Source organism: Vipera ursinii, assembly GCF_947247035.1.
Source record: "Vipera ursinii genome assembly, chromosome: 4".
Taxonomy (NCBI): Eukaryota; Metazoa; Chordata; class Lepidosauria; order Squamata; family Viperidae; genus Vipera; species Vipera ursinii.
In genome coordinates, this window is record NC_139514.1 from 30,299,546 (window position 1) to 30,443,724 (window position 144,179).

General features: G+C 39.0%; 5 protein-coding genes across 9 annotated transcripts; 2 read left to right on the forward strand and 3 right to left on the reverse strand.

Moving 5' to 3' along the window:
* Positions 1–19,875: 19,875 nt before the first annotated feature.
* LOC310640406 (protein spire homolog 1-like) lies at positions 19,876–36,429 on the reverse strand (the record flags this gene model as incomplete). The annotated part of the gene is made up of 12 exons (XM_083362615.1): positions 19,876–20,053; positions 21,838–21,974; positions 22,268–22,295; positions 24,077–24,138; positions 26,855–27,030; positions 27,624–27,753; positions 28,091–28,213; positions 28,358–28,412; positions 29,158–29,393; positions 31,032–31,196; positions 34,750–34,793; positions 36,168–36,429. The coding sequence occupies 12 exons, from the start codon at positions 36,427–36,429 to the stop codon at positions 19,876–19,878; spliced, it is 1,596 nt and encodes a 531-aa protein (XP_083218741.1).
* Positions 36,430–38,496: 2,067 nt separating this feature from the next.
* On the forward strand, positions 38,497–49,367 carry RMP64 (ribonuclease MRP subunit p64). 3 transcript variants are annotated; one of them, XM_083362844.1, is made up of 10 exons: positions 38,497–38,662; positions 40,220–40,374; positions 41,408–41,484; positions 42,558–42,689; positions 42,978–43,055; positions 44,086–44,456; positions 45,172–45,239; positions 46,344–46,597; positions 47,533–49,113; positions 49,146–49,367. In XM_083362844.1, the coding sequence occupies exons 1-9, from the start codon at positions 38,563–38,565 to the stop codon at positions 47,879–47,881; spliced, it is 1,584 nt and encodes a 527-aa protein (XP_083218970.1). In that variant the 5' UTR covers positions 38,497–38,562; the 3' UTR covers positions 47,882–49,113; positions 49,146–49,367. The 3 variants fall into 3 exon arrangements, with proteins under 3 accessions (XP_083218970.1, XP_083218971.1, XP_083218972.1); XM_083362845.1 differs by having other exon boundaries at positions 44,233–44,456; XM_083362846.1 differs by lacking the exon at positions 41,408–41,484 and having other exon boundaries at positions 38,542–38,662.
* TAF13 (TATA-box binding protein associated factor 13) lies at positions 49,173–54,795 on the reverse strand. Its single transcript, XM_083362860.1, has 4 exons — positions 54,427–54,795; positions 52,392–52,470; positions 51,282–51,379; positions 49,173–50,601 (listed from the first exon to the last, which is right to left on the reverse strand). The coding sequence occupies exons 1-4, from the start codon at positions 54,451–54,453 to the stop codon at positions 50,431–50,433; spliced, it is 375 nt and encodes a 124-aa protein (XP_083218986.1). The 5' UTR covers positions 54,454–54,795; the 3' UTR covers positions 49,173–50,430.
* Positions 54,796–56,133: 1,338 nt separating this feature from the next.
* On the reverse strand, positions 56,134–64,911 carry GTPBP8 (GTP binding protein 8). Of its 3 annotated transcripts, none has more exons than XM_083362858.1 (7): positions 64,876–64,911; positions 63,735–64,153; positions 61,049–61,147; positions 60,126–60,256; positions 59,551–59,650; positions 57,359–57,477; positions 56,155–57,029 (listed from the first exon to the last, which is right to left on the reverse strand). In XM_083362858.1, exons 2-7 carry the CDS (start codon positions 64,080–64,082, stop codon positions 56,948–56,950), a joined length of 879 nt encoding a protein of 292 aa, XP_083218984.1. In that variant the 5' UTR covers positions 64,083–64,153; positions 64,876–64,911; the 3' UTR covers positions 56,155–56,947. The 3 variants fall into 3 exon arrangements, with proteins under 3 accessions (XP_083218985.1, XP_083218984.1, XP_083218983.1); XM_083362857.1 differs by having other exon boundaries at positions 56,158–57,029; positions 64,803–64,882; XM_083362859.1 differs by lacking the exon at positions 57,359–57,477 and having other exon boundaries at positions 56,134–57,029; positions 64,803–64,882.
* Positions 64,912–75,497: 10,586 nt separating this feature from the next.
* On the forward strand, positions 75,498–81,182 carry CD200R1 (CD200 receptor 1; the record flags this gene model as incomplete). The annotated part of the gene is made up of 4 exons (XM_083362616.1): positions 75,498–75,510; positions 77,859–78,161; positions 79,477–79,719; positions 81,178–81,182. The coding sequence occupies 4 exons, from the start codon at positions 75,498–75,500 to the stop codon at positions 81,180–81,182; spliced, it is 564 nt and encodes a 187-aa protein (XP_083218742.1).
* Positions 81,183–144,179: the final 62,997 nt, after the last annotated feature.

The window sequence follows — 144,179 nt, forward strand, 5'->3', positions numbered from 1 at the left end:
AAACTTTCTAGTGGTCAGAGGATACTGGGAAGAGTGGGGTCCAATACAGTTGCATAGGTTGTGATTTCCTTGAATTGCCACTGCTTGAAAGAAAGTTTAATTAGAACAGTAGGAGGTAATGATTCTCCTTTAAGCGCATGATCAGTGTGTATATTTGGTGCATTTTTTCTTAAACAATAACAACCTTGGAGGAGATCTTGACTTACTGTACATGCCATATTTACCTGTACCCTGAAAAGGCCTCCTGACTGGAAACAGTTAGTAGATATAATAGAAGTAATGGGCTGCCATACTACCTGAGATGCTTTAGAATCAAGCCAAGAGCTTTCTCATATACCTTAGTTTCATACAGCTACTGTAGTTAATAGATGTGGGCAGACCTAGGCTCCCAGAATTTTCTAATCTAGAGACAGAGAACTTCCAGACCTTTGACTAAAGATAGCTTGCAAGGTCCCTGATGCAAAGATCCTCCCCTCTAAACTCTATTTATACAGAAGCCTGAGATGTTTGCTCTACCTGTGTTTAGGAAAGATGGCCAGAAGGTGGAACAGATAGGGCCTCTTTTCATGAAGCCATACTTTCTGTTATAGTTCAGCCCTGTGGTGGCGAACCTATGGCACGGGTGCCACAGGTGGCACCCAGAGCCTTCTCTATGGGCACGCGTGCTGTCGCCCGAGTCCTAGGCCTTCAGCTGGGTTTTATAAACCCTTTTTGCTTTAGGCCTCCACCGCCATGTACAAAAAAAAGAAGGTTCTATCAATCAATCAATTTCAACTTCAACTTCTTGCAGGGAAAAAAAGTTCTCGCAAAGTTGGAATTGGTTGATTAAACTTTTTAGTCCCACCCAGTCTGCCGTTACCACTGCAGCCACCCAATGGGCCACACCCACCCAAAGGGCCACATCCACCCAAAGGGCCACGCCCACCCCACACCTGATGATACATAAGTGGGTTTTGGGTTGCAGTTTGGGCACTCGGTCTCTAAAAGATTCACCATAACTGGTCCAGCCTATATCCAGAGGGACATTCAGCTCTTAAGCTACATTTAGTTCCTCAGTCATAATAATTTTTATTTAGGAGCATGCTAAACATAATGCTATGTGTGTCGTGTGGAATCCTTCCTTCCTTCCTTCCTTCCTTCCTTCCTTCCTTCCTTCCTTCCTTCCTTCCTTCCTTCCTTCCTTCCTGGTGGAATTTCACTGGAACGTCTGTGCTGGGAAGGAGGGAAAAATGGAAGCGTTTCTTCTGAGATTAATACCTACTTTATTTGCAATATTGGGTTGTGATACTGAAGTAAACGTAGATAATAATAATAATAATAATAATAATAATAATAATAATAATAATAATAATAATATAAAGTTGGAAGGGACCTTGGAGGTCATCTAGTCCAACCCCCTGCTCAGGCAGGAAACCCTATACCATTTCAGGCAAATGGCTGTCCAGTCTCTTCTTAAAAACCTCCAGTGTTGGAGCATTCACCACCTCTGGAGGCAGGTTGTTCCACTGGTTAATTGTTCTAACTGTCAGGAAGTTTCTCCTTAGTTCTAGGTTGCTTCTCTCCTTGACTAGTTTCCATCCCTTGCTTCTTGTCCTGCTTTCAGGTGCTTTGGAGAATAGCTTGACTCCCTCTTCTTTGTGGTAGCCCCTGAGATATTGGAACACTGCTATCATGTCACCCCTCACCCTTCTCTTCATTAAACTACACATACCCAATTCCAGCAACCGTTCCCTATATGTTTTAGCCTCCAGCCCCCTAATCATCTTGGTTGCTCTTCTCTGTACCCTTTCTAGAGTCTCGACATCTTTTTTACATCGTGGTGACCAAAACTGGATGCAGTATTCCAGGTGTGGCCTTACCAAAGCATTGTAAAGTGGTAAACCCATTATCTCTGTGTGTGGTAATTATAGAACTTTTCTCTAACATATACAATGGCACACATGCAATTTAAAAAGCATTGATGTAATTCCAAACGTTCTATATAACATTATATTTAGGTTTACCCTAAGCCAATGGCTGTCTCTCATCTTGTGACAGCTAATTCTCAAAGTTCATTTTGTATTTTTTTAATGAAGTGTTTTCTTTGGATTGAGCAGCATCAACTGGTGGTCTGGTTCAATCGGGTGACTTTGAATTATAAGAGACAAAAAAAAACATTATTTACCTTATACTTGTTCACATGTTATTCATCTTTATCATGTCACCTTTATCTAGCTGTAGAGAAACATTTCCAACCACTATATTGGAATGTATTTTATATGTATTATTTTTGCTGCTAAATAAAACCCATCAAACTTCAGTTTACAGTATTTCTGTTCCAGAGTATACTTTTCGTATTGAGTCTTTCAACATGTGTTGCCACCTGGTGGCCATCTGGGAGATAGCAGATTCTTTAGGACTAGGTGAGTCCTAATGGATTGTATGGAATAAATATTGAGAGAGTTATAGAGAAAAGATATTCCTGTCTCTTCAGCTTACCAGAAATTCCTAAAGCAATAGTGGACAGATCCTGGAGATAGTCAATGGCTGTGCATTACTCTTTTTCCCATACTTTAGGTTGCACTGATGTTTTTCAAACTTGGTTGGACTAGAAGACCTTCAAGGTCCCTTCCAACTCTCTTATTCTTTTAGAAGGAGTTCAACTTCCAGAATTCTGCAGAATGCTGGTTAGGAAATTCTGGAAGTTCAAGTCCATGCTATTTAAAGTTGCCAAGTTTGAAAAACAGTAGTCTGCTCTGAGATTCCAGGTGTCTGGGAGCTTTTTCCACCTCTTTATACTTCTCTTAAAATAAGTTTTGTCTCTTAAGAGATAGAAAATAAAAACAAGAACATGTGAAGGGGCAAGCCACCAACCTTGCTAAGTAACTTTTAATGTTGTCTCATCTGACACTTTATACAAAAGTTTTTCTTGCATGTGCAATCTTCTCACCAGGTTTAGCCAGTGCCAAGACAGTCAGGATGCCTTTACATCATACCCTTCATCAGTAAAGAGTTGAATTGCATTTTAAAGAGTCAACATGTTCTGCAGCAGGGGTTAAAATCTGTAAGATGGTGGCTCAAGTATTGTAAATCCAAGCCCCATTCGTCTTGTTCTGGTGCATTTACAAATGGGACAGATCTTAGATTACCTCTGTACCTGACATTTCCCTAGACCACCACTGATACGTTTCCAAAATTTGGAATTGCGTATATTCCTAGAACCCTTTTGGAAGAAACCAATGTAATACAGTAACTATTTTCTGTTCTGGAGGTCTTTAAGTTAGGCTTACAAGCATTTAACTATTCAATTTCTGGTAAATTGAATTCCCTCAAGCAAAATAATTAACAGGTGTTGATGCAATGACGTTAGTAAAAATGATTATATTAATGGTGCTAGAGTTCTAAAGATCTAAAATTGCTCCTGTTTATCTTAACCCCATCATTATTAATATAATCTAATCATTTTTATTAACGTTTGTTTTTTGCAAAACAAAATTCATTGTGGAAAATTCATGGAATTTTACATGAGGTCAAGGTGAAATTAACTCTCCTCCTACGTCTTCATTTTTGTTTTTTCTCTTCTCAGTTTAAAAATCTGCTAAAGAAAGAAAGAATAGGCCTCAGTGACACATATCGTTGATCAAATCAGGTGTCCTCGTTGTCCCTGCTTTATACATGTGACTGGTCATTAAAAATTACAGGTAATCCTCGACGTCTGACCGCAATTGAGCCCCAAATTTCTATTGCTAAATGAGACATTTGTTAAGTGAGTATTGTCCCACTTTACAACTTTTCTTGCTACAGAAGTTAAGCGAATCACTGCTCATTAATTTAGAAATGCGGTTGTTCTGTGAATCTGGCTTCCCCATTGACTTTGCGTGTCAGAATGTGGCAAAAGGGCATCACATGACCCCTCAGACACTGCAACCATCAAGTAGGAGCATCAGATGCCAAGCATCTGAATTTTGATCATGTGACCATGGGGTTGTTGCAATGGTCATGTGAAAAACAGTCACAGGTCACTTTTTTCAGCGCCATTGTAACTTCAAACAATCACTCAATGAACTGCTGTCATTCGAGGACAGTTTCTGCTTGCAAAGACAACCAACAAACGAGAAGAGTGAGAGAATTGTGTGAAATGCATTACTTCATGTTGATTATTCCCATATCAGACATGCTATTTTCAGTGCTTCAGCGTATGACTTAGTATGAAATGTGCAGGCAATCTATTGTGCATTTTTCTCAAAGCGAGACTGCCCCTACTACACATCAGTCTTTGTTCCCTGGCATGGACTAAAGCCAAGAACATGAGGGAATGAAGAAGGCTCATAGAAGAAGGAATTTAATCCTTAGAAGAAATTCTCTTTTGAGGTCTCAATAATATTGATGCCTCTGGAACAGACTGTCAACATTTCTTCAAAGGCAATTATTGTAATGAATACAGTTACGATAAAGTACTCAGCAGGCATAGATCTCACAAGTCTGATTACAGGGGGCAATCTGTCTGGTATGAATAGCTATAATTCCCATATCATACAGGGTTCTTCTGCATCCCTGACAAATATTAGCCTTGGAAAACAAACATTCACAATACAATGACTTTTTACTAGAATAACATTTTTTTGTTTTATATATAAGAAGGAGTCCTTTCATTTTATCTAATTTTTAAATCGGGAATAATTACTTCAATAAAATATGTCAAACCTATTGAATGAATGTTCTGAGGAATTGTTTCAGCACAAATTTGATTGAAGCTACTTAATGTAATAATAATAATAATAAAGTTGGAAGGGACCTTGGAGGTCATCTAGTCCAACCCCCTGCTCAGGCAGGAACAGGATTCATGGATCATACTGTACAGTTGATTCTACCTATTCTGAAAATATTTGTAACTGCGGTTTGATAATGCACCACTTCTGAGCAAATATACTGTATCCTCTTTCAAAAATCAAGCAATCCTTGACAACAATAAGCAAATCTGAGTGTGTTCATCCTTTTTCTTTTACTCATTTTGGTTATGTTAAGCAAACTGAGCAAAGTTGCCATCTGGCTAAAAAAACCAAACAATATCAGTTGGCTTTTCATGAAACACAGCTCTCCATGTAGAAGAGTAAACTAATCAAGGAGGGAACCAATCTAAAACTAAGGAGAAATTTTTTGTCAGTTAGAACAATTAATCAGTGGAATGATTTGCCTCCAGAAGTTGTGGGTGCTCCAACACGGAGTTTTTAAGAAGAGATTGGATAACCATTTGTCTGAAATGATATAGGGTTCCCTGCTTGAGCAGTGGGTTGGACTAGAAGACCTCCAAGGTCCCTTTCCAACTCTGTTATTCTATTATGATGTTTTTCAGATGTGGCACTGAGAGCATACTGAGCCCAAAACGTGATTTATTTATTCTCACTTCTGTCATTTATGACCTAACATGTTGTGTAAATCTAGCTAATGGTCAGGTAATAATGAATTGTAGTTCCAATATACTTGGAAAGTATAGACTAAGGCTGGTCTATAGGCTTCTAAATCCTTGGCAGGAATATGTAACTGCATCAGTTCAAAAACAGTAATATTAAAATGTCCTTAGAATGTATACACTTTTATGATTAACGGTTAAAATGAGAATGTTTTTATTACAGGCAAAATGAGGATAAACTTCCTGCTTCAACTGGCATTCTACCCTCCAAAAAGAAAAGTTTTAGGCTGGGCAAAGCTGATCCTTGGCTGTCAGGTGAAATATTGGATATTTAGTACCCTGAATCTGTCTTAAAAGAAACGTCATCAAATTCTGGCTCCTAAATTTTATCCACCATATATTTTCCAATCCTGAAGAGACACTAGAGTGAAAACTTTCCTCCAACTATAGCTATGCCCATGAATTTGCATAGCATGGTGGGGTCTGAGGCCTAAAACACAAATATATTTGCTTGGGCATGGGATTTGAAGGTTATATGAGTGTGTCATTGTGAGTTTGCCTTTTTTATTATTAGAGTTAACTTTATTTCTGGCCACCATTATGTTTTCTATATTTTTTATGTATGTTTGTCAGATTTGTCTTCATGTGCTACCCAAAGTCACATCTATGAGATGGGCAACTATATAAATTGATATAATGAATCAATCAATAAATAATAATAAATACTTTAACTCATTCTCCATGAGAATCTTATTCATGTTTGGGCAATCTTCCATGCCTTTCATAGAGATAGGAAATTCATGGAATGATAGTGTGTCACCCTAAGAAGTTGAAGCAAAGTGCTTATTTAAAAAGAAAACCAAAAACCTTCATTTTTACCTAATTATGCTCCCTTCTTTAGTAGAATAGTTCAGCTATCATATTCCAAAGGAAAAAGTCCATAAGAAATACTAGCTATTATGGTGCCAAGATAAATGCATGAGTATTCATCTGTCAAATGAAAAAAGATGTAAGAATTTGATACCGTCAAAACACCCATATTATACAAGTGGAAAATTTGAAAATAAAAATAAAATTTAAAAATAAAGCAAATTGAATAGAAGGAAAAAAAACTGCTGAAAAAAATCAGACTCATATAATGATAAATTATGTATATCCAAAGAGAGAGAGTAGGACCAGGTAAATTCAAACAAACAAAAAATCCTCGTTGACTGCACTCTTTTCTAAGATATTGCATTTTGTATCTTTGATGTTAAAAATCTTCTTTGCACCACCTTTTACTGTGGAGAGGAAAGAGAAATTGCAGAAGGAAGGATGAAGATTGCACAATCAGAGTGGAAGTTAAAAAAATAAAAACCTCCCTTCTATTGACTCCTGACTAGCAAGAGATAAAGGGAACCACATGGGAATCATTGTTTGAAATGAGAACTCCTGGCCTCCCCTTTCTCATTATTGTGCTATTGCCCCCCCCTTCCCCCCCAGTCCTTATTCTTCCTACCCACCCTCTGGACGTGGCCCACCCTCACCCACCCAGAAGTTTTTTCTCCCTTCCAAACTTGCACAACTCCAGGCCCCTCAATTTAGCCTGAAAGTCCCATTCAGAGTCACTGGATTGGGGAAAATCCCTTATTCACTTCTCTTCCCAATTTGCCTCATCAGCTGAGCTGCAGTTCAATCCCACACAACAAAACCGAACAAAACCCCTTGCCATATAATTGATGGCTCCTGTAGGAGGACTGCCTTGCTCTCAAGGGCTCCTGCTGTTGTTGCTTCTGTTTACAGTTGCTTCTCTCCCTGTTTTGTGTTTGTGTGTTTGTTGCCCTTCAGTTAATCAGAGTGCACTGTCGAGGCCAGGCCCGTCCAATCTCATTTTTTTATTTTCTTTTGCATTTGAGTTTAAGAGCTTGGCAATGTACAGACAACTTTTCCCCTTTTATCCCTGGCTGCTGTCCAAGGGCCAAGAAGCCACATTTCATTGGGCAGAGCAGCATAATGTAGCCTGGTGATGGATGGAGAGACACAGAGGGGACCTACCTGAGGCAATGGAGGAGACAAAAGAGGAATACACAGTAGAACGTGGCACAAGGGGGAAAGCATTGAAAGGCAGCTTGGTTAATGGGCTGGATCAAACTTAGCTGAGTTTTGTGTCTTTGGTGCCTCTATGCTTCTACTTAAGATGAGCAGACTTCCCGGGGCGGGGAGAGAGGGGGAGAAATCAACAGAATTTTTCCAACGGATCAGAAAATTAAGGTCATCTCCTATCAGGCACAAGCAACCAGATCCACTCTTGAAGGGTTCAAATCAGCTATTTTATTGCATACTACTAATATTACAAGCATTTCCCCAGTTTGTTTGCCTTCTCTTGGGAACAAACAGATAGGATCCCATGATGTTGGAATACAGTAGTGATAAATACTCTTCAACCAATAGATGGCAGTGTTTATAAGTTTGCAGTTGCATCTATGGTATACTCTATGTCTTTTTCTCTGAATAAAGTTTCCTGTTTCCTTGTTGCAGTTAAGCAGAAAAGCACATGTAGACTGTGCACTGTTTGTTCTGTAGGGCTATATACAGATTTAGGAAGAGTCAGGTTTATACTTCTTGTAGCACTGCAAAGACTGAAGGTTAGTTCCTCACTTGACCTTTTCCTTGCCTGGGTGGGAGTTTCCCAACACCTCCAGGTATAACCTTACTAAGTAATCATCCAATCCCATTGATAGAGTTTCAACAATATTTCCCCACTATATATTTCACTTTCCCCCCCATTCTGTACATGGTCAAACAGACGGTTGAGAAGGAAGAGACAGAATAGTAGCCAAAGGCTTTTTGACTCATTGTTATGAACAATCAGTCTGAAAATACTGTACTGTACTCAGGGCATGATAATAGCCATCTTGCAATAGAGGTAAGCATGCCATCTGATCAATTTTCTAAGTTTTACAATGTGCACCAAAGTTTTCAAGATGGAAAGAAAAAATAAGAGAGAAAATCAGGATGTCTTACTGTTTCTAGCATGTGGCTTTGTGGTTATTGTCATGTTTTCTTCTGTTTACCCCATGTATTGTTCCTTTCGAATCACCAAAATAGAAATAGATTTCATTTGTTAACAGAAGACCAGCAGTACAATCTCCAGTTGGCAGAAAATTACTCATTATAAAAACTTTTCAATTTGACATTGCTTTTGAATATCAGTTTTCTTCCATAAGTAACATTTTTAGTTAGCATAATTAATAGATTTTATTGAAATTGTCCCTCAAAATTTCTAAAAGAGCTTATATAAGAGTCCAATAATTATAAAAAAATATAATATAAAAATAATAACTGGGAATTTTTTTTGAAAACAATCTCAGCCATAGCAAATAATTTTAAAAAATATGTAGCACTACATTAAGTACTGTTCTAATATAAAAGCAGTCTGGATAATTGAAAGAACTCCTGGGTTTTTAATGTGCTTATGTTCCATCTGATTATTTCTATGGCAGTGCCTGGCTAGTTTCAAGTTACTCTGAAACTTCTCAGGCTGATTTAATTCTTGCCAGAGGGCAATTCCACATAGCAACCTGAGCTGCTGGTTTCCACACTGCTCCAGGCTCTTTCAAAAGCCAATTTCAGAAATTCCAGTCTGGCAATCTAGATTGCGGTTAATTGGTCTTTCAATCCTACAATTCCTCTGTAGGTCTATAGGAAATTCTGTAACAAGAAAGAACTTTCTAAAAAGGAAAGAAGTAACATGCCTATTTTGTAATTTAAATATGATAGAGATGATAGATAGATAGATAGATAGATAGATAGATAGATAGATAGATAGATAGATAGATAGATAGATAGGAGAGAGAGATATATAAGGGGGGAAGGGTGTAAGGCAGACATGTCAAACTCGCGACATCACATGACATCGCGCAATGTATCAGGACAGTTTTGCCATTGCCGGCAATGGGGTGGGCGCAGCTTCCAGATGACGCGTCTGGCCCACAGGCCGGCAGTTTGACACCCCTGGTGTAACGTCACTGGCCCTTGGCAAAACTTGAGAAATCATAAAAAAAATCCAATCATGAAAACTCAAGCAGAGGCTTCTTAAACATATAGCACTTTATTTTTGATCGAAATAAGTCCTGGGTGCGAACACAATCTGAACACTGGCAGTGTCACACCTTGGAAAGTTAGTAGCATTGCTTTATAAACTTTGTTAGCCAATGAAAATCAGACAACAGAGTAATTAAATTATAAGGAAAACATCAATCATTCCTGTACACTCCCTTATTCCCTCCTTCAGTACATCCCATCCATGTACATGTTTCCCACCCTTCCCTGACACAAACGCTGATTACAGAAGCATGATAGCAATAGTTAGGCTAAACAATTTCTTTTTTGTTCCCGTTACAGAATCCTTCAGAGGGGTAATTTTACATTAAGAGAAGCAAGTGAAGGATGTTTCACTTAGTCTCGACAGAAACTGAAAGTGTGCCCACGGGAAGATAGAAGGGTTGAATGGAGCATGAGCTTCTAATGTGGATAATTATCCCTAACCCTAACTCTTATGAAGTTAACAGTCAACTGTTGAATAAACCACAATATTATTAATCACTAACTAGGAAAGAACATAGCTACTTGGCATCCCAGGACAAAATGGCTGCTCAAGTCAGCAACCAGACACCCTCAGGAAGGGAGGAGAGGGGATGTACCAGAGACAGCATCCAAGTGAAACTGGTCCTCTACTACAGGGGTGTCAAACTCAATTTCATTGAGGGCCGCATCAGCATTGCGGTTGCCCTCAGGGGGCGGGTGGGTATGGCCAGGGTGGGCGTGGCCTACTGGGTGGGCGTGGCTAGAGTGCGTATGGCCTACTGGGTGGGCGTGGCCAGCTCTACATCGTTCACATCAAGGGTGCCTATGGGGGCCTGGGCAGGAGTGGGACAGATCTGAGGGTCTCTGGCAGAAGGAGGGTGTCTGGGCCAGGGCCAAGGCAGTGGGGGCCGTTCCCTCACTGTTTCCAGGATGGCTTCGCGGGCCACATGAAACCACTTTGCGGGCCGGATCCGGCCCCCGGGCCTTGTGTTTGACATGTCTGCTCTACTAGAATGAAGTGAAGCACTGGAGACCATTTGCTCTGAATGGCTTGAACTGAAAAACAGCAGTTGTGAATTGTAGCTGGGAATGTCAAGTGTGGGATGTATTCTCAATAGCCCTGGTATTGGAAGAGGATGACATAACCCATTCTTGCACTTAGGAAACCATGAGCAGCCAATTCTGCTGATAAGCCAAACAGGAGACAGAGATTTGCCTAGAATTACCCTTCAGTAGAATTACATACGTAGAATTCACCTGAACTTAGTATCAGTTGATGTAGGAAGGATTTAACAAAAAAAAAAGTTCTAAAACAATTTGTCAAACCAAGCTGTAATCAATTTTCCCCTATGGATGTGTATTCCATGCATGACAATTGTGTTTCATGTTTGCATCTGTTAAGAAATCTATTATTTTAAAGAATTCTGTTCATTCAGAAGTAACATTTATTTTTGTTTATTAAATATTCAAAAGTCATTGCCTCATTAATGCTTTATTATTATGCCTAAATACATAGACTTCTCCTTGGTGATTAATGATAAACATACTGTTCTTTATGCAATTTCTCTTTATTAGACTGTTCCATTACTGAGACACTGAACTGTAACTATATATATTTTTTCTACTTTGTCCAATGTATCTGTCAGCTCCCTGTAGCTGCTGGCTGACACACTCCAAAGGCCTTGTCTGAATTTCACAACGAAAGCGGTCACTTGAATTTGGACTGTTATGCAGCAGAGACTTCCAGGATTGGCTGAAGCTTGCAAGAACTGTCTGACTCTAAGGAGTTGGTGTCGCCACATTATGGAATATTTGCCATACATGGAAATCAGTAGAAAATTAGGGAAGTGCTTTATTTGAAGAAATGAAAGGTTTATCATAGAAAACGAGACTTCAGTAAGCATTTTTGTTTTGTTTCCTCTTTTTGTTGTAGCTCCCAACTTTATAAATATTTATCTCTTTTTCAGTGGGGTCTCATGAGTTGAACTAGGGATGCTTACTAGGCCAGTTGTCTCCCTGCCCCTAAATCTAAATGTGTACAGATCAGTGTAGTTGTGTTCTGTATCACTCTCTTTTGAAAGTTGAATATTTTTCATCTCCTGCCAGACATTTTCTGAACACAGAGTTCTTTCTTCCATCCCTTCTCTGATTAAACAAGAGAGTCCTAAAAATAATCTTTATAAATGGGGTTTAATGGACTTTTGACACTGTAGGAATCAAGGGAGACATGAAACCATAATCTCAGTGTATTATGTGGCTCAACTCTTGATTACACTGTCTCTTTTAAAACAAAACAAAACCGCCAAGAAAAAGATCGTCATTTTCCACATGACCCCAAATGCAGCAGGTTGGGTTCTGCACACACACATACTCACACAAATTACAGATTTCAATTTCGGCAGGTTTGAACAAGGACTTTGGTAGGGAGGCAAAACAAGGGGCTGTCCTATTTCTCAGTGAACTATTTGCAGTTCAATGACTCTCACTGTGAATATTGAACTATTTTGAACAAATTCACTATGTAAAGAAACTTTTCACTCTAATTGCCAGCTCAAGGTACAGTATTATAATGTCATTGGCAAATGAAACAAGAGCAACCTATTTCTCACCTTTGGCTGCTGATCAAATCACTGGTAGGAAAATAGATAGGATGCGCTTAGGTAATCCAAAAGCCATACTTTTTGGGAAAGGATCTTCATGTCAATTGTGGGATACATGGTGTGCTGCCAATAATTGTTTTAATATAGCTTAAAATAAAAAGGTATCAGAGTCATATTGGTCTATAGGGGGAAAAGAAATCTAAAATCCATAGATGGGTAACCTTGTAAGATGTAAGGTTATAAATTAAAGCAGAGGTCCCCAACCTTTTGGGTACCAGGGACCGGTTCTGTGGAGAGAGGTTTTTCCACGGAACGAAGGGGCAGTGGTTTTGTGTTCTGCCTCCATCTCGCGGATGGGGCTTTGCTTGTTTGTGCAGACTGGTTGCTGGTATGCCGTGGCCAGGTACTGGTCCACAGACCGGGGGTTGGAGACCCCTGAATTAAAGGGTCAATGTGGCTAAGCTACCTGTATTCAAGTTTGAATTCCAACTCAAAATGTTAAAAGGTGCCATTTATTCTTCCAGCATTTAGGACGATAATAATAGTTCCATTAAAAAAACAAATTTGTGGTGGCTCATAGATAGTGCACCTTATCCAACATAGGTGATTTAATTATAATAAAACATGAATCATTATTCTTAGGATTGTTCCGTTTCAAAAAGCAGAGATCTCCAATGAATCAAATAATTTGAAAAGCTGAACTTAGGAAAAAAATGATTTAACAACTTGAGATGTAGCTGAGATTTTCATTCTGAGAGCTGACTGGTAAAGCTCATGGGCACTGAGAGCCAATCTGGAAGTGACACAAATGCCATATGTGGAAATTTCCATGGAATCCCTGAAGGGATCATCAATGAAGTTAATTGGTGGAATACTGAGGATAAAAAAGAAGAAAAAAGCCTTTTCAAACAGCACACAATGTATGGAATACCAGGAGATACAGATGATAATTCATCTAGTAATGATGATTGAATGCTATTTCTAGACCTTGAGACTGCAAGCTTTTAAATACCAGTCAATGGTGTACAAAAACGAAAGAAACTAGTAGATTTTTTATTTGTCTGGCCACTATAAGAAACAGGACAACCAGAGTAGATAAGATTTTTCTTCTACTTATACTGCAAGATTATTCTCATAATTTTAAAATTACATTAAAATTATTCTTTCCTCATTTAAACACAATAAACTTTTGATTGTATCAAACATTTAATAATCAATTTATCACAATTATTAATTGACTAATTAATTCAAACTCTCTAAAGAGGCTCAAACTTTGACTTCAATTTTCAAAGAAAAATTCTATCGTTGAAGAATGCAATATTTGATTAAGAATATCTCTTTTCTGTTTTGGAAAATATTGGTATTTGGATTTGACACATGCATATGAAAGAATGAAGAGATAGTAATTACAAAAGAAAACAAGGCAACTTTCTAGTATTTGGACCCAATTGTTTTTTAAGATTTAAAAACTTGTGAATTCAATATCTCTGAAAAGTAATGGAATAGTTGGTATAAGGCCCAGTCTATAGGCATTCATTCCTATTAAACTAGCCCTATAAGAGGAACATACTATTCACTTAACCTATATTTATATTTTCTAGCCATTTTCAAAACAATTTAAAAATGATCCATTAGGCTTCTGTTGGTCCAGCTTATTTACTGGAGTCTTACCAGATTTTTCATGAAGCAACATTATTTGTGCCATTATTTATTTGCCATTAAAGTTGCAAAATAACTTACACCTGTGGTCCATAAGTGGCATTTAATGGTTGATCTTCAATAATTGCATAAAGCTGATACTGACCAAGGTGAATGCAAAGAAGTCCTTATACTGGGATAATTTTTTAACTTACTGATTCTGATTTATTTATTGCTCCAGTATGAAGACACTGGATGGCTCATATAAAGCTACATACATTAAGTATGAAAACAATCAATTATAGACCACTAGTGACCATCAGTCAGTGCCAGTTTGGTGTAATGGTTAAGGCACACAGTTCACAGTCCTGTCTTAGACACAAGGCCAGCTGGTTGCTTTTTCTGAGCCCTAGGGAGCAGGCAATGGCAAACCACTTCTGAAATCTTGCCCAAAAATTGCAGGGACATGTCTAGGCCACAGGTCTGCAACCCGCAGCTCTGGAGCCGCATGTGGCTCTTTCAGCCATCTCCTGCGGCTCCCAGTCCTCTGCCATGTGCAGTCCAAAAAAAAAAAGTGGGACTAAAAAAGTTCAACCAATCAATTCAAATATGCAGGGTAGGTGCATATCTTGCCTTGGCTCCACTCTTCAGTCAAACCCTGTTCTGCGCATGCGCCCATGTACGCGCATGTGCACACATTTTTTGCGGCTCCCAGTTTTTCCTTTTGTGAGGGAACCGGTTCCGAGTGGCTCTTTCACTGTTTCAGGTTGCTGATCCCTGGTCTAGGCAATCACCATGAGTGAACACTGACATGAAAGTGCACAAACACATAAAAACAACCTAACAACTAATCCAATGCATCTTGAGATATGATATAATCTACCATAGGCATGTCAAACTGCTGGCCCGTGGGCCGGATGGATCACACCGAAACCTCACCCACCCCATTGCTGGCAATGGAGAAAAAGTCCTGATACGTCACGCGGCATCACGTGACATCGCGAGTTTGACGTGCCTGATCTACCATGTCCACAAATGCTCTCCTAAGCAACCATATTTTCATCAACATAGATGGTCTGAACAGTTGGGGATAGCCTGTTCCAGACATGAAGGAACACCAAGAAGGGTCCCTGCAGATGATATTCTAAGCAGCAATTCTCTTTCTCAGATCTCAGTGGATAGGTTGAAAAGCACTTGCCAAGAAATAGAAAATATATGATACTTTACTGAGAAAGCATCATGTTATAAAGCATCAAACATTCAAAACTCTTCCTAAAGACTGAACATTACATATGAGGTTAGACTGCTGTACCTATGACCCTTATTCCATATGGAAAAAAACATGAAAAAGTCTAAATCTTGGCCTCCTATAGAGAAACAGCTTCTTGTGTCTTTCTGACTCACATGAGTTCTTATGTGTTACTCTTGCCTAATTTTAATGAGTTTCCATGGCTAGCTACTATGCCACCTGCCCCATCACAATGGCATTGACAGGTTTAGGTATCACTACCCTTTGAGCTCCCCACTATTCCAGATGCATTTGGGATGCTCTGAGATTGAGACTATCTGAGAAAAACTGGACTTCAGTGCCACTGGAGGTTGTCTGCTAGAGTCCAGTGACTCATACTTTAAAACAAACAAATATAAAATGGGGAAGAGACTGAATTGAGACAGTGGTGTTAACACTTTAGGCATCACTGCTTTTTCAGGTCTCCAAATTAGTCCTGTGTAGCTGCCATTCTGCTCATTTGGGATAAAAAAGACAAGTATTCCCAAATTGTTTTTGTTTCACATCAAGGGGTTATTAGCCCTTTGGAGGAGGTATGATTTCAATCTGGGAAATGGAGGAGGCGAAAAGGTTAAACATCTCATCTCTCAATGTCATTGCCCAAACCCTGTTCTCATACTCATAAATTCTCCTGTGGGCAGCTGTTACTGAGTTTTTCAAAAGCTTTCAGGAAATTTAATCACAGATCTCTCACATAATGCATGATTTTGTTGTTATTTTATAGTGCAGCCACATGGAATATATTATTCATGCAGCAGCTGTAGCCAAATATGAAGTATGTAAAGTAAATATAAAGGGAGAGGGATATTGTAAACTGATACAGGATAGATTGCACGTAATCCCCAGATTTTCCTCATAATATAAAACTAGTATCTTTTCAAAATCATTTATAAGAGAACGTGGATTCTAATAGTATCTCCCACAATGGCCACAAAATCAAATTTTGAACCAAAAGAATTTTTTTGTGTTTTACTAGATTTGCAGATAGTAGATTCTGTTATTGATGGGCAAGCTTGTTGGAACCGAATGCTTTATAAAAAATAATGATGGGGAAAAACTTTGGCATTTGATGACTGCAGTAATATCATTTTCTTGGTTGAGACTTTGTCAGTCCTTGTGGTATACTAACCTTATGTGCCCTTTCTCTAAATTGGGAGGGAGCTCAGAATCCTGCTCAACCTTACATCCCACGTTTTGTCATCTGAGGCCCCTAGAAGTCTTACGTCACAATTCCTAGGATTTCCTTCAGTTATGACCAGTGGTTAATTTTAACACTCTAACAATCATTTTTTGAGTACCTTCATAGGTATATGCATAGCCTTAGAGCTTTCCCTTCCTCTTCCATATGCTCTATTGCAGACATGTCAAACACAAGGCCCGGGGGCCGGATCCGGCCCACGAAGTGGTTTCATGCGGCCCGTGAAGCCATCCTGGAAAGAGTGAGGGAACTGCCCCCATTGCCTTGGCCCTGGCCCAGAGACCCTCCTTTTGCCAGAGACCCTCAGATCTGTCCCACTCCTGCCCAGGCCCCCATAGGCACCCTTGATGTGAAGGATGTAGAGCTGGCCACACCCACCCAGTAGGCCACCCAGGCCACACCCACCCAGCCCCTTGAGGGCAACCACAATGCTGATGCGGCCCTCAATGAAATTGAGTTTGACACCCCTGCTCTATTGATTTACTTTGCAGCTAAACCCATACAGTTCTGGCTGGTATTAAAGACTTTTAAAGCAGTGTTTCCCCCTGTAATGTGCTGTACTGTTTAATATCCAGAGGTCAAACTGAATCCTACCACTGGAAAGAAGTAATATCAGTGCACTGAATCAGCCTTCTCTTACTTAGAGTTCTCCTGAAGTGATTGCATTACAATCCCCATTATTTCTAGCCAGCACAGGCCTGGCTTCCCTGAACAGGAAAATGTTTTATCACTTTGCAGAAGGCCAAAAAAATAAAATAAATCAAATTATATACAACCCCTGTAAAGACACTTTTCCTTTATTAAGTGTATTTCTGAAAGTACGCTAGAAAAGTAGTGAAATAAAGATCTTACTAGTGTACCAGGGAGCTTGGAATTCAGAAGGACAGTCCTTATCTTTGTAAATAAATGGGTGCCTCTTTCTTTTAGAGCTATTTCTCCATCTCAATACAAGCATGCTGCTCTGTGATGGGTTCATTTCACATGTTCTCATGATATTGCTGTCATCTCATCCTTATTCTTAGTTGACGCAGCTGAAAGTTATCTTCAACTGTTACGGTTTTAAACTAGTGTCTCCCTTTTCTCTCAACCAATTTTTGCCATGGACATTTGGGATACTTGATGCAATCAAAGGTTGTTCAGTTTCTATTGACAACCGTAACTGCTGCACTGTAGCCATAATCCCTCCCCTCAGTCAGTGGGCATTGTTTTCCATTGTCTCTTTTAAGATAAGAGACTACAAAACCTAGGTTTAAAATAGCAATAAAAACAGCTGCAGGGTGTGGGGGAAGGTGATGAGGGAAAGAGCAGAAGAGTTCAGTGCTCTTCTGAAAGAGTGCTAGATCTGTGTTTCAAAGTAGTCTGATATAAATTGACAAGATTATCCCTGTCCTGTCAGCTGTTTGAGCTGGATGACAGATACCAATGAAGCTTTGCAGGCTTCTTTTTCCATACTGAGAAGTGTGGAAGGCCAATCTTGTTTTTGTGAATTATTTTTCACTGTATGCTGTGAGAGGTTCCTTGGATTGAGGCAGTTATTAAACAAATATTTTTATTAATACAGATCATGCAAAAGCATGCTCTGTTCATAGACATGTGGAATGTCCTATGCTCTAACAGCAGGCAGATTATTAATCAAAGAATAACTCCACATGTTCTTTGGAAATAAAAATATTGAGTGAAGTATAGTAAAATAATTTTATTAAATGCTTTTCTTAGCAAACCATTTCTTCTTTCTTTGATATAAGACGTGTGTAAAAATGTATCATGGAATTTAATCTCAGAAGTAATTCAAAAGACTGCCTATTGTTCAGTATATTTTAATTCAATATATATCACATACAATACTATTTATTGACTATTCAATATTACATTCTTTTTGAAACAGAAAGGGTTAGGATTAGGGTTAAGCCTGATTTAAACATCTGGGTGTTGATGGGTGCAACTGAATCAACTTCATCATCTCCTAATTTGCTGCCTACCAAAGGATTCTAGCAGCTGTCTGACCAAGAGGCTTAGATTAGTATCTGTTAGATGCTAAACAATATAAAAGAGACCATAAGGCCCTAAATAGCAGAAATGAAAATTTCAGGATTTGTTGCTCCCTCTTCTGGAGAACTACACATGAAGCATTTCTGCAAACAACAGGCTCATGAAACTAACTTTGTATCAGAAAGATCCTCATGGCATATTGAATAATTTTAATTAGTTTTCTTAGCACATTATGGTTAAATCTTGGACAGGTGATTCTCAACTTGTCAGAGGAACAAATTATGCTAGATATTTTTCCCCATGTCTAATCATCAAAATGAGACCACTTAAGATTGTCTAAGAATTTTCTCTCTCAAAAGACTGAGGTTCTGCCCTCCACATATCTGCTGAATTTGAGTTTCAGCCTTCCTTCCCTTTAGCCATCCTGCTGTGGTTGCTGGAAATTATAGATAAGCAATCTCTGGAGAATGTCCTTTCTTATTCTAAATGAAGAACCACAGCTGTAATGGCCATGTCAGTTCTAGAGAACAACTTTACACCAATGGTTTTGGGACATGATAAAAAATGTCAAAACCTTGAATTCACTAATGAATGTTTTTACTATGTCAAATTTTTGTCAAATGGGATTACAAATAAATTAGAAAATGTTGTGTAGAACACTGATAACATGTACTAATTTATCATATAACATGTAATGATAGTATTTTGAGGCAATACACCATTTAATTGCTGGAATTCAGGAATGGAGAAAAATATATGACCTAAGATCTTTTGTATTTTCTAAAGTTTTGTTTAAAGTGATAGCTAGGAAGGCAAGTGCTAAACTTCATGGTGGCTGAAGTTGCCAGGAATTGAAATCCAAGACATCTGAAGACACGAGTTTAGGAAGACTATTCTAACATGTTGATAGTACATCTAGAGAACTTACATTTTCAGTCTTTCTAGAGTTTTTTCCCCCCTAGTTTGAGTAGTTGGAAGAAGGGATAAAGAAACAGATCCAACATCCAACAGAAGTTGGAGACAAACCCTTTGAGTCATTGATTTGGAAAAGACTGTTCCAAAGTTATGTCATATCTCTAATACAAAGCCTGCTCTACATATTATGCTAAGCCCTAATGTGGCTAATTTATTTCTGATTTAGTGTGATGTATAAATCCCACCATTTAATAGTTTATTAAGAGGGAATCAGGATAGAGAATTTTTTTACAAATACTGGCTTAGCAAATATTGGCTTAGCATTATGATCTGTATTACCAATATTTGTCATACAGACCATATAAGTTAGAACTTATAAGTTCTCAGATACCTAGCAATGGCTATGTCTTTATCTAAATGTTTCAACTTTTCACAACACTGTACATTTAACTACACTATAGGTGATAATCTTCTATATCCTTGCTTGATGACAGTCCCTTATTTTAAGTGTACACTTGCAACCACTTAGGTTTAACATTAAATATATAGATTTAAACTGTGACAAAAAGACTTAAAACATGGCTTTTGAAAGTATTTATTGATTACAAGTAAGAGGATCAAAGATGCATGTGGTGTTTTACATTTTTTTTTATAAATATAGTTTTCCAGATCAGGTTAATAGAATTTGTCGTGTTGGATGAGAAGAGAGGGGAAAAATAGCAAGGATCACTTTGTTTAAATCTGTATGATCAATGGTTTACATTTGTCCAATTTTACACAGCAGTAAAAACCATTATTTCAAATCAGTCCATGACAAATGTCTTTTTCTATAAGGCAAATGATGGGAACGCATTTCCAGAAGGTATTGCTCACATTTGATACAGATGTCCATAGAAGGCCAATCCATCATACTTTTTATGCGGCAGGCAAAAGATGGTGTTAAGCAATGAGGTTCAAACACAAGAGGTACTCTGGAAATGAGAAGAATTCAGATTATTTTCAAATATGTATTTTTCCTACCTTGATAGGTTCTGAACACATTGAAAAGGTGTACATTTAAAAATGTTTTGGAAGAAAATGAGTGAATACATATGAGTGCAGGCTAACTTTCTTCTCTTCATTCAAGTCTGAAAAAAAGAGAGAGAAGCTGCGTGCTTACAGAAATGTCCACAACATTTCTTCCAAATCATTATTATATATGTTTAAATGTTTAATTTTAAAAATGGAAAATCTAATTTGGAAAAACAATACAAAACTAAAGAATCTTCTACTCTGTAAATTTAATTTGCAACATGATGGGAACTAAAAGCTACTGTCTTCACGTATCACACTAAATTATAAAAGTTTGTCAGGCTTAGAGTCAGCGCAACTTGTGAACTCAGCTCTAAAATAGGGTTTATGGTAGGGCACACAAGTTTCAATTTTTTAGGCCATGCAAAAAAAGTAGATGCAAACCAAATAAAAGACAGTGGCAGGATAAAACTTTAACAAATAATCACATATAAATTTAAATAGTAAATTAATTAAAGTTAGTAATTTCCTGAAGTCAGATGAAATAGAAGTTACTAATTTTTCCTACCTCATTAAAATTACTATTTTGGAGAGTCTCTGGAAGCTTTCAGAGATCCTATATGGCCATAGTTTTATAGCATAGCATACTGTGTAAGCCAGGCCATTATGGATTATTCAACAAACACAGGCCACAGTTTAAGATATTATAAAGTCATATTTTAAATATTCCTCTTGGCCTTTAAATATACATAATAGTGCAGTGGTTCCCAACCTTTTCTTTACCTCGCACCCCTAGAACACTTCTGACATATTCTCGTACCCCTTACAAAAGATTGAAATAACGGCAATGAATTATGCATATACACTATAATTTTGAAAAACCTAAGTTTTCACACACACCCCTGGAATATCATCTCGCACCCACAGGAGGTGCAAGCACCTCCAGTTGGGAACCCCTGTAGTAGTGGATGCCTACTTCACAATGATCTCTGTGATTCTGTTATAAGGTTCTGTGCTATGCTTGTGCAGGAGGCCATTTCAAGTATGAAGGCCAAACCTTGGGATGGCAGATACAACAACTCTGAGATGGCCTCTGTTAATTTAGGCAAGAAGGTTGCTATGCAGCAGGGAAGCTGACACAGTAGTTTAGTTTCTATTAGAAATTAATAGATAAATAGATAATAATTAATTTATAGAGATAAAAATCAATACCAATTTCTCATTTAGAAATCATGGGATGTAAAAATCATTTTCTCAGCATATAAGCTTCATTTTATCAATACAAGTTTATTATGGACTAGTAGATGGGGGAAGGGACGTGGTGGCTCAGTGGGTTAGGATGCTAAGCTTGTTGATCAGAATGTCGGCAGTTTGGCAGGTCGAATCCCGAGTGCCGCGTAACAGAGTGAGCGCCTGTTACTTGTCCCAGCTTCTGCCAACCTAGCAGTTCGAAAGCACATAAAAATGCAAGTAGAAAAATAGGGACCACTACGGTGGAAAGGTAACAGCATTCCGTGCGCCTTTGGTGTCTAGTCATGCCGGCCACATGACCACGGAGACGTCCTCGGACAAACGCTGGCTCTTCGGCTTTGCAACGGAGATGAGCACCGGCCCCTAGAGTCGGAAACGACTAGCACACATGTGCGGGGGAACCTTTACCTTTACCTAGATGGGGGAGCTGGCAAAGTAGAAAAGACAATATCTGTATTATTGATGTGGTTACATCCTCATGGCAAACTCTCACCTTGATGAATCCCATTGTTCTACTTCAAGCTGTGCAGCTTTTTGGTTGTGCAGGCCCTGATCATCTTCCTTGCCCAGTCGTATAATTTTAAAGAAGTTAAGTGGAAGGCGTGCACAAGGTCTGACTGGCATAGACATCTAGAGAAAAATTCCGGGACCTTAACCAATTGATGGAATTCTTTAGATCAATTAATATAAATTAAAAGGAATTCACTGTTAATATTAAACCAAAAATGAAGCTGCATGTTATTAAATAGGACAATGCAACATCAGTTTGACACAAAGTACCATCAAGCAATTTAATAAATGTTTTATACATTAATTGCTTGATGGGTCCTAAACAAAACTTTTAAAATATGGGTTAAATTTACACAATGTCTTATTGGTCAATAAAACAGATAGAATTAGTAAAAGAAAATAAATTAACTTACTTTGATGCAGCAATCTTTGCAGATCACACTAAAATAGAAACATAATACCTCAATTATAGCAATAGCAATTGAAAAAAATGAAATAACAAGGGAGTTTAATAATAATAATAATAATAATAATAATAATAATAATAATAATAATAATAATAATGGCACTGAACAAAATAAAAATGAAAAAGGAATTGAATAAAATGAAAAATAACAAAGAAGTTACAAAATAAACCACACACACAAGGTACAAAATAATTTGCAGGACTGAGAAATTGGCTTATTATTTTTTCCTGGTGCCTACATGATTATTTTCAGGCTTTCCCACAAAGGAAATATCCCAAATGCCACAACTGCAAAGTCTTTTATGAAATGTTTTACTGCAATTAACTCTGAATTTAACCAACATGTGCTCAGGAATGAACATCTCATCTCATTTTGGGGAAACCAAACAATAAAAATAGTATTTGCTATTGCAGTGGTAAACTATTTTTTAGCTTTGAAACAACTGGAGGAGAGTGACAATTTTTCTGTGAAATAGAAGAATAGGTTTGAAAAGCACCTTTTAGGCAGTGTCTGCTGTGGATTACTTTAGTGCAGTCTCTCACCTTTCTTTTTAAGGATGGTGGTTGAGAAGGTGGCTGTAAGCTGAGGTCATATACCCATCCAGTATGTTTTTTAAAAAAAAATATAAATGATGCTGTGCTTCGATGCTCAGATGGCCTAGAGACATTGGTATTTGAACACAGATCTTTTTAACATTAACATTTACCATTAACATTTTTAACATTAAAGAGCCGTTGGTGACGCAGTGGTTAGAATGCAGTAATGCAGGCTAACTCATTGTTAACTCCAGGAGTTCGATTCTGACTGGCTCAAGGTTGACTCAAACTTCCATCCTTTTGAGGTAAACTTAAGGACTCAGATTGTTGGGGGCAACATGCTGATTCTGTAGAATCACTTAGAGATGGCTGTAAAGTGTTGTGAAGCAGTATATAAGTCTAAGTGTTATTGCTAACATTTATATTGTATTGTGTTTTAGTAATCTAGATGAAATGTTAATATATATTGCTAGTCCATGTATGATATGCCATATTTATTTATTTATTTATTTATTTATTTATTTTTATTACATTTATATCCCGCCCTTCTCTGAAGACTCAGGGCGGCTTACAAGCTTAGCAGTATGCTAAATATGCTAAATAAATAAATAAATCTAGGTGAATTAGTAAATTGAATATTAAAACAGCAAAGCAATTAAACATATCTTCAGGACATAGTAGGCCAGCATAAAGAATTTAAAAGAGGTGCTTCTTAAAATGTATTAGTGCACGTGAGATTAAAGTTGTCATATCCTCTGAAAAGCTCAGGCAAGTGTTTTAAAGTCTTTCCCAATTCTTTTAAATGCTTCGCATAGCCCTAATAAATGACAGAGCTGTGTTATGCTTCAGATTCAGGAGTGGTAGAATGTATGGGAACAAGAACATAGCACCTGTTTATAGCTCATTTGCCAAGATTGGAAGCTTCTTCTCAGCAGCCATGCAATCCTGGAAAATGACATAGGTCCGTTAATGAATTGGAGGCAAGAGTTGCTTTTGCCCCACTGCACATTCTGCAGTAGTTCAAATCCCTCAAATTCAAAGTATTTAACAGCCCTAATAAATAATGAAAGACACAAGAAGAAGCACATTTAAAAGCTACCACCCAGGGTAGCTTAGGCATTTAATTTTTTTTCAAAAACTTACCTATAAAAATTATAGGTAAAAAGGAGTGGGGTTTTTTGCACAGTAATTTAATTATAAAAAAGTTCTGTTTACTTACCTACTACAGAGATGACACACATAGGGCCATATAAAGAATTGGTTACGACAAAGGAGACAAAGCTGTAGGGGGGAAATTATTTCAAGTGGTCCAATTTCTTTTTATAATGTGATAAAAATCAATGCAAGTAATAACACTCATACATAGAATGAAGAATGTTTGGAGATTAAAATGTGGACTATAGTTTCTGCAGTAATTTTATAGCTACAGTATATAAACCATCCCTTCCAATCACTGAAAAGACTGAGAATAGCTTTGCATTATGGAAGCCTACCTTATTGCAGATACTCTTTCTCTGCACACAAATGTAAAGCGAGAAAAATACAAAAAATAAACTATGGTATGCTAGACTAATTGCTTTCTTCAAAATATTCTCACCAGGAATATTGACATTATTTTGCATGCTTAATCTGAGTAAAAAAAGTTATATAAAGGTAAAGGTAAAGGTTCCCCCGCACATGCGTGCTAGTCATTTCCGACTCTAGGGGCCGGTGCTCATCTCCGTTTCAAAGCCGAAGAGCCAGCGCTTGTCCGAGGACGTCTCCATGGTCATGTGGCCGGCATGACTAGACACCAAAGGCGCACGGAACGCTGTTACCTTCCCACCATAGTGGTCCCTATTTTTCTACTTGCATTTTTACGTGCTTTCGAACTGCTAGGTGGGCAGAAGCTGGGACGAGTAACAGGCGCTCACTCTGCTACGCGGCACTCGGGATTCGACCCGCCAAACTGCCGACCTTCCGATCGACAAGTTCAGCGTCCTAACCCACTGAGCCACCGCGTCCCTTAAAAAAAAAGTTATATGCAATATAAAATCACTAATAGGAGTTCATAAAAGTGAGATATGATAATATATCACTAAGGGGAATGGAACTTTTTAATCTCATTTTCTTCTCTTTTGAGAGATGGGGTGATTTTCTTAAAAAAATAAAATGCGGCACATTAACTTGGCTCTTCAAGCTGTCTGGCCCAGACTGAGGGGTTTTAATTTTTAATTGGGTTTTAGTTTTAAACTGCGGGGACTTGAATTAATTAATTGTTTTAACTGATTTTAATTTTTGTATGTTATGCTTTTAATTTTCCCTGTAAACCGCCCTGAGTCCTACGGGAATAGGGCGGTATATAAATTTAATAAAATAAAATAAAATAAATAAATCTACTTGTTATTTTGGCAGGAGCAGTAAATGGTAAGCAATCCTGGAAAGAAGCTTCAGGGTTCTACAAAAAGGAGACAGCCTATGATCCATACATTGCTCAACCCTGATCTATTGGCTGATAGTATAGGACAGACATGTCAAACACAAGGCCCGGGGCCCGGATCCGGCCCGCGAAGTGGTTTCATGTGGCCCGCGAAGCCATCCTGGAAACAGTGAGGGAACTGCCATCACTGCCTTGGCCCTGGCCCAGAGACCCTCCTTCTGCCAGAGACACCCAGATCTGTCCCACTCCTGCCCAGGCCCCCATAGGCACCCTTGATGTGAACAATGTAGAGCTGGCCACGCCCACCCAGTAGGCCATACGCACTCTAGCCATGCCCACCCAGTAGGCCACACCCACCCTGGCCATACCCACCCGGCCCCCTGTGGGCAACCGCAATGCTGATGCGGCCCTTAATGAAATTGAGTTTGACACCCCTGATATAGGAGAACAAAGTTAACTAGACAGACCAGTGTTGCAAAAGCAAATCTGTCAAGCATTTAATTTATATGGATACTCATGTCTGTTTTTAATAAATATCAACAAACCAATGTACACTTCCTCATAGTAGGAAATTACCTCAGCCCTTGAAGTCGAGTTGCTTGTTTCTCTTTGGCAGGAATCTTTTATTTCTAAATATCTTGTTCCCATCAAATCTGCAATGCTTGGTAATGACCATCTTGAACATGTCTGATTGTAAATAGATGACAATGATAAATTAAAAGGAGAGACATTCAGAAATTGCTCATGGTAATTTTTTTTAATAAAACCAAGTCTTCTGGAATTTAGAGATAGCTTAGAAGCCAATGAAGAGTTTCTGGTTTGACGTGAATAGCTTAAAAAAATAAGAAATTCAAACAAACTAGTATGGACCAGCTGTGGCTAAGTTTTGTAAACACAGTAAGTTATATAACTTGCATATTTCCTTCCAAAAAGAGGAAATTTTAATGTATTTATTTATATGTTGCCTTTATTATAAATCAAGATAGTGACTTTACGTAAAAATCCTTCCTCCTCCTATTTTTTCCACAACAAACTTGTGTGATAGATTGAGCTGAGAGAGAATGACCAAGGTCACCCAGCTGGCTTTCATGCTTAAGGCTCACAGTCTTTTGGTTTCTGGCCATAACCTCTAGGCCAGGGGTCTTCAAACTTGGCCCTTTTATGACTTGTGGACTTCAACTCCCAGAATTCCTCAGCCAGCCTGGCTGGCTGAGGAATTCTGGGAGTTGAAGTCCACAAGTCATAAAAGGGCCAAGTTTGAAGACCCCTGCTCTAGGCCAAACTGGATCTCTATTTAATAATATACTAAGTAAATAAAAAAATAACTATTAAGGTAACAGTATGTTAAGACACTCAATTTAGATATAAATTCCAAGGGTTGCACATCTTTAATTATGAGCACATAGGAAAGACACAGTGCTTTGTAGGGTTCTGTGTAGCTTCAGAGCCAAATCCAAAAAGGAGGAGGAGCAGCAGCAATAAATTCTCCAAACCACTGGACATTTCAATAGGAAGATATAGATAAATGAATGGGTATTGAAAAAGGACAATAGATATGCATCATTTGTTTGTTCTTGCCTTGGTTTCTGATCCCCTACCCTCCTTACATAGCTCTCCTAGTTTTATTTTTGGTTCCAAATCTGACTGAATGTAGCTCAGTCGTGGTTTTTTAGCTTCTGAGAAGCCAGTACTGATATTCTGTTCAGAGAAGATACTATTATGTGGAGAATTCAAGATGAACTTCTGAGTATCTCCTGTAGAAAAAAAAAAACCATAGTCAAAAATGTAAGTAGATACCGTATGTTAATCTATTCTGATCTTCTTCAGAGATAATAAGATACTTACAAATATTAGTTCTCACTACATACAACAGAGAATATATTATTTAATGACATACAGTATGTCCGGTTCAAATGTGTTCTTTCATTTCTGTTATTTAAGAATCTCTTATGCTTCTTCCAGGATTCCATACGAAATAAGTACTTTTTAAAAATTTCCTTTGTCAAGATGGTGTTATTTTATTTTGCTCTTAATAAGGGGGTACACAATTCATTTGGGAGAATTGTACAAATGTAAACTATTATTTACATTTTTGAGTTTAATTCTATAAAATGGGTATGATTTTTTCCAGGTATATGCTGAAAAATATGGAGTCCAATAGCTTCATGCTGCCAAAAGTCCCTGGAAGCTCTAACCTAGTAACCCATGATAAATTACGGAAAAGGCATGCCATTACAGCCAAATCTACCTTTAAGGAAAACTGCTTTTTTATTCTTTCAAATTCATATAGTACACAGTAAAACATCCCAAGACATCTGCATTATCAAGAATGTCTTCCTGGTTTTACCCTTATAATTGTTGCCACTTTTCTGTACAAAGATTGGTCGAAGTTTGGGTGGATTTTTCACTTCTATCATGAGCTGCTCATGCAGGCTGCATTCTCGGAAGGTCTTCTCCTTTAATTTCCATACTGATACCTAACAAATACAGTGAGTTTTAAATGAAAGATGGTGGGAATCAAAGACTGGACCAAGGCCTTTATGGCCTCAAATACTGCCAAATCCAGCACCATGCTGATTTAATTTTAAAAAAAAGGAAAGAAAAAGTGTCATCCACTCCGGCAAGACAGTAGAGTGATAGAGACAAAAGAACATAGACAGCCAAAGAAGCTAGTAAAATTAAACATGGAAAGACATGGAGTGGTGGTCCCAGGGATCAACATGCCTGGGGCCTCTACAATCCTCATCCCATTGAAAGAAAATGTCTCAGAAATACACCCAATAAAAGCTAAATCTGATATGACCCATTACTTACTGAATGGAGGCTGTAGCGTTTGTTTTTGATATCATCCACCACCATACTGTAGGATGAAAGGATACCTTCTCCTAGAGGAATGCTGTGCAGAGTTTGCTCAACCTTCTGCAGCTTCACACTTTTCTGTAAGGCACCAAATATATCCTACTACAAATCATCCTGAAATGGGTAAGCCCATCCTGAAGGCTTCATATTAGCCTGCAGATGCATCATATTATATGATTGCTAAAATACAAGTTATGCATATTAAAAAAAACCTGTTGTTACTTTACAGATTATTTTATAATATTCAGGATTTCCACTGATATAATATGCTAAAATGCTAATAGATGAGAGGGATTCATAATCTGAAACAAGACAAAACACTGGCCTTATTTCGTAATGCAATCTTTTTTTTTTCCTTACAAGTTTCCTGAAAGTGCCTGGTTGGATTTACAAAAGAGACTTATTAAAGCTTTGAAGAATTTTATGAGAAGAGACAGAGGAAAATGAAAAGAAATCAAGTTTTAGGAGAACATTTGAAGGCATTAAAGATCAAGATTGTTAAAAGTAAAAGGAAAGAAAAAAAGTTGATTTATTTGATCAAGGTTAAAATATGTGTTATCTTTTAATGGACTTTTGCTGATCAAAGGTGAATGATGAGGTTTTTAAGGGTTTGTTTATAGATACAAGATGGGATATGGGAAAAAGAGATCATTTGTTGTATTTTATAAGAGCGATATATTACTAAAATTATTTATACTTGTGATAAAGGTGGTCAATGCTTTTTATATTTCTTTTTCTTTACTGTATGCTTTTTCATTTCTTTCTATTCTTTGTTTTTTTCATTTCTGCATTTTTTCTTTTTTAGTTTGTATTAATTTTTATTTTTTGAACTATAACTTTTAATAAAATTACTATTTAAAAAAAAGAAAACTGGTATTGAAAATAACAGACTGTCCCTACCCAATTGTTTGTCTTCTGCCTGACAGAACAGTCTTCTACATTCATTCTTCCCAAATTCTGAAATACATTTTAAAAAAATGCCTTAGTTTGTTCAGCATAAACCCTTTGATTGCCTTTCCAACCTTATGTACATTTTTACTCCAATTTCAAAAGAAAAATTATGATGGGATGAAGATACTGAAGTAGTGATAAAGAAAGATTTAGCTACTGTGTTCTCACATCCCCCAAATACCTCTTTGCAACTCTGTATGGTTAACATAAGTTTCTGAAGCTCAATGTACTCAGAGAACAGCATTTGGCAGATGGTTGTATAATGACTGGCAGCTTTGGATGGTCTGTGGAAGTGATCCTCACAGATCTAAAATGGACAGACAATAAAGAGTTCTGGACACATATTCAATTAATTTATTAAACTAACTACTGAATTTATAGATCGAAGATGCAAATCCTGAACCTCTCTCTGCTCTATTATAGTACTGTAATAGATTAGAAAGCATCAGAAATTAGAAAGGTATTTTGGCAAGTATGGAGTAGAGCAGCTTTTGAATGTTACTCAACAGATAAACCTGTTCATTTGAGACCTATGTATAATACAACCTGTGATTTAATAAAATGCTATAAGAGACACGGTAAAAAGAAAAGTGAACATAGCCAATGTATTCTAGAAAAAATATCTTGTCTGTTGCCTTTTGAAACTAACATAAAAAGAGCAAATAAAGAAACTGAATTCATATCAAGAGCTACTCTTGCCTTGGGTGATGCATAGGCGGAGCCAAATCAAATAAATAAAGTGTCAAATCAAGGGATAAATTTGATTTTACATAAATCTAAATTTTTAAAAATGCAAATGTTATGCTTTATCTTAGGTATTTAATAAACAGAAGGGGAAATCACTAAATACTTGTAGTATAATAATTAGAGTTTCATGGGAAAACATAAACTTGGACCAGTTACATTTTATATTGATTTAGCATATAAGCCATAGTTTGGATGACATAGGTCATAGGAAGATATTTTTAAAAGGAACCAGCTTCCAACTGAAGAGAATATATGTAGCTCGGGTAGAAATGTGGTCCTTTCATTACCCAATTAGGTTACTTCATCACTGCTAGGGAGTGTGGGGTTTGTTCCCTGTTTATATATGGTAGCTTGCCTTATCAGTGTTATTGGGGGTCAGCTTTCTCCTTGCTAATTCCTAGATTAGGGTATTTTTTGTTCTGCCTGATTATTTTTCTGTTTTTACTCTATTCTTAATTGGATACTATTTGCTGGAGAGAATGTATTCTAGTCTTTTTGTTTCCTTCCTAGCTTTTTGTTGTATTTTTTGAATGGTGTATAAATGCGCTTCATCACTATATATCTATTGATCATGATAAGCTACTTATAAACCAAAATCAAATTAAATGCTAATTAGGTTTTATTACCTAATCAGGTAATGAAACATGCAAACAACCAAGCTCAGAGAGCACTAAGGACTCTGTATATCTCCAACATGCTGCTCTGCAGATGTAGCAGACTATCAAATCAGTAGGAATTCTGGGCCAAACACTGTATTATATTAAAAATAACAAAACTCCGGATTAGCAGATCTACACTGAACACAGAGGGTGTGAACAAAACAAGTGAAACCAATCTAAATAATCAATGTTCTATGAGATTTAGCATTGGCACAGTTTTGTGTTTTGATTATTTTTGCTTTCCCAACCATTGTGGATTGAAATGGACTTATAAAACTAATTGGCTTCATAAGTATTTAATTACATTATAAATGTACATACTTCAATGTGAACTTCTAGAATGACTGTATTTGAAAGTATTACGTCAATGTTTTCCATTAATTAAATTATTTAAACCAACTGCTAAAATTAATTAATTAATTAAAGTGGTCAAGCTGCACCTTAATACTTTATATATATGTGTAAGTTTTTTTTCTACTTGTCCAAAGGATATTTAGAACAAATGGCTAAATATATAAATTATGTGAAACATACAAGACCTTGATTACATCCTGGAAAGCAACTGTGGTGTTTGAGGTCTCTGCATTCAGTTTGAGCATAACCGTTATTAGCTTTGCCAGTGACTCACTCAGCTCTCTCTCCATATGGCTCTCGATTCCCCAGTCCAGAGCTTTGTAGATCAACTTTCCTAATGATTCTGTCAACTAGAAAGGAAATATTGAGTGATCTGTCAATTCTAAAAATCTAGGACAATTTTGTCAAAATCGATACACAAATGGCTGCCTCAGTGACTGGTATTAGAAGAATTTAGCTACTGTTTTTCAATTGTCTAAGTATTCTTAAAGGAGTTTTAAAATAAAATTATAAATAAAAACAAATACAAAACTAAAATAATAAAACATATAAACTAATATAGTAACTTGAGGCAGCTGGCAATATTAAAACTGGAAAAAGGTTAGAGCACGGGATGTCCTGATATCAGCTGGGGGAGATCCCCATCTAGTCCACTGCCAAAGAGTATCATCATGCACATATTAAGGTTAAACGGGAAGGCACATTTTTTGCATCCCTACTTCCAAGCTATCTTAATTTCTTACATGATTAAGCTACAAGTACAGTGCCACCAGCCCAAATGTTCAATATATAGTATGGGGTTGCCTTGAATAATCGGCCTCTTACAATAATACACTCTTGAGATAACCTATATATATGAAATAACTGACTGAAGTCTTATTCACCTCTTCACGAGAACCTTATTACAATTCAGAATCACTTCTAGATCTGGGCTATTATAAAATATCAGCTAGACTTGAGAATGAAGAGGGTTTTTCTCCTGAATCTGCTGTGACGTGTCTGAAATCAAAGCAAAAATGGTGCTTGTTTCGGTTGATCTTTTCAAGGATGTAGCTCTGTGGGCAGTCAGTTTTTCTGTTTGCAAAAGCTCTTGATTGATTCCACTTCCCAGCTCCTAGGTTCAAGTTAGTGTCTTTCCCACTCCTCTAATAAAAGTTTCTATTGCTGTTACTTTTTAAAAGTGCGACAGAAGAATAATGACATGATGGCTTGATAGTTTTACTATAACCGACTAATATGGTTCTGTGCTGCGTGAAACAGCAATAACACTTAGACATATACCATTTCATAATGCTTTACAGCATTCTATAAGTGGTTTACAGAATCAACATATTGCCCCCAATAATCTGGGTCCTCATTTTACCAACCTCGGAAGAATGGAAGGCTGAGTCAACCTTGAGCCAGTCAGGATCAAACTCCTGGCATTGGGCAGAGTTAGTCTGCAATATTGCATTCTAACCACTGTACCACCACAGCTCCTGAAAACTGTTTTATGATCAAAATGATGGGAGAATAAGAGCAAAAGGATGCATAAGATGAAGGGGAAATAATAATCACCAGTAGTCAGTAAGTATGGATGGGATGCTGATCAGATAGTATTTCTTGGATTTGAGGCTGATGAACATAACAAGGATTGCCATCAACTTTAAAAAATAGAGAAGTGAAAATATTATGGATATGGAAATATCCTCAGCTTTAGCTATTCCATTAAGTATTTTTGCCATAAGGCTACTAATGAAGACAATCCCAGATTTTTATTCATGGTTACAAGAAGAATGAAATCCCATCCAAGAGAAATGAATTATCTAACAGCCAAACCAATCACTACATACAGTCATGGCCGAAATTGTTGGCACCCCAGAATTTTTTTCCAGAAAATCAAGTATTTCTCACAGAAAAGTGTTGCAGGAACACATGTTTTGCTATACACAGGTTTATTCCCTTTGTGTGTATTGGAAAAAAGGAAAAAAAGCAAATTGGACATAATGTCAAACAAAACTCCAAAAATGGGCCGGACAAAATTATTGGCACCCTTAACTTAATATTTGATTGCACACCCTTTGGAAAAAAATAACTGAAATCAGTCGCTTCCTGTAACCATTAATAAGCTTCTTACACCTCTCACCCGGAATTTTGGACCACTCTTCCTTTGCAAACTGCTCCAGGTCTCTCTTACTGGAAGGGCACCTTTTCCCAACAGCAATTTTAAGATGTCTCCACAGGTGTTCAATGGGATTCAGATCTGGACTCATTGCTGGCCACTTCAGAACTCTCCAGCACTTTCTTGCCATCCATTTCTGGGTGCTTTTTGACGTATGTTTGGGGTCATTGACCTGCTGGAAGACCCAAGATCTCAGACGCAAACCCAGCTTTCTGACACTGGGCTCTACAGTGCGACCCAAAATCCTTTGGTAATCCTCAGATTTCATGATGCCTTGCACACATTCAAGGCACCCAGTGCCAGAGGCAACAAAACAACCCCAAAACATCATTGAACCTCCACCACATTTCACTGTAGGTACTGTGTTCTTTTCTTTGTAGGCCTCATTTCGTTTTCGGTAAACAGTAGAATGATGTGCTTTACCAAAAAGCTCTTATCTTGGTCTCATCTGTCCACAAGACGTTTTCCCAGAAGGATTTTGGCTTACTCAAGTACATTTTGGCAAACTGTAATCTTGCTTTTTTATGTCTCTGTGTCAGCAGTGGGGTCCTCCTGGGTCTCCTGCCATAGCATTTCATTTAAATGTCGACAGATAGTTTGCACTGACACTGATGCTCCCTGAGCCTGCAGGACAGCTTGCATTCCTTTGGAACTTGTTTGGGGCTGCTTATCCACCATCCGGACTATCCTGTGTTGCACCCTTTCATCATTTTTTCTCTTCCGTCCACGACCAGGGAAATTCGCTACAGTGCCATGGGTTGCAAACTTCTTGATAATGTTGCGCACTGTGGACAAAGGCAAATCTAGATCTCTGGAGATGGACTTGTAACCTTGAGATTGTTGATATTTGTCCACAATTTTGGTTCTCAAGTCCTCAGACAGTTCTCTTCTCCTCTTTCTGTTGTCAATGCTTAGTGTGGCACACACAGACACACAATGCAAAGACTAAGTGAACTTCTCTCCTTTTTATCTGCTTTCAGGTGTGATTTTTATATTGCCCACACCTGTTACTTGCCCCAGGTGAGTTTAAAGGAGCATCACATGCTTGAAACAATCTTGTTTACCCACAATTTTGAAAGGGTGTCAATAATTTTGTCCGGCCCATTTTTGGAGTTTTGTTTGACATTATGTCCAATTTGCTTTTTTTCCTCCCTTTTTTGTTGTGTTCCAATACACACAAAGGGAATAAACCTGTGTATAGCAAAACATGTCTTCCTGCAATACTTTTCTGTGAGAAATACTTGATTTTCTGGAAAAATTTCTGGGGTGCCAACAATTTCGGCCATGACTGTAATCAGTACAGGTAGACTTCAACTTACAACAGTTCATTTAGTGACTGTTCAAAGTTACAATGGCACTGAAAAAAGTGACTATGACCGTTTTTCACAACATCCCCATGGTCATGTGATCAAAATTCAGGCACTTGGCAACTGACTCATATTTATGACAGTTGCAGTGTCCTGGGGCCATGTGATCACCTTTTGTAAACTTCTGATAAGCAAAGTCAATGGGGAAACCAGATTCCTTAACAACCATATTACTAAGTTACCAACTGCAGCAATTCACTAAACAACTGTGGCAAGAAAAGTCATAAAATGGGGCAAAACTCACTTAATAAATATTTCACTTAGCAACAGAAATTTTGGGGTCAATTGTGGTTGTAATTCGAGAGCTGCCTGTATAGATTTATTTTGCTAATGTCAAGAGTATGCCATCAATTGCGTCAAGCACCTTAATCTTACCTGATCCTCTAAAATCTCCCTTGGCTGTTGATTTATGTGACCATCTGAAACAAATGTTTAGTCAATTTCAGTTTAAATTTCATTTGCATGTTTAGGGTGACCCTGGAAGATATTGACAATAGATTGACACTTGGGTTTTTTTTATTAAAAAACTTGTCAAATAAGGACAGCTGAACAAAATATGCCACTGTGGACAGGTGGAAAAATTCCTTAATCAAATGGAATATGGGGGAGAGAGGAAACACTACAACATCAACATTTATCACTTCCTCTAGACTACATATAGCATCCTTTCTTAACCTACTGGTTTCTCCCTTCACAGCCATATTACTGGTACATGATAGTAGTCAAATACATCTGCAAAAATAGGCCAACATATAGGATTATAATATTTTAAAAAATCACTGGATGAAGGTAGTCATGTATCTTACAGAGTACTGTCTTTAATTTAAAGAGTCTGGTTTAAAGATAGACCTCAGAACAGAGATTTTGAATTTATTTGGCCAGCAGACTGGACAGGCACATATTCCCTAGTTATTATGGGAAGGTTACTACATTTCTATTTCTATAATAATTATTTCTATAAATCAGCATAAATACATTATCAGAATATGAATTAACACATGTACATTTTTCTAGCTTTTAGGTGTGATGATAGATTTCAAATCTTTCGATATATAGTAAATAGTCCAGTGTTTTATTAAAGTTTTTATATAACATATCTGGTATAATTTGTTCCTATGATTTAAGAGGCTATATAAAATTTCAAGTCTTCTAGAGGTCTTTTTCAAAAGGAAAAATTTATACCTATCATTTTAAGAGAAGAAATGAAAATCAAGGGTTTTTTAAAAAAATAAATTCTTTTAACTCTCCTGCTCTTACTCAGCTGTGTCTTTCAAACAACAGCTTGTCATTATCAACAAATATGAAATGTGGAACTGCTTATTGTACAAACTGCTGCCTTGATTACATTAAAATAAAATATTCACATCTGAATTAACAGGAGTTGCTTGCATTTAATAAGTACCTTTTCTCTACTGTAAATAATTTTTTGGTTCTATTAACAATTCAATGGAATTATGTTTTGGAATTCTTGTTTTAGAAAGAAAAATAAATCAATTTAGACAATGTACTACTACATTAAAATTTCATAATCTGTAATCACATAAAAACATCTGCAATGATCTTAAATTCTGTGACTTATTCTATTTCCCTTTTGGAAAAGATAATAAAATTGCTCATTATTTACTCACAAGTCACAGATAGTGAGTAGGACTATGTTTCCAGGTAAATACATTAAAAATTAACATCTTAATTAAGGTAATGCATAATACATTGAAATATTAAGGGAAATAAGAAATTTTAGAAACATATAAATAGAAAGAGTAACTTTAGTCATTTTAATTGCAATTTCTTACCATAGTTATGTTTGATAGTGAAAGATATACTTCCGTCAGAATGAATATAGAGGTCATCAATATCTAGAAACTTCATTTGAACTACAGAATCCAGTCCCTGAGCTAATATCTGATCCATTTTACAACAGCAGTGAAAGCAAATAGCCCAGGCTTGTTCTTCACTTATGGGTTGTTGGTAAAATCTTAGAAACTGAGCTAAAGACACCTTATTGATATCATTTGTATTAACCATTGTAAATGCTGGCTTTGTCCTTTCTTCCATGTTTCATAGTACTAAGGGAAATCTTTACAACTGATAAGTACTTTCATTGTGTCTAATTTATATCCTTTGATGTGGATGTATATCTTAAAGGGGAAGTAACTGCTTGATCTCATATACAGTATTATTTTTGCCCTAGATCAAAAATCAAGGTCAATTTATTTATAATACTTTAGATCTCTGCAACAGATTCATGTAGAAGAATAGATAGATAGCTGGGATAGATCTTAAAAAATATTTATTTATTAAAATAATTTATTTTTGATAAACCACCTTCCTCCAATACCTGAAATTTCTTACATTAAACATCACATATTTCTTTGTAGCTTAAAATGTTATGTGAATTCATAATATTAAATAAATATATAAACTATTATTTATATATTAGCCTATCTGATTATGATAACTGCAATTTATTCAACAAACAGTGGTTCAACATGCATGATAGTGATTTTATTATGCTCCATGAAGTACAATAAGAACTTTCTTAAGTGTTTAAGAAGTTATTGATGAAGCAAAAATCTCAAAAGTATCAAAATCATAGCTATAATTATGTTTACTTAATTTTTTAAAAAATGAGAGAAAAGAAGTATAAAAGCCGCTTACCAAAGACCATCAGGAGGCAGGTAGAAAATCAGGTAAAATTCATAGTGGTATAGAACACCTCATCCTCAACCCACTATAAAGGGATCTTATATTTGGATTAAGATGTCTCAGTTTAAAGTATGATTTCCCTGTTTAAATATTTAAAATTGCCATACAATTTGCAACATTTCTGTTATGGTCCTGGGGAAAGATGAAGTCAGGGGATTAGTTCTGCCTGGTTTTTATTGGCTTTCTAATGGGCAGATCTGTTTCCCTGACCTGGCAACAAATTTTTGGCTGCTAGGATTCAGAGAAGTGGCAAGAGAATCGGGGAGGCGGCATTGTGGGGGAAGTACAGTAATTCTTAGCTCAGTTCTCCATGAAGCTGTGGGAACTTGATTACTGCTTTGCTTCCTTGATTTCATTCATACTCATCACCTCCATGTTTTTGAACCATTAGTGTTATGGAACAGGCTATAACACAATGGTTTCTCTTAGAATTTGATCCATAAAGCTCTTAACGACTCAGCAGGACAGCCAAGGAAAGAAGTCCAGAGTCCATGACTGAAGTAAACAACAGATGCTATGAAGCTGTGGGAAGGAAAAGATTTGTAATATCAAAAGGAATTTCAAATTGCAATCTCTGTAGTGTAGTTGCTTTAAGAGAGGAATTGTGATGGTCTGCTCTGTAATAAGTTTAAAAGAAACAAAGCAAAACAGAGCAGACTTACAGCATTTTTTTGTAGATTACATACTGAAATGTATGGGTTAGTCTCCAAAAATTGATGCCAAATTTCAGTCTTCAGTCCTTCCTCTGTTTGCCATTTGAGCCAGTTTCTATTTGGCACTTTTCAGAGATCTCATATTTTATCTTATCATACACAATCAGCTCTAGGATAATGGGAATTGCAGTCATTACACTTCGGAAAAATAAGTATCTTTCTCCAATAAAATGTTTACCATTGCTCATTTATTGCTGTATTGTTGCAGCTAAACCTTAACTGTGCAGGGGAGAATGGAGAGTAAAATTAAACTACACAGTAATTGCTATGCAGATTAAAGGAAACGAGAGACGCCCTTTTTAGACAAATCAAATACATGTACAATACTAATCTAGGGCTATATATGGGTTGCAAATATCTGAATGCAAAACATTTCAGCCTGGCAGCAAAGCATTAGTTTGATGCTATCTAGTGGTCGTCACAATTCCTACACCAACAATCAATAGATCAGTATTTTTCACTCTTGATATTTTGGGAATTGAAGTCCAAACATCTTAGCGCTATCAGGAGTGAGAAATACTTGACCAGAGGGAAAAAGGAGAGCGTGAAACGAAGAGAAAATCGTAACGAGAACGTTCTCTAGGAGATTTCAAACTAAAGCGCGGTTCCAGGTCCCGCCTCTCCGACGGAAATAGCGAATCAGAAGGCGCACATTTAAAAAGAATCTCCTCTTCTGTTCTCCCTCGCCCTATTGGAGGTGGGGAGAGGTGTCCGTCAATCGTTCTCCTTCCGGAGATATCCCTTAATCCGGGATCTCCCGCCAGCCAAGATGGCGGCGTCCGAAGGCGGCGAGATGGTGTGGAACCGGTGGGATGTGCCTTGGCCGGCTTGCAATTCCGCCGAAGTCGTGCCGACTGAACATGCTTCAGGTTAACGGAGAGCTTTCAACGCGGAACATCTTTGCAATTCGCGTTAAATTTGAGTGATAGACAAACACGCTTGCTGCGGAAGTTCCTGCCTTATCTTTTCTTTCCTTTTTTTTTGAAATGTAGTTTAACTAACAGACTTTTGGGTGGTGGGACTAAATTATTATCTAGCAGATTTGAGCTTGAGCCAACCTAAAATATGCATAAAAGCCTCATTCCGTTAATAAAATCTTACAGTTTTTGCGTGTAAAGGATTGTAATTTTTTTTCTAATGGATTTTAGTGGAAGCATCTTCCCCTCAGTGCTAAATGAGGCGTGTCTATATTTAACTGATGATTTAATACTCTTAGGTTTTTCGAACTTTCTTTTTTTATTATTGAAAAGTTTTACAAAATTTTAATAATAAACCCCACCTCCCCATCAACCCTCCCCCCCCCGACTTCCCAAAGCAGAATACAGGGTATTACATATAGCAATCTTATGCAAACATATGCTAAATATATTACAGGGTTAACGAACCTTCCACCCTTTAACTCCCTTATAACAAAACTAAAGTAATTATAATAACACTTCTATAATTGTTAAAAATTATTCATATGCTATTTGAAACTTTTTAGTCCCATATCTGTTCTGAATATAATCAATCCATCTTTTCCATTCCAAAATATATTTTTCTTGTGACTGTTCTTTCAAATATGCTGAAACTTTTGCCATTTCAGCTACGTCCCTTACTTTAAGTATCCATTGTTCTATTGTAGGTAAATCTTTCTTCCAATGTTGCGCCACCAGCAGTCTGGGTGCCGTTATTAAATGTAACATTAATTTAGTTGCTATAACAGTAACAGGTTTTTCGAACTTTCGATTAATATGGGGTTAATTGATTAAACTGGAGTTAACTTGAGGAACGAAACTCGTAAACGTGCACAACTGAGAAAAAAACACAAGCATATTCGTACTGCATGAAGTCACCTTTTGGTGAAACCGTTCACTGTAACGCAAACCCAGAAAATTGGGTTAATTGAATGAACTATCATGGTTTAATTAAACATGCATAAATGTGCCATGCAAAAAAACCAGCACCTATATATGCAGCAAGTATCTGGACTTTCATGGTAGGAAGTAAGCAAAGTAGCTGAAGGATACAAGATCCTGGACAGAATCCAAATAAATTGCTGGAAGGAAAAATTTCCTTAGTGCAGAAAGCAGATTCATAACACCACAGCTTCTTTGGTAATCTGCTGCAGACAAATAACTCTGGGTTTCCCCACACTACCAAGTATAGCTCTCTTGAAGAGAGACTATGCAGGGAAGATGGAAAAAAAAATTTAGTTGTACAATGTTATAATAAATCTACTTTTCCCAAAGCTTTATTTTGTTTCATTATTTGTGCTCCATTGATTTTTTTAGGGGATGTACATTAAATTTATACTAAAGAGGTGTGGCAAAAAAATTAACCCCTGAACTAACTGATACTGGAATTTGAGATCCACTTCCTTTGTTACTGGTTTATTGAGTGAATTTTTGCAGCTTCCTATTGATGCCTATGTTTATATTTTCTAGTGAGATGCCTTTCAACTGTTCTGAAGACGTGTGGGACTGTTGACAGCATGTTAAACAGCAAAATGCTGGTTGCAGAACAGAGCCTTCTGCATTCAATCATTTATAATTATCATAATCAGATGATTCATCAAAAGGCATATGGGAGTCTTAAACAGGTTGGTGACCTTTTTGGAAATCTTGATTAAATCTTGTTACATTTTAAGCTAGTTATTAGGTTTTGGGATTATGTTACATTTTAAATCTGTAGGAACCATGCATATATGGCATCCAGCTTTAGGGAATCAAGGACTTCCATTAATCAAAAATGCTGAATTTGCCCATTATGTCATCTTTAGTAGAGGAATTCTTTAAGGAGGAGCAAAAAAAAGCCAAAAGTAAGACTAAAAAAAGACTTAGCTAGCTATAGCCCAACGCTTAGAAGTTTATATTTTTGCCATGGGAATTATGTAATACTGACTGTAAGGATTTTGCACCTGCTATATTTATTTTGTAAGGGATGCGGTGGCTCAGTGGGTTAGGACGCTGAGCCTGTCGATCAGAAGGTCGGCAGTTTGGCGGGTCGAATCCAGAGTGCCGCGTAACAGAGTTATTTGTTATTTGTCCCAGCTTCTGCTAACCTAGCAGTTCGAAAGCACGTAAAAATGCAAGTAGAAAAATATGGACCACTGCGGTGGGAAGGTAACAGCGTTCCGTGCGCCTTTGGCGTCTAGTCATGCCGGCCACATGACCACGGAGACATCCTCAGACAAGTGCTGGCTCTTCGGCTTCGAAACGGAGATGAGCACCGGCCCCTAGAGTCAGAAACGACTAGCACGCATGTGCGGGGGAACCTTTACCTTTTACCTTTATATTTATTTTATTTTGAATCTGTAAATCATTTCAACTAAATAGAATGCATTGGTTCTGCAGAAAGCTTGTTTGCTCAATTTTGGGACATGTAGAGATTGTTTCTGTTCACTAATTGAAACACTATACTGAAATTTATTTTTGAATAAGTTAGGAGTGCTCGCAAGTATATATGCTAGAGATACTATATAGTGCATGTGAAGAATCTGGTTCTTAATACAAGGTTATGAAAAACATTGATTCATTTATACCTAGAGCTAAGCACATTTATTGGAAATAATGCAGTTTGCTTGCTTTTTAATATAGGCCAGTAAGCAACATTTTTTACCTTCATAATTTCAGGTAGAACAATGCTTGAAACGTTTAAATTTAATGAATCTGGAAAAGTTGATTCAAAAAATTGCTCAGATGGGCCTCATGTAAGTAGTTTGTTAACATGACCATGTTTCTGTAGTTTTATTAATGCAGATTGTCCTTGAAATATGACTGTAATGGGCACATGTCACAATGGTTATTAAGCAAAACAGCCTCACTTACCCTTACCCCGTACTCTTTCTGATGCAACCATTAAATGAAAATTGTTAAATAGATCATAGGGTGCCTTGGGTGAGGGAGATCCTGAGTGGCTTTTTCAAGTCGTCTGCCCTGAGCCAAGGTTACTTCCACCCCACCACCCCACCCCAGGCACCACATGCTACACTTCTCTCTGGGGTCCTCGTAGTCCTTCAGCTTCCTTTCCACCCAGAAAGCAAAAGACAACAAGCTGTCTGGAGTTTGCAAACTCCCAACTGCCTTCCCATCCAGCAAGCGAGGGGAAGTCAGTCCATCCAGAGTTTGCAAATTCCAGCAAGCAAGGGAAGGTCATCTGCTTCACGGAATACAAAGATCACACCCATTTGGAATTCCTTAAAACAGCTACAGCTCTTCCTGACACAGGTAGTTCTCAACTTACAACCTTTTGTTTAGTGACCAAAGTTACAACAGCACTGAAAAAAGTGACTGATGACCATTTTCCACACATCATTGCAGCATCCCCGTGGTCATGTGATCAGAATTCAGGCGCTTGGCAACTGCTTCATATTTATGATGGTTGAATTGTCCTGGGGTCATGTGATCACCTTTTACCGTCTTCTGATAAGCAAAGTCAACAGGGAATCCAGGTTCACTTTACAACCATGTTACTAACTTAACTGTAGTGATTTACTTAACAAGGGTGGCAAGAAAGGTTGTAAAATGGGGCAAAACTCAATTGTTTCACTTAGCAACAGAAATTTTGGGCTCAATTGTGTTGTAAGTTGAAGACTCCTTGTACAGTGTGGCTACCATCTGTAGCTACCATGTGATCTAGAAACAGTTCATTTGATTTAAAGAGTTGCAGACAGGTGGTATTGCATGGTCTGTGTCATTAACATTAGTTACCGTATCAGCTTGTGACGAAGCAGCAGAGAGTAGCATTCAAGCGCATATACATTTTCTCCTCTATTTTAAATAGAAAACAGAGATCTGAAAATTCTGCAGAGTCCTTGGTCCCCAGCCAGCCTGTAATAGAAGTTGTTCTGGTGAAGATACTGGGTAGTTGCAAGCTTATACTACGTTTACTTGAATGTTCTTGTACGGCATTTAGGTATCCTTCGAAAAAAATATTTTTATAGCTGTTATTATCCTGTTCATTACTGGCTGTGGTGCATAATTTTTCTGGTCTTAAGTTTTTGCAGTCCTCTAGCATCATAATTTAGTATAAATGACTTTGATTTTTATTGAATTAAAAATGTAAATAACAAAAAAGTAAATGTGTTTTAATGTTAACTGTATTAGGACTGAGTTCACTGAGTTGAGTAACTGTAAAATAAACATTTAACTTGGATTTCTAACTTTTGGGGAAATATCCAGCCTTAACCAACTTGTTTCTCAGTTTAATCGCTAAACATCTTTGTTTGGAAGAGTATGTATTGTTCAACACTTTGATTCTGGGGTTGCTGAGTCGGTTATGGTATGTACATCTCTTAAACATTTTTATTGTTTCATTTCTAATTATTTGTTTACATGTTTATAACAAAGATTTTGCTTAACCACTTTCTTACTAATTAGATGTGGGGGGGCATACCAATGAGTATCGTACCACACTGCAATTTATAAAGTTCCAACTGCATTTATTGCTATGGTGGACCCAGGAAAAGTGGTGGGTGAAGGAGATTAAATGGCATCATCAGAAACTCTGAAGCTTTGTTTCAGCTGGGATGGGAAAAAGGAACATATTTTTTTTATAAACATTTATTTATTTTTCCCTAGTTGATTTTGAGTGGAAGAAACTTAAATAAGGCAGGTGGAGTTAGTGTAGAAATGGTTGTGGGCACTGGTTATGTGTAACGGGTTTTATATGCAGATCCAGATCCCTTTTCTCCAAATGCTCAATTTGGGGATCTTCTTTCTATGCAAAACAATGTCTGGTGGGATACCTTAATTCCAATAAACTTTTAGCGGTATACAGATGGCTTTGGACCATATGTACTGCCCAACCATTGGAATTCATTTTTCCCAAAAAATGGAACTGTAGTCTTTCTCAGTGTATTAGAATTGCTCCATTATCTGGTAACTGGATCTCCTTTGTTTCAGATAAATAAAGTTGCCAGACATTCTGGCCAAAGTAGACAGCTCACTTTTCTATCCATCTACCTTTCTTTGCTTTTGGTTAGTGAACATAAATTCTGCTTCATGTGTGCGTGTGTTTTGTCTCATTAAGTAAGGCTCATAGCATTACAGATCCTTACGCTAGTAACTAGCAGTTTCAAAATTCCTGGGATACCCCTCTAAAATTTAGAAGCTACTCACCCCTTGTAAGTAACAAACCTCTTTGACTTTTTCTTCAGGATTATTGTTAATTTTATTGCCAAAGTTGATTGTGAGTCAATACTGGTTAATTCATACTGAATTGGAGAGCTTAGTGAAAATGAGAAGTAAATATGGAATTATGTTAGCCAATATCAAACGTTACGTCTCTTTGTGTTTTTCCTTTATTCTAGGATTCTTTATAGGGCTGTATTAAAAAAACTTAGTACGTTGTATAAGGATCTCTTTGAATTGCTTCAAGAAGTAGCAAAAATGCACCAAAGGCCATATATTAAAGGATTTGTCTTTCCTTCTGAAATAAACTCTTTTCTGGAAACCAGTTATTTAGAGATTAAGAAGAAAATGCCTAAAAGATTTATAGAAAGGAAAACTGGCACTGGATGGATGAATACATTGTTTTCGGTACATAAGACTGCATCCCAGTCTCAGAATCTGAACGTAGCTCTTCCTCCAGCAGTCAGGAAAAAAAAGAAGAAAAGGAGGAAAGGTACCCCAACTATTTCTGATATTGGAAAACCAGTTTTGATCAACAGACCTAATCAAGGTAATGGCTGCTTAATTTACTTGAATATTACGAACAGTCTCACACATGCTTATATTATATGACAGCATAATATACAATTTTTTTAGGCTTTTATAACTTGTATTGAAATGGAAGATCTGTGTTGATTATATTTTCTCTTAATAGTGGAGAATGCCTGAAAATAAGATGAGCGAAAGGTGGGGAGGGATAAAAATGGCAAATGCTCAGATGTTTCTTTGGACTATTAAATATCTACTGGCGGGAATTCAGGATATCCATTCAGGAATTCAGTGACGATTACACTAACGTACAAAATAATTTATTAAATTTGCATGTTGTGCAATTCCCCATTCTCTGCCCCAGCCTACAATTAAAAAATTGCAATAAAAGTATTAAAAGATGGCATGCATGACGGATAAGATAGAATGAAGCGAGGACTCTCACTGTCTCTCTCCCATGCCTGGGTGAAAAGTCAGTTTTGTTTTTGTGAAAAACAGCAGATTGGCGGAAATCCAAATCATCAGAGAAACCTCATTCTAGAGGGAAGGTGCTGCTACAGAAAAGGCATGTTTTGGAGATCCCACTATATATTGGTAATGAAAGGAACCTGGAGTATGCTGATCTTGAAAGATCGAAGTGGCCCGGCTGATATTGTAGCAGATTCCTTGATTTAAACCTATTGTTGTTCAAGATTATTTACCTGCTTTTAGTTTTATCTCTGTGTCTTTTCTTTTAGATCTTGCAGAGAAGTTGAAGTTTGATCTGAAGACATTATGCAAATATCCTAATCCTGTGTCACAGGAGGTGTGTTCCATTCCGTTCTTGCATGCTATAGGCTTGTAATTTTTATTTATATTTGATAGCCAGTTTGATATAGTAAAAACATCAGAATAGAACTGGGAAATCATGAGTTCTAGTCTTACCTTAGGCACAAAGCCACCTGGGTGGCTTTGAGCCAAACACTTTCTCTCAGCCCAGGGAAGGAGGCAATGGCAAACCACTTCTGAAAACCTTGCCAAGAAAACTGTGGGGACTTGTGCAGACTGTCTGCAAGAATTGGACATGATTGAATGGAAGGAAAAACAATTTTACCCCACATTTATTTTGGATCAGCTAAAGGCAATGTACATAACTAATGTGCCTGTCTCCTTTTTTATCCATTACAACCCTATAGAAAGAATATCTGACCCATAATCATCCACCTGGCACAGTCTCTATTGTTTTTCTTTAAATGTCATAACTATCTGTGCTTTGTAATTTCTTATGTATGTGAATAAACACATTCATCTATCTCCTTTGTAAATAGGTTTTAGTGATTTAATTAAGTTTGTGTAATGGAAATTTTTTCCATTGGATGTGGATTTATAGCATCTCAAGAATATTTTGGGATAGTTGATTATAGCTTGATGGTCAGAAAGACACTTTCATGTGGAAAGCTTCATTTTAATTCCTGTCTCATTCTTGTTTGGTGTCTTTAGAACTTATGAAACCTTTGAAGGAATCTACTCCTAGTTAAAATAAGCAGCACTAATCAGTTGTTTAATTTGGTCCTAGACAATTTCATAAGCTAATCAGATCATCTGTAGAATTTTCTTGGTCACAAGAAATAGTGAATTTTTTTTAATATGAAGAAGAGATGACATTTCAGTTATCCTAGAAACTACTTTGATATGCATTTTAGGAGGCCATTCAAAAAGCAAATTTCGAAGACTCCAGTGAGACATTTGTTCATGGTTAACATTTGTCTTTGTACAAACTCTAAACCATTTAAAGTGGTTAAATCTATCTATTTAGTTTTTCAATGTCTACGTACTTTTTAGCCAAAGATGCTGAATCTTAAAGTTTATTCTAAGTCTTAGCTTTTTAATTAGTGTTTTACAATGTTAATTTTTTACTACTTTATTTCAGAATTCTAAATTCAGTAATATGCTTCCTGAGTCAAAGAAAATCGCATCTATTTCTTCTAAAGTCCTGAGATCTCAGCATCTTCGCTCTTTTGTGTCCAAGTTTAAAGAAGTGCAGTCCTTTGAAGAACTATCTGAAACACTGAAAGCAACAATTACCTGGTGTAAAAACAGTAAATTTAGATCAGGGGCTTTCTTCTTAGGAATGAAGCTTTTAAAAAGCAAGAGGCTGCAGCATGTGGAAGCCCAAGGTTGCAGGTGTGTAGGATTGTTAGTCCTGGTCTTTCCATACCTTCTAAATGGGCTCTGTGTAATCCTGAAATATAAGTGGTCCTTGTTTAGCGACCACTCATTCAGCAATTGTTCAGAGTTACAGTGGTGCTTAATGAGGGGGACTTAGCACCAGTCCTGTTGTGGCTATCGTAGCATCCCCATGGTCACATGATCGAGATTTAGGCATATGGCAACTAGCTCTCAATTACAAGGACTGCAGTGTCCTGTGGGTCACATATTGACGTTTGCAACCTTCCCTGCCATCTTCCTACAAGTAAAGTCAGTGGGATATCTGGCAAAGGTTGCAACTTGCTCCTGCCTTTTGTTCAGGGGAGCCCCTCAGCAGTATGGGGGCCTTATATCCATACTGATAACAGTACTTGTCCAATCACCCACTTGCCTATACTTCCTAGTGCTTGCCTGCAGCATCTGCCCTCCCATGCTCCACAGCCCCCATCCACCTGGGCATAATCTGATGCCCACCAGCAGTGTCCGCCTATAGCTCTCATCCACCAGCCTGCTTGTCTGTCTCACGTTTCACCAGGTATTTTTGGATCCATGACTTCCCATTATCAATTCAGAGAACTGGAAAGTTTGAAAACCTCTTTCTTTAGAGAACTATAGATTCTCCAGTCCCAGATGGATGCTAAAAGTATTTGATTTCCATATTTGTAATACAGAAATGATGAAACTTCTCTTTCAGTGCATGTTAATAAAATTAAACTGCATGAATAGTGTTGGGAGCATGCATTTGCATTCATAGCATTAAGCTTTGATTAGTGGGTAAAGCTCTTCCAAGTTCGCTAGAATTTTGTTCATGTGAAAGAACTGGAGTAATCTAAATGACACTTGGTTTTACAGACTGTTACATCAAACATTGCTCTTTGCTGCTTTAACTGCTCATCTTTTTTCTCTTACAGATTGCAGCGGAAGCTTAAATGTGTTAAAGCCACTATCTGTAAATATCTTACACTCCATAGTTGCAGAGAGAGACCCATGCAACTTCTTAGAGGAAGTCCCCAGCGAAATAGTAGACTGTCACGGAAGCAGAGCTGTGTTTCACGGACTACTTCTGTACATAGAGGAGGTCCTGTATCTCCTTTCCTCAATCAGACTTTGGACTCCAGTGGTACAAAGACTTTTGAGGACAGTATCCATGATGGCATTTCTGTCCCTGCAGTATTGGAAAATCACCCAACCCATATACAGAAAGAAGTCATTGATCAGAAATATGACATTGATGATATTTTTAAAGTTATAGGTCTCTAGGGCTACTTTTTGTTAAGTAATCAAAAATGTTCAGTTGTGTTACTTCTATTTCATTATAGCAAACGCAGACAGCTGTTCTTAGGTTTTGAGGTTTCCTTGAAGTTGTTGAAAAGCAAGTTCTAATTGTTGGTGGACTGATTTGAATCATCCCTCAATTATTTATTTTTACAGCAATGTTTTATATCTGAAGAAGTGTTGCTACAGATCATCTGAAACTTAAGTTGGAGCACTGCCAAACCAATGCTGCTAAGAATACTTGAGTAACAGTGTCCTCAAATAATTCATTGGGGTGAATGAAGTGGGGACGATGGAGGGAAAGAGCACTAAAGTGATAAAGTGTCTTCAGAGCTATAGCAAATACCTGGAACCAAAAGATCACTTTGCAATATTAGATGGCTGGAGGAACTATCCATTTTTAAATATCAATAAGAATCTGGCTGTGAATTATACTTGGTATTCTGGTGGCCAGTCCTAGTATGGGGCAACTTGGAGAAGTCCCAGGTAATGTTTTATCTCAGAAAGAAAGAAAAAATCCTTACTTCTTGAAGAAGGGGGAAAGCATTCATTATCTATGACATGTTTATCTTTTCTATAACGGCACAAGACTAGTCACTGATAAGGAACAAATTCACATAATATTTAAAAAATTGTTCTATGCAGTTTAAATCTACAAACTTTTGAGCCAATAGTTATAACCTATCAAAGCTACAACAGTAAAGATTCATAGACTTACAAAAAAGAAACTGAAAAATCACCACTAAAAGCCGCGAGACTAAACTGTATGTTTATATTTTTTATAGTACAAGATTATCATGCCCTGATTCCAAGCTTTATTGGTATTTCCTTCTCTAACAGTACAGTGAAACAGGGTTTCTGTTTATTACTGTCTTCTGTTTATTATGCTTTATTGTTTGCCTAAAGTTACTTGGACTATTGAAGTGCCTTATAAGTTGAATAAATACCTGTAATTTGTTAATAACTTTTTTCATATCCATCTCATTTTCTTACATACATGCAGAATGTAACTTCAGTTAGTAACAAAGAACACAAATACATTTTATTAATTTAGCATCAAGTGGTTCAGCTAATTTACTGCTCAATTCCTCAGAACATTTTCTGAAGTAAATGTGTAATTCCTCTCTATAAATAGCTCTAGTGAGCCTCTATTCCCCTCTGTTACTTTTGCTGATTTTGTAGTGGTTGCCATTGTAATATTGTAATCCAAGGTGAAAGTCTGTCAATTGCAAGGGAAAAGAGTAAATAGTCCACCTCCCCCCCATTGTTTTGTCTTCCCATGCCCTTAATACTTTAATCATAGACGGCACTCCCATAGTTAAAGTCAGCATCATCGTCTGGCTCGTATTTTTTCATTTTATAAAATTCACCAATAATCTGCACTTTTTAATGGCAATATATATATATAATTCCCATAAAGGTCCAGCTCAGTTGTCTATTTTAATTCCAAGTTTTTTCAAAAGCACTTTCACTGAAAAATCTTTTAAAGCTTTAAAACCATTAATCTGTTTTAAACTTTCTTATAGCTACTCTTTTAAGTGTTTTGCCAAAAGTTTTTAAATTTTGATTTTTTTCATTTTAATACAGAAAAATGTTGATGCAACAAGTGGAATTCTCTTATCCTATCACTCACAAAATCTCTTTAGCTATAAATTATATTCAAAAGCATTTAAGAAATTAGGCTTGTGCAAACCTTTTGTCCATATGAACTGCCCTTACAGCTATGGACATAGCTAACTCCCAGCTGCTCACAAAAACCTCACTTCCTGCATTTTACTCATAAGGAACAGCTGTCCGGAATGTAACTGGGTGCACACAATCTCTCCTTTTTATAGAAAGACAGTGCTGGAATTTAATGTCTGGCCACCATGGTTGCTGCAATGCTATCTCCACTCTTTTAGAGAGATTTAATCTGCCATAAGTCTTCACCAGAAGTCCATTTTCTTATGTTAAGTTCCTATCCATATAGACTCAACCTTGATGGCCCAGCAACTATCACTGACATAATGCATAAATTTATAGTTTCACTTTAATCCTTTTCAATTAATCCTGTCAGATTAGCTCAGTCAGAATAAGCTTTGTTTCTGCTTGCTAATATTTGTACTCTGCTGTGAAAGAGGTTATCTTTTAGTTTTACAACACTAAATGAAGCATGGAGAAAAGAAAGATCAATTTAGAAGTACTGAGATTTATGAGCATATTTTTTAAAATAAAGTTTGATAGGAAGGATAGAGGTAAAAGATAATAGTTATGTGGCCCTTAGAAATTTTAGTAACACTTGAAAAAAAATGAGCTAAATAAGAATATAAACTGCGAGTTATGACACTCAAATGATTGCAGTCTAATAAATGCACATAAGGAATAATGTCCAAGAATATTTTAGCATTTTAAAGAGAAGCAGCATAATATAATGAATATCTTAAAACAGTCCACAATTTAAATATTTCAGTGGGCAGCAGTGTTCTGAATTATTTTTCACTGAGCTTCCTTTTATAGAAAGGGTGAATCAAAATGAGATGAGCTCAAAAAAGGCCTCAAGAGCCATAATTCGCTTCATCAAATGCTTTTCGAGCCCGTTTTAATTCTTCATTCATTGTTAACAAGTCCTTCACACGAGCAAATTTTCGTGGATCTTTACGAATCAAGAAGACAATATCTTCAACCTGTACTCGACCTTGTCGTCCAATTGACATTGCTTTGTGGGTCTATTGTGCAAAAAGAAAATCCATTTCAATTAAATCAAATTAACAAAGACATTTTCTTCAATGCTACTGAGTTGTGCACAGTATTTAGGCAGTATACTTGCTTATGAAAAAGAAACTAGGAGCTGATTATCCACTGACTTTGTGGCTGAAGGGAGACTAAAACCAGGATAGTTCTGCTTTTAGTCCAACACTTGAATCACTACACTACTTGGTTCATTAATAGTCTGAGAACCAGTTTGGTACACTTATTAAGGTATTAGCCCAGAAAACAGGATACTGCATTGTACTCCTTCCTTAGACATGAAATCCAGCTGGAAGACTCAGCCGGTCAGTCTCGGCCCAACCCATCTCATAAGACTATTATGGGAAAAATAGGAGGAGGTAGTAGTATTAGGTATATTTGCTGCTTTGAGTTACTTATAAAGTAATGAAAGAGGGGGAGGAGGTAAAAATGTAAAACAATTTGTTACTGGAAGTTTACTGGGTCATAATAGCTTTTATATGTGTCTCAACTCAGTTTTACATAAAACAGGGCTGCAAGGAAAACAAAAGCCTAAATATTATTATTATTATTATTATTATTATTATTAGTAGTAGTAGTAGTAGTAGTAGTAGTAGTATAAATATTGCATCTGTTGCATCAAGTGTCTAATAAGTACTAACATATTATAAGAACCTACCATTTCTGTGATGAATTCTATGACTAGATCCTCAAGAATATCCACAGACTCTGTGTAAGGATTCTGATCATCTCCAAATCCATACATCATACATCTCACTGGAATTAAGAAAGCAAAAATCATCTGCAGGAGGACACTGAATGCAGCAGCTTGGAAGACTTATGGTCTATATAATTATTCACATTCTTCTAAATTCTCCAATCAAGCTAATTGTAATGGTGTTTTTAAATAAATCTACTGGGGAACGTGTAGTTCATCTTGTAAGGGAAAACAATGCTGAAACTTTAATATTAGTATTTGAAAGATCATTTTAATAGAACATGTTGAAGGAGGAACATTCTGAGAAAAGCCCCTGCCACTTCCATGAATAAATTAGCCAACAAGTTCTAAAGTCCAATTTATGGTTCAGGAAATTATACCACTTACATTATAAGCTTTAGTACAACACTAATTTTTCACAGAAATGGTATTTTACAATGAGAAGCTTGGAGAGGCTTACTGTTAAAAAAGTGGGCTGAAAAGCAGACTGCAACCTTAGAACTGTCATGGAAGTGTTAGCAAATGCAACCCCCAAAAATACAAATATATTGAACTGTAGTAAAAATCAAATATTTTAAGTACGTAGTAGTTGGTGCATAGTTGTTCATCACTATCTCACTGCAAAACCAACTAGCAACGAAAGACATCTTACGTGACTTCATAAAATGTGAAACATTATTCAATGGATATTTCATTCGCTGTGCTACAAATTGTATCAAATGACACATGAGCAAATGTGAAGGATGTTAAATATACTTAACCATTTCAATTTCTTTTTACTTAGTAATGCAGATTTGATAGGATATAGATTCTAGACATAATCATTCAATAATTCACAGTAATACTGACATTCGAAAAGTGTACCACATAGATACCGGTAAATGGATTCTTCAAAAGTGGAGGCTACAAAAGGATTAAGTTCCTCACTACCTGTGAGAACATAGAAAGCTGCCTTATAAAAAATTAGGTCATTAAAACTAATATCTCTATTTCTTACACTGACAGTTCTTTGGTATCTTCAGCATACAAATCATCTACTTTACTCTTACTTGTAGGCTGACATCAACTTACATTCTTTGGAGAACAACCGCTTCCTTTTTCCCTGTCCACCATCTGACCCTCCTCCTGTTTCTTCAGTATCTTCTTCAAACTATAGATAACAAATCCAAAATTAGGATTAAAAAAAAAGGCATACCCTAAAATTTAGCTAAGAAACAAGGAGTCTAAAATTATTAGGATGGTTAAAAGCAGAGAGACAGCAAAGGGTTTTAAAAATATCTCTTGAAGTTGGGGGAATAAACAGTATAATATGAAAATAGGTTTACTGTAAACAAATATGAAATTATGCTTACAGACATAAAAATCAACCCTTCACATTGATCTCAGCTAGAACCTTGGGGTGCTACAAGCAAAGTTCATAAAAACATCAAATATGGCAACTGAAAAAGGCATATTCCATGCTACATATCATTTGAAGAATCTAAAATAAAACTTATCAACAGAGTACAATAATGCCTTTATAAAAATATATAGATAGGGACAACTCTATGTACTCATAATTCTTAGCACAGGGCTGTGCAGCAATTTGGAATGAAAGGAGAAAAGGTGATTCTTAGCTTGTGTTGGTACTTGTGTTGCACATATTGAAAACTCCTTAACCTGAATCTTGCTGTGCAACTCCAAGAAAAGATGCATATAATTTGACAAAATGCCAATAAAAGATGCAACATAACTGCTCATATTCCAAATCATTTGTTCCACTTTGAATACAGATGTTTATTCTAATATATTTCAGCATGTAAAGGTACTGATCTGTTTGAGCTGCTCTAAAACTAATTAGAAAAAATAGTAGTTTCTAAACAGTAGTTTCTATTAAATATGCTGACTATATATAAAACCTCATATAATAGAAACAGGTTGCTAAAAACCATTGAGGTTGTGTTCCATTTTCTTAAATTTTGTGAGTTTCTCATAGACATCCAAAATATCTAACACTCCGAGTGGTGGGAAAACAGAAAATATAATTTTTAAAAAAATATTTTTTGCAACATCTATAAGTAAAACAAGCTTTATTTATAGTATTTTTGCCCTTCACCAACTAATATGAATCAAGGTTTAAATTTACAACCTTATTTATATGCCATGAATCTATGAGAATAAAAAAAAATTGTCCATCATCAAACACATACAGCTGTACCAAACCAAAGGGCAGTCCGGTGGAACAAAACCTATTGTGTATGCATCTTGAATGAGGGAGATTGTATGTTTGATATTAGTTTGCAAAGCATCATGCCACTATGAAATGTGATTCTTCTCAGATGTTTTGGATTTTAACTTCCAACAATTATAGCAAGCAAAGCCCATGGTTACTAATAAAGGAAATGCTAACCAGATGTAATGCAAAGTACAAAAATAATAGTAGAAAGAAGAATCTAAGGATTTGTATGGCGTACATTGCTGGCCCACACCTAGTACACGTTAATTCCACAATAAACTTCCTTAACAACCACTTAACTGGGATGCTACAGGGCTCCTGCCTTGAGCAGAGGGTTGGACTAGAAGACCTCCAAGTTCCTTTCCAGTCATATGATTCTATGATCTATGCAATTACTGGGAATTGCCTTGTATTTATAGAAGGATTACATCAGAAAATGTAAAACCAAATTCAAGTTTATCTACCTGTAAATCTTATAATGACCAGGGAATCTAATTGCCAGTTTTGTTTGCATAAAATGAATCGAGATTGGAATCCTACATTCCGAAATCCAGTGAATAAAACATTTCATTTGGATTTATTTCAAGTGAATTATTTTACAGCATCTTAGTACAGGTTTTCCCTGCTCGTTTTTCAAAATGATGCGCTGTCACCAACGAACAGGATCTAGCTTTTAATGAGAATAATACCCAATAAACCCTGGATTAAAACTTCAGGCTTCTCCAACCGATGTGTGCGACTGACTCCAGCATCCCCGTGAAATTTAGGGGAAGCGGGAGGCGCCACTTTCCTTTTCCAGCAGCTGCCACTCCGGCCAGCATCCCAGTTGGTCCTTAATCACGGTTTACATCTTTTAGGCTACTCAACACCTTATGCTTCGGCTTCACTTACAGGTGGGTCCTCTTCCTCGTCGGCCATGTTAGCATCAGGAATTACCTCTTTCCAGTTACAAAATCAAACACCGCTTCTGACTAGCAACTCTTCCCCTCCGCTTCAATCAGGAAGGCTAACGTTCAACTGCGCATGCGCCTTTTAGCAAATGACTATAACAGGCCTTCGGTTCCTCTTCCACCGGCTTCATTGGGCAAGTCACGCATGCGCAACCTTTAGAATGGCCAGCATTCGAAGGTATTTTCCGGAGGCTTTCACATCTGGTTGGAAGCATCTGCGCGGACGCCGTAGAGCAGCCAACAGATGCAGAAAACGCGCACTCGGGGCTGCCTGCCCTCTTGTAATCATCTGGATCTTTCCAGCCCTGATTTATAGCCCTAATGTTTAGGTAGAAGGAGAAAAGTAGCTTTCAAATATTAAACAATACGTGATAAATTAAGTCAGGTTTGCTGTTTTGATTTCTCTACCTAAGGTACGTACCACTTTGCAGTGTTCCAGTTTTATAAATACAACGCTATGTTTGGCTTAATGGAGTGCTGTATACGTCAAAACTGAGTTCATGTAATAATCCTATATAAATCAGGAGAAATTTGGCTTAATGTGTTATGTAAACACAGCCACATTTTCTTGCCATTTTCTCTGCCTTTTGCCAAAGTAGAAGCACAAGCTTAACAAATCAAAAGCTATAGACTTGCATCAAAGCTTATTATTATCCTTTATCAGGATAAACATCCTTTATGGTTTTATCTTCTAATATTGACATATTCAGGGAATACCTATCTCCCTGATATTCCATTTCCAACTATTTTGAGTTTATGAAATTAACATATCAGAGCATGTATTAAGATACAACATACCGTGGAATTAATATTGTGAGTACATGTGTGGATGTACGCAGGGTAATGCATATAATCTCTACATGAATGTAAACATGAATTACTTCTTACTGCTTACTGCTCATTTTGAGCCCACAAACTGAACTTCTTTCTGAAAAATCCTGCCATTATTAAATAATTTACCTATTGCATTTGGTCTTAATTCCAAGAAACATAAAGAGTAGGCTGCTTACCTGATAGAGAAAAGAGGATTGGAAGTTAAAATGACACCAATCAGGAAATGACTGCTAAAATCCATTTGCTGTTGAGAATTAACAGTAGAGTTGAAAATAATATAGTTTTAAGCAGAGTAAAGTACTTAGAACCACAGACTAAGAAGCATCAGCCACCCGGATGCTTTAGCCCTATCATATGCCTCTGATGGAATTACCAAGCTAATTAGAGAAGTTGTGCATTTGAGGTAGTCAGATATGAGTAATCTTATCAACAAGCTGACCACTTTAGGAAGGAATGCTTTTGACTGTATAAGAAAGTCCACATTACATGTAGTAGAATTGTGCTGGGTCTTTTGTTTCCACATAATTTATTTTAAAAATAATTCAATACAAATATTTATTATTTTGCTGTACAGAATAAATTTATTTTCTCTTATTTTTCCACCCCATACCCAAATAGTCTAAGATAGGATTGTTTTTGCAAAAGCAATCCTTGCACATCTAAATAATCTGTAAAGTAAAGGTTCCCCCGCACGTGCATGCTAATCGTTTCCGACTCTAGGGCCCGGTGCTCATCTCCGTTTCAAAGCTGAAGAGCCAGTGCTTGTCCGAGGACGTCTCCGTGGTCATGTGGCCGGCATGACTAGACACCAAAGGCGCACAGAACGCTGTTACCTTCCCACCGTAGTGGTCCCTATTTTTCTACTTGCATTTTTACGTGCTTTCGAACTGCTAGGTTGGCAGAAGCTGGGACGAGTAACAGGCACTCACTCTGCTACGCGGCACTTGGGATTCGACCCACCAGACTGCCGATCTTTTGATCGACAAGCTCAGCGTCCTAACATACTGAGCCACCACGTCCCTTTTAAATAATATGTAGAATACCCCAATTATAGAATTACAGAAGTGAAAAGAGCTGCTTAGACCATTAAAAGCAGCCTCATACTCATTCTACTTCAAATTAAAAGCATCCCAATGATGGTAGTTCAATCTTTGCCTTAACATACAGTATCTAACAAATAGGGCTTATTACATCATTTGTAACTGATTCCACTGTCAAACTATTACTGAATGTATTTTTTAATCTTCTGTTGGAATTTGTCGTCTTTAGCTTAAATTCTTTATTCTGAGATTTGCACTCTGTTGTGAAAGAAAGAAGGTTTTGAGGTATTGTGTGTTATCCATTCAGGACCTGCTTGTCGGATCTTTCAACTTTCAAAGCTAAAAAGACTCAAGGGTCTTCCATTTCTCATAATTTGATTTACTTGATCTTTTTCTACTTCTAAGCATAACATTTAATCTTTGAAGTTCACATTTAATCAGTGCAAGTGTGTATGTATATACATGTATGTATGTACAGTATGTACTTATGTAAAAATGCTGAATTTACATAGTATGCTTCCAAAATAATTTATATTTATACAGCATGTAGCATGACGTTTGAAGCAAGATGCTTCCAAGTATAATGCTTTATTCAGTGGATAATGGAAGATTTCCAGTAACATGAGCTATGAAACATCTTAATACATGGATTCCAGTATAATTCAAAGAACTGTGGAAACAAAGAGAGAAATATTATATTAGTAGTCTCATAAAAATAAATTACTTTGCATTAGTTTACTAATCTTGCTCTGGCTGCCTTTGCGTGAGGAACAACTATTTTTTAGAGTTTAGATTCAGCTAAATGGAAACACCTAGTCAACCTTGGCTGATCTCATGGTCCTGAGCAGTCAGCTTTGCTAAGTATTGGGATAGGAAACCAAGATAAGGCACTTTGTAGATTAGATTGGTAGCAAGTAGCAACTGAAGCTCATACTTTGATACAAGGCAATGACAAACTACTTCATATTATTAAAAAAAACATGAGTTGTTAGCTGTTACCTGATAGGAAAAAGTTGAGGAAAACATGTGTGAGCATATTTCTGTACAAAGTCCTGAATCTGTATAACATTTTTTGCCATCGCTGATTTTGATGCTTTGTCAATTTTGGTTAATACAAGCTGCCAAAAGACAAAAACATACCCACCAAAAATAGCTTAAAACAAGTTTTTGAAACCTTAAATTATTTTTGAGTTTAGCAATGAATTAGGTTAGGGATACTCACAGGCTGTTCTTTAAAAGAATGAGATCCTGGCCTTTCCTCTTCCAACTTCTTCTACTTTAAGATATGTTTTTTTAATCTAAATTTCACCAACAAGTTTTATCTCTACCTAAAAAAATACACGGCCTAACTGAGCAATCTATGTGGATCAAACAACCAACTACCATGATTGGATACAGACTAAATTACAATAGCTGTATTTAAATCCTGCTGAAAGAACTAGTACAAGTTATGATAGTGAGGTTAAATAGAACTAATTTGGGGTCAAATTCTATGCATTTACAAGAGATATAAACAGCATACACACCCTTGTGATACCAGGTTTTTGAGATGTACAAAAATCAGACCAAGATAAATCATTTCACATTTTTTCTGTTTTTAATATAACAGATAATATGTACAATTCAACTGAAAAACAAACTGAACAGGGGTATAGACTTTTTATATCCACTGTATACTTCTTAAGGAATGAAGTCCACAAGTCAGTGATAAAGGAAGCATATAATGTAGGCAGAGGTATTCAAATTTAGTGCTTAAAAATTCATTTCTTGACAGGTAATGCCATCTTCATTTAAGCTAATGTTTAGAATAGATTATGTTGGAGCAAAACAGTTTATGTCAAGATTGAACAACTTATTTTAAGATGGAAGGAAGTATAATTTTGCCATTATACTTCCAAATTAATTTCTATGAATGTGATGGTTAAAATACTGCATACATTTTAGTACAATTTCAAAACCCAGTTGGTGAGAGCAAATATAATTACAAATATAATTTTATTGTTTCCATGCACATTTCTTACTAAGCTGGAATATAATTCCTAAAAAAATTGGCTGCTTCCGTTTTTTCATGAGTTTCTTTTTAAATTATCTTAGACCAATATTTCTAAACCTTAAGAACTTTAAGATGTGTGGACTTCAACTCTCAGAATTCCCAGTCGGCACATATTGCTATGGTTGAGAAACATTGTCATAGACAGAATCAATAGGTCTGTCTAGGTCAGGGGTCGGCAACCTGAAAAAGCAAAAGAGCCACTGGGAACCGGTTCCATCACACATTAAAAAAAGTGGGAGCCGCGCGCGTGCATCCACGCACGTGCATGCGCATAAAACAAAATGTTTTGCGCATGTGCAAAATGTTTTTTTTGCGCATGCGCGTGCGTGGATACACACGTGCGGTTCCACTTTTTTTTAATGTGGATGCACCTGCACGCCAGCAGCGATGGGTCTCCCTGGTGACAGGCACTGGGTTGCGGTGCCGCCTTCAGCCCGGGCGCCACCGGAGCCACCCCCGGCACCTCCAAACGGGTATTCGGGCGGAGGTGCATGCGCACCTCTCCAAAGGTTTGGAGAGCTGCGTGCGCACCTCTCGGAATGGGAAGCGGCGGTACCCGTTTGGAGACCTGCGCGCGTAGCTCTCCGAACCTTTGGAGAGGTGCGCATGCACCTCCGCCCGAACACCCGTTTGGAGACCTGCCGGTGCCGGTTTAGAAAGCTGCCGCGGCCCGTTTACAGAGCTACTGAAGGCGGTATCTCTGTAAATGGGCTGCAGCAGCTTTCCAAACTGGCACCAGCAGGTCTCCAAACGGGTACCGCCGCTGCCCATTCCGAGAGGTGTGCGCACAGCTCTCCAAACCTTTGGAGTGGTGCGCACGCACCTCCTCCCATTCGGAGTGGTGCGCGTGCACCTACGCCCGTTCTGAGAGGTGCGCGCGCAGCTCTCCAAACCTTTGGAGTGGTGCACGTGCACCTCCTCCCGTTCGGAGTGGTGCGCGCGCACCTCCGCCCGTTCGGAGAGGTGCGTGCGCACCGGGCGACCGGGAGCCGCAGGAGACGGCTTAAAGAGCCGCATGCGGCTCCAGAGCCGTGGGTTGCCGACCTATGGTCTAGGTGGTGTTTATGCTTTCCAGTATGATTTTTAGAGAATCTTAATTTTGCACACTCATTGTTTTAAAGCAAGGTTTGCTACTTACAACATAAGGAATCCCAAATTCTTCTAACATTTCTACAGCAATGTTGTCCAGTTCCTGAATTCCTTCTTTAGCATCTACTAATAAGAATGTACGCTTCAAACTGCAGAAAATAGAAGCAGAGCCACAACTTCACATAACCATAATAGGGGCAAAAAATAAGAGTCAAGTATGAGAAATAGGTGGTTTTCGATTCCTAATTTTTCAGTTATTCAGAAACATTTATATTCTCTTTTTACTGTACATTTCTTCCATTATTATGTAGTAAATTCTCCTTTGGGAGGACAACAAAGGTAACTATCATTTTGAGTGAAGATACATTTTGTTTTTTGAGAAAATGTGCTGCTTCACATAGAATTGAGGTGATTCAGCAAATTTGAGCAATATGGCTTCACACACACCTTAGGTATTACTTGTAAACAGTAATTATAACAGCATTGTATCTTAGCCATATTTAATAGTTGATTCGCCTATACACTGTTTTGTATGCCCAAGTACATGTCTCTAAATTTTACAACTATTCCCCCTTTCCTAATCCCACAGAAAAATTTCCAAGAAATTATAATATTCAGTCTTACTTTGTGCGTTGAGTTAAATAAGGCTCCACCATCTCTGCAAAATCTTTGGGTGCATTAAACCCATAGCCTGGCATATCCACCAAAGTGAAGAATTTTCCCACTTTGAAAAAATTCATTTTCTTTGTGTGACCCTGGGGGGAAAAAAGAGGAGCTTTTTTTCTTCCTGACTTCTTTCAGATAAAGCATTATGGAATCGATGAACTGATTTAAAATGTAATTGTAAAAATATCATAAATTCACAACAAAGCCTAAAAATTTATCTGTCATATCCGGAACATGAAATAAAATAGAATATGAATTTGTAGATTATTGTAGATATACAGCAGATTCATTTTCAGCCAAGTAGCCAATGGATGGTGCTTGTTTGGAGCTATATCCAAAGTATTTTTCTATAAACTTGTTCCTGACTTAACAGAAATTTTATACATATATATTTTAGGCCTCAATATAATAAAGAAATATACCTGCGTAGTATTTACAGGTCTTCCATGTAAATTCTCAATCAATCTCACCAGATCAAGCAGATTTTCTATTTAAGTTTCTGGGATACAAATTAAACATTTGCCCATCATTGAAAACCCTGATAAAAGCAGAGTCCCGGGTCCCATGGAATATTCTACTGAAATTCACACATGAGAAAGTTTGGTATAAGACTGGGGTATATTCCTGTATCCTATTTATGATGAATAAAACTTGAATAGGTTAACTGGACGGAACAACATGTTTAATATTTGCATATTCTGTAATCCCTCATTAATAAAGGCACCTAACAGTTTAAAATTTTCACCCTTGAGGAAACTGTTAAATGTGTACGACGCACTTATTCAAAAATTTCCTAACACATGTCCTTTCACAATACAGATATAACTTGTCTTGCTTTTGCTCTATTCATTTTGAAGGTGAATGTAATCTAGGAAACTTACGGGATGTTTGGAAATTCTGACTTCAACATCCGGTACCAATGAAAACAATGCTTTTATTAAAGATGATTTCCCAACATTGCTTCTTCCTAAAAAGCAAACCTAGAAGAGAAAGCTAAGAGTGATTTCACTATTCCATTCATGATGCAATAAAAGATACATCATTTAAACAAGGCATGTTGATAGTAGCCTGGAGCTCTCCAGATGTGTTGGTTAGTATCAGGAAGCTGGTGTCTTTAATACCAACCTAATCACTGCGAAGTCCTGAAAGGGGACCTGGGTCCAGCAATGTATACAGATGGAATTCCTGATGAAAACATTTTCTTAGTAGCCCTACAGAAATCTCAAGGTTTGCAAAATGTAAGAACATCTATAGAAGACTGTACTTAACATAATACCAAATACTGTTCTTGGAGACCTGATGTTGGAGCTGACAGGAATAAGATTTACTTTATAGTAACATGGCATGAGGTCAGTATAAATTACAACACTCTCTTTGTAGATGAGAGCATCTGAAGCTATCTTTGCCGATACATACTTATCTTACAAAGTTTAGTAAAAGTACAATATCAATCAAGGGAAGCCATGCTGCGTAGCTGCTGATACAGTCATTTTTCTGACAGAGCAAGCATCATCATCATCATCATCATCATCATCATCATCATCATCATAATAATAACAACAACAACAACAACAACATTTATATGGTTCCTGATTCCCAAAGACTCAGGATGGTGTATGCCCTTGGCATCCTCTTTGAGCACTTAGTCTGTGTAAGAATCCAAGACAATGACTTGTGCTAGTCTAGTTCAATCACAGGAAACCCAGACATTCCGTGATTCCCACTGACGTTGCCACCATCATCTGAATAGCTGCCAAATTAACCAGAGCATCTACTGTACTTAGTTGCTGGATATTTAGATACTAGGATGTTTTATATTACGGAATCTAGTAAGCCAGTGTTACATTCAGGGATAAAGTTTCTTGCTTTCTGATAGGGGAAACCTATCCTTTGGACTTCTTCTGAGCCAAATGGAGAAACTTCTGAACCTAGAGGTGCCATCATTGCTTTTGACCATTCCAAAAATGTTATGAACATTACAGATACTTCCCTTGTGATGCTGCTTCTCTTGATGGCTAGAGGACTTTAGAAAGTCCCTTCTGTAGGGGTACAGATTGAAGGCAGCAGATCGGCTTACATGATTTGCTTCACCCAAGGTGGGAAAAACCTTCCTGACAATCTCTGATGCTACCTCTATCTCTGTCTGCTGGTTAACACTTGCATAGAAGGTCACTTGGAGATCAATCGTGGACCATCTGCAGTCTCCTGTTAGGGAAGGGAGGTTATGCATTTTGGAAGGCACTATAGTTGGAACCAAGTAGTTCCTGCTACCTATCCACAACTTCTTGTCATCCACAGCGATAAGTGCTGATTACCAAGTAGTATAGTGACCAATCATCTTTATGCCACTTTTGAGGGGGTAGCTGCTCCTGAGCTCCAAGTCTTTTCTGGTTACCCTCAATTAGTACTCGAAACAGAGCAGTGAATCAGGTGAGAAAAATCCCCTACATCACAAATTAGAACATACTTGTCATGCTGTTTGCTTCTTTTACAAAATGACAGCTTTCCTGGTTAGTTGCCATCTCTGCAACTACTAACTACCTATCCATCCCTCCTCATGATGTCACTGTGAACAAAGAGCTGGAATCTTGTCCTTGTTTGTTGTCCCAATGAGCAAATGCTTGTGTTGCTTCTCTCCCTATGACTCTTCTTCCTTCCTCCTCCTCAATAAAATTCCTAAATCCTCTTTCAGTTCTTCATTCGTATAAAATGAAGCAAAGGAGAAGTGCTTTCTCTCTTGCAAAAGGCAGAGCTAAGACTAAGAAGATGGGTTAGACTCCAGTGTTTAAACTCTACTTTCTAGCCAAAGAAGTGAAGTTAACCCATTCCTGATGTTTTAGCTAGCCAGGATCCATATTTTTTTTTAATTCAAGCTCACAAAACTTTCTAAGCTACAATAAAATGGTAGGAGTTACCTTAGTGTTTCAAACTTGTCCCCAAACTCCTGTAAGACTAAGGTAATACTGATGTAGAGAGGTTAAAATAAGAAAATATGGGGGAAATCCGTGCATTCAAATAATAATTTCAGTCCTGAACTACAATTGTTTTCATTGAGTTGCCAATGTTACAAGATTAGCTTTATTTATAGTTGCTACTATTTTTGTTTTGTGGATCTTCCCCTTTAAAAACCAAAGCAACAACAAACAAAAATGAATTTGGATTATATTTCTTGCAAAGCTAGATAAGTACCTTGAAGGACAACATTGATGTAAAATAAAAAGAGATAAACAGAGATAGTATGAATCAGCCTCTGTTTATCTTTGAGTCATTTATAAAGAAACAATAATTAAGTAGATATTTAATGTCAATGGTCCATCAACAGAGTTACCTTTGCAAGTCTGCTATTTGGACAGCATCCACATCACAAGGACCAAATATTTGTTTACAATAATAGAGATATTCTGCAATTAAAAAAACATTTCTATAACCTGGACTTTTAGAAACTCTTCTTTCCTCTATATGCAATTCCCTGATCACCATGTCAAATAGCATAATTTTGATTCCATTTGTCCTCCTTCCTCTTAAACCTAAATAATAAAAATGGAACCTCCTTTTCATTGATCTCACCTCAGGTTCAGACATTTGTGGAGCATGATCCATCCGGACAGCAGAAGTGGAATAATCAATAATATGTTGTTGTGATGGAATGAAAAATATCTCTGCTCTCTGGATGTCATTCTTGTTAGGTCGGAAAATGTAGAAGGATGATGTGTCCACATTAGGAGATAAGAATCTTGCGAGATCTTGGAGAGGAAAAGTTATGGCACTAAACTGTTTTTCAGGGAGCTGCTGAACTTCTGAAAATGAACTATATTGTACAGGAATCCTGCTTTGGGACATAAGCCGTTTCTGTATTAGGCTGATATACCTGCTAGATTTTGACAATTGATGCACCTTCACACATAGATTTTCCATCTCCAAGGCAACTCAGTAATTGTGTGTGTGTGTATGTGTATCTTCAAATGGGGAGTTTCAAGTCCAAATTTCTAGTGAGAAAAAAGGAAGAAAAAGTTAGCAACCATGATTGCTTTAACTCAGCTTTCTCCAACCTGGTGCTCTCCAACGGGGTTGGCCTTCAATTCTTATCATCATCTATCCGCTATCTTCAATGGATGATGGAAGTTATCATTCCAAACATCTGGAGAGCATTTGGGTTGGGGATTGTTTCCGTAGGTAGTTAAAAACTGAGATAGAAGCTCTACAAATCTAGTAATTAAATAATACCGCAAACTTGCACCCTTCCTTTTACTCCTGCCCCCTGTAGCATTTTTTAAACAGATGCTGGCTAAAAAAAAATACGTCATGCCATACGGTATTTGCTCCTACTGAGTAAGATTGATCTCGTCAAAGAAATGATTTCCTTTTGCTAGATCGGTTATTTAAAGGCAGATGTTTTTTGAGGGAAGGAAAGCTGCAATAAAGATTTAGCAATAAACAAAAGATAATCTGGAAGACGGTGCAGCAGTAACTAATTGTTATATAAAATCCATGCATTAAAAGAGCTAAGTGATGTTTTTTTTTTAAAAAAAAAGTGCATTTGAGGCAGCGGACTTGCTTCTCCAATGTAATTTCCTTTAATAGGACAGGATATTAAATCGGCAAGGATTGAACTCAGAAAGGAAACTTCAATGCAACCTGATTGCAGGGACGCAGGTCAAAAGAAGACACAACAGATCCCAAGAGCTCAACATTCACGCGTCTACCGTACCAGCACGGAAAGCCAACACACTTTACCCGGAAGCCGGGATTGCTTGCTCTGACGTCTTTGACCCGGACGCCGGAGAACATAGAGATAGAAAAGAAGTAGCTCTATCGGTCCTCTTTGAATAAGGTTTTTCAGACATTAATTACAAGGCAATTTAAAAAACTAATCACGTTGTATACCCGTTGTATACCTGAATGAATTAAAAAGCAGTTCCGTTCCGAAATTTTTACAGATGTGGAATTTGGCTTTGGCAATGATTATGAGTTGTATTAATCTTTTGATTCACCTTTTTGCTCTTAGCCGCAATGCGTTTAGTTTTTGGCGTAACGTGTTGTGTGAATGAAATCATTGGGGCTTATTCATCAAACAATGGATAATTCCATAACAAAGAGGTGATCAAATAATAGTACCGCACATTTTGACCGGGGAATTCGTGGCTTTTCATGTGTAAGCAGCTTCATGGGTACGTCAGTTTATTTAAAATGAATTTACACCATTTATAAGCAATAGGAACTCATCAAGAGGAGACACAGAAGTTGTTTTGGGGATAATTAACATTCTTGGAACATTTATAAGGTTAATAAGACAATGGTTTAACATGAAATGTGCAGGGTATTTTCTCTACAGTCAGTGATCATGCTCCGCTTCCAACTTCATGAGCCGTCTTTCTGATGAATTTAGGTTTAGCTTACCAAAGTCTATAAGCATTACAGGCTTAAACCGCTTGATTTTTGTATGTAAACCTCTTTGAAATTAAGATGATCAAAGGGCTGGTGACTAAAACATGATGAACAGCTGCAGGATTAGGGTTTGGCTAGTCCAGGGGTAGGCAACCTCGGCTCTTTTATGACTCATGGACTTCAACTCCCAGAATTCCTGAGTCAACATAGCTGACTCAGGAATTCTGGGAGTTGAAGTCCATGAGACATAAAAGAGCCGAGGTTGCCTACCCCTGGGCTAGTCTAAAGAAAAGAAGAAATAGGGATGACATAATCGTATTACAGTATTTGAGGGACTGCCACAAAGAAGAGGGGGTTAAATTATTCTCCAATGCACCAGAGGGCAGGACAGGAAACAATGGTTGGAAACTTATTACAGAGAGACAACCTGGAATTAAGGAGAAAGTTCCTAACAGTGAGAACAATTAACGAGTGGAACAGCTTGCCTTCAGAAATCGTGGGCGCTGTATCACTGGAGGTCTTTAAGAAGAGGCCAGTCACTTATCTGAAATGGTATAGGTTCTCCTGCTTGACCAGAGATCTAGACTAGAAGACCTCCAAGGTCACTTCCAGCTCTATTCTATTCTGATTCTGAAATGAAACTGCCAGAACAAAATGTTTGGTTTCAAAAACTTTTTGAGTCCCTGACATTCTATCTGTAAGCAGTAAGAACACAGTAATAATTTCTTGTTTGATAGATACTTGGCAGTACAGACAAAAAAGCATTTTGCTGGGAATGTAGTTATTGTAAGGAAAAAAGCTGAGTTGGGGAAAACTTGAAACTTTGTGTCTGGTTGTCAGTTGGCCTGATCAAATCTTCAAATCTATTTTGCTTATGTTTTTTGCTTACTTTTTTTTCCTATGGCAAATCTTGATCAAACCCCTATTTGTATATACCCTGGTAGTCACAAAAATTTTTCAGGTCCTTTGTCTTTTAAGTGTGTGAGTAGTTATGGATTTGTTTTGTCCTTGTGCAAAATTTGGGCTTTATCCAACCATGTTAATACCGTATTTTCCAGCATATAAGACGACTGGGCGTATAAGACAACCCCCTACATTTCCTGTTAAATTATAGGGTTTGGGCTATACTCGCCGTATAAGACTACCCCTCTTCCAACACACACCAAATAAAAATTAAAAAACATCAGATTTGATTTTAATATGGTAATTTTAATTCAAATGCTTATGACATGCAGGTGCTTAGTAGGAAAACTGTCACTTATAAACATAAGGCTGTTTGTCATCAAACATGTAAATATAAAACAGTGCAAGTGGATTAAACTATAATAATAATAATAATAATAATAATAATAATAATAATAATAATAAGTAGTAGTAGTAGTAGTTGGAGGGGACCTTGGAGGTCATCTAGTCCAACCCCCCGCTAAGGCAGGAAACCCTATACCATTTCAGACAAATGGCTGTCCAGTCTCTTCTTAAAAACTTCCAGTGTTGGAGCATTCACCACTTCTGGAGGCAGGTTGTTCCACTGGTTAATTGTTCTAACTGTCAGGAAGTTTCTCCTTAGTTCTAGGTTGCTTCTCTCCTTGATTAGTTTCCATCCATTACTCCTTGTCCTGCTTTCAGGTGCTTTGGAGAATAGCTTGGCTCCCTCTTCTTTGTGGCAGCCCCTGATTCCAGCAACCATTCCCTATTTTCCTAATTCACTTTTTCACTTTTCCTAATTCACTCTAAAGCTTTCCCTGCACAGAGCCTTAAGTAACACAAGCTGCCTGCAATTAGTGCAGGTTCGCATCCCACCAGGCTCAAGGTTGACTCAGCTTTCCATCCTTCCAAGGTAGGTACAATGAGGACCCAGATTGTTGGGGGCAATAAGCTGACATTGTAATAATGCTGCTTGGGGGTGGGGTGAAAGCCCTAATAAACAGGCATATACACAGAATGAAGGCTATTGCTAAGCACATTGATTTGTGCTTTAAATTGTAAGCCACCCTGAGTCTTCGGAGAAGGGCAGGATATAAATGGGATTTTTAAAAAAAAGACCAAATGGGAGATCCGCTCCAGGTTTTCCAGCCAGCCCGCCCAGTTCCTGAGTCAAATGTGTCCTTAGAGCTAAGCCGCTGCTCTGGCTGCTGCCTTTCCCACCTGCCTTTCAAGTTGGGATATACTACAGCTGCTCTTCAACTTTAGAAGAAAAGACGCCCAGACCCCAGCCTGTAAAAAATCACAGACTGCAGCTTCTTCTCCAATTTGTCCCACTTTCCCTGCGCAGAGTAAATGGGAGATCCGCTCCAGGTTTTCCAGCCAGCCCTGTCCCTAAATTTTCCGCACCCGGCATATAAGACGACCCCTGACTTTTGAGAAGATTTTCATGGGTTAAAAAGTAGTCTACGGTATGCCCCTGTTAGTAGGAATAACACCATTTAGCTACAAAAGAACTGGGATGTTAGTAAATAGAGGGAACAACTATTAATTATGCTGTAAATTTAATCTGGTTTACATTTATGAATAGGTATTCAGGAAAGGAATAAAAGAAAGACATATTTTCCAGAAATATAAAGTTACCGTATTTTCCGGCGTATAAGACGACTGGGTGTATAAGACGACCCCCTACATTTCCTGTTAAATTATAGGGTTTGGGCTATACTCGCCGTATAAGACTACCCCTCTTCCAACGCACACTAAATAAAAATTAAAAAACATCAGATTTGATTTTAATATGGTAATTTTAATTCAAATGCTTATGACATGCAGGTAGGAAAACTGTCAGTTATAAACATAAGGCTGTTTGTCATCAAACATGTAAACATAAAACAGTGCAAGTGGATTAAATAATAATAATAATAATAATAATAATAATAATAATAATAATAATAATAATAAGTTGGAGGGGACCTTGGAGGTCATCTAGTCCAACCCCCTGCTAAGGCAGGAAACCCTATAAACCCTGTAAAAAATCACAGACTGCAGCTTCTTCTCCAATTGGTCCCGCTTTCCCTGCGCAGACTAAATGGGAGATCCGCTCCAGGTTTTCCAGCCAGCCCTGTCCCTAAATTTTCAGCACCCAGCGTATGAGACGACCCCTGACTTTTGAGAAGATTTTCATGGGTTAAAAAGTAGCCTTATACGCCAGAAAATACAGTAATGTTAAATATTTGTCAGGATTATTAATGTTATTATTTAGTATTAAATTATGTGTATGTATTATTTTCTATAATAAAATATCTAATAAAAGATAACATAAATCCACCATTCCTAATAGTTGTGGGTAAAAGTTATAAATTTAAAATTTTTATAATTTATAATTTTTTTTTCATGAGACTTACAGAAGATATTTTCAACAAGAGGCTAAATTTGTTATCTATTTGACAATGCTGTTACAATCCCAAGTGGCTGGGGAATTCCAAGAGTTGTAGTCCATACATCTTAAAGTTCCTGGGGTTGAGAAACGCTGGCCTGAAGCTTGAGGCCTCAATATGAGCCACAATTCTGAGAACAGATTTTTTCTGCTGACGCATATAATAAGGGAATGAAAAAGAGGAATTTTGCCTGTAAGTCTTGGTTGTTTTTTATAACTTCTCAGTCAGTTTCTAATTATAGGCTGATGACACAGGCATGACATGGCAAATATAGAAGCCAAATTCTGGTGGAGAGAAATGCATTGTCAAACAGATAACAAATTTAGCTTCTTGTTGAAAATTGCTTCTGTACATCTCATGGAAAAATAAATCAGCACTGTGTCTATTACGTAGATATTTCTTACAATAAATTATTTTAAAACACTTGTGATTTTTACATGATGAAGTAGTAATGTTTACATTGTATATCTTTGCTTCAGCCTTGGCTACACCATATTTTAATTCTACAAATGTTGCAGGCCCAATTCTGCTTCATCCTGTTCCTTGCTGCTGTGATTAAATTTTTGGTATATAAGATACATGAAATTATGTGTAGAAGTCCATATTTATTCAGCCAATAATTGTAGGAAGAAAAGTCTTCATCATGGTTCAGTCCAAGCCGGGGATAAACAACATGGCGACTGCTTTAGGAAGAAGGTCACAGTTTATTGCAGACAGAAAGATGGTTCCAGCAGAAAAAGGACTGAGCATTTCCTATTTCAGGCTTTGTATTTCCTGTGTCACGTATTCTGACCTGAGTCTGGGTGTGCCTTTCTGGTATTCTTGATGGTTGTGGTTTGTAATGTCCAATTGAGGTTAGCCAGTATGGAAGCCAGGCTAATTTTTTTTTCTTAAATTGCACATAGTAAATCCACCAGTGCAAAATATTCAGGGCTTAAGTTTGGAGATCTCTTTCCTGCTACTTCCTCAGTCAGGGCATATGAATTGCAAATCACCTGAGGAGGCCTGGTTCCCTCCCCCTTGGAATTTTGCTGGAGGTTGTTCCTACAAAGTTTTAATGACACAGGGCAAGAATCAGGCTGGAGCTTTACTGAAGGTAAATGGAGGGGATAGACTCAATGTGATTCTGAATGGTGTGTGTGTGTGCAGCTACTAATACAAACAGGCAATACAAACATTCTGAATAAATTTTCCCTCCCATGACAGAAGTCCCAAGGTGTTCAGGACTTCTGTGCCAACTATTCCCAAATGCCATCTCTCCATAAATACATTCAACTGACTTAAAATGGAGCAAGAAAGAAAACTTCCCCCCATAGTGTTCCTAATTTTCTTCTGAGGCTTCACATGGGAAACCATGTCTCCAGGACTCCTTCCAGCTTGTCACAGACATCTGGGGAAATGGTAGGACTTGGGAAGATCTGTTCCACTCAGGTTACATGGTAGCTTTTTTTTTAGTGGATGGCTGGATTCAAAACTCAACTCCATGGCTCAAATGGATGGAGGCAGCATCTAGGTCAGTGTGCTCTGCTTCCAAAGGTTGGGGGGGGGTCATCTGTGCAGGGCTGAAAGACATGAGAACAAGAACTCCTCCCCCCTTTCTGCATGGACTCTCCCAGGAAAGGCAGACAAGGCATGGAGAACAAAGGATAAGAAAAGAAGAAGTAGAATTGGGAGGAGGGGTAGCTTGTAAAGAAACAGATAGGCAGACAAAATGAGTACATCCCAAATGAGGACAAAAGAAAGGCTGGATTCTGGTAAGGGAACATACATGAAAGGTCTCATTTCTGAACTGAATATTTGTAACATGTTAGGACTTAAGGTTATATTATTCACAATGTCTGTAGCTGGTCCAATGAAACAATGTGAAAAAAGATGGCTTGCATCCATCAAAGAAAGGGACTGAGTTACTTGGCAATAAACTCACAGATTTTCTGGAGGAATATTTTTTATTTTATTTTAATCCCATTTATATCCCGCCCTTCTCCGAAGACTCAGGGCGGCTTACAATCTAAGCATAAATCAATGTGCTTAGCAATATTTAAGCTAAACAATGGGGACAGTGAGTTAATTGATACAAGAATATCAACCTTGCTATCAAGCAAAATTAAGCTTTTAATAGCGAGTGCCACACAAAGTTCACTAACCAAACAGGTGGTAAGAAAATAGGGGAACTCAGGCACCACAGGTTATGTAGAAAGTAAACACAGGGTCAGTTATAAAGGACTCAAATGTCTGTACACCAATGCACAGAGTATGAACAGTAAACAGGGTGAACTAGAAATTCAGGTAAATGAGGGCAGATATGATAATGTTGCCATTAAGGAAACATGGTGGGATGAAACCCACAAATGGAACACTCAGCTAGAGGGATTTAAAGAAACAGACCAAATAAAAGTGGAGGTGCAGTTTCTATATAAGAAATAACTACATCTCTACAGAAATAGAACACAACAATGATGAAAACTGTTGTGAATGCATTTGGGTCAATATAAAAAAAAGGGGGGATGACATTGCCATAGGTGTATACTATAGGCCAGGGGTGTCAAACTCAATTTCATTGAGGGCCGCATCAGCATTGCGGTTGCCCTCAGGGGGCCAGGTGGGTATGGCCAGGGTGGGCGTGGCCTACTGGGTGGGCGTGGCTATAGTGGGCATGGCCTACTGGGTGGGCATGGCCAGCTCTTCATCGTTCGCATCAAGGGTGCCTATGGGGGCCTGGGCAGGAGTGGAACAGATCTGAGGGTCTCTGGAAGAAGGAGGGTCTCTGGGCCAGGGCCAAGGCAGTGGGGGCCATTCCCTCACTGTTTCCAGGATGGCTTTGCGAGCCGCATGAAACCACTTCGCGGGCTGCATCCGGCCCCCGGGCCTTGTGTTTGACATGTCTGCTATAGGCCAACCAACCAAACAGAGGAAATAGATGAACTTTTTGGGTAGTCAGCCAACTAAGGTATGTAGGAAGCAATCACAATACTAATGGGAGACTTTAATTACCCTGGCATCAACTGGGAGACAAACTTCACCAAGTGGAAGATCAAACAGAAAGTAGAGAAGGGAACTAGGGAATTATCCATACTGAATCTAATTCTCACTAACAGAGAAGAAATGATAGAAGGTGTTAAAGCCACAGGAACCTTGGGGGGGGGGGTTGATCATGCAATATTGGAATTCAACATTATGGAAGCACAAGCAATAGAACACAGTCAAACTAGAGTCTTGGACTTTAAGAGAGCTAATTTCAATACATTTAGAGAGGGCTTGGGAAGGATTCCATGGATGAGAATCCTCAAGGGGAAAACAATTCAAGAAGCTTGGGATTTTTTAAAACAGTCTAGCACAATACCAACAAAGAAGAAAAATAATAGTTCTCAAAAGATACCAGCATGGCTGCATAAAGAACTCTCTGATAAATTGAAAGATAAAAAGACAAGTATAAAAAGTGGGAAGGGGCACATAACTAAAGCAGAATATCAGCAAATAGTCCAAGCCTGCAAAGATGAAGTGAGGAAAGCTAAGGCTCAGAATGAACTAAGGCTTGTGACATTGCTGCTGAAACTGCCACAGATAAAATGCTTAGTAGAGTGTTGTCATGGGTATACACGGGCTGGTTGGAAAAAAGTCCAGGCTCAGAATTTCAAAGCTATTTTGTCAGGAGGCATGAGTTATCTGCACATAAAGGGTGCATATTATGGGGAAACGGAGGCATAATTCTCACTTCCCTAAGAGACAGGGTTTTATAATCATTACATGAAGGCCATCCAGGCATTGTCAGAATGAAAGCTTTAGCTAGAAGCTACCTCTGGTGGCCTGGCCTTGATAAGCCCATTGAGGGTTAAGTCCATGGTTGTTATACATGCCAGCAATCTAGGCCTGAAATACCACAGGCTCCAGTTCACAGGTGGGAGGAAATGCACACTCCCTGGTCTAGGATTCACATAGACTATGCTGGGTCCTTTCAGGGACAGCTCTTCCTGATAGTAGTGGATAGCCACTCAAAATGGCTGGAAGTAATTCCAGTTCCTAACATGACTACTGCTAGGACCATCCAGGTGCTGAGAAAACTCTTTGCCACACATGGGTTGCCAGATGTCTTAGTTTCAGACAATGGGGCCCAATTCACTGCTGCTGAATTTCAGGTCTTTCTTAGAGCTAATCTCATCAGACATGCAACGTCTGTGCCTTTTCATCCATCTTCTAATGGTCAAGCTGAATGCATGGTGAGGACAACAAAGGAGGCACTCAAGCGCATCGTTACAGGTGACTGGCATCACAGATTGGCAGATTTTTTACTCTGCCAGCATTCTACGCCCTGCACTGCCACAGGTAAAAGTCCTGAAGAACTACGTTGGGGGTGGTGTTTGATTACTAAACTGGACAGGTTGCATCCAGATAGAGTGGCAGCAGAAACCTCTCAATCAAAACCCCTGAGGAGGCTGCACATGGGTGTTTGGGTTTGGGCCAGGAACTATGGTCATGTGAATCTGTGGGTTCCTGGTCAAATCACCAAGGCATCCAGACCCCTATCTTATGAAGTGGGGTTGGAGGGAGGGTGAGTTGTCAGATGACACATTGATCAGCTCGGGAAACGGTTTCCAGAATGGCCACGAAGTGAAGACTGTATCATAAGTCCCTCCCAAGGTACTCAAACTTGTGGCCAAGCCAGCCCTCACATGGACTACCAGGACTTTTCCTTCTCAACTGAGGGGGAACCAGAGGGAGAACTGGGGAGCTCTAGAGTGCAACATGGATCCCCTGAAGGAACAAGCCAACAGAACATCAGCAACTGCTGTGCCTACTCTGCCAAACAGTCTGACTCTGAGGTGGGCCAACCTGGAGAGGCCAACCAGAGTGCATCAAATCCCCTTGACTCAGGAGCACAAAGGGACACAAGTCTACCGAGCCCACTGGGTAAGCTGGTAGACCACAAAGTGATGGGAACTCCGAGATATTCCTCTAGGGCACACAAGCCTCCTTCATATCTTACAGATTATGTTGTAAAATAAAGAGCTAGGTATATATTATTGTAAATCCTGTTGCCACTAGATTACAGAAACTAGTGCTATGATGTAACTGTCTAATAGTGCAAATTGTGAAGCCTGTTCATTGAGACATTGTTTAATCTCATTGTAACCTCTATTGTTTTTTATTATTTTTATTATTATTTTCAGTTTAGTGTGCTAGATAATGAGTCTTGACAATTGTTGAGACTAATTGGTGTTATTATGGTCTTATCTAAGAGGGGAGGGGTGTTATGTACTGGGCTCTTGTGAAATAACACGTGGGTTGCTGGAGTAGCTAACGGCTCTCCAGCAACCCAGACTACAAGTCTCCTGTGCTGCAATTGGCTATCTCCAGGTGGCAATGGTTGATTCAAACCTATTGGCTGCCGCCTAGGGGCTAGACTCTATATTGCAGCTAGTTGCAGGCATTTCCCTCAGTACAGTTCCAGCACGAAATAAATAATGAGTTACCCTGTACTCCGTTCTGCGTCTTCATTCCTGCGCCAAAGAACCCACTATTTAACAGTATCATTTTGAGTTATATTAGTGGAAATTTATACAATTATTTCCTTTGTGTAAACTTATTTTGAACTTAAACACCCACCAAAAGCATAGAACCATCCTTAGTACCCAATTTAAGCATTGGTTTTGCTTTTATTTTTCTCTCACACTTTATTGTCCTACTTCAATATTTTTGTTCATAAACTGCAAAATATAGTACTTGGGAAGCTTGAAGATTTTTAAAAAAGTTAACCATTTTTTTTACTACACTGTAAAGATGTAGGAAAAAATGACAACATTGACGTTTTTTGATTAAGGCAATTTTACTACTGATAACATCTTTCATTACATCCAAACAGCAAGCTAGTCTAGGGAGCTTAGAGCAGGTATGTAGTTTCTCTTGCTCTTGTCTTTAACAGAGAAGAAGAGGTAGAGAGCGCAGTAGAAACAGCCTTAGAGGGCTTTGCTAATCACATTTTATCTGTTTGGCTTTTTAAGTTGTTTTCAATTGTTCTAATGTTCTTTTAAACTGCCAATAAATATATGATTGATTTCTGTTTTTATATATTAAATTATAGCCAATTTGTTATGTAATAGCTTTTCACTTTACGTGAAAAGATTGACAGAAATTTTTTGTGGAGATCAAATAGAGAAGCTCAAAGCAGACTGTGTTTTGAGACAGTGTCTCGATTCAGCCGCCGCCTTCTTTTTCTTTGCATTTTATTGGAAAAACTTATCTTTGCAAGACAGCAGCTTTGTTTAGGGAAGAAATTAGAAAAACGCTTGATCTGTTTCCTCAGTGATCACATTTTCACTGTAAGCACAGGAAGTCTTGCACAGGGCAAAAGCAGTTGACAGAAGCAAAATTGTTCATCAGTTGCTGCAGAAATTAAAGGTTGTTAAAAGCAGGAGAAAGATGCCATCTGGAATAAAAAATGTTCACCAAAAGATGCTCATTAGAACAACAAATAGTTGTACAATAGAATGGATCAAATAGACAAAAAATTGTGTGAACCATGGAACCAAAATGCAGTGATTTTATTATGAAGATTTGGGGTGCCGGGATCCTGCTCACTATTATGATAGTCATGGCAGTATCTGGTAAGTTCAATATGTTAAAGTAAATAAAGATGTTTCCTTTCCCTGGAACATTTGCTTCTCTGTTTTGCAAAGGAGCAGGATATTTAAACAATTTTTAAAGAAAGAGTATTTTGTAAGTAGTTGTCAACACCTACATTCCTAAAGCAATGGTTTTTGCTTTATCATGTTGAAAGTTAAGTGGCATTATATGTATGTGTTTATATTATAACCTGAAGTATAACGGTTAGAAACAGTGAGAAAAATGGTGAGAACAATGGATAATCTAGGTTATAGTAATATTTGTACTTAGTAATTTATTTTCTTTATTATTTTTTATATTACTGTCGGTTTATGTTTTTATTCCATAATTCTTCCAAAGTTCAGGGTTGCACGTATTGTTCTTCCTTCACACATTTTATATCCACAGCCATCCAGACTATGTTAATGGATGGAAAATGGCCAGCTCATGCTATGAACTTTACAGTGAGTAACTAAAAAGTATCACCTTAGTTCTAATCTAAACACTATGCCATATTGATTTCACATCACTATGTATACATGCCCAATGATGCATGATGATTTAATGTGAAAACTACAGTATCCAGTTGAATGGTTCTGGAAGCCACTTTCAAATTTGACCTTAGTGAATAAGGTGCCTTGTTTAATAAGTTTTTGAATGCTATTTGCCAAATCAATAAATTATTCAGTTTTGTACGTATTACAGTAAAGACTTATAAATTTATGCTTTTGTATTATGACTCTTTATAGGGCTATCCCTATGAGGAGAAATTGTTCAAAAGAGTATGATATTTTGCAAACATTTTATTTAGATCAAAGATGTTCTTCAAGAGGTGCTACTCCACTTGTAGGAGATAATGCAAAATGTATTAATTCAGTATGCCAAGCATGCTGCTATATGTTAAATCATCTGTTTCCTTTGTTAAAATATGCTATGGAAGAAAAACAGGAATAACAGAACAACAAAATTGGAAGAGACCTTGGAGGTCTTGTAGTCCAACTTGCTTTTTAATTTATTTATTGATAAATGTATAAAGAATGTTTTTGAAAATGTTAAGAGAGTATTTATTGAATACATAGACCAACAAAGTATTCCAATGCCTGATGGCTTACAAACAAAATAATACACAATAAAAGCATCCTTCATAGGCAAAATCAAATAATACAACAGCTGTGATATAATAAAAAAAGAAATCGTGCCGCAGCCTTTATAATACTAGAGCCCTAAAATTAATAGTAAAGAAGCCCTAAATTAATAGTAACAATAAAAATGAAAAACCTGTAATTAAAAAGGGATGACAATAAAGAATTATGTCCCATAGATGGATAAGTTTAGTTGTTGGTGGTTTTTGGAAGGCTATTATGAAAAGCAGCATTCTAACTTCTGGCCAGAGGTTACATCATTGAAAAAACAATGCTTTCTAGCCACAGCTCTCCTGACATCATGAAAACGAATTTGTGTGTTCCCTTATATGAAGATGATATGTGAATTATCTGAATACCTGAATGATATTCAGGAAATGTTAGACACATAATATCATGCCACAAGCATGAATCTGAAAATTAGTGCATCAAAGGCAGCTGTCTTTGACAGGAAATGTGAAATGAAACTTGGAAGTTATATATAAATGGTGAAAAATTAGTTGTGTAGTAAAACTAGAAGTTACAATATCATAAATAAATGTGTGCTGAATGATGCAAAAGTGAGTGAAGTACATTCAAGTGGTTTGGATATATAGAGGGATTGAATGACAATTGAACTTGAAAGCAAACAAATGAGAGAAGAATAAATGGATTGAGAAAAAGAGCTGATAGAGAAAATCATGGTTGAGTAGAGTTGGTGAGATCCTCAGAAAAAGAGGAGTGAAAAGGCTACTGTATAAAATGGTAGTGGGTGAATCAATATGATAGAATAAAGAATGATTTGCAGGCGTAAAAAGTGGAGAGAAGTATATTGAATGGTTTAATGTAAATTCAGTTTAATTTGATTTCTGTTTCTTTTCTTTTTAAATTCTCTTTTTAGGACTTTTAATATTTTTTATGCTTTGCATAATGTAGTTTATTCTGAAAGGTTATAACGCACTGGGTTCTCAGAAGTCACTGGAAGATTAGGCCATTTGTTAGCTATTGTTTTTTATGTGTTGCTAGCTACTCAAAGTTACATTTGTTAAATGGGCAGCCATATAAATCAATTTAACAAATAAGCGAATAAATAGTGACCTGTTGGTACTCTTTTGTGAGTAAATCTTTCTAAGCTAATAATGAAATCATCTTTATTACCAGGCCAATCTAGTCTGCAACATCTTCCTTACCTCCTGCTTACCTATAATGACATTTCTATATCTTTCCAGATAAATCCAGTAAATATGCAATGCTTGGAACAAACATCGAATTGCACTGTCCTGCAGAAAGATATAATTTGACAGTATGGCGGGTGAACTTTGAAAATGGAACGCGTTGCTATTTATCATTTAAGAGAGAGAACAATTCCATAGCCAGAAACTGCAGTATGAACATGGATTGGGTATCTAGACCAGAAGAAAATTCTGCTGTTCAGATAAAATCATTTCAAATGTTCAATGAAGGAATATATAGATGTTTCATTGCTACTGCTAAAGGAATGTTAAACAATGAATATGAACTATCTCTATCAGGTAAGAAACAACATATTTAAAATCACCATCTTGGATTGTTACAGTCAGTCAGAACTGTTCTTTTTTCCAAACATTTATATCATTTTTTCAGGTGATATCTCAAAACAGTTTATAATATTAAAAGGCAAACTTATAAAATATATTTTCGTGATTAATGCATTTGTTCTGTTTTTACTTCTTCTTGTAATATCCTGTTTCATTAATGAGCTTAAGGTACAGATATACCTTCAGCATTATTAGTCTAAGATTGCACCTATTATAGTAGGCTTCCCTCAGGTACTTCAATGTACTGTACCAATGCATTGTTTACATTTATTACTAATGTTTGCAGTCAGGCATTTCCAGACATTTCTAGGAAACCTTTACCATCTTTTTGCCTTCAGAAGTGGGGAGAAGTAACTGCAAATTGTTATGGAGTATCAGCCACCTTTACTCTGAATTCTTATCTTTATTTAAAGACCTGTCAAAATGTAGGAATTGCTAATTTTTGAGAAGGAATTTGAAGCTCCATCTTCCATATTTTTCAAATACCAACATATTATATGTGCAATATTCCTATAACATCAACAGATCTTGCTGTTTCATTCCAATTTCTATAGGTATTCTTAGAATATTTTAGTACAGCATGTATTCAGTAGAATATGGGATCATAAAGCATTCATATTTATCAGTCCATCATTTCCTGGAGTAAGGCTAGACCTCACAAATTTTTTCCTTTCATTAGGTTAACTTCTCGTGCAATGCTCACACATGGAACATTTGGCAAAACTTCCAACCCATCTTTCCTCATGCTATTTTTTCCCCAAAAAAATATGGGGAGAGACTTTCCGTGATGGTTTTTATGAGCAATAGAGCAATTTTATTATCAGCACTGTGCAACTGACTGAGGGGGATTAACACAGGATTGACTGATGATTAATTTGTGAGATTTGTGTTGCAAGAATGGAAAACTTGTTAAGAGGAGGGGGTGGAAAGGAGGGAGGGAACGCCTACTTTTTTGTGTGCTCAAAGATAGAAAACTAAGCTAAGAAAAGAAAAACTCATCCAAAATTAAATATGTGGCATCAACTTGAGTGTATATATTTTCAATTGCTCAAATGCATGCTTTTTTCTAGTGACCTCTACTTCTCAAGGTTATTTGGTGCATTCCTTTTGTTTACAATGTCAGCATGGGTATTTTCCTGTTTTATCTATCATATGCTTACTGATTAGTAAATGTGATTGGAAATCTGATAGCAAGATGCCTCTTAGACTAAGTGGGTGCTAGTTTGGTAAATGTAATTAATTATTTCTTATATGTCCCATTTCATTTTAGTGTCTCCACAAGTGTCCTTGACTCAGGCCAATGGCACCGTTGTGTGCAAGGCGGCTGCAGGAAAACCAGCTGCAGGGATATCCTGGAATCCACCAGGAGACTCTCAAAATATGACAGAAATATTGCCAAATGGCACAAAGACTGTCATCAGTACATATAATATGAAAAATGTTAACGAAGATAAGCTTACTTGCCTCATCTCCCATCCTACTGGGGGAAAGTCACTTATCTTAACTCTACTAGGTAATTTTAAGCATTTATCAGTTTCACTTGCCAAGTCACATTCGGTTGATACTAATCTGGAGGTCTCTGTTCTTTGTTGGTATTTTAAATAAGTGAATAATCAGTAATATATCAGGTTGTCTGTGTAGCTGAGTGCTATTTACTCTGATGGACAAAACTTTTTAGGGTCTTTCCTATCATCACATATGGTCTACTGATGGACTATAGTTCTTCCCTAACTGGACTGATCCTCCTTCAGTCATTCTTGCATGTTAATAAAGCAGATTTCCATCTTTCTCTAATTATTTTTATGTTAATTGCTTAAGTAATGGGAATTGGGGAAAGGCTGTGCTTATTATTAAACTATTGATATTGGTACTGGTTACAAAGTACTAGTTATTTCAGAAATTAAGTTAGAATTAGCAATGAATGCTCTTAATACTAGTTATTTCAGAAATTAAGTTAGAATTAGCAATGAATGCTCTTAATACTAGAAGGAAAGTACTGTTTAATATTTTCTTCTTCTAACAATTACGGTGGCTAGAATATACATCATCCCCTCTCTGCCTAAAATGCAGTTTGAAATTAACAGTTACAAGGGCAATTAGGAAATAAACCTCCATTTGAGCATGTGCAAGAAATAGGCGGGGACAGCAACATCTGTCCTATGGCGCCATGCACAGTAGTTCAGTAGGCAGTCTGGAATGGAAGGAGAAGGTTGTGTTGCAGTTGACTCGTCTGCAAGATCAATTGACAGTGAACCCTGCCATAGAAAATCCTGCCAAATGTGAAGTGCATGCAGTCGTACACACTCACCAAAGAAACCCCCAAAAGCAAACATTGTCTGCCAGAAAGGTTATGGCAACAGTATTCTGGGGTGCCAAAGGAGTAATGTTAGTGAAGTTCATAGAGTGTGGTTTGACCATCAATTCAGAAGTCTACTGTGAAATGTTACAAAAAACTCAGATGAGCCATCTATAACAAGCGTCGGGGCATGCTGACTTCCGGTGTGGTGTTGGTTCACGATAATACTCGCCCGCACACCGCTAGACACACCCAAGAATTTTGAAGCAGTTCTGTTGGGATCTTTTTAATCACTCCCCCCACTCCATAGCCCAGATTTGGTGCCAAGTGACTACCACCTCTTCAGGCACATGAAACAGTGGCTTGCATCGCACCACTTCGACAATGATAATGTGCTTCACAATGCTGTTACAGGGTGGCTTCATTCCCAGGTGGGAGATTTTTTTGGAGAAGGAATTTCAAACCTTGTAAGATGTTATGACAAGGGCCTCAATTTGAATGTCAAAAGGTAATGCAATATTGTAGTTTTCTAATGTGTATAATAAAAGTTCTGTATCTGTGAGTGTCTGTAACTGATAACCAAACAGAGGTTTATTTCCAAATTGCCCTCGTATTTCTGTGGAAAGATTCGATATTTACATTCCTATTAATATTTATTTCTATGACTTTTTACAGCTTAAAGCAATAAAAGATTTCACAATAAATACAAAGTATTGGCTGCCTTTGGACACAAACTCTTAAATGACCTTTTTAAGTAGAAAATATGACTCTACCTAGGAACATATCTAAATTATGACCAGTCATTCTATATTCTTTTCTGACACTTTTTTTTGCTAATTTAACATATTAAGGCTATAATCTCTCCTACTTATTATTTCTCACAAATTCTCAGATGAAACTGAAGAAAAAGAAAGTTCTACCATGATAATTCTCTATAGCTGTCTAATTAGTCTTTTGGGAATACTTGGATTTTCACTTTCCATCTATCTCTGGAGGTTCTGTGAAAGGTATGTATACCAAGTTTTATTATTTTTTTATTATTATTATATTTTTATACCGCCCTTCTCCCGAAGGACTCAGGGCGGTGTACAGGGCAATAAATACAAAAACAGGATACAAAAGTTAAAAGCGATTAAATAAATGCCCAAGGTTAAAACAATAATTAAGATGTATTAAAACCCCAACCCTAACCCATCAGACCAGGTCAGATTGCTCAAATAGGTACGTTTTTAGATCGCGCCGGAAGGAGCGAAGGTTGGGGGCCATTCGGAGCTCAACCGGCAAGTGGTTCCATAGGTCTGGCGCGCCCACAGAGAACGCTCTCCCCCTGGGGGCCACCAATCGACATTCTTTGATCGGAGGCACCCTGAGGAGGCCCTCTCTGTGGGAGCGCACTGGACAGAGGGAGGTTGACACCGGCCGCAGGTGTTGCCGTAGGTAATCCGGACCCATGCCATGTAGGGCTTTGTAAGTCATTACTAACACCTTGAATCTCACCCGGAGGGCAACTGGCAGCCAATGCAGCTCGCGGAGCAAAGGTGTAACATGGGAGTATCGGGAAACCCCCAGCACAACTCGCGCGGCTGCATTCTGCATCACTTGGAGCCTCCGAGTGGACTTCAAGGGCAGCCCCATGATTTTAACTTAAATCATGTCATGGTTCTTTCATTATCTATCAGAGTTGGTCACAGCAACATTTGTGGGGGTAGAGGCGTTGGCAAAATGGCAGGCAGAACATTGCTATACAAGCCCCCTCCCTTAAAACCCACACAAAAGGGGCGGGACTTGCATCATGTCACTCTGCCTGCCCTTCCCCATCCCCCTTGCAGACACTGCTGGAACACCAGGAACATCAGCTGAATATACTAGTGGAGCAGTAAAACCCTTGCAGTTTGAATGCTGCAGTGTTGCTTGTGCAATGAAATGTAAAATGAGGGGAAATGCAAAAGGGGAGAGAGTTATGTCAGAATGATGGTGATTCTAGAGCAGAAGATAGGACTCAGAACCACGAAGGAAGTGGTAAATTGTCCCTTCATTTTAACTCTGCAACCTTTGCATCTTATGAGGAAAGGATGGTTAAACTGAGAAGATATAATATAATAATAATAAAGTTGGAAGGCACCTTGGAGGTCATCTAGTCCACTCCCCTGCTCAGGCAGGAAACCCTGTACCATTTTGGACAAATGGCTGTCCAGTCTCTTCTTAAAAACTTCCAGTGTTGGAGCATTCACAGCTTCTGGAGGCAGGTTGTTCCACTGGTTAATTGTTCTGTCAGGAAGTTTCTCCTTAGTTCTAGGTTGCTTCTCTCCTTGATTAGTTTCCATCCATTGCTTCTTGTCCTGCCTTTGGGCGCTTTGGAGAATAGCTTGAATCCCTCCTCTTTGTGGCAGCCACTGAGATATTGGAACACTGCTATCATGTCCCTCCTCGTCCTTCTCTTCATTAAACTAGACATATCCAATTCCAGCAGCCATTCCTTATATGTTTTATACTTTGTTATAAGTGGTATAAATTTGAAATGCCATCTTTCTGATTTAACAAAACTCATTTGCTGTGGCATTTATTGAGAAGAGGGAACTAACTATTTTCCTTCCTCCTCCTGTCGTAGCAGCAAAAGAAAAATCACTGCAACTACAAATATAGACACAATTTCAGGACAAAACATCCAGGTAAGATCAAAGAAACAATATTTTTTTAATTGAAAAGTTTTATAAAAAGTTACAATATTATCCCCTTCCCAACCCCCCCAAACTCCCTCCCCCACTTCCCAAAGCTGATTACAGGGTTACAAATATATAATAATCATAATCTAACTAACATTAATCAACTATATAAAAAACCAAATACATAATACACTTTAACCCACCTTTAACATAATTACCAACACTCTAAAATACCCAACTTCTAGAAAAAATTTAAATTATAACAATAACAATCTAAAATTTACTCATAAGCTAAGTGGAACTTTTTAGTCCCATATTTTTTCTGAATATAATCTATCCATCTTCTCCAAACCGAAATGTATCTCTCTTGTGAATGATCTTTCAAGTAAGCAGAAATCTTAGCCATTTCTGCTAAGTTTGACACTTTAAGCGTCCATTCCTCTATAGTAGGCAGACAATCCTTTGTCCAATATTGCCCTACCAGTAACCTCGCAGCTGTTATCAAATTCAGCATCAGATTAATTTCTTTAGTGTCACAGTCTGTAATAACACCTCCCAGTCTGTAATAACACCAAAGAAACAATAATTGATCTGTTTCAAACTAGCCTTTAAATTTTTTAAAATTAATTGTTGGCTCATGGTAATTTTAGAAGGCCCAGGCTGTGATTTACACCTGCTTGACATCATATTAAGATGCAAGTGAGAAGACTATTAAATATATTTAGTAATTAATTAGTTAATTTAGTACTTACTTAGATTTACTGTAAATTAATTTAAATCACAATTTGCTTATGCCTTGTCCTAGTCATTTTTTTTTTTTGGATTACACCATTTAGCAATGTGGTTAAGCAAATTAAAGTGACTCTGGAGCTGCTAAGTCACATCCAGCTCTGTGGGTTGCAAGCAAACACAGTTTCAGTCAATAGAATGCTTTTAGTCTCAAAGGCCTTATCTGATGGACTACAGTGAAATACAAGAAAGGAAGCTTTAAGGCTTAAGATGCAAGCTCTTTTTCTGAGTCAGAGGTGTACAAGTAGTCCTCAACTTACAACAGTTCATTTAGTGACCTTTCAAAGTTACGACAGCACTGAAAAAAGTGACTTATGACCATTTTTTGCACTTATGACCACTGTGGCACCCCCCCCCCATGGTTACACAATTTATATTTAGATGCTTGATAACTGACTCACATTTATGACGACTGCAGTGTCCCGGGGTCATGTGATCAGTTTTGCAACCTTCTGACAAGCAAAGTCAATAAGGAAACCAGATTCACTTAGCAAGTGTGTTACTAATTTAACAACTGCAGTGATTCAGTTAACAAATGTGGCAAGAAAAGTTTTCTCCCATCATCAATATTTCCAAATGGAATGTAACCATCCACTTTTGCTTATGCTTTATAAACATGATGTCAACATGTTTCTTAAGCATGTCTTGTGACACCACTAGTAGTAATTTCCATATTTTCAATATTTTTACTCACTTTTAGCAGAACAGTTTGCCACTTCAATGATACTACATCCTCGTTATTTTTTTTAAAAAAATGTAAATTTCCTCTTTGGTCTACAATGGAATTAATTCTAAATGCTTTTTTAATCTCTAATAATCTGCATCAAAATCCAAATATTTTCTACATTTTGTCTTTTCATACATGTTTCCGCGAAAATAAGACCCAACTGGAAAATAAGCCCTAGCGTGATTTTTCAGGACACTCGTAATATAAGCCCCACCCCAAATAAGCCCCAGTTAAAATCATCAGCCAGATGGTTAGAATGCAGTTTTGCAGGCTAACTTTGCCCACCGTCCGTCTGGAGTTCGATCCTGATGTAGCTCAAGGTTGATTTAACCTTCCATCCTTTTGAGGTCGGTAAAATGAGAACCCAGATTGTTGGGGGCAATATACTGACAAACTGCTCAGAGAGTGCTGTAAAACACTATGGGCTGTATATAAGTCTAAGTGCTATTGCTATTGCTATATTTTTTCCTTTTTTTCCATACCAAAACCAAAAAAATATATCCAAAAACTTGTTTCTAACATAGCAGTACTGGACTCAAATTAGGTGACTAGGCTGTCCTTCAAAATAAAATCCACAAGAGCTTTCCCAAGAAGGGGAAAAAGAAAAAGGATTATGGTTTCCTTTTACTTTAATTGAACCTAATTACAATTATAGATAACAAGCAAAACGTCACAGCTCAGGAATCCATGGCTTAACTTTTGTCTCTAATTCTGGAATGAACTTTCCTATTGCTCCAGGCCTATAGTTAGTCTGCCATAAGTAACACAAAATACTGTGGCAGAAAATAAGAATCTGAAAACCTTTTACATTTGAAAGATGTTCCAATATCTCTCAGTAAGATGCCATTTTCAAAATCCTCTACAACTTCAGGGTAGCTATACTTTCAAGTATTCCAAACAAAATTGTTTTTAGATCTATGAATATTAGGATTGACAAGGAATGAAAGAAAGAATAAAACCTCTTTTGGTAAAAAAAAGAAAAGAAAGCAAAATCAAAATGTATATCCTACTACCTACAAAACGTAACTATGTTTGTACATAAGGTATGGGGGTATAGTTTTCTGGGGCTGGAGGATGTTTAATGAGAAGTCAAGATGTCACCAGTGTTATAAACATGGATTCAGTTTAGTATGATTAGTAACTCAGTGTGTTATATAATTCAAAAATCCAATCATGTAAAGGTGATTTGTGCCATATTTTTCCCATCAGGTATAAGTCAAATATAAACAATGTATATAGAATGAAAGGAAAAAAATAGGGTGATTACTGCTTCCTTGTTTAAAGAATGTTTCAGAACTTTATTCAGAAGATGTCATGCCTTTTCTTCTCAAAATGTTTTCTTGTTTTATAGGAAGATGATTTGGAACCATATGCTACCTTTGTGCAAGTGGAAAATGTAATCTATGATAAAGCATGTAATTTCTCATCAGGTTAACATTTATCTTTCACCTTCGACATTACACATCATCAGATCTGAACTGAGAGGAGAAGTGTGTAAGGGAAAATGCATTAATTACAGTGAACGGCAACTTAATTTTCTCTTCCATTTAATCATGTCCAATTCTTGGAGATTGCCTGGACAAGTCCCTGCAGTTTTCCTGGCAAAGGTTTTCAGAAATGGTTTGCCTTTGCCTTCTCAGAGAACATGACTGTTCTTATGTTCTCAAGATTACAAAGCTGGCTTTATGCTGAAGACAGGAATAGATCTCATTTTCTTGGTTTCTAGCTTGATGCCTTAACCACTACATCAGATTTGCTCAAGATGAATGGAAACGGCTGTAACTTTAAACCAATCTTGAACATGAGGACATTTGCATCAATTAATTTCTCTTTAAGCACCACAGATTCTTCTAAGAACCCTACTGGCCTCTTCTGTACCAGGAACTTACTTATTCTCACAAAGACTAAAACATTTGTTTAGAAAGCTGATATGAAAGTCATAAAAAGCAGATATTCTTCTACCATCATTCTGCCTAAGAGTGAGCTGAATTTGAAGAATTCTGGGGATCAAGTTAACACAAGATGTTCATTCAAGAAGAATTTATATTGAAACCTGCCTTACTTCCTCTGTATGGATATGTCTAACTCTTTATATTCACACACTTTGCAATTGAAAATCTACAATTTCTAAGCATTAAATTTAGTTTGTTGTCTTTCAGAAGGCATGAAAAAAAAGCTTACTGAGATTTTGTAGACTTTTGGACAGATTGTTTGATTTTGACAGTGGATGAGATTGCTATTTGAAGTGATTCAATAAGCACACAGTATACTTTAAATCAGAATTCCCCAACTTTTCTGGCTTTGCGGACCGGCCTGTGGTGGGGAAGAGGAGATGGCTCTGCAGGAGTGGTGGGCAAGGGCATATGGGCACACAGTTCCATTTGCATGAGCGATGGGCAAGCACTCCTGCTGCTCACACAAATGGAGCATGTATGCCTGCGCTTGCCCACTGTTCATGCAAATGGGGAAGTGTACGCGCACCCATCACTTCCGCAGCTAGGTTTTGAAGGGCTCAAGGCCCAGTAGTGGGCCATAGCCCTGGTTTGGGGACCACTGCTCTAAACAGTGACCGTAAACTTGACATTTATAGTCAGAATAAAATAAATGAAGATAGTGGAAAGGAAGCAGAATTTGGTCAAAACATATTCCTTGATATTTGGTTTTGTTCTGGCATTTTTTAAAGCGTACATAAACACAAAAGTAAATTAGATTAACAGGAAGGCTTAGGCTAATTACCCATTATATGTAAACACACATAGATAAACCTTAAGTGCCACTTTTTGTAAGTGAGACCAGTTTTGACAGAATATGATTTTGAATGTACAGAAAGTTTATACAGTACAGAGGGATGTATAGGGATGATAGGTAATGGGGAGGAGGTTTGTTTGGATTTAGAATTTAAACAAATTTTGCAAAGCAGTTCACCAATTTAAAAGGAAAGTCCATTAGAGAAACATTTTCACAAACAGATACATAACTATAAAAGTAATATACAAAATGCAATCAGTTAAACAATTAAGGAAAATTGCACATACAATTCATATGATAAATGTGCAACTGTCTATGATCTAAATTTATAGGAGGAAAAAATTATAGGTGTAAAAATTAAAAACACAAAGGAAGCAAAGCATATAGATTCACCCACCCCTACTTTTCTCCGTCCTTTTACACATTTTCCAAAATGGTTCCGCAAATGACTTCTGGCCACTGGCTTACTTTCTTCTGAAGCCCTTCTGGACAGATTCAGATTTGAATTCTGGGAAGGAGAATGGCAGAATATGTGGTGCATAAAAAGAACAGCAAACAAAATTCAGTGGAGTTTAAGAGAAAAACAGCAATTTGAGATGCCAGCGTATTATTATGTCAACAATAATGGAAACACATTATTTGCCAAAATACTTTTGCTGTGGTTAGATTCAAATCTCAGCTTCTACAACACTGTATATCATATTTGACTGAAAAGGAGATTATTTTTTCTTTCCACAAATAATATGAATTACACAAATAATGTGTATGTCAAATTGGGTGGGAGAAAATCACCATTAGAAGCTTCAAATTATTAGGAGCCACTAGATGGCATATAAGCTCAAAGCTAATTAAATTGTGGGAAATTTTCCATGTAGTAAGATTGGGAAAAATGAGCCTTCAGCTTTTTCTATTTCCTAGAGAACTTTTGAGAAAGAATTATGATATTTGTCCCCCTCACCACCGTTTTCCTCCATGGCATCCTAGATACATTTGGCTATGAAAGCTGAACTTAGAAATTAGCTTTCTTTTAGTCAGGGTGATATTAGTTATTAGTACACTGCAACATTTCTTTGATGGTATTAGCAAATCCATGAACCTCTCCTTTGTGATATAGGAATATTAAAGTAGTGATAATTCACATTAATGCTATAATCAGTGAATGACTATATGTTTCTCATGGAAACCAAAGTTTTTCAAATTGAGTTGATTTTTTAAAAAATTAATATCTTGCAGTTGCAAAATTACTCAGCATTATGCTTTGTAGGAAAATGTGTGACCACAAATTGACATTTTTTTCTTGTTTTTACTTTTTAGAGGAAATGCAATAAATGATGAGTAGTTTTCCTAAACTCAGACAAATGTCTGTGGAAGAAACAGGGGCTATAGATACCCAAATGTACATTAGAAGATGAGAAGATATTGTATGGGTTTTTGAGGCCTGGAGGAGCAATGGTGTCCAATGTGAAACAAGACAGCAGATAAATAAGGGAACTCAACGGTATTACTTTGTTTGAAAGAAAAACAGAAATGTCTAATCATAGTACAGAAGTATACAATTCTTATTACTAGGAGTTTTGCCTGCCTTCTGTTTTTTGGCTTGTTCCTTAAGACTTTGCCATCAAATTGAATCTATTGCATCTATTGTTTGTCAAGTTGTTTCTAAAGGTAGCAGTGCTTATTTGTTGTACTCAGGGCTTTGGCAAAGCATGAAAAGAAATCTTTAGAAAGCTGTAAGTAATTCACTGACGCCAAATTCTTCCTTAGCTCAAATGTGCTTATTTAGGCAGTCTATCCAGAACCTTGTGAAATCTCAGTAAGACTATTGCCCTGTTGAAAAACAGAACACTAAATTTAATCCTTGCAAAGGTTAAACATTTTTATGAAATTGTTTGAACACAGAGGTATAGACGTAGTCTCACACAAGATGTAAAAAGATGTCATCACGAATTATTCTGGAGATGTACATTTTACCCCAATGGAATTTACAGCTGTATAAATCTGAACATGAGCAAACGGTGATACTCCCCTTTCCTTGCCTGAAGGTTGCCATTACATATTTTTAAGTGCACAGCTGCAGAAACTCTAACACAGCTTGCTTTTCTGCCTTCTGGATTTACCGTATGAAGAAGCAAAATTCAGATAAATAGTCTGTGAAAATTTGTAGGATTAGTGAAAGTGATTAAAATAAACTGAATAAAATAAAAAGAATAACATATCCTCCTTGTAAAAATGTCAGAAAAAAACGAACAAAATAAAAAACAAAAAAATACTGTCTGGAAGAAACAGAACAATAGTAACTTTAAGACTCATTCAGAGTCTTAAAGTTAGACTTTCTCCTAACATTTTAGCCTCTAAGTGTTATACCCATTAGTAATGTTTATAATTGCAGAAATCTATTTGCTTTTAAGACTGTAATTCCAAATGATATTTGCCATTTTTATGCTTCTATTTGTGCTGTTATATATGTCAAGCGTGACAATATAACTATATGATCACCAAATCCCCCGCTAAGAACTAGCTAATCTACATTTCTCTCTGTAACCTTAATTGAAAAGTTCAATATCAGGTTATTGGAAGTTAGCTCTAATTTCAAACATATGTACCATTTTCTTTCCACTGGCTTTAAACTCTAATCATTTATCACTAGCAGCATCTCTTTCCAAATACATTTTTTCATGAGTTCCCCTGTTTCCCATAGATATATTTCTTTATCCAGGACTTTTCACTGCATAGCTCTGATAATTTTTCCATTCAAACCAAAATCCTAAGGGAAGGAAGTCTAAATTTGTTTTTGCTTTTTTAAGATCACTAAAATTCAGGATTATATCTGGAAGTTTTGTGAGGTTTGAATGGGCAGGAATAGGTAAGATGGAGTGGCTGGAATTTAGGGGCTGCAAGATCCTGGATATTTTCCATCCTTAATTGTGGAGAGGGCTATGCTGCTCTGATCAGAACTGATGTACAATTGGGGGGGGGGCTCCTGGAGTCATGGCTCCTGGTTGAGGAGCATATGGCAGCCATGTCTAAGAAGATTTTTGCACAAATTTATCTTGTCTGCCAGTTATGCCCTTTTTTGTTTTGGGGGCCCTATTCAAGGTTACCATGCCTTAGTGACTTCTTGTTTGAATTATTGTGTTGTGCTGTGGAAGACAACTCAGAAGTTATATATGATCCAGAATGCAGTAATATGACTAGTTAGGGGAAAACATTGGGGTATGTCCATGTAATTCCACTCTTACATGAGTTACACTAGTTATTGGTAGGCTTCTGGGTGCAGTTCAAAGTGCTGGGTTGTGAAATACAAAGTCATTCATGGATTGGGCCAGGATATTTGAGAGACTTTCTATTAATGCCATTGGCAGTACTCAGGAAAAGTGCCTTCTCTCTTGCTCTGCAGAACAGCCTCTTCTCTGAGATCTAAATATTGACACTCCTACTAGCATTTACAAAGATCCTAAAGATCTCTTTCCTTCAGCATTGGGCCAGGATGCTGCATGAACTATTCATATGGGGTAACATACCCCATGTTTTCCTGAAAATAAGACTGGGTCTTATATTAGTTTTTGCTCCAAAAGAGGCATTAGGGCTTATTTTCAGGTGGTGTCTTATTTTTTCATGTACTGGTACAACAGCCATAAACACAAGAGCCATGGCCAGGTATCCCCCTCAGCACATGCACAGGAGTTGGCAGCACAGGTGAGTCTGAGCGCTGCAGCTGCTAGAATGGCCCTCCAAGCAGCAGGCGGAGGCAGAGCCATGAGAGCGAGGCATGCGATCTGGCCCACTGAACATGCTGTGTCTCACCATCTGCCTTTGCTTGCCCACAGCTATGTGATGGGGCAGGTGGCCACATGGCACATCCAGCAAGCTGGTGCCACCACGAGGTGAGGTGAGGTAGGTGGTGGGGTGGGGGTGACCTAGCTGTGGGGTCCCGATGTGCGTGGGTACAGGGCGTGTGGGGCAACTCTAGGGCTGGGCTTGGGAGGAGCAGAGTGGGGAGGTGAGTCCCGACTGTCTCTTGGGGACTGGGGCTCCCTTCTCTTTCCACTCACTGGGGCCGACCCGGGTGGGGTGGCAGGCGGGAGGTTCATCCCTCAAGTAAAGTGGAGCTGAAGGACAAGGTTGGATAGCGATGGACAAGCGTGCAGGGGCCATGGCATAGTGTCACACCTGCCCCACCACCTTCCTTTCTTGCCTCATGGTGGCAGCACCAGCCCTCTGGATGTGTCGCACAGCCACCTGCCCTATCACGGTTGCACGCAAGCAAAGACAAATGGTGGGACATAGGGGGTGGGCGGTCACCCAGCATGTCCAGTGGATAGGATCGCATGCCTCCCCCTCCATACCTCTGCCTCTGCCTGCTGCATGGATGGCCGGCCCAACAGTCGTAGTGCTTGGACTCACCGGTGCTGCATGGGCTTTGCAGCCCCAGAGTGCGCTGGCCAAGAGGCTGATGGTTTCTCAAGTTCATTGGTTTGGTAGGCATTTACCTCTTGTCCAAAAGCGCCTGCTTGGGTTTGTACAAATACTTAATTATAATTTATATTATCATTTATTTTAAGTATTAATCTCAATAATACTATTTATTTATATTTAATTATATATTAATATTATTATTTTATAATTCAATACATCCATCGGGGGTTGCAATGGACATCTGACCAACAAGCTTAATGGGGGCTTATTTTGGGGGTAGGGCTTACATTACGAGCATCCTGAAAAATCACGCTAGGGCTTATTTTCTGGTTGGGTCTTATTTTCAGGGAAACACGGTATAAGTATTTATGTTATGTAGTGTCATTTTTCTTTTCTGGCTTTTATTATTTATATTCCTTTATATGTCTTTAATGTTGTTAGTCACCAGAGTGATTTGCAAGTTAATGGCTGAGCAAATTTAGATAAACAAACAAACAAATCTATTGCTCTGTTTAAAGGCAGAAATTGTTTTAAATTGATTGGACAAAAAGCTTGAGTAGAAAATGACCCCATGGAATTTTTGAACATCAGTGTATCACACAAGTACAAGTCTAATACAAATTGTAAAAATTCAGTAATAACAAAGAAAAAAACTATGAACAAACATCTCTTTCATTATATCCCAGTTGATACCTTATTCTGTCTACTCATTCACTAAAACCTCTTTTTTCCTGTCATTCCTATAAATTCTAAGAGCTTACTCAGTACTTATCTAAAGTCTTACCTCTACATTTTAATATAATGTTTTGTATGTAGTTTTTGGTTTGGACAATAGTAAAAAGGGACTTCCCAGAAACTGTTCGAAAAATTGTAATCCCAGCTATGGTATCTATCTCATAACTGAATAGAAAAACATTCAGTCATAAAAGTACTAACCTGAGCTTCATTTTCTCATCTTTGGAAATATGTTACTTGGATTCAGAGGACATATTGAATCACAAATTAGCTAATTATATTTCAGCCCTGGTTTTTTTATGAACCTAATTTGCTTGGTTAGGTGAATAGTTTGGTGTACATGGTGTTTTTATAACATGTGTATTAAACAGGGTGAATTGACTATGTGGGGAATGTTCTCACAATTAATATTTCAACAGATTCCTATTAGACTAGAAAAAGCCTTACTGCGATTTCAACAAAGTCAGCTTTCTCTCTCCTTTTCTGAGTCATCGTCCCTAACAGGGTGACATTTTGCTACAAAAAAAGGAGTCACTCTTTCCCCTGTCTAGTGGGAGAAGAAAGGATGAGTAATTTCTGCCCATTAGCAATGTCTTACTGGAGCCCCTTAGCTCTCAGTGAATACATTACAAGGAGATTAATTGCGGTTAACTGCCCTTGTTAGTATTTAAGATGTATTGCCACAGAATAACATTCATATTGAGAGATCTACTCACATGAAGTACAGAATCAGGAATTATTCAGTCGGAAGGGACTGATCATTTATCAGTCTATAAGTGAGAATGCTCATTCATACAATGACTGCCAACAGGGGTGCAACCAAGCAGGGAAATAAACTAGTAAAGCTAAAAGAAAAGAAAAGTCTGGAAGAGTCTGAGTTCCGAAATACAATCCAACTTCACAATTCTGTATCAGGCTCATGCTCCAAATTCTCTCTCTCATCCTTCAGACCCTCCATACAGATCACACTCACTCCAATCATCTCTCTCTCTCTCTCTCTCTCTCTCTCTCTCTCTCTCTCTCTCTCTCTCTCTCTCTCTCCCTCCCTCCCTCCCTCCCTCCCTCCCTCCCTCCCTCTCTCTCCCCCCAACCACATCTCTTTCTTCAATTTTCCTCCTTTTAGCCATTACCATGTTTTGCTCTTATCTGCTTTGCCTGCCAGGTTTTTTTCATGTAGTGGCCATATAATATTTTGCCTTGCCATATCTCTTACTATTCTTCATTTGGTCTTTCTTGTAGGTCACTGTGATCTCTTTGGTATTCAGTAGGCTTTCATAGTGTACTAGTTCATTGCATATTCTTAACTGGCCTTCAGAAATTGTTCCAAAGTCCTTTTTATTTCTGTAAGTATTGGGTGTTCTTGAAACATTCCACACCAACCTATGCCCCTTGGTAAGCAGGGCTTTTTTTCTCATAGAACGCTCAGAATGGAGTTCCGGCACCTTTTTTGGATGGAACCTTGTAAAGTAGGCAAGGCGGGTTGTATGACATGTGTGAGTTCCGGCACCTTTTTCTTTTACAAAAAAGCACTATTGTTAAGTATTATTATTTGCTCTTGAGTGGTAAGAAGCACTTCACAATAAAATGTAGTATAACAATAGCGAGTATTTAACTCTGAAACAAGTCTCCTATCTAACAGAAAAAGTCATTGCAAACAGCAGACTCTTTTGCATGTTTAGAGAGAGATGTTTACATATCATCTATATCCAGGATTAAGCAAAGCCTACAATTCTTGTCTATAAACAACTCCCTATTACTATTGAATCTAGCACAAATAACAGGACAAAAAGGACAAAACATTTTTGACAACTTTAGCCAGCTATACATATTTCCACTTTTTCCTGCAGTTCTATTAGCTCACCCAATGGCAGAAATCTCGTCCTCCAGATGTCGTTGGATGTCCAATTTCATTAATCCAGAAGAGCATGGATAATGGCCTGAGGTGATAAAATTGCCTCTGTGGAGCCACAAGTTCCCAATCTCTATTTATACAGAATGTGCAAACCATATAATAAGGCTATTCTCTGAACAGTTTATTGTTCTCATCACCAGATTAGAAACACAACTGCTTCTTCTAAAGAAATATCTGAAAATGAAATCTGTGTTGATCCATTTATTTTATATTCTCCTGTGGGTTAGTTTGCCATGTTTGTAAAATAAATCAATTTTAAATTATATGTTACTGTTTGAACTTATAACAGGCTAATTCTTCCCCCAACTTTTTGGGATAGCTCCCCATCCTCCATCAACATTTGTGAATGAATAAGCCTTAATCTTCCTTGAAAGAGAACAATTTATTTTAACTGTATCTGATTACATGCTGAGATAATATATATTTGATGCCTAATCGCATTTTTTCAGGAAAATAAATCTGCAATGTTCGAAGAACAGTTTATTTTTCTTTAAATAGTAATTTCAGTTAAAATGAGCTTGTGTATAAGTCATGCTGAAGCATGTAATTAATGTTATTAATCAGAAAGGTTGGCAGACATTCACTCTTTTATTCTAAAGGCAATTGGTGATACTTTTGGAAAATTTACTGGTCTGTATGCGAGTATATGAGAGACGCAGTGGCTCAGTGGGTTAGGACGCTGAGCTTGTCGATCAGAAGGTCGGCAGTTTGGCGGGTCGAATCCTGAGTGCCGCATAACAGAGTGAGCGCCTGTTACTCGTCCCAGCTTCTGCCAACCTAGCAGTTCGAAAGCACATAAAAATGCAAGTAGAAAAATAGGGACTACTATGGTGGGAAGGTAACAGCGTTCCGTGCGCCTTTGGTGTCTAGTCATGCCGGCCACATGACCACAGAGACGTCCTCAGACAAGCGCTGGCTCTTCGGCTTTGAAATGGAGATGAGCACCAGCCCCTAGAGTTGGAAACGACTAGCACGCATGTGCAGGGGAAACTTTACCTTTACCTTTTATGCAAGTATATAAGTTAGGGTTAGGGTGCTAGAAATAGTGTTGAATATGATGGAATATTGCACTGATTCTTTCAAGGGAGTCTCATACCACGCACTTTGTGGCTTTTCTGGCCTTGGCTAATACAGTGTTTTCAGTTGTTACATAGCTAATATAACTTCATCTGTATTAATATAATTTAATGAAAGGATATTGGGGCTTGGAACTTGGGTTCAGCTATGGGAAGCCACTTAAAATGCTTTAGAATAATAGCAGTATCAGAATTCCCCCCCCCACTATAAATATATTCCTACTAGCTATATTCTCCCCAAACATATCAAAGGTTATTATAACATGACCTAATGTACACAGCTCTGCTGGGAGCTGAATATTTGCTCTTGCAAACAGACTGTTCACTTGCTACCTAGCAGCAATAGAGGGCGGTGATTTGTGCTTGATCACCAAATTAAATATGCTGTAGGAGGAAAGCGAATTAATCTAGTTTGTTAGAATTTCCAAGGCAAAAAGGGTTTTGAAAGAGAGAACTTCTATAACAGACTTGGAAGATCTACATCTTGAACTTCTATTTGCTGATATACTTATTAAAACTTACAGTACTGTATATCCAAAATAGTTATTCTTTAGCCATTACTTTTTTTAGATACTCCCAAATTTACTGAGAACAATAAACTTCTCATTTTTAATAGAGGTTGTGAAAAGATTCTAGAATATTCCAAATCTATACTAGAGAAAAATCTGAATTAAAGAGTATAGTCCATTTACACTACCTACGAGAGGCATAAATTTATGGTAGACTGGTCTCAAAAGCCCTTCCTAAGCACATTTCCTGTATCATGCTGAGTGGGGCTAATGCTGTAAACATTTTTTTGCATTAAGTCTTGTTTTCCTCTGTACCACTTGCATCCCACATACAGGTCACATCCTCATCCCAGGGAAAGAAGGAAAAGTGGAAAGTTATGGAACATTTGTGGGGAAAACAAATAAAATAAAATAAAAATGCTTCCAATGTGAAGAAAAAAAATGTGCTAGTTTTCCAGTGTTTATTTTATAACCTCAATATGGTTTCATTTCACAATTTTGTATTACATATAAATGTTTTTTTCTGAAAAAAGATGTAAACCTTGATAACTAGAAATTTTAAAAATCACTCTTAGTAAAACTGATTAACTTTTTCAAATCTTGCTAGTTTGTATTTAAGAAATAATCTTTCTTTTTCCTTTTTTTCTTTTTCTTTTTAAGTATTTCATTTCAGCAGATGGGTTCATCGTCTTGGATTTTTTAGTTAATGAAAAAGTATAGCTCTCAAATGTAGTAAACTACATAGAGGAAGTTCTTACAATTTTTTGCTCAGTAATATTATCTGAAATCACCAAAACAGTTTTAGCATAAAATATGTATGTCATTTCATTATTTTCCAAAGGAGAATAGAGGCTATCAAATTTAGCTTTTATATTCGTCTTCTGTTGCACTGAAGTAAAGATATTTTGTTTTTATCAAAGTTGGGAATCATAGTTTAGCTTTTTGTTCCTACATTTGAATGAGCCAACAGAGAAAACATTATTTTTAAACTAGTTTTTGCTTTATTATAAATGACTTTAATAATAGAAGATTACTGAACTGTATTAAATTTAATAATAGAAGGTGACTGAATTGTATTAAATTTATTGTATTCATACTTTTATATAAGTCAATTTATAGCAAATATTTTAAGAACAAATAAAAATACCTCTTTCCTTTGTGACTGGACCTATATACAATAACATATTGTCTTTTATCCTCTGAGATAGTGGATAACCAGAATATTTAAATATTCTAATGACTTCTGTACTACCACCTTCTGAGAACTGAGTGAGTAAAATTTGAGATAAGCATTACCTCATGACTCATTAAAGCACCTACATCTTTCATTCAAGTGTTTAAGTCTTTTTCTTTTCCAGACACATAGAGATGCTTGGAAAATATGTGTCTGCTTTATAGAAGTATTCCACTCTCACACATTCCCCCCAAAATTTCCGAATCATTTGTGAAATATGAATAGTCCCAGCAAGTATATCCACTATGTAAGTTTTGCAAATTTAAAATTTGAAAATTAATACAAATAAATACAGAGATGAACAAAAGATAAAAAATGTGGAGACTCTGTAACTTTCATCCTTTCTTCTTCTCAACTATTCTGAAATGTACTCCAGCTTCACGTCTCTGCTGTATTGAACTAAAAAATAGCAAACTGAAATAGCCAAGTATCTACAAATTTCACAAAAACCCTGGTGCCTGCCTGCTAGTAAAGAAATGGTTTCACATACCTGGAAATGCTCATTAAGTTGAAAAATATAATTTGGTAAATCCAAAGATGGTAGAAGAAAAAACTCTACCAAAAGGACCTATAACCTTCCCATATTCATGGAAACTGGGTCAACATAACAAAGAAGGTACTATTTTAAAATGGGAAAACTGGAGGTCTTAGGGTGCTTTAAGATGGATAACTCAAATGAGTTATGAGCCTTGATATGACAACCCAAAGTCAAAATATATTACAGTATGTATTTATTTATTGGCAACTACTCAGCCTTTCCTCTTTCAGATTTTTTTGTATGGAAATAAAATATACAGTAATAGGAAGGTGACATTTTATTAGTTGGACCCCATCCTTCTCCCACTATGTATATAAGGAGGGCAGCTTAGCAGTAAAAGCCTCATTTGTAGGCCTCCATAAACAGGAACTGTTAGGCAATATAAATTCAGTGCAGAGACTTATCAGATCACAGATTCAAAATACACAGCGAGCTGGCAACAAACAAATCATGCTGAGGCTCAAACAATATCTGAATAAACTAATGAAGGCTTAATAGAAAAACACAGTCCAGCCCAGCCTAGATGATGATAACTAAATAAAGTAAAAGTTTCTTTCAAATCCAGCATAAAGGAAGGTGGCTAGAAAACAGATGTGTGAGAGATTTTCATTTTTTCTGGCCAAGAAAGAATAATGCTTATACTTCTGTTCTGCTTGAAGGAAAATCAAAGGACTTTGTTTAATGCCTATGCTAAATTTTGGAAAGCCTTCCAGAAGAGCCAAACAAACAATCCCAATCTAGTGGTTGAGGATTAATGCACTTTTCTGTTAAATCTTGGTAGTTTAAATGAGATGTAGACTGAGGTATTCGTTAAATTATTTCAAGAGCTAGAGAATGTTTAAATTCCCATTCAATTTTCACAGATGGAAGCATTTCTTGATGAGAATTTAGAGAATTCAGTTTAACCTTAGAAACTGACAAGTCTTGTTTCCATATCCGTGTACCGTAAATAAATTTATCATTATGATTAACCTTTGAAATAGATCTCATTGGAACTCGATAAACATTCATTTCCTCATAATAACAATGGATCCATGCAAAGTATCAAAAGATTAACACAAGGAAAATGTGAACTTTATGGTTATATCAATTATATTCAAACAGAGAGAAGGGTTCATATCCAGGTAGTCCTCAACTTACAACAGTTCATTTAGTGACTGTCCGAACTTACAATGGGGGATTGAAAAAAATGACTTAGGACCGTTTTTCATACTTATGACTCTTGTAACATCCCCATAGTTACGCAATCAAAATTCAGATGCTTGGGAACTGATTCATCTTTATGACCATTGCAGTGTCTCGGGGTCACCTGATCACCTTCTGTGACCTTCTGACAAGCAAAGTCAATGGGAAAGCCAGATTCACTTAACAACTGTGTTACTAACTTAACAACTTCAGTGATTCACTTAACAACTGTGGCAAGAAAGATTGTAAAATGGGGCAAAACTCAATAAATGTTTCACTGAACAACAGAAATGTTGGGCCCAATTGTGGTCATAAGTCAAGGACTACTTGTAGTTTCTCAAAGGACACCTCTACATTATCCTAATGACTTTATCCTAATGTAGAATGTAGTTTTAGACAGATCACAAGTTGTCAGCTCCTTTTGAAAACTGGGTGAATTTATTTCTGGTTCATCATGCATTTGAAACTGTTATGTACTGGGCTCATTAGTAATACCACGTGGGTTGCTGGAGCAGCTAACGGCTCTCCAGCAACCCAGACTACAAGTCTCCAGCGCTATAATTGGCTATCCCTAGGCGGCAATGGCTGTTTCAAACCTATTGGCTGCCGCCTAGGGACTAGACTATATATTGCGGCTAGTTGCAGCCATTTGCTCAGTACAGATTCTGCACAAAATAAAATATGAGTTTCCCTGTACTCAGTTACCTCATCTTCATTCCTGTGCCAAAGAACCCGCTATTTAACAGAAACCAAAACTATTTTTTTTTACCCTTCTTTGAAGGCTTGGTTCTCAGACTTCTACCAGGTAGTCTATTTCCTTTGGCTGGAACTCTTGTCTCATTCTGCTTTCCATTTTTTGGATTCAGAATACTGTATACAAAAAGCCAATTTGAAGGTATATTTAGAATTTATCTTCTCCTTCCTTACTCCATTTACTGAGCAATATTTAATCAACCATGGCTACAATGATTAGGGAATTGTCAGGCTCCAAAACCCAAGAAAAACACATTGAGATTCTTCACCCTCTTTCTCATACAAGAACTATTCAAATTGCACTGTCTCTTACTCTTCTGAAATGCACTCCCTCCCTCCTGGAACCTGGACAACATGCCATCACAAAAATAACTGCTGACACACTGTAATTTCACCATCACAGATTTTTGAATGCAAGAAAACTAGAAAGCTCCATTTATAGGATTCAGGTTTTTTTATTCTCCCAAAATGAGAGATATATGGGTAATAATTCCTATATGGAATAGGAATATGGAGTTCTTGTTATTCCAATGAAATCTGTGTAGGAAGAAAAATCAGGTATGGTTCCAATCTGAGAGAAAGACTTTGAAAATAAAATGGAGGCTGCAGGAAAAAAGGTCTCAGTTTATTTGGTAGTTAGAAACTCGGGTGGCTAACAAAATGGAGTTGAGAGTAGGTGGGGCTTTATAGATTCTTTGGTGCTTTGTGACTGAGATGCTGTTCTTGTGTAAGAATATGTCCTTCAATATTTTAATGGTTGTTGCCAGATTTTATGGGGTCATGTAGGGGTCATGGCTTGCTCTATAGGCAAGAGAGGAAATGCAAATCCTGGGTGTTTTCTTTGTCTGAGCTAATCTTGTCAGTTTGGTCTTGCCTATTGTGTTGCTTATTTAGGGTTTCTGGCTGTTCTTTGTTTATGAATAGTGTGGCCCAGTCTTTCTGAATGGATTACAAAACCTCCATTCCTAAAGACTAGTCTCTTCAGGTATCTGCTTGAGGCAGGAAGCTGTCTCTCCTCTTCTTCTTCAGGAGAAATATTCTATTCTGTCTCTTTTTAATATTAAGAGCAAAGAATATTTTATTTGTGGGGGGCTTCCTACAATTAGATTATGGCACTGATTGAATTAGTTACTCTGCCTTTCCTATTAGTCAGCTGGAGGAGTCTTGATTGGCTTTTAATGCTCTCTGTCTCTTCTCAGCATTTTGAGGCCTATGGAAATAAAGATTGTTATGTACTGGGCTTGCGGTAATACACCACATGTGTTGCTGGAGCAGCTAATGGCTCTCCAGTAACCCAGACTAGCTATCTCCTGTCCTGTAATTGGCTAGCCCCAGAAGGCAAGCGTGGGTTCAAACCTATTGGCTGCCGCCTAGGGGCTAAACTTGTGGCTGGTTGCAGCCAAGTTTCAGTACAGTTCTAGCAAGAATAAAGTATGAGTTATCCTGTACTCAGCCTCATGTCATCATTCCTGCACCAAAGAGACCACTACTTAACAGTGGCGACGAAGGTGGGATCCTGCTTTGCCGATTAAGAGCTGAGGTCAATGAGGGGTCGGCAGCACATGCTGGAAGGAAGAGGCATTCCCCCCCCCTCTCTAGGCCGGCTAGCAAGCCACACTAGCGGCCTCATGCTCAGCAGACGCATTCCCTGAGCCTAGAAGCAAGATCCGAAGATTGCAGGAATCTGAAGGAAGAATGCCGAAGGTTGGCAAACTAAGAGAATTTGACGTGAATCATCTGGAAGAATGGCCATCTTACCTTTCGCAAGTAGAAAATGTCGGCCACCCCCGACGCCGACCCCAGGGAAGGTAGGTTAAAATCCCCCAGCACCAAAAATCTGGGAAATTCCACTGCCAATCGCGAGAGAGCGTCGAGTAGCCCGGGCAGAGCCGTTGCCACGCAGCTGGGAGAAAGGTATGTGAGCAACAGGCCCAACTGACCACCAGGGCCCCACCTTAAGGGACTCACATCTGCCTATCTGAGGGGCAGTGGCCTCCCGCGGACAAAGAGCCTCCTTAATAACAACCACCACCCCGCTGCCCCTACCCTGAGCCCGATGCAGCACATGGAAACCTGGAGGGCATAAATCAATCAGAGGGACTCCTCCCTTTGAGCCCAACCAAGTCTCCGTAATGCATGCCAGGTCTGCGTCTTCCTCCTTGATCAAATCACGGATGAGGGGAGCTTTATTTACAAAGTTGAAGAATCGGTCCATCTTGAGGTCACCAAATGCGCTGGAGAATCGTCAGAAGAAGAAGAACCCAAAATCAACAAACTCCAAAGGCAACCCAACGTGCAACACCGCAACAGCCACCAGTGAGAGAACGGTTAGAAGGCAGTTCTCTTACCGAGATGTAAGGGGTGCGGAGGCAGCCATATTCATGCCAACTGCAGATTTCATTCGGCCACGTGTAGAGCTTGTGGAAGAACAGGCCACATCGCGGTGGTTTGTAGAGCCCTCCAGAGAGACCAGCCACCCAAACACCAGTAGGAAGAACCGACTAGGAGAGGTACTGGGGCCCAGGGTCCAATTAGTGTGGGATTCTTCAGAAGCTGGAGAAGCGTTTGCCACACCGGGGCTCGACGCCCCCTCAAGCCCAAATTTAAGGTCTTAGTAGATCTACAAGGAGTTCCATGTAAGATGGAGTTGGACTCCGGCTCTGCAGTCTCAATCATTTTGCAAGACACATACAACTTTGTGTGTAGGCACAGTAACAATTGGGCCAAACTAAGACCCTCAGATATCATTTTAACGGATTTTCAAAATGCTCACGTTAAAGTTAAGGGTGAAGCCACCAAATTGGTAAAATTTAAAGGGTTTTTGGGGCACCTGGATGTAATAGTAGTAGGGGGGCAGAGAACAAGTCTCATTGGACTTGATTGGTTTGATGCCTTAGGTATTCAGATTACTGGCATAAACCAGACACAAACGGCAGACCTCATGTCAGTGTGTGAAGAATACGCAGATGTTTTTGATTCAACCCTAGGGACATACACAGGCCCACCAATTTGTTTCAAGTTAAATTCCAACATTGTCCCAATCAGGATTAAACCTCACAGGGTCCCCTTTGCATTAAAACATAAAATAGATTGTGAAATTGATAAGCTTGTAGAACAGGGCGTGTTACAGCCTGTTGATGGTGGGGAGTGGGAAACTCCTATTGTCACTCCACTTAAGGCCACAGGGAAATTCACATTTGTGCTGATTATAAATGCACATTGAATAAGGCCCTCAAGCAGCATGCTTATCTGGTTTCAGTGGTCAACCATATTTTAGCCTTGCAAGGGGGAACCATTTTTGCTAAACTTGATTTAGCACAGGCCTATCAGCAATTGCCAGTTGACGAGGCCACAGCCATGGCTCAAATGATCGTGACTCACAGGGGGGCTTTCAAAGTTAAACGCTTACATTTTGGAGTCAGTGTTGCACTGGGTATTTTCCAAGGGATTATGGAACGTACACTTAAGGCTATCCAGGGCATCTGCCCTTATTTTGATGATGTTCATATTGCTGGGGAATCCCCAGAAGTGTTGGCCAGAAGGCTCAGGGCTGTTTTGCAGAGGCTTCACGAAGCAGGCCTCAAATTAAAAAAGAACAAGTGTAGTACTGGGGTTTCATCAACAGAATTCTTGGTTTTCCGCATTGATGCTAATGGCATTCACCCCGCTGATTCTAAAGTGAAGGCCATTAAAATGGCTCCTAGGCCCAAATCAAAAGAAGAGCTGCAAGCATTTTTGGGTCTCCTACACTTTTATCACACATTCCTACCTCATAAGGCAGCAATAGCAGAGCCCCTCCATAGGCTGCTTGACAAAAAGCTCCTTGGAAATGGACTAACTTACACGAAAAACGTTTCCAGGATTTGAAAGCAGTTCTATCAGAAGAGTCCACTGTAACTCATTACATAGAGTCTAAACCTGTATGTCTTGCATGTGATGCATCTCCCTATGGGGTGGGGGCAGTCTTAAGCCACATAGAGAAAAATGGGAAACAGGTGCCTATTGCATTTTACTCAAGGACTTTGTCCTCTGCTGAGCGCAATTATGCCCAGATTGACAAAGAGGCCCTGGCCATAGTTGCTGGAGTTAAAACATTTCATGATTATTTATATGGCAGGGATTTCACTTTCTACACTGACCACAAACCTCTGTTGGGACTGTTCACGACAAACAACCCCCCCCCCACATACTATCTCCAAGAATGTTGAGATGGTCTATTTTTTGTCTGCATACAATTTGAAATTAATTCATAAACCAGGAAAGGAAATGGGCCATGCTGATGGCCTCAGTAGACTACCACTGCCACTAATGGATCCAGATCCAGATCCTGCTGCTAGAATACTGTCCATACTGGACATACCTGAGTTTCCCTTCCATGCAGGGGACATTGTTGCTGAAATTGCCACAGATAAAATACTTAGTAGAGTGTTGTCATGGGTATACACGGGCTGGTTGGAAAAAAGTCCAGGCTCTGAATTTCAAAGCTATTTTGTCAGGAGGCATGAGTTATCTGCACATAAAGGGTGCATATTATGGGGAAACAGAGTCATAATTCTCACTTCCCTAAGAGACAGGGTTTTACACTCATTACATGAAGGCCATCCAGGCATTGTCAGAATGAAAGCTTTAGCTAGAAGCTACCTCTGGTGGCCTGGCCTTGATAAGCCCATTGAGAGTCAAGTCCATGGTTGTTATACATGCCAGCAATCTAGGCCTAAAATACCACAGGCCCCAGTTCACAGGTGGGAGGAAACGCACACTCCCTGGTCTAGGATTCACATAGACTACACTGGGCCTTTTCAAGGGCAACTCTTCCTGATAGTAGTGGATAGCCACTCAAAATGGCTGGAAGTAATTCCAGTTCCTAACATGACTACTGCTACGACCATCCAGGTGCTGAGAAAACTCTTTGCAACACATGGGTTGCCTGATGTCTTAGTTTCAGACAACGGGGCCCAATTCACTGTTGCTGAATTTCAGGCCTTCCTTAGAGCTAATCTCATCAGACATGCAACGTCTGCACCTTTTCATCCATCTTCTAATGGTCAAGCTGAATGAATGGTGAGGACAACGAAGGAGGCACTCAAGCGCATTGTCACAGGTGACTAGCATCACAGATTGGCAGATTTTTTACTCTGCCAGCATTCTACACCCTGCACGGCCACAGGTAAAAGTCCTGCAGAACTACGCTGGGGGAGGCGTTTGATTACTAAACTGGACAGGTTGCATCCAGACAGAGTGGCAGCAGAAGCCTCTCGACCAAAGCCTCTGAGGGGGCTGCACATGGGCAATTGGGTTTGGGCCAGGAACTATCGTCAAGGGAATTTATGGGTTCCTGGTCAAATCACCAAGGCATCTGGACCCCTATCTTATGAAGTGGGGTTGGAGGGAGGGCGAGTTGTCAGAAGACACATTGGTCAACTCAGGAAAAGGTTTCCAGAATGGCCACTAAGTGAGGACTGCATCATAAGTCCCTCCCAAGGTCCTCAAACATGCGGCCAAGCCAGCCCTCACTTGCACCACCAGGGTTTTTCCTTCTCAGTGGAGATGGAATCTGAGGAAGAACTGGGTAGCATGGGAGTGCAACATGGAACCTCTGACGAAGCAAGCCAGCTGAACTTCAGCAACTGCTGTGCCTACTCTGCCGAACAGACTGACTCTGGGGTGGGCCAACCTGGTGAGGCCAGCCAGAGCATTTCGATTCCCCTTGACACAGGAGCACAAAGGGACATCGGTCTACCCAGCCCACTGGGTAAGCTGGTAGACCACAAAGTGATGGGAACTCCAAGACGTTCCTCTAGGCCACACAAGCCTCCTGCGTACCTCACAGATTACATTGTAAAAGAAAGTGATGTATAGTGTTGTAAAACCTGTTACCACTAACTACAGAAACTTGTGCATTGTGAAACTGCCATTACTGCAATGTAAGCCTGTTCATTAGACGTTGTTTAATCTCATTGTAGCCACAGTGAATTTATTATTATTATTGTTATTATTATTATTATTATTATTATTATTATTATTATTATTATTATTATTATTATTATCTCTACAGTTGTATGTGAGTTGATTAATAAGTCTTGACAGCTGTCAAGACTAATCGCAGTTGTCATAGTCTGATCTAAGAGGGGAGGGGTGTTATGTACTGGGCTTCTGGTAATACACCACGTGCGTTGCTGGAGCAGCTAACGGCTCTCCAGTAACCCAGACTAGCTGTCTCCTGTCCTGCAATTGGCTAGCCCCAGGCGGCAAGAGTGGGTTCAAACCTATTGGCTGCCACCTAAGGGCTAGAGACTATATAATGTGGCTGGTTGCAGCCATGTTTCAGTACAGTTCTACCAAGAATAAAGTATGAGCTATCCTGTACTCAGCCTCATGTCATCATTCCTGCACCAAAGAGCCCACTACTTAACAAAGATGATGAGAGATTGGAGGTTGGCTTCAGACTGTGAACAGAGAGTTAAAATTCCTGGTGTGATAGAAGTGTCCTAACATTTAGCCAAGCTTGTCTGACCTCCTTGGCACAAGAGTAATAAGTGGGACCATACATTATTTATTTTATTCAGTTTATAAAGCAACTAATTACAAAGCAAGTCCATGTAGCATTTTTTTAAAAAAATGTAGATAAACATAAAATTGAGCAAAGAGAGATCAATTATAATAAAGAAAGAACAATCTACCATGTCAAGAAATACGAACAAAATTAAAACATCATACATTTTGCATGGGTTTGCTAGAAAATTTAGGTGATTAGAACTTTCTGAAGAATTACTGGGTTGGGGATGTGCAGACTTTGGGGCAATACTAGGTTAGTCAGTGACAGAAAAGGTGCCTCTCTGAGGTGACATGAAAAAGCATTTCATCATCATTATTATTATTATTATTATTATTATTATTATTATTATTATTATTATTATTATTATTATTATTATTATTAAAACTTATATACCGCCCTTCTCCCGTAGGACCCAGGGCGGTTCACAAGGCAATTAAAACAACATTACAATACAAAAATTAATAACAATTAAAATAGATTAAATTTTCCTTAATTAAAATCTAAAACCCCTATGACTCTGATTAAAAACCCAATTACAATAAGTTAAAAATTAAAAAATTCCTCAGTCCTGGCCGGACAGCTCAAAGAGCCAGGTCTTCAGGTCCCGGCGGAACGAACGAAAATCAGGGGCAGTCCTAAGCTCTACAGGTAACTGGTTCCAGAGGGCAGGCGCGCCCACAGAGAAGGCCCTCACCCTGGGTGTTGCCCGCCGGCAATCCTTTGCCGGTGGCACCCTGAGAAGGCCCTCCCTGTGGGAGCGCACAGGACGAAGGGAACTTGATGCTGGCAGCAGGTGCTCCCTTAGATAGTCAGGACCCAAGCCATTTAGGGCTATAGGTCATCACCAGCACCTTGAATCTCACCCGGAGGGCAACCGGAAGCCAATGCAGCTTGCGGAGCAGAGGTATTGACAGGATCTGGAACATACCATTTCTGCCAGTTCATATACTGTAGGAAAGGGAGAAACAATTGGAGAGGAGTGGTTCCATAGATATCCATGCCCTGATCCATTAAGGGCTTTGTAGACAATGACCAACACCTTCAACTGCAACCCAGTGCAGGTAACTAGGGTGTACCCAACAAAACCTGCATTGTTGCATTTCTGATCAGCTGTATCTTCTGTAGCTCTTCAAAGACTACCTCATATACTGCATGGCAGTAATTTACATAACAGAATAGCCTTCTATTTTCTTCTTTGCATTACCTTCTCTCTCTAATGTGTCAGCTGGTTTTGCTTCACATACTGTCTATCATATAGCTGGCTATGCAAAGGACTCAATTTACAGGTATTTCTGCAGTACATGTGGACATGGTAGGAGGGCTTTTTCATATTGAAAGGCTAGTTGCAGAGCTATATGACATAGCTCTGTTCTCTCTATATATTTTATTACTATATTTTTTTCAATTGAAAAATGGCTTTATTCCCCAGTGAGTCCAAAACTCAAAAATGTTAATAAAAATATGGTTTAGAGATGGTTATGAAAAGGAAAGCCAGAATTTGGAGATGATCTGTCATAGCTGCTTATTAGCTTTTTTGCTACTCCAAACCCACTCCAACATTCCAAAATATGTATTTTTAAAAACCTATCTACTATAGTGGTTCTTTCTAAAGAAAGTGATGAATGAAGAAATAAATATAGAAAATACATGGGGCTTTTTTAAGCTAAAGAGAAGAGGAATTTGTGGACATACATTTGTACAACTGGACAATATGTCATAAAAATTGGATTCAGAAGTGACAAATCTACTGGGTATTCCTTTTAAGTATTTTGTCTATTTTCCCTCTTTAAGCAGAAAAAGAAATAAATCAGACTTCTCAAAATTCATGGAGAAAGAGAAGTGAATTTTTGGTTCAAGGTTATTGATTTTACTACTTCTGAAATACAGCAATAACATTTTGGCAGGCATTTTGGGGAAAAAATGTGTTTGCCCATATCTGCATTCTTCAAGTATTTTTATGATAGACCATCTCCATTCTTACATTTAAAAAAAACATTATATAAAGCCATCTGTGTTTTCATATTTTAATCTGATTTATGCCAAGTTGACTTCATTTCTGCGGTTAAAACATGCATGCATTACAGCCAAACCATCTGTATTCTCATTCTATTTCAAATGTTCATGCCAAAGTCCAGAGCATCTCCCTTTCTGTGGGTAAAACATGCATTTGAGAGTATGACCACAGAGTGGCTATAAGCAAAAACAGATGGACATAAATTACAGAAGCCTTTAACTGAAACAGTTACTATACAGTAACAAAGGCAGCTGAAAATTGATTAGGTCAATGAACTTTTTTCAGAAATGCATTACTTAGACCCACAACATGGAAATAAGAGTCTTTCTTCCTGGATTTTAGGCATGGCATAACTGACTGACTAACTAACTAACTAACTAACTAGGAAGAAAGAACAGTTTTCCTACTCAGAGGCACTCCTCATATTAATGCAAGTTGAGAGATTCAGGAGAAACTGTCATGTTGCTGGAATAGGAATGAGGAATCTGGCTGGCAGATATTGCCATCCCTGTACTTCAGTGAGGTTCAGGCTGGGGCTGTTGGAAGATACAGTTCAGTATCTCTAGACTTTAGTTCTTGCAGTGTAATAGGTGAGCTATTGTTATGTCATCTGAAGGAGAATTGATCTGTGCTAAATAATTCTACATCCCCATAATTTGCTGCATCCACAAATTCAATAAGTGTATAGGAAGTGTATAGTTTTCTGAAAAGAACAATCTGCAGGACAGCTACAGTATTTTGCAATGCCAATAGAAAAAGCTTTCAATTGTGAGAAATATAGCAAGGAACACTTATGATCTCACTGTTTAAGAAAATTTTTTTACCAAATGAAATGAACTGAGCATTTCCTTCACATCTCGAGTTATTCCAGATGCTTCGTATTTTTTGTTCTTCATGGAATCCAAAACTGGACTGACACTTAGACTCTCTACATGAATGCTAAACAGAACAGAACAAGCCATTTTTTAAGCAAACAATGAGTCTGTACATAATACTTCCCAAGTAATAATACAGTAGGGAAATTTAGCTTCCCTTCTCAATCATGCACTACCAAACAGCATGGTATCTGGGGGTTGTTATATAGGGAGAAATTATTGTATATAAAACGTCTAGAATAATTTGGCAGCTAGTAGAACACCTTGCTCTATTTCCACTCTCACAAAGATGGACCAGTAAGTATGATGTATTGGATTACTTTTGTCTTCAGAGAAGATGAAGAGATGAAGAAAGATAATAAAACAATGCTTTTCCAACCAGCATTATTCCTTGCTTTATACTGATGTTGTTCTTTTTTTATCCTTTGGATTTTTTTGGGTGCTTTCTGAGTTTGGTTGTTTGGTTGTAGAATTGTAATTATCCAATTACATAACATCAGCAGTGCTATGAATATGGAGTTTTCTTCCTGTTTATATACTGTACAGCAGACATGTCAAACACAAGGCCCGGGGGCCAGATCCGGCCCGTGAAATGGTTTCATGCGGCCCGCGAAGCCATCCTGGAAACAGTGAGGGAACAGCCTCCGCTGCCTTGGCCCTGGCCCAGAGACCCTCCTTCTGCCAGAGACCCTCAGATCTGTCCCACTCCTGCCCAGGCCCCCATAGGCACCCTTGATGTGAATGATGTAGAGCTGGCCACGCCCACCCAGTAGGCCATACGCACTTTAGCCACGCCCACCCAGTAGGCCACACCCACCCAGGCCACACCCACCCGGCCCCCTGAGGGCAACCGCAATGCTGATGCGGCCCTCAATGAAATTGAGTTTGACACCCCTGCTGTACAGTACCTTTCACTGCCAGTGTTGGTGGGATGTTGTGTTGTCCTTGATAGTTCCTTGAATGAGTATTGTTTTCTGATTGATTGTTTCTCTGGTGTTAATCCTGTTTATTTTCGGGTTAGTTGCTGACAACAAGTTCTGGTCTTTATGATCCCTAAGAATCATACTGTAGATTTAAAGAGGTTGGATTGAGATTGAATGCCGGAATCAGGAAATAAATAAGGTAAATCTAGCTGTTTGTCAATGGATAAGGTGGGAAAAGAAGAAGACAGCTTACAATTTACAGAAACATTTGAATGATTACTGTTGTGAAGACATTCCAAGACAAAAACAAAAACAAAAAAACACTTTAAAAAACCAGACAATATTTGATTTTAAGGCTCTGCATTCCAGATAGAGAATTATGTACATTGCCTGAATGAAAGTGAGATATAAATCTAATAAACAAACAAGTGAATAGAGCTGGATTTGGTTTAGTTCATTATGAATACCTAAGAAAACACTGTCTTGTGCATAGTGCACAGTGTCTTTGCTTGTAAAATATTTTGATCTGTTTTCTTCATGGTTTCTGCAAATAGTATTACCTGAGCTGAGATGCTAAGCAGAATTGGATCTGGATTGTTTTGGATGCAAGATGAGTGGTAATTGGGGAAAAAAATGGGAAGAAGGCAACAGCAAATAACTTTTCTTTGTCATTCTTGGGCTAAAAGCATATGCATGTTTTACAGAGAAGGCAATTTTGTCCAAATGTTATTCATTTGAGTTATCTCAGCTGCTTCTGCAATTTTAACACATTTTTCCTATTCCATTTAGGTATGCCTGGGTCAGGTCATTTAGAGATGACCTTTTTTCTTTTTGCCATGATAAGATACACGGTAGGGTATAAGTTCTAAAACTAGTGTCTGTTGTAATTATGATATATTATTCACACACACACCCCAGGAAGAAAAGTTAAGTGCACTGATGGATTTAGTCAGATTTCTGTGGTATGAGGTAATTAAAACAGAAGGGATTGTGCCAGTTGCAGTTTGAGTCTTTTATAAATAAAAAATCAATAGGCACTCTAGATTTTTGCCTTTTTGTTCAGCCTGTAAGAATTTTATTTTAGACCCAAATCATAAGAACATATTGAAGCATTTCTCCTGATAATATATTTGACAAATTGGTTGAATCTGCTAGTCATGTTACTGTAACTTAAAAACCAAAGCACAAATACTCTGGTGGTCTCTATATACATTGTTAGCTATTTTAATTCATAATTCATAACCAAGATCTTTTCTGACAATCAGAGATATATTGACATCCTTATAATATATGTTTGGGGAGGGCAATGCAATTGTATGAATATTTATTTAGGAAGAAGCATAACTTTCCTTTGAATAAAGATTGTATTCAGAAGATTAGAAATCATGAATACACAATAATGAAAAATCAGTGAAGAAATTGTTGGAAGAAAGTCTTCATCGTGGTTCAGTCCAAGCTGGGAATAAACATGGGGACTGCTTTAGGAAGAAGGTTGCAGTTTATTGAAAAGGAGAGCCAGACAGGAAAATGGCTCTGGCAGAAAAGAGAAGGGCCGAGCACATGTAGGGAGTGGGTTTTTATACCCTCTGGAGCCTTTAGTTTGGAGTTGTTTCCTGTTCCTGTTTTAGGCTTTGTATTTCCTGTATCATGTATTCTGACCTGAGTCTGGGTGTGCCCTTTGGGATCTGTGGGTTAATCCGATTATGTCCTGTCTTAGACTTTGGATGGGGTATGTAGATTTTAGGTTTCTTTGTCTTCTTAATCTTCTAGCTGGGGACTTCCAACCTTCCTGGATGGTTTATATCTGCATTTCTATAGAGCTGGTTTCTGCTTGGGGGAGGGAGATTGGGGCTATTAAGAAAACCTGGGCATGCTTTTCTACCTCTTTAAGATCCTTTGAGGAAATATATTTTTCTGCCCTTTTAATATTTCCTTCTCTGGGGGGCTGACTTCCCACAGAATAAACAGCACTAGGAAACTATTGATTCGTAATTTTTGAATACTCTGTATAAAACAAAAGCAGATGATATTACTGAAAACTACTGTGATTATAATTGACTCATTCATAACTGTTTACCTCTATATCTAACTTTTCTGGCTTTATGTAAGTAAATATAAGACACATAAAGTAAACATGATAGAGACTTTTTGCTTTAACTTTTATAAACTTATATTGTTTTAAATTAATGTATCCTCAGCTAAAAGCTTTAAACTTATATGAGGCAATCTACATTTATACTCTAGCCATTTCGTGAGAATATTCCAACCTTTTAGCTAACTGCCTTGATTTCTTCAGATATGTTAAGGAAGATGTTTGCAGTTCTATCACCATTCATGGAACTGACTTCACACAATAATAACTTTTGCTAGAATAGACTTAAGGAAGAGTTTTTCTGCCTTTGCATCCATTCCTCCAAACCCCCAATATAGTACTTTTCCAGAGCAATTGCCTTAAATGCCTGTAAATGTCAAGAGACTACAGAGTTGTATAATTCCTAGCCAGTGAAGTCAGCCTTGTAACCATAGTAGCTGTGACTGCACAGCTAAATTGTACAAAAGAGCCCAAGTGAACAAGGCAGTTTGGCATATATAGATAGACAAAAATGAAATGGAGAAAGAATGGATAGCTGATTAAAATTCCCCTTTTCCTTAGCATTCCATAGCTACCTGGAACATAATGCTGCCATAGATTAAAAGACATTTTTATTAATCTGATGTCACCATTTGATTAAAATAATGTTTTTAAAGAGTACATGAATCAAGACTGTATTTATAACAGGATAACAGTGTTGGAAGGGACCTTGGAGGTTTTCTAATCCAACCCCCTGCTCAGGCAGGAAACCCTATGACATTTCAGACAAATGTTTGTCCAATCTCTTCTTGAAAACTTCCAGTGTTGGAGCACCCACAACTTCTGGAGAGAAGTTGTTCCACTGATTAATTGTTCCATCTGTCAGGAAATTTCTCTAGATTGCTTCTCTCCTTGATTAGTTTCCATCCATTGCTTCTTGTCTTGTCTTCAGGTACTTTGAAAAATAGATTAATTCCCTCTTTTTTATGGCAACCCCTTAGATATTGGAACATTTAATAATATTGCACCAAACAGGACAAAATAATTTTAAAAAGTCTACTGCAATCTGGATGCTATTGGACCAGCCATTTTGAGAAAATAAAAAATATGTAGGAGCTGCTACCTAGACAAAAAAAGAGGCCAAAATATTTTTAAAATCCAAAACAAGAAAAAATCAGAAACTACTTAGGCATACACGTCTAATTCATGGGAGAAAAAGAGGAGGAAAAAGAAGAGGAAGAAGAAGGGAAAAGCACAGAATTGTAAGATTGTTATTATAGCCAATCTTAATAGAAGTAGTGATAGTCTTCCTAGAAATCGTTTTCCTAGTGTGATCTATCTAGTAGGGCTGAGGATGAAGATTACTTTATGACTTAATTGTTCTACCACTCAAATATTAATTAGCTCCTTGCATGCAGTACTATAACTTTGATTACTATTACATACAATAGGGATAATTTAAACATCTCTCATGGTTAGCAGACCATGTTCTCTGCAATATATTTCTGGTTCTGTGTGTGCTGGGGTGGGGCTGCAAATCCCCACGACGATAGGGAATGGCGGCAGGTGGTTGCACGGAGGGCCATATCAACATCTGGGATCGCGCCCCCGCTGTCTTCGAGCAGTCGCGCGCTCTGACCCTCCAGTTAGCACCCTCTTGCCCGGGGGTGAGGGTGATCAGGTCCCTGAGCTTAGGCTGGTTTATTTTAATGCCAGATCCATTGTTAACAAGGCTCCCCTCGTTCGTGACTTGATCGAGGAGGAATGCGCGGATCTGGCGTGCATTACGGAAACTTGGGTGGGCTCGGAGGGAGGGGTCCCTCTGACTGAATTATGTCCCCCAGGTTTCCGTGTGCTACACCACCCGCGGGCTCAGGGCAGGGATGGAGGGGTGGCGGTGGTTATCAGGGAGACTTTATGTCTGCGGGAGACCACCATTGTCCAGACTGGCGGGAGTGAGACCCTCCTCCTGAGATGTGGCCCTCGGGTTCAGATGGGCTTGTTGCTTACATACCTGGCGCCCAGCTGTGTGGCAACAGCCCTGCCCGAGATGCTCGACACCCTCTCAGGGTTGGCAGTGGAGTTCTCCAGGCTTATGGTACTGGGTGACTTCAACCTGCCTTCACTGGGAGGGTCGTCTGAGTTGGCTCGGGAGTTCATGGCTTCCATGACAGCCATGGGCCTGACCCAAGTAATTCAGGGCCCGACTCATGCAGGGGGTCACACTCTCAACCTGGTGTTCCTGTCCGGACAGTGGTTGGATGATCTAGGAGGGGGTTCACCAGTCATTGTTCCCCTGTCATGGTCCGACCATTATCTCCTGTGGCTGGTCTTCTGTTATGCTACCCCCCACTGCTGGGTGGTGGAACCGACCAGGTGGTTACGCCCAAGGCGCCTAATGGACCCGGAACGGTTCCAGATGGCGCTTGGGTCTATACCCATCGCCCTCACTCACAGCCCAGTTGATGCCTTGGTTGATGCCTGGGATAGGGCAGCCGCTGAGGCACTCGACTGTGTTGTACCCTTGTGACCCCTGACCTGGCGCAGATCCCATTGGGCGCCATGGTTTTCTGTGGAGCTCCGGGAGATGAAGCGTCAGAGACGGGGTCTAGAGAGCTGTTGGAGATCCACCCGATCCGAATCTGACCGATTGCAGTTAAGAACCTTTATAAGGTCTTATCTTGCAGCGATGAGGACGGCGAAGGCTAATTACTTCGCTGCCCTTATCGCGTCCACAGATAATCACCCGGCTGCCCTGTTTAGGGTGACTCGCTCCCTTCTTAACCAGGAGGTGAGGGAGGATCCCTTACAGGGGCGGGCCGAGGAGTTTAGTCATCATCTGACGGACAAAATCGCTCAGATCCGGGCCGGTTTGGACTCTGACTGGCAGAGTCTGACGTGGAGGTCTTGAGCATGTTATCTGGACTGAGTTTGATCCTGTTCCCCCTGATGATGTGGACAGGATGATGAGGAGGCTGAGCTCCACCACCTGTTTGTTGGACCCGTGCCCCTCCTGGCTGGTTTATGTGGCTCGGGAGGAGACACGAGGCTGGTTCCAGGCAGTAATAACTGCTTCCTTGAAGGAGTGTGTCTTCCCCGCCTCCCTGAAGGAGGCGGTGGTGAGACCCCTCCTTAAGAAGCCTGCCCTGGACCCATCTGTTTTAAATAACTATCGTCCGGTCTCCAACCTCCGCTTTCTGGCGAAGGTTGTTGAGAGTGTGGTGGTTCATCAGCTTCCTCTGTTCCTGGATGAAACTGATTATCTGGACCCGTACCAATTGGGTTTCAGGCATGGGCACAGCACAGAGACGGCATTGGTTGCACTGGTGAATGATCTCTGGCGGGCTCGGGACAGGGGTTGTTCCTCTGTCCTAGTCCTATTAGATCTCTCAGCAGCTTTCGATACCATCGACCATGGTATCCTACTGCGGCGTCTCAGGGGGTTGGGAGTGGGAGGCACTGTTTTGCGGTGGTTCTCCTCCTATCTCCTGGGCCGCTCATAGTCGGTGTTGACGGGAGGGCAGAGGTCCGCCCCGAGGCCTCTCGTTTGTGGAGTTCCTCAGGGGTCGGTTCTCTCGCCCCTCCTGTTCAACATCTATATGAAGCCGCTGGGTGAGATCATTTGTGGTTTTGGGGTGGGGTATCATCAGTACGCTGATGATACCCAACTTTTTTTCTCCACCCCAAACCAACCCAGCGATGCCCTCGCCGTGATGTCCTGTTGCCTGGAAGCGGTCCGGGTCTGGATGGGGAGAAACAGGCTTCGTCTCAATCCTGCCAAGACTGAGTGGCTGTGCATACCGGCATCTCGGGTCAACCAGACTATTCCATCTCTAACGATGGGGGGTGAGGTGTTACCCCCCCCCCCCGTTGATAGGGCTCACAACTTGGGCGTCCTCCTGGATTCGCGGCTCAATTTTGAAGATCATATAGGAGCCGTGACCAGGGGGGCTTTTGCCCAGGTTCGCCTGGTGCACCAGTTGCGACCCTACCTGGACCGAGATGCCCTACACACAGTCACTCATGCGCTCGTGACCTCCCGTTTAGACTACTGCAACGCTCTCTACATGGGGCTGCCCTTGAGGACCACCCGGAGGCTTCAGCTGGTGCAGAATGCGGCCGCGCGAGTCGTGATGGGGGTCTCCCGATACTCCCATGTAACACCTCTACTCCGCGAGCTGCATTGGCTTCCGGTTGCCCTTCGGGTGAGATTCAAGGTGCTGGTGATGACCTATAAAGCCCTAAATGGCGAGGGTCTGGGATATTTGAGGGAACACCTGCTGCCAGCATCAAGCTCCCTTCGTCCAGTGCGCTCCCACAGGGAGGGTCTTCTCAGGGTGCCGCCGGTTAAAGATTGCCGGCGGGTAACACCCAGGGGTAGGGCCTTCTCAGTGGGCATGCCTGCCCTTTGGAACCAGCTGCCCGCGGAGCTTAGGACTGCCCCCGACCTCCGTTCATTCCCCTGGGACCTGAAGACCTGGCTCTTCGAGCTCTCTGGCCCAGGCTGAGAATTTTTTAATTTTTAATTTTAACTGGGCTTTTATTTTTTCTCAGGGTTTCATTTAATCTTTTTTAATTTGTTTTAACTTTTGTATTGATTTTCTTTTAAATACCCTGTAAACCGCCCTGAGTCCTTCGGGAAAGGGCGGTATATAAATCTAAATAAATAAATATAAATAAATAAATAAATTTCATGCTACTGGAATGTATTATACTCTACAAAGACCATGCATTTGGGATTATGAAGCTGCCAAAATGTTTTCATGTTTGAGAATAGACTTCTGTAAACTAGATCCACTTTCCCTAGTAACTGTTGAAATGAAACTCTCCTGAGTAAGAATGGAATAATTACATAAGAGCAAAAATGAAATGACGCATAAATCAAAACTCGGCTTAGTGATGTGGAAAGCAGGTCGGCTTTCTTCTACATTAAAACTGTTCCCATTTGCTCCTCTCAGTTTGTCCCCTTCCTTTATTCTCATGAAATCTCATTTGTGTTTTTTTAATCAAGACACTGAAAGAGATGATGGGTTGGAACACTCCAAACTCTATGGGTTGGCACATTTAAACTGTAAATCTGGGAAATAGACGACCTGGATTTTTCAACTAGTCATAATTGTTTATCACCAATATATCCCTGGATAATGTGACTATTCTCAGTGCACTGAATCTGCCTGTCCAGTTGGAGCAGAAAAACAAATGCTTTTTTAAAAAACAACAGTTACAATTACCTGCAAATAACACGCTAAGCATATCCAAATTGCTCTGTAAAATACATGCCTTCAATATGGTTCAAAAACTCATCAGCATTTAGGTCATCCCAGGCCTCCTAATAGAAAAGAATGAATTATTCTGCTCATACATTTATATACCTAATTCCTTAAGCCTTTTTTCAGTTGAACAAAATACGTCAACAGTGTTTACCTTCTTATCTTTTGTGTTTTGCAAATGGAGCTGGAGATCCATTAATTTTGAGGCTGGCAAACAGTCTTCCTTAATAGGTAACACATCATATCTGATAGGTAAAATCATCATATGACACCATATCTGGCATTACTCTGTGATAACTCTACCACATAGATTTTTTATTGTTTTCTTTGATGGCATCATTAATGAAAACTACTGGCAAACTCCCATTATTATTATCCCACTATAACCACTCATAACAGATAAAAGTGCCACAGAAAGACCACTTTTGCTAAGAGAAATTGAGGAAAAAATAATTTTGATGCAGAACCCCTAAGGGCTGGTAGCCAGACTTGTGGGCCAGGATGGGTTGAAGAAGTTGTTGTGCATTCACATCATTGCCAAAAATGGTGGAGCATTTTCATGTTAGGTCATACAGGATGTGAGAATGAGTACTAACCAGGAAGAGTGTCTTCACGGTCAAAATAATAAATACAGCTACTGTTTAAACTTGGGTTTATTTTCCTTCCATTTTATCCTTTCTCTTCTAGGTCAACAGCGAGGAGTGTCACAGTTTCCATATTTCTTAGCAACTCAAGAAGTTTTTTTCCTGTAAAACACATAAAGAAATTCAGTAAATAAATAATGTAACTATGCTTATCTTCCAGGTGGGCGATTTGTAATTTTGCTAGCTTGTTATTCTTTAGTAGGATCTTCTGAACTCACTGATTTAATTTTACTCTGAGGCTTGGCATTCTCAGTTGTTGGCTATTAGAAATCTTCACTATTTTCTTAGGTGGTTCCAGAATTTGGGACGGGTGGGTAAACATAATTTTAGCCTAATATTGAAAGGAAATACTTCCTGGAAAAAATAAACAGCAGAAAAAGTACTTCTTGTTTCAGGTTTGAAATGCTGTTTTGATTCTGCTTGGCTGTTATGAAATATGACTGCAATAAAGAACGTTGCATTAATTTTAGTTCAAATGTCTCTTAAGGCAGAGAACGTTTAAATGCTGACATTCTAAAATAAATGTTTGTGCCTGTTTTTCTTACCCAGGGACTTTGAAGACTTGAAATGGCCTTAAAAGCTTTCAATGTCTCAAGTAGATTGTTCATTTATTATTTAATTTTGAAAAGACACAGATTTGCACATTGTCAGAAGTGTAGCTTGGTTTTCCACTTTTGACAGTGTGTTGTGTGTTACCAGCCAATGTTGCTTATTCTTGTTAAAAACCACATGGTTTAGATGATATTCTAAAACTCAGTACAAACAAATATATCAAAGAAAGATAAAGAATTGAAAAGTGGTAGGTAGTGTCTCTTGCACAAGGAAGATCTATATATGCAAGTTAGAGTCACCTTTCCCCCCCTCTTCCTTATATAAAACTACCCCATCTTCAACATTTGCCAGTAACATATACATCTAACCTAAGAAAGTTTCTAAGCAAGCTAGCAAGGGAAGTGTGACAATATTTCATACTATGTTACAAATTATGGCCAACTATTCATGGCCCTACTATTTGATCATATTAAAGATCAGCTAATGCAGTCTTCCCCTTTGTGGTACCCTCAAAATGTGTTATAGTCTACCTCAATTTCCAGAATTTCTGACTAGCACAGCATCTACAAGGGACCAGATTGGAGGAAACTGAACTTGGGAATTGTAGTTCTGAATTCATTTATGATAACTCTCTCATATTGTTACCTGAGTCCTTCAGAGCAAAAGGAAGCTTGTGAGGGTAATCATTTTACCATCAAGGATTCTTCTAACGAAAACATTTCCCATTTTATAATCCAGCCTATCATGCAATTTTATGTGGAATTCAGGTATCATAATTTTCCATTTGATGTTGCTTGTGTTTTTCCATCACATTTAAATGCCATATCTATGGAGATTCTCAACCATCCAGGCCATGGTTGTCCCAAAGGTGCTTTTTCAAAAGGCAACTGGACTTTGTTTTTCCTGGAAAATGTTTCACTTCTCATCCAAGAAGCTTCTTCAGTTGTGACTGAATGGAAGGATTTATATTCTTGCAGTCATCTGGTCATTAGCACTCATTCTGAGAGTCGTTGAGGCCACTTGGGGGACATTTAATTACAATTTATTAATTATGAAAAATACAAACTAGTTGCATGTATGCATTTGAAAGCATAGCATTGACAGCCCAATAACTGGAAGCCCACTAACTTTGCTATAAACTTTGATGGAACCCAACTCTTGTTGGGATGAAAGGAAGAACTGTAGCATAATAGCAGCCTGAAGATGCTCTGTGATTGTCTTTTGTTCTACCAACCTCATAGTTTTGAAAACAAGAAGCATGGAATCGCTGCTCACTACTGTAAGTCCTGGAAAAATAAAATTGTCTTACCCCACTCTGTGGAAAAATAGTTTTTTGCTGTGGTTTCCAAAAAAAAAAAAAATCCTGCAGCTGAGCCAGGAATAAATTCACTCCACCCTTAAATAGTGCTAACGTTGCAGGTTCGTGGCAGTCCAGATATGGATTAAAACTGGCAGAGGAGCATGTAGAAGTGTTTTTAATACTTTAATTGCACTGGCTTAGTTAATAATTCATATTTTGAGAATAAAGGGAGGAGGCTATTGGGTTTAAATGAAACCTGGTCAACCTGGGTAATCATATTTGGTGGTGCTTCACAGCTTACACTCATTGGCAGCTCAATAGATAATATGTAAAGGAAGAGTCTTTTTAACATGGCATCATTTATTTATTTATTTATTTTAATTCCATTTATATCCCGCCCTTCTCCGAAGACTCAGGGCGACTTACAAGCTTAGCAGTAGCCTTCATTCTATGTATATGCCTGCTTGTTAGGGCTTTCACACACACCCCAAGCGGCATTATTACAAAGTCAGCTTACTTGCCCCCAATAATCTGGGTCCTCATTTTACCTACCTCAGAAGGATGGAAGGCTGAGTCAACCTTGAGCCTGGTGGGATGCGAACCTGCAATAATTGCAGGCAGCTGGTGTTACTTAAGGAGGCATCAGCCCACTGCTCCACCAAGGCTCATGTTCATATAATGTCCTCCCAACAGCGAAGTCATTTAGCATGATGCTTTTTGTGCTGGCATACTACTTGTCAGAGTATGCTAAAGGTTTTCTTTTTTATTGTACTTAAAGTGACAGCTTTTTCATTAATTTTTGCTTTCTGATTTTTTATATACATTTGGCTATGTTTTCTATTCAAAACATACATATATATTCTGTATGTGTAATTCTAAGGCTGCAGTCACAAATACATACAATTAACACAGAGGAATTTCTGTGAATACTTGTATTGTGCTGTGCATCAAATCAGCTTTTCGGAAGGGTAAGACACACACGAAAGGAAAACACACAATTGGGAAGAAAACTGGAATATTTGTGTAAGCAGTATAAGCAGTCTTCCATTTCAAGGGTAAAAAAGATACCTGCTGATGATGTATGAAATATTTTACAAGAAGTTGCAATAATAATTGAATTTAAGGTGGTTTCTGATTTTCCAAAACCCAAGGTAACATTTGTGCCTGAGTAAAGATTATTACAAAAATAAGATTGCAATATACTTAGGGCTATGATGATTCTTTTAATTCCATCTAAAGTTCCCAAATCACTAAGATTTGCAGAAACTAAACACAAGTAAAGAAGGAATACAGGTTACAGATTCCACACTAAATGATAGTTTTTAACTAAAGAACATTATTGTGGATAGACAGAAAAGAAAAGCATAACTTGGAGTCTGAGACCAAAAAATAAAGCAGCTGAATAACAACAGCCATCCAACACTCCCACAGAAAGAAACTTAAAAATACAAATGCTGTAAGACCTATTTTCTTTTGAAGATAATTAGGAGAACATTGTTGTTTAGGGTGCAATTCATTTCTTCCCCATAAAAAGGCACCTTAAGGACTGGGGTAATTTTTCTTGCACGCTAGCTTAAATACTATGTACACCTGACACTTTCTTCTCCAGGCATTTGAAAAGTAGATCATGAAAATCTATAAATAATCTCAGCATTCCAGTAAAGTTTGCTTTTAACAACATAGAAGAAATAAGACTCTGTCATAGAAAAAGGAGGGGATGGAAAGAGAAAAAATTAAATATAAGTAAATATGTTTATGAATGGCTTCAGTTTTGACAAAACAGGCAAAGTTGGTCTGATTTTAATGGCCTCACTTAGCAGACACAATTGGGACCAGCAATTTGGTCATTAAGTAAAGCAGCCACTAAATGAAACTGCAACTGTGCTTATGATGTTACTTCAGCTTTCCATTGTTTTACATACCTGTGAAAAAGTTGTAACTGAACAATCACTAAATGAGGCACAATTTCAAACCCTGGCAAGCAGTTTTCATTACATTTTCTACAATGCTGGGAGACAGCTCTGGTAGAGCTACAAGGAGTTCCTTGTAAAATGGAATTGGACTCTGGCTCTGCAGTCTCCATTATTTCTCAAGATACTTTTGATTTCGTGTGTAGGCACAGTAACAATTGGGCCAAACTGAGGACCTCAGACATAATTCTAACTGACTTTCAAAATGCTCAAGTTAAAGTTAAGGGAGAAGACACTTTGACTGTAAAATTTAAGGGGTTTTATGGGCACCTGGATGTCACAGTAGTAGGGGGCCAGAGAATGAGTCTCATTGTACTCGATTGGTTTGATGCCTTAGGTATTCAGATTACTGGTATCAACCGGACACAAACTGCAGAGCTCTCATCAGTGTGCAAGGACTATGCAGACATTTTTTATTCAACCCTAGGAATGTACACAGGCCTGCCTATCTCATTTAAGCTAGATCCCAATGTAGTTCCAATCAGCGTTAAACCTTGAAGGGTCCCCTTTGCCTTAAAACATAAAATTGATTCAGAAATTGACAAACTTGTAGAGCAGGGTGTTTTATAGCCAGTCGATGGAGGGGAGTGGGAAACTCCTATAGTCACCCTACTTAAAGCCATCGGGGAAATTCACATTTGTGCTGATTATAAATGCACTCTAAATAAAGCCCTCAAGCAACATGCTTACCCAGTTCCAGTGGTCAACCACATTTTAGCCTCCTTGCAAGGGGGTACTATTTTTGCTAAACTAGATTTAGCACAGGCCTATCAGCAATTGCCGGTTGATGAGGCCACAGCTGCAGCTCAGACGATCATGACTCACAGGGGGGCTTTCAAAGTAAAACGCTTACAGTTTGGAGTCAGTGTTGTCCCAGGCATATTCCAGGGGATCATGGAACTTAAAGGCATTCAGGGCGTCTGCCCTTATTTAGATGATGTTCTTATTGCAGGGGAATCCCCAGAAGTGTTAGCCAGAAGGCTCAGGGCTGTTCTACAGAGGCTTTGTGAAGCAGGCCTCAAATTAAAAAAGAGCAAGTGTAGTATTGGGGTCCCTTCAACAGAATTCCTAGGATTCAGAATTGATGCTAACGGTATTCACCCTGCTGAATCCAAAGTGAAGGCCATTAAAATGGCTCCTAGGCCATTTTAATGGCCTAGTTGTGGTACTAATGGCCCTGTACAGTCTGAATCATACAAGGCTCAACAGACCAATGTGCCAAGATAAAATTAGAAACACTTGACTTCTCAAGTACCTTTCTGCGAGCATTTGGAAGTCTTAATCTAAACTGTATGTCTTCCCATATACACAATAGCTAAGGTTAAATTTGATTGTTCCATAAAAATTAAAGAAAATTCTATGGTTGGGAAGCAGTTTATAGAAATGTGTTGCATAAACCATGAATTATATTTTTCACTGAATAAATGATACTTTACTTTTCTGAATTGCTTCTGTAGACATTTGTAGAGCTGGAATACTGTAACAAGAAGACTGAGAAACAAACTGTTCTGTATTGATGTTGCTGCAGAAATGAAACCTGGTATAAGTAATGGATTAGACATATTTTTATTTCTTGAAAAGGATAAAATAAACAAGTAGCAAATACATAGAAAAAGCAACTCATACCAATATCACCAGTAAGTTATTTTAACTGAGACTATATTGGAATTTATAGAGAAAAAGATAAGCGACACCTGAGACATATGATTATAGAATAACACACAAAAATACGAATGGGGTGAAAGAGACATAGACATGGTTTTCAGTTTTTTCTGTTCTTTTTTAAATTCTCTTCAGTACAAACAGGATTTGCAAATGGTTTCAGTTAGCTAGTTGGTTAGTTTACATACAAAAATCAATTAAAATATTGATAAAATGCATCAGGGCCAATGTAAAAAGAGTAAACAATTGACAAAGGTGTAAAGCATAAGCAGTTATATGTTATATATGTTATGAGTATAGAAATAGATATTTTCCTAGTACAGGTAGTCCTTGACTTACGAGTGGTCACTTAACAACAGTTCAAAGTTACAACAGACCTCCTCTGAGCTACATAGGACCCGTTTTCAGGTCCTATAATGGTGGCAGAAACCCCCACAGTCATGTGATCAATTTTTTTGGCACTTGGCAACTGGCTCACCTTTACAGTCATTTGTAGCATCTTGTGGTCACATGACTGATCTGCAATCTCTTTTACCTCTTTCTGGTAATTACTTCCAGTTTTCAGCAAAAAAAATGCCCATTTGGGGAAAAATGGATTTATTTAACAACCACTGCATAATGACTGCAGCAGTTGTTTAATGACCACCATAAAAACAATCATAATTTTGAATCTGATCACATGATGCCTCAAGTTACAACTGCAATGATTTATGACCATAATCCCAAGCTCAATTACAGTCATAAGTCAAAGATTACCTATATGACATTTATATAACAAGTTTATGTACTGTTCTTTAGTTGTAGCTACTTCTAAGTGGAGAATAATTTTAAAAGTAATTCATATTACTAAATATAGACCCTATTTTAGAGCATCCACATAAACAAAAGGACTTACATTACAAAATATGATATGATTGTTTAATATAAACACTATTAGCATGTATCTAGTAACACAATTTTTAATAGTCTTAAACTGAAGTGAAAATGTTAGATCTGCTAAATACCTCACAGAGTTGTTATGGAAATGGAGCTCAGATTTGCTGTATTCTAGAGAACGTGTTAATAAGAATGGGGGAAATGGTGAAATGAATAGATTGATCTAAGGTAGGAATAAGGGGAAGCAGAACATCCACAGAAATAGAATACACCTTGTTTCACAGTACCAATCTAGACCTGTACCAATCGGGCTTCAGGCCCGGGTACAGCACGGAGACGGCATTGGTCGCTCTGGTGAATGATCTCTGGAGGGCTCGGGACAGGGGATATTCCTCTGTCCTAGTCCTATTAGACCTCTCAGTGGCTTTCGATACCATCGACCACTATACGCACGTTTGTTGACAGGGTGATGTCTCTGCTTTTTAGTGTGCTGTCTAGATTTGCCATGGCTTTCCTCCTGAGGAGCAAGCGTCTTTTAATTTCTTGGCTACAGTCCCCATCTGCAGTGATCTTGGAGCCCAGGAAAATAAAATCTGTCACTACCTCCATTTCTTCCCCATCTGTTTGCCAGGAATTGAGAGGGCCGGATGCCATGATCTTGGTTTTCTTAATGTTAAGTTTCAACCCAGGTTTTGCACTCTCCTTCACCCGCAACAAGAGGCTCTTTAGTTCTTCTTCACTTTCTGCCATTAGAGTGGTATCATCTGCATATCTTAGGTTGTTGATATTTCTTCCGGCAATCTTAATTCCAACTTTTGATTCATCTAGCCCTGCCTTTCTCATGATGTGCTCTGCATATAAGGCAGGGCGACAGTATACAGCCTTGCTGGACTCCCAATTTTGAACCAATCAGTGGCTCCGTGTCCAGTTCTCACTGTTGCTTCTTGGCCCACATATAGGTTTCTCAAGAGACAAATAAGATTTATTTATTTATTTTATTTATTATTGGGACTTATATGCCGCCCTATCTTCCTATTGTTGTTAGTCTGGTACACCCATCTCTTTAAGAACTTGCCACAGTTTGTTATGATCCACACAATCAAAGGTCAATGAAGCAGAAGTAGATGTTTTTCTGGAACTCCCTAGCTTTCTCCATGATCCAGCGTATGTTGGCAATTTGATCTCTAGTTCCTCTGCCTCTTCAAAATCCTGCCTGTACTTCTGGTAGTTCTCGATCCACATACTGCTGAAGTCTAGCTTGTAGGATTTTAAGCATGACTTTACTAGCATGAGAAATGAGTGCAATGGTGCGGTAGTTTGAACATTCTTTGGCATTGCCTTTCTTTGGAATTGGAATGTAAACTGATCTTTTCCAATCCTGTGGCCACTGTTGAGTTTTCCAAATTTGCTGGCAAATTGAGTGTAGCACTTTTACTGCATTGTCTTTTAAGATTTTGAATAGCTCAGCTGAAATACTGTCACCTCCACTAGCTTTGTTGTTGCTCAGCTTTTCTAAGGCCCACTTCACTTCACATTCTAGGATGTCTGGCTCAAGGTCAGTGACCACCTCATTGTAATTATCAGGGACGTTAAGCTCATTCTTGTATAGTTCTTCTGTGTAATTTTGCCACCTCTTCTTAATCTCTTCTGCCTCTGTTAGGTCCCTGCCATTTTGGTCCTTTATCATGCCCATTTTTGCATTAAACGTTCCCTAGATCTCTCCAATTTTCTTGATCTCTGGTCCTCCCCATTCTATTGTTTTCATCTATTTCTTTGCACTGTTCATTTAAGAAGGCATTCTTATCTCTTCTAGCTATTCTCTGGAATTCTGCATTCAATTGGGCGTATCTTTCTTTTTCTCCCTTGCCTTTCGCTTCCCTCCTTTCCTCAGCTATTTGCAATGCTTCCTCAGACAGCCATTTTGCTTTCTTGCATTTCTTTTTCTTTGGGATGGTTTTGGTTGCTACCTGTTGTACAATGTTGCGAACCTCTGTCCATAGTTCTTCAGGCACTCTGTCTATCAGATCTAATTCCTTAAATCTATTTGTCACCTCTAATGTATATTCAACAGGGATATGATTTAATTCATACCTGACTGGTCTAGCACTTTTCCCTACTTTCTTTAATTTAAGCCTAAACTTTGCAATGAGAAGCTCATGGTCTGAGCCACAGTCAGCTCCTGGTCTTGTTTTTACTGACTATATAGAGCTTCTCCATCTTTGGCTGCAGAGCATATAGTCAATCTGATTTCTGTGTTGACCATCTGGTGATGTCCATGTGTAGAGCCGTCTCTTGGGTTGTTGGAAAAGAGTGTTTGCTATGACCATTGTATTCTCTTGACAGAATTCTATCAGCCTGTGCCCTGCTTCATTTTGCACTCCAAGGCCAAACTTGCCTGTTATTCCGGTTATCTTTTGGCTTCCTACTTTAGCATTCCAATCCCCCATGATGATAAGAACATCATTTTTGGGTGTTAGTTCTATAAGGTGCTGTAGGGCTTCATAGAACTGGTCAATTTTATCCTCTTCAGCACTGGTGGTTGGGGCATAGACTTGGACTACTGTGATATTGAATGGTTTATTTATTTATTTATTTATTTATTAGTTTTTATAAACCGCCCTTCTCCCGAGGGACTCGGGGCGTTGTACAGAGGAAGGAAGGTATACAGACCGAACAATAAAATAATAAGAAACACTAATGAACACAAACTGGGACCCCAATTAACGCTATCATGCCAGGCCAGCCTGCTGGAACAAAAAAGTTTTTAAGTCGCGACGGAAGGTACGGAGGTCAGGGGCCATCCGGATTTCGGTAGGTAAGGTGTTCCAGAGGGCTGGCGCACCCACTGAGAATGCCCTCCCCCTGGGGGCCACCAGCCGACATTCCTTGAGCGGTGGCACCCTGAGGAGGCCCTCTCTGTGGGAGCGCACAGGACGGTGGGGTGCTGACATCGGCAGAAGGTGCTCCCGTAGGTAGTCCGGACCCATGCCATGTAGGGCTTTGAATGTCATTGTTAGCACCTTGAACTTCACACGGAAGGCAACCGGAAGCCAGTGCAGCGCACGGAGGAGAGGTGTGATATGGGAGTATCGGGAGGCTCCCAAGAGTGTCCGTGCCGCCGCACTTTGCACCAGTTGAAGCTTCCGAGTGGATCTCAAGGGCAGCCCCATGTAGAGAGCGTTACAATAGTCTAGGCGAGATGTCACAAGGGCATGGGTGACTGTACGTAAGGAATCCAGGTCTAGATAAGGCCGTAGTTGGCGAACTAGTCGAACCCGGGAGAAGGCCCCCTTGGTCACAGCTCCAATGTGGTCTTCCAGGGAGAGCTGCGAGTCTAGGAGGACACCCAGGTTGCGGGCCCTATCAGCAGGGGGAAGTAACTTGTCCCCAATGTTAAGCAGTGGGACGTTCTGAATCTCCTGGCTTGCCGGTACGTACAGCCATTCAGTCTTGTCCGGGTTCAGTTGAAGCCTGTTTCTCCCCATCCATTCCCGGACCGCTTCCAGGCAGCGGGACATCACGTCTAGGGCATCACTGATATTGTTAGGAGTTGAGATAAAAAGCTGGGTGTCATCAGCATACTGATGATACCCTACTCCAAAACTGCGAATGATCTCACCCAGCGGTTTCATGTAGATGTTGAACAGGAGAGGCGAGAGGACCGACCCCTGAGGGACTCCGCAAGCGAGAGGCCTCGGGGTCGACCTCTGTCCCCCTGTCAGCACCGACTGCGAGCGACCCTGGAGAAAGGAGGAGAACCAACGCAGAACCGTGCCTCCCACTCCCAGTCCCCTGAGGCGTCGCAGCAAGATACCATGGTCGATGGTATCGAAAGCCGCCGAGAGGTCTAATAAGACTAGGACAGAGGAATGTCCCCTGTCCCGGGCTCTCCAGAGATCATTCATCAGAGCGACCAATGCCGTCTCCGTGCTGTAGCCCGGCCTGAAACCCGATTGGTACGGGTCTAGATAAACCGCTTCATCCAGGATCTGAGGAAGTTGGTGCGCCACCACGCTCTCAACAACCTTCGCAAGGAAGCGAAGATTGGAGACTGGACGAAAGTTATTCAAAGAGGATGGGTCCAAGGTGGGCTTCTTGAGGAGAGGTCTCACCACCGCCTCCTTCAAGGCGGTGGGGAAGTGACCCTCACTCAGAGAAGCAGAGATGACCGCTAGGAACCAGCCTCGTGTCGCCTCTCGAGCTGCATAGGCCAGCCAGGAAGGGCACGGGTCCAGTAAGCATGTGGAGGAGCTCAACCTTCTCATAATCCTGTCCACTTCCTTAGGAGTTACAGGATCAAATTCTTCCCAGATAACGTCGACAAGACTGTCCATGTCTTGTTCTTCCATCTCAGCCCAGTTGGAGTCCAGACCAGTTCGAATCCGAGCGATTTTATCCAGCAGATATTGACCAAATTCCTCGGCTCGACCCTGCAAGGGTTCCTCCCTCACCTCTTGGTTTAATAGGGAGCGAGTCACCCTGAACAAGGCAGCCGGGCGATTATCTGCGGACGCGATGAGGGTGGAAAAGTAGTTGGATTTTGCCACCCTTATCGCAGCGAGATAAGACCTGGTGAGGATTCTTAGTCGCAATCGGTCGGATTCGGATCGACTGGACCTCCAACGGCTCTCTAGGCCCCGTCTCCGACGCTTCATCTCCCGGAGCTCCTCGGTGAACCATGGGGCTCGCTGGGATCTGCGCCGGGTCAGAGGCCGCAAGGGTACAACTCGGTCCAGAGCCTCCGTGGCTGCCTTTTCCCAGGCTTCCACTAAGGCTTCCGCCGAGCTGTGAGCAGGGGGTGCATGCAAGTCCCTAAGCGCTGCCTGGAACTTATCAGGGTCCATTAGGCGCCTAGGGCGGTACCATCTGACTGGCACCGTGCACCCACGGTGGGGGGTGGCAAGGGGGAAGTCTAGCCGCAGGAGGTGGTGATCGGTCCATGACAGGGGCGTAATAATTGTGGCACCCCCACCGACATCATCACGCCACCGTCCAGACAAGAACACCAAGTCTGGGTTGTGGCCTCTCTCATGAGTCGGCCCAGAAATTATTTGCAACAGGTCCATGGCCGTCATGGAAGCCATGAACTCCCGAGCCAGTTCGGACGATCCTCCCAGGGACGGTAGATTAAAGTCGCCCAAGACCATGAGTCTTGGGAATTCAACCACCAACCCTGAGAGGACATCGAGTAGCTCGGGTAGGGCCGCCGCTGCACGATTAGGTGGTAGGTACGCCAGCAGCAGACCCAACTGCACCCCTGGGCCGAATCTCAGTAGGAGAGACTCACACCCGACCATCTGAGGGACGGTGGTCTCTCGCGGGCTAAGGGATTCCCTGATGATAACTGCCACTCCCCCGCCCCTCCCATGAGCCCGGGGCTGGTGCAGTACCTGGAAACCTGGCGGGCAGAGGTCAACCAGAGGAACACCCCCCTCTGGGCCCAGCCAGGTTTCCGTGATGCAGGCCAGGTCCGCATGCTCACTCTCCACTAGGTCACGAATGAGGTGAGCTTTGTTAGCTGCGGACCTTGCATTCAGGTAGACCAGCCTTAGCATGGGAGGGTGCGCACCTTTGCTCCCGGGTCCTCCGGGGGAGAACAGAGGGTCGGAGCGTCTCACCGCCTGTACAGAGCGGAGATGACACTCCCGGTGACGATACGGCCCTCTGTCTGTTTGCCTTGGATTCAAACTGAGATCATTCTGTCATTTTGGGGATTGTATCCCAGTATTGCTTTTCCTACTCTTTTATTGACTATGAAGGCTACTCCATTTCTTCTGAGGGATTCTTGCCCGCAGTAGTATACCTGATGGTCATCTGAATTAAATTCACCCATTCCTGTCCATTTTAGTTTGTTGATACCTATGATGTCAATGTTCAGCCTTGTCATCTCTTGTTTGACCATGTCCAGCTTTCCTTGATTCATGGATCTTACATTCCAGGTTCCTATGGAGAAAAAACCTTTACAGCATCGGACTTTCCTTTCACCACCAGACACATCCACAGCTGAGCGTCCTTTTGGCTTTGGCCCAGTCACTTCATTCTTTCTGGCGCTACTAGTACTAGCCCTCTGCTCTTCCCCAGTAGCATATTGGACGCCTTCCGACCTGAGGGGCTCATCTTCCAGCGTCATATCGTTTTGCCTTTTGGTACTGTCCATAGGGTTTTCATGGCAAAGATACTGGAGTGGGTTGCCATTTCCTTCTCCAGTGGATCACGTTTTGTCAGAACTCTCTGCTATGACCTGTCCGTCTTGGGTGGCCCTGCACGGCATAGCTCATAGCTTCATTGAATTACGCAAGCCCCTTCGCCATGACAAGGCAGTAATCCATGAAGGGGTTACAGGTAATATACACACTGAAAAGATACATAGGTCTTATAAAAGCAGTGTAAATTGTGACACGGCTTCTGCTGCAAGAATGTAGGATCCGATAATAACATGGGCTGACCTTACTAGGTGCTAATCTAGCACCTCTTATTTTACTTTTTAAAGGAGACACAAAACCTATCTTTTCTACTAACGCTGTCTAACAAAATAAACAATGTCTTTTATTATGCCCATGTATTGGCTCCCTTCTCATCACAGAAAAGATAACAACCTGGTTTTTGTTATCTCTCTCCTTCCCTTCCAGGGTCATCAGGCAGCTTCAGTTTGCCTGCTTTGCCTAATAAGCACTTCAGTCTCATGTATGCAAGGAGAATGTTATTTATCCCCCACACAGGACACCCTATTCAGCAGTAACTTAGAACAGACACAACAGAGGCAGGATACGGATTTGCAATGAAAACAGTTAATTTTGTGACAATATTATTTTTTTGCTGACCCAGGAGAAGGCAGATAATACTTTAATTCCATAGTGGAATAAACTCTGTGACCAAACTTGTAGTGAAATCCTTTATGTTCCTTTTAATAATAATAATAATAATAATAATAGTAATAATAATAATAATAATAATAATAATAATAATAATAATAATAATAATAATAATAATAATAATAATAATAATAATAATAATAATAATTTTATTTGTATACCGCCCTTCTCCCGAAGGACTCAGGGCGGTGAACAGGGCAATACATGTTAAAAGACAAGAATACAAAAATTAAAAGAGATTAAACAAGATGCCCAAGAACTATAACAATAAGTTAAAATACATAAAAAGCAATAAAACCCAAACCCATCACCCATCAGGCCAGGCCGGCTTGTTCGAACAGGTAGGTCTTTAGGTCGCGCCGGAAGGAGCGAAGGTCGGGCGCCATCCAGAGCTCGACCGGAAGATGGTTCCATAAATCCGGTGCGCCCACAGAGAACACCCTCCCCCTGGGGGCCACCAGTCAACATTCTTTGACCGGTGGAACCCTGAGGAGGCCCTCTCTGTGGGAGCGCACTGGGCGGAGGGAAGTTGATGCCGGCCACAGGTGCTCCCTGAGGTATTCCGGACCCATGCCATGAAGGGCTTTGTAGGTCATTACCAGCACCTTGAATCTCACACGGAAGACAACTGGGAGCCAATGCAGCTCACGGAGCAGGGGTGTAACATGGGAGTATAGGGAAACTCCCAACACAACTCTCGCGGCTGCATTCTGTACCAGTTGGAGCCTCCGAGTGGTCCTCAAGGGCAGCCCCATGTAGAGAGCGTTGCAGTAGTCCAAACGAGAGGTCACGAGCACATGGGTGACCGTATGCAAGGCATCCCGGTCTAGATAGGGCCACAAGTGGCGCACCAGGCGAACCTGGGCGAAGGCCCCCCTAGTCACATTTACTATATGATCTTCTAAAGAAAGCTGTGAATTTAGGAGGACTCCCAAGTTGCGAGCCCTATCTACGGGGGGTAATAACTCACCCCCCATAGAAAGAGATGGAATATTCTGAATATCCCGAGATGCCGGTACGCACAGCCACTCAGTCTTGTCAGGGTTGGGTCGAAGCCTGTTTCTCCCCATCCAGACCTGAACCGCCTCCAGGCAACGGCACATCACGTCGAGGGCATCACTGGGGTGGTTTGGGGTCGAAATGAAAAGCTCCAAAACCACGAATGATCTCACCCAGCGGTTTCATATAGATGTTGAACAGGAGAGGCAAGAGGACCGACCCCTGAGGAACTCCACAAGCGAAAGGCCTCGAGGTCGACCTCTGTCCCCCTGCCAACACTGACTGCGAATGTCCCAGGAGATAGGAGGAGAACCACTGAAGAACCGTGCCTCCCACTCCCAATCCCCTGAGACGCCGCAGCAGGATACCATGGTCGATGGTATCGAAAGCCACTGAGAGGTCTAATAGGACTAGGACAGAGGAATATCCCCTGTCCCGAGCCCTCCAGAGATCATTCACCAGAGCGACCAATGCCGTCTCCGTGCTGTACCCGGGCCTGAAGCCCGATTGGTACAGGTCTAGATTGGTACTGTGAAACAAGGTGTATTCTATTTCTGTGGATGTTCTGCTTCCCCTTATTCCTACCTTAGATCAATCTATTCATTTCACCATTTCCCCCATTCTTATTAACACGTTCTCTAGAATACAGCAAATCTGAGCTCCATTTCCATAACAACTCTGTGAGGTATTTAGCAGATCTAACATTTTCACTTCAGTTTAAGACTATTAAAAATTGTGTTACTAGATACATGCTAATAGTGTTTATATTAAACAATCATATCATATTTTGTAATGTAAGTCCTTTTGTTTATGTGGATGCTCTAAAATAGGGTCTATATTTAGTAATATGAATTACTTTTAAAATTATTCTCCACTTAGAAGTAGCTACAACTAAAGAACAGTACATAAACTTGTTATATAAATGTCATATAGGTAATCTTTGACTTATGACTGTAATTGAGCTTGGGATTATGGTCATAAATCATTGCAGTTGTAACTTGAGGCATCATGTGATCAGATTCAAAATTATGATTGTTTTTATGGTGGTCATTAAACAACTGCTGCAGTCATTATGCAGTGGTTGTTAAATAAATCCATTTTTCCCCAAATGGGCATTTTTTTTGCTGAAAACTGGAAGTAATTACCAGAAAGAGGTAAAAGAGATTGCAGATCAGTCATGTGACCACAAGATGCTACAAATGACTGTAAAATGGTCTTCCCAGTTGCAATGTATGGCAGTGAAAGTTGGACCATAAGAAAGGCTGAGCACCAAAGAATTGAGGCCTTTGAACTATGGTGTTGGAGAAGACTCCTGCAAGTCCCTTGGATTGCAAGGTGATCAAACTGTTCAGTCCTAGAGGAGATCAACCCTGACTGCTCTTTAGAAGGCCAGATCCTGAAGCTAAAACTCAAATACTTTGGCCACCTAATGAGAAGGAAGGACTCACTGGAGAAGAGCCTAATGCTGGGAAAGATCGAGGGCAATAGAAGAAGGGGACAACAGAGAATGAGGTGGCTGGCTGGAGTCACTGAAGCAGTAGGCGTGAGCTTAAATGGAGTCCAGAAGATGGTAGAGGACAGGAAGGCCTGGAGAAACGTTGTCCATAGGGTCGTGATGGGTCAGACATGACTTCGCAGCTAACAACAAGAAAATTACCTGTAACCCTGTTGTGGATGCCAATGAAAGATCTTTCTCCATTTGCTTTGGTTCCTAATTTGAATGGGCATTTTTCCACAAATCATGATTTGTGATTTTTTTGCATGTGTTTTCAAGTCAGTCTTGATTCCTGGCCATTGCCCTGCAGTTTACTTGAAAATGATTTGCCATTGCCTGCTTCACAGGGCTAAGAGAGAGTGACTGGTCCTAAATCACCTGACAGACTTAGCGCCTAAAGTAGGACTAGAACTCATACTCTTTCATATTCTGCCCTGATGTCTTAACCACTACACCGACCTGGTCCCTTGTGATTTACAAGCAGAGTGATTCATTCTTCTGCTTTGTTCTTTTTCTCCACCAGCAATGAAGCATGAATAGTAAGTTTTTAATTTGGAACTCTGTGTGGAGATGGATGGCTCGTGTGCCCATGAAATAAAGTGATACAAGAGAAACATATGAGAAGATACCACACTGAAATATTTCAGAAGGATAGGTGGCATAGCTTTGCCATGAATATGCAACTAGCTAAGTTCTGCAGAGCAGGGACAAGTCATCTTGAGAAGCTGCTGGAAAATTTCAATAAGTAGTAGAGTGGAGAAAATGACCTACTTACTTATTTACTTTATTTATCCAATTCATTTAGTTACTTCATGTGTGACTCATATGTGACTCCGGGCAGAGCACACAATTCAAACAAAACCATTAAAGCAAGGCCATTAAAAACCATTAAAACTATAAATACATACAAAACCACAGGAGAGTGCATTCAAAATCCTACACACAGTACAACCATTTTGCGGGTTTCCTATTTCCATGTGATCATCCGGTCTGCTGACAAAACAAAATTAAGGGTTTTCCTGAATAACCTTAGAATAATGTAATGTTAATATGGAATTGCACAAGTACTTTCTTCTGCAAATAACAGAAATCTGCTTGTTTCAGAATAGTGCTCCTATAGAATTGCGTAACTGCGCTCCCTTTTCTTCCCTCAATGAAATAGTAGAAAACTGCTCTCCTTTTCTCTGTCAGAGTGGAAGCCTGTACAGAAATCGAGTTCAGAAGGAACAAGAGGATGACTCTTAAAGAAACTCGGGAAACGTAGTGGTAATAGAGAGAGCATCTGTGGAGATTCTCAGTCATCCAGGTCATGGTTGCCCCAAAGGTGCTTGTTCACGAGGCAACTGAACTTTCTTTTTTTCTCTTTGAAGACGTTTTGTTTCTCATCCAAGAAGCTTCTTGGGTGAGAAGCAAAACATTTTCAAGGAGAAAAAAAGAAAGTCCAGTTGCCTCGTGAAAAAGCACCTTTGGGAAAATAGAGAGGGCATACACCAGAAGAGAAATAGATGCAATAGAGCAGACATGTCAAACACAAGGCCCGGGGGCCGAATCAGGCCCGCGAAGTGGTTTCATGCAGCCCGCAAAGCCATCCTGGAAACAGTGAGGGAACGACCCCCACTGCCTTGGCCCTGGCCCAGAGACCCTCCTTCTGCCAGAGACCCTCAGATCTGTCCCACTCCTGCCCAGGCCCCAATAGGCACCCTTGATGCGAATGATGTAGAGCTGGCCATGCCCACCCAGTAGGCCATATGCACTCTAGCCACGCCCACCCAGTAGGCCACGCCCACCCTGGCCATACCTACCCGGCCCCCTGAGGGCAACCACAATGCTGATGCGGCCCTCAATGAAATTGAGTTTGACACCCCTGCAATAGAGGTTGCCTGATGACCAGGGGGAGCAAGTGTGCCAGGTCTTCTCAACACTCCTCTGGTCACACTCTTAACTAATCATCTGGCTTTGCTTCCAAGACAATGGCTGGATGAAGCTCTAGCTTTCTTGCTAGAACAATAAGTCACAGACCTGGAAAACGCATTGTTTTGAAAAGGAGTATTTGGAGACCTTTCCCCTACTTCATCCCATATAGCATATATCTTCATATCTGTGACCTGTTGGGAGGTAACTTGATCTCCCAAATATGCTGTTCTAACACCTATCTACACGTGTCAAATATTCTGATGCGAGTATATAATTGCAGCATTTGGGTGGTGATGTATTAGCCATTTTGGCATCATTATGGTTCTCTGGTTAATATTGCTGTTTCAATAACAGTCCTGCTTATCATAAACATTATGGCCATCTGGTCATTTGGATCTGATGATCTTTTTAAAACAAACTTCAGAAGATTATTGACATTCAAAGATTCTTTGGTTAAAATATATCACTGCTGGGAGCCAGAAGAAGTTTCAAAACTAGTCCTTGACCTATGACCATTCATTCAGCGACTGTTCAAAATTATGACCGCACTGAACAAGAGACTTACAACCAGTCTATAAAGTAGTAGCCATCTCAGCATCCCTGTGCAATCTGGGTGCTCAGCTACCCAGGTTGCAATTACATCACAGCAAGCCATAGTTACATGATCACAATTTGTGACCTTCCCTTCTGGTTTCCCACAAGCAAAGTCAAAGGGAAGTCAGCAGGCAAGTTGCTCCCACTACGTTTTCTTCTAAGGAGCCCAACTATGGAATATGAGTTTCCAAGGATCTTGTACTCTGTAGCACCCACCCACTCACCCATGGCTTGTAGTACAGCGCATGTATTTATGTCCTCCCTATACTTTGATATTTCTTGTTTTTAGCAGACCTCCATGCAGCAAATATTGCATATGGCACACATAATAGAAATAACTTGCTGGATTAAACTAAGAGCATGCTGTCAGTTACAGATGTCTATTTTCAAACAGGGACAAGGAGGTCTGGAAGTTTTAAAATTGATGATTACTCTATTCCCAGAAATGAACCGTAAGAGATACCTCCTAAAGTTCAAAACCCTCTGTCTATCAAAACTACTTTTTTGCTCATACATGCTGTATATATTACTAGGAAAAAGAAAATAAATGCTGAAAGAGGACAAAAAATATGCATTACTACAGTGCATTATAATGCATGGAATGCTCAACTCTTGGCCAAATCTTTAGATCCAAATTCTGGCGTATTGTTCAGTGGAACTCAATGTTCCACTCAACCATTATTTAGAATGGGGAAAACATAAATTAATGTTTGTAGCTTTTTTATTCTTACCAAAATCTTCAAATTTCACCCACTTCTAATTTTCTGAAGATCTGATTAGAAAGTGAAAACATTAGAAGTGGGTGAAATTTCCTAGGAACAAGCAAAAAAAGGAAAAAAGCAGCTGAGCAAGTGTTCTTCTGGCACTCAAAATAGAGACTGCAATGGTGGCACTATGAAAAGCCTAAAGTCTTACAAGTGTGTTCCTATCTTCTACATTTAAATTATTTAGTTCTCTAGGATATTTTGATGAATTGTGGATTTAAAACATTACTAAGTTACCAAGTGAGCTGAAGGCTTAGAGAAGCACTTGATGAAGTCAATCACTGCAATATAATTAAGGGAGGGAGGACTACAACTCCTTTCTATAAATTTATGATTTGAATTTGAAAAGCTCTGCCTGTTTCTGATTAAGATATAAATGCAATGATGGTGACATTCTAAGAAACAAGAAACCAAAAACCACCTCCCTTCCCATTCCTCACATTAAGCAACAGCACAAAAATGTGTTTCTCCAATATTATAACTTTTTTTGGATCAGGGGAAAAAAGCCACCTGACGCCATTTCTTGACAAGGGAAAAGATCAATAAGAGAAGAAATATAAATATATTGAGAAAGGAGAATTTACTTCTCTTCTTCCAAACATAACTTTTACATTATTTTTTTCCTTAAAAAGACAGCAAATGGTGATATCAAAAATCAAATATATAAATGGATGATAATTCCTCTTTTTCCTGCCCTTGGGTGAGCTCTATGTTGGCAGGGGTGTAACTGAAGAATCATGAGTAATTAAATACTTAATTTTTTGAACATTTACCTTCTGTTATACAAAGAATTTATAAAGTCCTTGTGAAGTTTTAATTTTTAATAACTTCACCTCTATATGGTATATAACATGGAACAGAGAAGAAATTTATTTAAGATTTAGCCTACTTATTTGTAAGAAGGTTAACCTTCAGTATATTATCATTTTGGTTACCAAGAACAACATGATTTTGAAGTTCTCTGAACACATTCTGCAGTTTGGTCTGACTTACAGCATTGAAAATTTGTCAATCTATTATTTTATTCAATATCCAGTTAATCAAATTCTTTCTATTCCATTTTATATATTATTTCTTACATAGATCAGTAATTATTAAACATTAAAACTACACAAGGATTTTATAGACTCTGTGTATTTTATGTATATAGTCTGATATTGAATCATTGAAAGACTGCTAGAAGTATCCCTATTTTTTGAATACTGTTTGATTATGTGCCATCAAGTGGGTGTTGACTCTTAGCAGCCACATAGATAGTTTTTCTCTAACATAATCTGTCCTTAACTGGTCTTTCCGGTCTTCTAATGATGCATCCATTGCCACTGTAACTGAATCCATCTACCTTGCTGTTAAGCAGGTCATCCTCATCTCTTTCTTTCATCTTGTCCATCTTTACAGCCTTCTCTAGAGAGGTAGGTCTTCATAGAATGTATCTGAAGTAGGATAATTTAAGCTTGGTTATTTGTATCTCAAATGAGAACTCTGGATTGATTGTTCAATAATTCGTTTGTTTTCTTAGCTGTGCACAGTATCCTTAGAAGTTTTCTCCAAAAAAGTTCAAAAGTTTCAATATTCTTTTTATCTTGCTTCTTCAGAGTACAACTTTCATTTGGATACTGAGTGATGTTACATTAAAATAAAATGTTGGTGTTATATTAAAATAACAATGTACTGTATACTGAGGATGGAAGATAGGTTAAGATCACTGAATACAAGGGGTCTCACTTCAAAATAAAGCTGCTTCAAATCCATATATAAAATTATTTGTTATCTACATTCTATGTCAAACACATTTTTTTTTTACAAATTATGCTTTATAGCTTGATTTTACAAGCTTGGGGAAAGTATTATTTAGAGAAAATAAATTCATCACCATAAATATTGCTGATCATTTTCACAGTTCATCTAGTTCTTCTAAAAAATAAGAGATACCGTGTAGGATTAAGATGCTACCATTCTGCCTTCAATGTTCAGGCACAAAGAATTTGAGAACATGTTATCATCACAAACACTTCTACTGACCATTTCAGCAGAAACACAGGAACTTAACCTAAAGGAAAGTACACATAAATGAAATGCAGGAAGTGCAGATTATAATTGCCTACCACTGGTGACAATTATTGGATGTTGTATTGGCATTCTTATAATGGTGAGCTAAGCTGATTATTATTCTGTCTTGATTCACACAACTTGGTAAATATAATGTTGCTTATTTGATTTTGGCACGAATCCAGTTTACTACTTTGGTTTATGTAGGAAAGCAGAGTTTTATAGCTTGCTCAACAAATAGTAATTAAAACTGAATCAGCCTGATGTGTGAATTCAGATTTTTCCCCCCATTTAATATAATAGAAATAAATTTCTTCATGAATCCTAATTCAACTGTTTCAATTATTTCATTGTTCTGAGTTCAACTGTGATATAAAACCCATATAATAATTCAAAGATTTAATCATATTGCTATACTTTCATTGTTTATTTTTATTGTTTCATTGTTTTACTATTGTTATATTTACATTTTTTATAATTTTACGTTTTTACTGTTTTGAACTACCAAGAGTAGCTCCAGGGCAAGATGGGTGGCAAATTAACAACAACAACAACAACAATAATAATATCAATATTATCAAGATCAAATACATATATTTAAAAAAGACCTGGTGGAAGCATGATGTAAACAAAATTGCACAGAGGAAGCATAAAGATGATATAAGGCCAAAGTTTCCTGGCTTTAGTTCTGGAAGACAGAAGACTATCAGGAGAAATTGCAGTCTTCTTGACAAAAATTGCATTATATTGGATGTGATATTCTACCAACAAAATGTCAATGTATGAGAAGAATCTGGAATATTTGATTAACTGTTGATAGTCCTTTACAGAGAAAACTAAATATTAAATGTAGACAGTTGAACAAGTAAAATCACTGGAATGAAACATTTATAATATTCTACTTTGGTGAATTATACACTAAGACTAGACCTGTACAGTTTGTGCTAAGTCACTGTTTAATTATGTTTTACTAAATAAATTGAGTCACACAACACACTATGCCAGTTAGAGACCGAGTGCCCAAACTGCAACCTAAACCTCACTTATTTATCGTTGGGTGCTGGATGGGCGTGGCCTACTGAGTGGGCATGGCCTACTGGGTGGGCATGGCCTACTGGGTGGGAGTAGCCAGCATGGGCGTGGTCTACTGGGTGTGTGGCCAGCTCGACATCACTTGCATCAGGGGCACTTGTGCTGGGCTGGGCAGGACTGGTGCAGATCTGAGGGTCTCCGGTGGAGGGGGGATGGGACTGGGGCGAGTGCCGGGGCATGGTCCACTGGAGGAACCTCACTGATATTAAAGGTGGGAGAAGAGATTATATTAAAGGTAGTGGGGGAAGAGATGATATTAAAGGTGGTGGGGAAAAATAATATTAAAGGTGGTAGGGGAAGAGATATTAAAGGTGGTGGGGGAAGAGATGATAATAAAGGGGAGTGAGGAGTGCCTGCACTTTATCTTTAAAACTACCCTTTAATTTCAACTCATACCAATCTGGGCGGCAGAAGCATTTTCCAAGCCTCTGGACCCACATCCATGGCCATGGGGCAATTTTGGGGTGCGCCAGTGGCCCGATCCAGGCTCAAGAGGCCTGGAAAATGCTTCTGCCCTGCAGATCTAGGGCTGCAGAGCAATTTCCCACCCCACCCATGGCCAATCCGAGCAGCAGAAGCATTTTCCAGGCCTCCGGAGCCAGGATCAGGCTACTTGCATGCCCCAAAATTGCCGCAAGGCCATGGATGCGAGCTTTGGAGGCTTGGAAAACGCTTCTGCTACCTGGATTGGCTGTGGGGGGGTGCGCGAAATTGCTCTGCAGCCCTAGATCCAGGCAGCAGAAGCATTTTCCAGGTCTCCAGAGCGCGGATTGGGCTGCTTGCACACTCCAAAATCACCACGAGGCCATGGATGCGAGCTCCGGAGGCCTGGAAGATGCTTCTACCACCCGAATTGGCTGTGGGGGGTGCGTGAAATTGCTCTGCAGTCCTACATCCAGGCACCAGAAGCATTTTCCAGGCCTTCGGAGTGTGGATTGGGCCACTTGCACACTCCAAAATCACGAGGCCATGGATGCGAGCTCCGGAGGCCTGGAAGATGCTTCTACCACCCGAATTGGCTGTGGGGGGTGCGTGAAATTGCTCTGCAGTCCTACATCCAGGCACCAAAAGCATTTTCCAGGCCTTCGGAGTGTGGATTGGGCCACTTGCACACTCCAAAATCACGAGGCCATGGATGCGAGCTCCAGAGGCCTGGAAGATGCTTCTACCACCCGAATTGGCCATGGGGGGGTGCGTGAAATTGCTCTGCAGCCCTATATCCAGGCACCAGAAGCATTTTACAGGCCTTCGGAGCTTGCATCCATGGCCTCACGGTGATTTTGGGGCGTACAAGTGTCCCGATCTGCGCTTCAGAGGCCTGGAAAATGTTTCTACTGCCTGGATCTAGGGCTGCATAGTGATTTTGCGCACCCCCCATGGCCGATCTGGGCAGCAGAATCATTTTCCAGGCCTCCAGAGCCCGGATCCAGAGCTGGGGCACCACAAAAATTGCTCCGGAGGCTTACCTGGACTCGTGCTGGCAGCTGCCTCCACCATCCAGCCCGGATCTGCCCAGCAGCTCTTGCAGCTGTTCCCTGACTCTCAGTGCAGAAATAAAGAGAGCGAGACCGCAAGCGTATGTAGAGAGGTGGAGGAGAGCAGCCTGGCCATGCCTCCCTCCGGGGTGATGGCGTGCATGCCCACAAGGACAGCTCTGTGTGCCGCCTGTGGCACGCATGCCATAGGTTCACCACCACGGCACTATGCCATAAAATATCATTTAAAAATCTGAATAGTGAGTTTTCCCCAATATTTATTTATTCTTTTATTTTATTAGACTTATATACCGCCCTTCTCCCGTAGGACTCAGGGAGGTTCACAAGGTTTTTTAAAAACAATACAACAAGTTACAAAAATTAAAAGCAATTAAAATGATTACACTAACCTTGAACTAAAAACCCCAATTACAATTAAAAATACAATTAAAACCCCAGTTAATACTCTCAGTCTAGGCCAGAAAGCTCGAAGAGCCAGGTCTTCAGGTCCCAGCGGAATGAGTGAAGGTCAGGGGCAGTCCTAAGCTCTACAGGCAGCTGGTTCCAAAGGGCCGGCACACCCACAGAGAAGGCCCTCCCCCTGGGTATTGTCCGCCGGCAATCTTTTACTGGCGGTACCCTGAGAAGACCCTCCCTGTGGGAGCGCACAGGATGAAGGGAGCTTGATGCCGGCAGCAGGTGTTCCCTGTTATATGTTATATGTTACAGTTCATCCTTGACTTATAACCACAATTAAGACCAGAATTTCTGTGGCTAAGTAAGGTGGTTGTTAAATGATTTGAATCTGATTACATGACCTTTTTTGTCATAGTTGTTAAGGGATTCACTGCTGTTGTTAAGTGAATCATGTAGTTGTTAAGTAAATCTGGCTTACCACATTGACTTTGTCAGAAGCTACCTGGGAAGATTACAAATGGCAAACATGTGGCCCCAGATGCTGCGATTGTTGTAAATGCTTGCTTGTTGCTGAGCACCCATGCTCTCATGATCATCCAACATCATCACTTTTTTCAGTGCCATTGTAAGTTCAAACAGTCGCTAAACAAATGTTATAAATCAAGGACTACCTGAGTTCCTTATAGATTAGTGTATTGCAAATAACATTTTATTCTAAATAATATCCTTCTTCTATAACTTATCCATCTCTATACTTCTAATACATGGTTAATCTCAGAGGTCCGACTATCTGTCAAGACCATTGCAATCACAGCACTGCTATGACTGATGGATGGATTTTCCTGGTGATACTGACAAAAGGAAAAGGAGAGAAAAGTAGTCAAGCCAAAGCTATCCACCAGTACTTCTGCTTTGCTCATCATGAGATGCTACCAGATGAGGCAATTGGGATTGGCAACAGGGATAGCAAAATCTTTGCTGTTTTGCTTTCTACTAACTCACATATGGATGAACGAACATTGGGGAAATTCACAGATCAGCATCAGAACATGAAAAAGTCCCCTAGTTTGATTTTTCCCTGCTGATATAGATATTGCACCCTTTCCCCAAAGTGGCACATTGCACGTAAAACTGATATTTGCTATCAATATCAATAAAAGCAGTCAGAAGGAACATGAATACATCATCACAATATAATGTCCATAGTTAAGTCAACAGATAGGTGGTCTGTATTAGCATTGCATTAATGCACTATAACTTCTAGACAGATCCACTCAAGAGAAAATTATAGAAAAAACCCTATAGCTCAGCCAATGATCCTTCAGTGACAACAATTCTCTTAGTTCTTTTTGATGTAAGACTGCCTTATTGAATTTCTTACACTAACCTTTGGCTCAACTTTAAAAAAAATCCTCTGCCTCTTTTAGATTTAGAGTTCATTTCTTATTTATCTGTCAAGGTGCCAAACTAAATATATTTAGTTCTTTTAATCAATTCTCATAAGTCAATGCTCTAATCTAATTACTTGTTTTAACTGTTTACAAAAAAAGAGAAGCCAAATCCTTGTTTTTAAACCACTCTGACTTCAGACATCTTTAAGTGTGCTCCAAAGTTTATGGCATAATTATCATTTAGCTCTGTTTCTGGTGCACTGTTAGTCATGTGCACTGCCAAATGTTAGGGTCACTATTACAAACACAGATTGTGAATGTCAAATGTTCACAGACTTAAAGATAAGAGGTAGGCCTATATGATTTCACAAGAATCTGCAAAGATCTCAGTATTCGTTTATAGGCTAAGACTGCAGGGACCAGGACTTTCTGTTTCCTGTTTTATCAGGAAGCTCCATACTTTTGCTTCTTTGTTTCATGCTGAAAGAAGTGGAAATGTTATCAGTCACTTGGAATTTCCTCTCCAAGGGGGTTAAAGAAAGCTATCTCTGTCATGCAGAAGATTGCAATCCCATTTTTTTGACCATGATAACTTTATCAGTCAGCATGAGCAGCAA

Coding starts and splice junctions, on each gene's coding strand:
- RMP64 (XM_083362844.1), top strand. CDS start 38,563: ATGGCGGCGTCCGAAGGCGGCGAGATGGTGTGGAACCGGTGGGATGTG. Junction 44,457..45,171: donor GATCAACAGACCTAATCAAG/GTAATGGCTGCT, acceptor CTTTTCTTTTAG/ATCTTGCAGAGAAGTTGAAG. Junction 45,240..46,343: donor CTAATCCTGTGTCACAGGAG/GTGTGTTCCATT, acceptor ACTTTATTTCAG/AATTCTAAATTCAGTAATAT.
- TAF13 (XM_083362860.1), bottom strand. CDS start 54,453: ATGGCCGACGAGGAAGAGGACCCACCT. Junction 52,471..54,426: donor ACGAGGAAGAGGACCCACCT/GTAAGTGAAGCC, acceptor TGTTATCTATAG/TTTGAAGAAGATACTGAAGA. Junction 51,380..52,391: donor GCGGTTGTTCTCCAAAGAAT/GTAAGTTGATGT, acceptor TCTTAATTCCAG/TGAGATGTATGATGTATGGA.
- GTPBP8 (XM_083362858.1), bottom strand. CDS start 64,082: ATGGAAAATCTATGTGTGAAGGTGCATCAATTGTCAAAATCTAGCAGG. Junction 61,148..63,734: donor CACAAATGTCTGAACCTGAG/GTGAGATCAATG, acceptor TTTCTCTTCTAG/GTTTGCTTTTTAGGAAGAAG. Junction 60,257..61,048: donor TCAGAATTTCCAAACATCCC/GTAAGTTTCCTA, acceptor TTTTCCCCCCAG/GGTCACACAAAGAAAATGAA.